Source organism: Hyperolius riggenbachi, chromosome 3 (genome assembly GCF_040937935.1).
Source record: "Hyperolius riggenbachi isolate aHypRig1 chromosome 3, aHypRig1.pri, whole genome shotgun sequence".
NCBI lineage: Eukaryota > Metazoa > Chordata > Amphibia > Anura > Hyperoliidae > Hyperolius > Hyperolius riggenbachi.
This window is the reverse complement of record NC_090648.1, coordinates 329,009,503-329,153,681: the sequence shown is the minus strand read 5'-3', so window position 1 is coordinate 329,153,681 and position 144,179 is coordinate 329,009,503. Positions and strand designations below refer to the sequence as shown.

Here is a 144,179-nt window from a genome sequence, read left to right as displayed (position 1 = left end):
CCTGTTTAAAAAAAACTGTCATGTCACTTATCAGTAGGCATGTACTCCATACGCAGTGAGTGCTGATAGGAGCTACACAAAAATAAGTAGCACAACAATAAAAAGTACATTAACTCTTCTTGAGACTGAACCAGAAAGCCCAGTTCTGCTGCCATAAGATAAGCTTTTGGTACTTTGCACTGTGTAAGTGTACCGTAATTCAGCATAATGCAATCCAGGCTAGACTTGGGCACACAATTTATTGAGAGGATATCTGGTACTTCAGAGAAAACTATGATAGTTCTATATTTCAGAACATAATCTCTCTTTTTAATTAAACCAAAGTTCTTTTTTTAAGACTTAAAGATGTGAATGTGGAATAGAACATCCTGCAGTATTTCACAATTTACCATGGTTGGTTTTGTAAATACATACTGTATATCCTATATAATAAAACCCCTGTGTCTCTGCATCCTGTCCTGTGTGTGTGTGTGTGTGTGTGTGTGTGTGTGTGTGTGTGTCCGTGCTTCCAGACCTGACAGTTTGCTGTCTGTGAACCTCATTGCATTGTGGGAAATAACAGCTTTCTCCAACTGCCAAGCAAGCCATGTCTCGCTGTGTGCATATACTTTCGACAGCGGTGGGGGATGGGCAAGTGGGACACGTCTGTGCGCGCATTGGGGGTGGTAGCGGCCATGGCCTAGCGCCGTTTTTTTAAAGGGCGCGGGCCTTTTTACTAATAAATATATATATATACAGTATATATATATATATATATATATATATATATATATATATATATATATATATATATATATATATATATATCATGAAATAAATACAAGCATGTTCCCTAGTCTTAACAGTTACAAGAGAAAGATGAGTACTAAAATGCTTGACATTCTTCTGCTAAAGTTCAAAGATATAAATTTACAAAAGATCCAAAAATCTTGTTTTCCATTTAAAGAATTCCTGTATAATTTCTTTAATACTCAGAAATAATTTATAATCATGCCTGTTTTCCGGTTATCTCATTCACGTTAAACATACACAAATGGGATACATTAATTATTTCATGGCTGGCACATACACGGTAAAGCCATTTTAATTCCAAAGTATGTTGATGCTTGCAATTTCTTTCTGAAATTTCAGACACAATTTTCATTAAATATCCATAAAATCACATGCATCTGTTTTTGCTGTCTGGGACTTTTGGATTTTAAAGAGTTTCTTTTTTTATAGCATACGGTTTGAAGTTCAAATGTTGTTCTGAAGTTTTATGCATTTGGGGAACAGGCTTTCTTTCAGAGTCTTCTGACATATGGTTTAAGCACTTTGAAACTTCATTTGAAATTAGCTTATCTTGGTTTTTAATAAAAATTACTTTCACATTTGTTAAAAAAAATGCAGAAGCAAAACCAGAGACCTCATCTATAAAGCGGATGGCTATTCATCTATCCATGAATTATTCCAGCAGAAAACAAGCAATTAATTCTATTTTATACGCACACCAGATGCTCTTAGATTCTAAAATATTGCCGTGTTTCGGACTAAAATTATGTTTGCGTAAAGCAGACCTATAGCTGTTCATGAGATGCTGTTAACTGTATCGGGCCATGGAGTAAGCAGTAAAGGAAATTGTCCTGGGATAAATATAAAGACCTCTATTGTTTTTCTCCTTTTGAAATACTAAAAGCCTACAAGCCATGATGAAATGCAGGCTGAAGGATTTCTGGGCAATATTTACTAAAACAGTAATCCTAGGTAATTTGTTGTGATGCCCCCCCCCCCCACCCCAAAAAAAAAAAAATCTGCTCATCACCTATTTGAAAAAAAATGAAATGCCATTGCAAGCATGTCCATGAATGATTGTGTAATTGCATATTGTGTATTTACTCATCATTTGCTAATCACAGATTTTGACTGATTTGACTAAGATGATGGTTGCAGTGCTTGTCAACAAATAGTAGGCTATACTACATGCCCCAGTGTGAGTTTTAAATTGAGTCTGCTTAAAGAGACTCCGTAACAAAAATTGCATCTTGTTTTTTATCATCCTACAAGTTCCAAAAGCTATTCTAATGTGTTCTGGCTAACTGCAGCACGTTCTACTATCACCGTCTCTGTAATAAATCAACTTATCTCTCTGTTGTCAGACTTGTCAGCCTGTGTCTGGAAGGCTGCCAAGTTCTTCAGTGTTGTGGTTCTGCTATGAACTCCCCCTTCCAGGCCCCTCTATGCACACTGCCTGTGTATTATTTAGATTAGAGCAGCTACTCTCTTCTCTCTTATCTTTTACAAGCTGGATAAATAGTCCTCTGAGCTGGCTGTGCTTTCACATACTGAAGAATTACAGACAAGGGCAAAGCTGTTTGCAGGAAGAAAAGAGCAGCCTGACACTTCAGTGCATGGGGGAAAGAAACACACAAATGATCTCTTGAGATTAAAAAGGAAGGCTGTATACAGCCTGCTTGTGTATGGATGTATTTTCTATGTGTGGACATACTGTACATCAACCTACTTCCTGTTTTGGTGGCCATTTTGTTTGTTTATAAACAAACTTTTAAAAACTGTTTTTAACCACTTTTAATGCAGCGGGGAGCGGCGAAATTGTGACAGAGGGTAATAGGAGATGTCCCCTAACGCACTGGTATGTTTACTTTTGTGCGATTTTAACAATACAGATTCTCTTTAAAGGGAACCCGACATGAGAGATATATAGGCTGACATATTTATCTCATTTTAAACAATGCACATTGCCTGGCTATCCTGCTGATCCGCTTCCTCTAATATTTGTAGCCATAGACCCTGAATAAGCATGCAGATCAAACCTGACAAGAATAGCGACACGCTTGTTTCTGGTGTGTGAATTAGAGACTTCTGACAAGAAAGATGAGCAGGATTGCCAGGCAACTGGAATTGTTTAAAAGGAAATAAATACAGCAGCCTCCATATGTCTCTCACCTCAAGTTCTTTTTAAGCACCCTATGCACCACAATAGTATGACCAAAACCTGCCAAGGGCAACCCCCTTATTAGAGTTGTATAACTAGGGTGAGAGGAACAGTTTGTTAATGATTACCACTATTCAAAGCACTTATAAAAGTGATCATTACCAGCATAATGCCAATGGAGAACTAATACAGTAATTGAAGGAAGGCTTCTGGTGAGGTGGAATATTTTACTGAAATTTGAATTTATCCACTACTGGAACTGAGAAAAGCACATTATCTGTCTCGCAGAAACAACATGGTACATTGTACTATATAATTCCGTTGTGTGCCATTTACATACCATTCAGAGTGACCGTACAGCTAACTCTATGTGTTCAGCTAAGAACTGGCTATGAATGTCCATTTATTTACTGCAATTTGGTGTTAATAAGGTTACAATCTGGAGACTGGAACACAACTATAGCAGTTCTCATTATTTCCAATGGGAATCCATGATTCAATGAATGTGAAATAAAGCCCCTATAACATAACCCTGGCATAAGCTGGCAACCCCTTGTACATCAAGATACTTAAAATAAGATATTCAATTAGGAGTGTTAGAGGAAAGTCAGAACACTTGAACTCTATAATTGATCCAGGTGAGTGGTTCAAAAAGCATTTCAGCATGAAAACAGCATTTCAGTGAGAAAACCACTATCATACAGACTAAGCCCCCATATTCTAAAAACACTTTTTCTTTGACGGTTCACAGGACAAAAGTCAGGAGAGCCAACCCTTCAAAGTATAATTAACATGTCATTAATTATTATAGCATCAAAGCCAATATATCATGATTTTAGAATCATGCAGGGCACTTTGGTTAAGGCATTTAGCCGCATCACAAATCCATGATACTTCAATAGATCCACATACAACAATGAAATCATGACAGAAGTGCTAATGCTAACCTTTCTCCATTCTCATTAAAAGTGCTAATCTTGGAACTACAGAGGGATTACATAGCAGATCCAAAGGTCTGAGAAATCCAGTAAATTAAGTAAATCTCAGCTACAGGTGGTTTTAGTCTTTTCCTGTTGCACATAATTTAATCCCAGTCCTTGGCCCATACGCAAATCACTTTTTCTCCTAGGTGATATTTGTCATAAGTGCCTTTTAAACCACCAGCAAGCAAGGAAATACTCAAAATAATTCACAGTAATTTTCCCCAAACTATTAGGTACTTTTTCAATTGTAAAATGCTTAAAAGTTATTTTAAAGAGAATATGAAAATTATCTCCTAAGAAATAACTGAGGAGAAAAAGGTTAATTGCATGTGCTCTTTTTTCTGAAAGAGACACAAAGTTTAGGACACTTTACCTGGGCCCTTATTCAATTGACTTTTTCTACTAAGTGTTCTCCTAGGAGATAATTTTTCTTTGTCTCTTTAAAATAACCATCAACCCTCTGGAATTGAAAAAGTACTGAAAAGCAATTGAAAAAATACTGCCAAAATAAATTGGAATATTTTCTTGCTTGCTAGTAGCATAAAAGGAATTTTATTGATAAGGTGTAAAATCACCTATGAAAAAATCTAGAGAAATATCCCTTTATGTATTTAGAGAGTTTAGTCTGTCTAATTCCCCCCTCATCTGTGACTTATCACTAGTGTAATTTTAGCTTGCAGCTGTGTCAACTGGCTGCCACGGCAGAGCAGCTAATTGGTTATTAAGGGATGTTAACCTTATGTTTAGGAACTCCGAACTTACTGTCTACAGTATACAGACACCGCTTTGTATTTGATCTGAGGAAGTGGACTGTGTTCCGTGAAATGCGTTATCATTGATGGTCCGATGAATAATAAACCTTTTCTTTGAAATTGGCTTTGCCCCTTTCTTTTGAGGTAAGCTTTTTTATTTTGTATATTTTTTGCTATTTTTAGTCACATAATATAGATATACCTATTTTTGGGGTGCCTTCTCCCTCCCAGTTGTTAACCCTATGGGCTTGATTCACAAAGCAGTGCTAACCCAGTCAGAGACTTTAGGTGTGATAACCATTGCACCACGCTCGTGAAAAGCCAGTTTAGGTGTGATAAGTTTAGGCATGATAAGTTTAGGCGTGATAAGTTTAGGCATGATAAGTTTAGATCGCGCACAAAGTCCCGTGCGCAAAGCAGCACCATTAAGCTCTATGCGAAGTGCACCAGGCTTTGCTAGTGCAAAACTTTTGATCAGCTGTGCACTGCGGGGCTAACCCAGTTGGTGCTTAAACTTATCACTCCTAAACTTACCGTATCATGCCTAAACTTATCATGCCTAAACTCAGGGTCGGACTGCGACACCAAGGGCCCACCAAGAAAATTTCAGCCTGGGGCCCACCCCCCTCTCCTCCTCCTCCCCCCTCTCCTCCTCCTCCCCCCCTCCCCCCATTTTGGGCTCACATACACATGTACTCTAGAAATTTTGCATGACTTTATGGTAGGGAATAGATTGTGAGCAATTCTGAGGACAGTCTCCAATAGGGATATGTGTAAATGCGGCGCGCGCAGCGTGTCGCAGCGAAACTAAATGGGCGTCACCACGCACTGGAACATCGGCGTGGTCATGATGAGTCATAGGCAGACTTAAAAAAAAAATACAAAAACACAAAATAAGTAGCGGCGTTATTCACAGAGATTAGGTCTGACCAGATACATTTTAGATAAAATATTCAAGTAGTTACATGCCTCATGATAATTCATCAAGTAGTCAAATGGCAGCAGATACCCCCACAAAATGCAATCAGGTTGACGGCAGATACCCCCACACAATGCAATCAGGTTGGTGGCAGATACCCCCACAAAATGCAATCAGGTTGACGGCAGATACTCCCACACAATGCAATCAGGTTCACGGCAGATACCCCCACAATATGCATTCAGGTTGACGGCAGATACCCCCACAAAATGCAATCAGGTTGACGGCAGATACCCCCACAAAATGCAATCAGTTTAGCTGCAGATACCCCCACACAATGCAATCAGGTTGGCTGCAGATACCCCCACACAATGCAATCAGGTTGGTGGCAGATACCACGACACAATGCAATCAGGTTGGCTGCAGATACCACCACAAAATGCAATCAGGTTGGCTGCAGATACCCCCACAAAATGCAATCAGGTTGGCTGCAGATACCCCCACAAAATGCAATCAGGTTGGCTGCAGATACACCCACAAAATGCAATCAGGTTGGCTGCAGATACCAGGGCTGTGGAGTCGGTACAAAAATCTTTCGACTCCAACTCCGACTCCTCAGTTTCTGAAACCACGACTCCAACTCCGACTCCGGGTACCCAAAATTGCTCAGACTCCGACTCCTTAGTCTGATACTTAACAGGGCTGTGGATTTTGTACAAAAATCATGCGACTCCGACTCCCGACTCCGACTCCTCAGTTTCTGAAACCACGACTCTGACTCCGACTCCGGGTGCCCAAAATTGCCCCGACTCCTCGACTCCGACTCCAACTCCACAGCCCTGGCAGATACCCCCACACAATGCAATCAGGTTGGCTGCAGATACCCCCACACAATGCAATCAGGTTGGCTGCAGATACCCCCACACAATGCAATCAGGTTGGCTGCAGATACCCCCACACAATGCAATCAGGTTGGCTGCAGATACCCCCACACAATGCAATCAGGTTGGTGGCAGAGATACCCTCACACAATGCAATCAGGTTGGCTGCAGATACCCCCACACAATGCAATCAGGTTGGTGGCAGAGATACCCCCACACAATGCAATCAGGTTGGCTGCAGATACCCCCACACAATGCAATCAGGTTGGTGGCAGAGATACCCCCACACAATGCAATCAGGTTGGTGGCAGAGATACCCCCACACAATGCAAGTCCCCCAGCTTGGAAGGGGGGGCAGAGGGCACAGATCAGCGGGGAAGCCTCCCCCCTCCCTCACCTAGGGCCCCCCCCCTTCCGCGCACCCCCCTCCTCCTGGGGGCCCCAGAGCTAAGAGGGAGGGGGGCACAGCTTGAAAGGGGGGGAATTGGGCACAGAGCGGCGGGGAGGGGGGGAAGCGTCCACCCCTCCCTCACCTAGCCCCCCCCCCCTTCCACGCACCCCCTCCTCGAGAAGTGCAGCCAGCAGTGAGCGGAGAATAGCTTACCAGCTTCAGATGATGCTATTTCTGCTCCGCTCCGCATGCCGCTGCTGCCCTGCTGGTCTCTGTCTCCTGTAGTGACGCTGTCCAATCACGCTCTCGCAGGAAGTACTGCGAGAGCGTGATTGGACAGCGTCACACACTACAGTCAGAGATCAGCAGGGCAGCGGCATGCGGACTCGGAGCGGAGTAGAGATAGCATCATCTCTGTAGCTATTCCCGCTCGCTGCTGGCTGCACTGCTGGAGGAGGGGGGTGCGCGGAAGGGGGGGGGCCTAGGTGAGGGGGGGGACGCTCCCCCCCCTCCCCGCTGCTCTGTGCCCAATTCCCCCCCTTCCAAGCTGTGCCTCCCTCCCTCTTAGCTCTGGGGCCCCCAGGAGGAGGGGCAGTCGGGGCCCCGGCGGCTCTGTCCGAGCCTGCCTAAACTTATCACGCCTAAACCAAGTTTAGGCGTGATAAGGGGCTTTTCACCAGGGTGCTAACTGTTAGCACCGCTTTGTGAATCAAGCCTTATGTCTGCTTCCACGAAGCAGGAAGTAGAGAGACAGCAGATTTATTGTAGGATTTGTATCGGTTGTAACAAAATGTTTTTCTTTAAAGGTTATTATGCTCTTGCTTATCTTTTAGAGCAGAGAGGAAGTTCTGAGTTCAGGTCTGCTTTAACTATAAAGGAAACAGTGATTTTCCTTAATGTTTTTAAATGAATTTCAGTTAATTATGAAGTCATAATCTGTGTGTTGTTACGTGAGTGTTGTGTGTGATGTGCAAAGTTACTGTCAAATAAATTGTCATGGTTTGACTCACATCAGCCACTGCTTTTTGGAATATAATTTTTAAGTTATTTTTTATGTAGGATTTGCATTTGGCTCTTGCTGGGAATACATTTGGACAGTTCTTATGAATCATACTTTGAGAAAGGAGGTCTACTGTAGATTATAAGAACACCTCTACAGGATGCACATTTCTGTATATCATCATCACAGAGGAAGTTGTCTATATGAAGCCAAAAAAGGAAAACCATACATACAACATATTGTGTTTATACAGACAGGTAGAAGAGATCATCTTGTTTGATTGTTCATGTACTCTTTATTTGTATGGGGTTCTTTCCTGATTTCCGTAGCCTGGCTTGGAAAAATCCCCCAGTGAGTCAAGTTCAGAGTATTGTGTATTTAAATAATACCATGAAATCTTCAAAGCATGCTTTCCACAGGAGAGATGGATGAATGCATTCCCCATGTGTGTCCCACCTGAGGACATCACCATATTAAAAGGCCAATGAGCTCTTTTCTTTTGACCTGGGGTTAAGGAATGATTATACAGCATCTTCTAGACCGCTGACTGATGAAAGGAAAGTATCACCTGAGGGGCTTTGCAGATGATTTGGAGGCCATACTATACATAATGTGACTTAATGAAAGGTATTTTGTTATATCACATCTACTGTCTATGTGCTGACTTTGCATTAACAGAAAATACATCTGAAAAGTAATCCTGGTATGTAGAGAAGGGGGAGGGATATTTTTAAATATTATCTTGTGTAATTTAAGGGAATTATGTTTTAAATGTATTTATGTTTTAGAAGCAATGTAATGTGAACCTGTGGCATAACTTGCAAAAGTTCCAGACTCCTTTAGATCCTTATGCAATTAACTTAGAAAACTCTAGAGTTTTCTCCCAGGAAATCTTTTCATCTTCTCTGCAAAGAAACTTTTCAACAGTTGTGTGGTTGAAAAAGTACCAAAACAATAAGTAAAAAAAAGAAATATGACTATTTTCTTGTTTGCTGGAGGTTTAAAATGCAATTCATTGATAAGGCCTAAAAATATCTTCTAGGAGAAAACACAGGAGAAAATTAGAGATGTTGCGAACCTAGAGATGTCACGAACCTCCGATTTTAGGCTCGCGAACCCTGTTCGCGAACCTCCGCGAAAGGTTCGGTTCACGAAAAAGTTCGCGAACCGCAATAGACTTCAATGGGGAGGCGAACTTTGAAAATTTTACAAAATTCTACTGGCTGGAAAAATGATAGAAAACATGTTTCAAGAGCTCTAATATCTGGAGGCACACCTGATTGAATGAAATACACATCACTGCTGGAGGACCCACCCTCCCTGCTCCAAGCAAGGTCCCTATACCATTTGACTCAGTTGTCTGCCTACACTAATTAGTTATGGGACAGCTGCTACACACTCTGCTAGGGAGATTTTAATTAGCCTCTTGTGGGTCTCCTCCCACCTCCCTTCTACCCTTCTAGCTATTCCCTCCTCCCTCCTACCGGAGGGAGGGAGGAGGGTCTCAGCTGCCAGGGAATTATCCTATTTCAAAAACCAGTATGCATCATACCATGGCTGGGAATCGAACCCAGATCTCTCTATTGAGCAAAACTTTGACCCTCCATATCACTGTCAGCAGACATATTATCGCCAAACACACTGGTCTCACTGCTGTAAGCCCGCCCACCCTCCCTCCTCCAAGCAAGATCCTTATACCATTTGACTCAGTTGTCTGCCTACACTAATTAGTTATGGGACAGCTGCTACAGAGATTTTAATTAGCCTCTTGTGGGTCACCTTCCTCCTCCCTCCTCCCACCTCCCTCCTACCCTTCTACCTATTCCCTCCTCCCTCCTACCAGAGGGAGGAGGGTCTCAGCTGCCAGGGAATTATCCTATTTCAAAAACCAGTATGCATCATACCATGGCTGGGAATCGAACCCAGATCTCACTGTGTGGTGGGTAAGCACACTAACCACGGTACCACTACAGTAGTAACTGAAGCTGGCCTAAAATTTACCATTTATGCTCAATGCAATAGAAACATTAGGTTGCTTAAAGGTAACCTTAACTGAGAGTGAGAGTGATATGAATGTTTCCTGTAAACAATACCAGTTGCCTGGCAGTCCAGCTGATCTTTGTGACTGCAATAGTGGCTGAATCACACCCTGAAACAAGCATGCAGCTAATCCAGTCTGACTTCAGCCAGAGCACCTGATCTGCATGCTTGTTCAGGAGCTGTGGCTAAAAGTATTAGAGACACAGGATCAGCAGGCGATTCAGGCAACTGGTATTATTTTAAAAGGAAAAATCCATATACTTCTCAGTTTAGGTTCCCTTTAAGGATTTGTAGCATAAAAGCCAACTCACATTGGCTGGGATTTGAACCCAGATCTCACTGTGTGGTAGGTAAGCACACTAACCACGGTACCACTACAATAGTAACTGAAGCTGGCCTAAAATTTACCATTTATGCTCAATGCAATAGAAACATTAGGTTGCTTAAAGGTAACCTTAACTGAGAGTGATATGAATGTTTCCTGTAAACAATACCAGTTGCCTGGCAGTCCAGCTGATCTTTGTGACTGCAATAGTGGCTGAATCACACCCTGAAACAAGCATGCAGCTAATCCAGTCTGACTTCAGTCAGAGCACCTGATCTGCATGCTTGTTCAGGGGCTGTGGCTTAAAGTATTAGAGACACAGGATCAGCAGGCAATTCAGGCAACTGGTATTATTTTAAAAGGAAAAATCCATATCCTTCTCCGTTTAGGTTCCCTTTAAGGATTTGTAGCATAAAAGCCAACTCACATTGGCTGGGATTTGAACCTGGGTCTCTCTGTGTGGTGGGCAAGCACACTAACCACTGTACCACAACAGTAGTAACTGAAGCTGGCCTAAAATTTACCATTTATGCTCAATACAAGAGAAAAAGTAGACAAGACAAATAACATTTATATCACACTTTTCTCCTGACGGACTCAAAGCACCAGAGCTGCAGCCACTAAGGCATGCTCAATAGGCAGTAGCAGTGTTAGGAAGACTTGCCTAAAGTCTCCTACTGAATAGGTGCTGGCTTACTGAACAGACAGAGCTGAGATTTGAAATTTTAGGCCAGCTTCAGTTACTACTGTAGTGGTACAGTGGTTAGTGTGCTTGCCCACCACACAGTGAGACCCAGGTTCAAATCCCAGCCAATGTGAGTTGGCTTTTATGCTACAAATCCTTAAAGGGAACCTAAACGGAGAAGTATATGGATTTTTCCTTTTAAAATAATACCAGTTGCCTGAATTGCCTGCTGATCCTGTGTCTCTAATATTTTTAGCCACAGCCCCTGAACAAGCATGCAGATCAGGTGCTCTGACTGAAGTCAGACTGGATTAGCTGCATGCTTGTTTCAGGGTGTGATTCCGCCACTATTGCAGTCACAAAGATCAGCTGGACTGCCAGGCAACTGGTATTGTTTACAGGAAACATCCATATCACTCTCAGTTAAGGTTCCCTTTAAGCAACCTAATGTTTCTATTGCATTGAGCATAAATGGTAAATTTTAGGCCAGCTTCAGTTACTACTGTAGTGGTACCGTGGTTAGTGTGCTTACCCACCACACAGTGAGATCTGGGTTCGATTCCCAGCCATGGTATGATGCATACTGGTTTTTGAAATAGGATAATTCCCTGGCAGATGAGACCCTCCTCCCTCTGGTAGGAGGGAGGAGGGAATAGGTAGAAGGGTAGGAGGGAGGTGGGAGGAGGAAGGTGACCCACAAGAGGCTAATTAAAATCTCTGTAGCAGCTGTCCCATAACTAATTAGTGTAGGCAGACAACTGAGTCAAATGGTATAAGGATCTTGCTTGGAGGAGGGAGGGTGGGCGGGCTTACAGCAGTGAGAACAGTGTGTTTGGCGGGTCAAAGTTTTGCTCAATAGAGCATTATGGGGCGAATCGAACTTCCGCAAAAGTTCGCCTGATGCAGGCGAACGCGAACCCCCAAAGTTCGCCGCGAACTGTTCGCGACATCTCTACCAGAGACACCCCCCCCCCCTTTCACCCTGTATACACAAGGCAAACATGCTTTAAACTTATGACTGTGTGCTCAGTACCAGCCATTCCCTTTGATGCACCAATCTACTTAGATTTAAGGTCATCTGAAGTGTGAGGGATAGGAAAAAACAGGAAATTTGGGCGCCTGGGGTAAATGGACAATTTTGTCTGCTGCCATTGGCAATACATTTAATTAGCGGCAACCAAACCGAAATTTGGGCACCCGTTAACATTTATTGTTAATGTGGTAAGGACAGTTAAGGTTAAGCATCAGGAAGGGGGTTTGCTCGGGGGGTGTTAATATTAGGTGGCAGAAGGGGACTTGTGCCGCGGGGACGGTTTAGGTTAGGCATCAGGAATAGTGGTTTAGGGTTAGGCATGGGGTGGTGGTTAGGATTATGCTTTGGAGAGAGAGGGTTCTGTATGAGAGTAGGGTTAGGTTTAGCTGAAGTAAAATATTGATAATATTTACCTATATTTTACTAATAAAAATTAACATTATAAAATAGTCAAATATCTGTACATATTACCAATATTCTACTATCGGCTATATCCTGGTGCCTAAATCTCCTGCCGCCTTTATATCACGTACACAGATTTGGATTTACACAGTTCAAATTGTCTGCCAGCTGATCCTCTGCCTCCAATACTTTATGCCATAGGCTCCGAACAAGCATGCAGATCAGCTGTTTGATTGAAGTTTAACTGAATTTGCTGTATGCTTGTTTCAGGTGAGTGATTCAGGCAATACTGATGCATGAAAGACCATTAGGACCGGCAGGAAACCAGTGTTGTTTAAAAGGAAATAAATATGGCAGCCTCCATATCTCTCTCACTTTAGGGGTCCTAACTTCACCATTATACAGTTCAATGTAAGAACCTCAGAGATCAGTAATGTGACCATTAAATAGGTGAGGCTGTGATGTATGTATGTATATATATATATATTATATATATATATATGTGTATGTATATATATATATATATATACATATATGTGTACACACACACATACCCACCTAAAGGATTATTAGGAACACCTGTTCAATTTCTCATTGATGCAATTTTCTAATCAACCAATCACATGGCAGTTGCTTCAATGCATTTAGGGGTGTGGTCCTGGTCAAGAAAATCTCCTGAACTCCAAAACCGGTCTGAGTATTTCCCAATCTGCTCAGTTACTGGGATTTTCACTCACAACCATTTCTAGGGTTTACAAAGAATGGTGTGAAAATGGAAAAACATTCAGTATGCGGCAGTCCTGTGGGCGAAAATGCTTTGTTGATGTTAGTGGTCAGAGGAGAATGGGACGGCTGATTCATGCTGATTCGAAGAGCAAAATTGACTGAAATAACCACTCGGTACAACCGAGGTAAGCATTTGTGAAGCCACAACATACACAACCTTGAGGTGGATGGGCTACAACCGCAGAATACCCCACCGGGTACCACTCATCTACACTACAAATAGGAAAAAGAGGCTAAAATTTCCACGAGCTCACCAAAATTGGACAGTTGAAGACTGGAAAAATGTTGCCTGGTCTGATGAGTCAGAATTTGGCATAAATAAAATTAGAAAATGGATCCATCCATCAGGTAAGATTGGATAAAAAAAATATTGGATCATTAGTGGCCACCACAGACTGGTCACTTTCCAAATATTACACCCTTAATTTAGGATGGATAATGGATTTAAAAAAACCCAGATGACTAAAGATTAGGCAGGAGGCTAAAGTTATTTAAATAAAAAACATTATTACTTTGATAGAAATAAAAATAGCTTGGGTACAAAATAAAAGAGACTAAGGCTCCCTGCCCAAAGACAAAGCAATTGTTAGCTGAACCCTCGTGTCCCAAATTTCTTTTAAAGTTATTTCTGTTATTCTATATAAAAGAGTTTGAATCTGGAATTATACCTCTGCAAATATGAATGTGTTCAACTTTTTTTTTCATTATTATTATCTCTACATGACGCATGTACGGAAATAGGATGTAAACACTTCCTCTTTAGAACACAACTCACAGCCTGCAGGATTGCTGGATGTGTCTGCTTCAGAGACTCAGCCTAATAGTTTTGAGCAGACAAAACAGGATTTGCCTGTACTTGAACTTTCTTCCATGCAAACTGCCGCAACTGATATTAGAGACTCTGTTAATTTGGAATCAGTGGAGGCAGGATCTGACTATGCATTGGATATATTGGGTGAATTGCTAATGTACCCTGATAAAATCAGCAAATATATGTCTGTTTTTTCTAAAGAAACAGGGTCATGCAATGTACATCCAGCTATGAATTTGCAATCTTCCTTTTCAGGTTTGGAGTGTCTTTTGGACAAAGAGGTCTGCCTCTGGTGGGACATAACATCTTTGAAACACCATATTGCTGTAAGCATGATACCTAGAGGGTTACGAATCATAAAAGTCCCCACGATCATCTATTCGGACCAATTCGTAAGTGAAGGGAACTAAACATTGACCGAATGTTCCATTCATCTTATGAAATTGATCATAACATATGAAGAAAGGAAACTAGCAGACATCAAGGTTCAAATTGCAGATACACGAAGAGAACTAAGTTTTTCTTCCTTTGAACACTTTGATAATCTCACTGCTAAAATGAAAGAAAATATCTCTAAGATTGAGAACCTTATTATGAATACTAAATGTGTTAAATTTCTCAGAGATTCAGGTAGCTTTTGCTTGCTACTTTGATGTTGGATTACAAATAAAGGTATTTTTGATTACATCCCACCATCTGGTGCAGCAGGATTTTTCTTGGACTTCTGAAGATTTAGCTTTAACTTCCCGGCTCCCATATGTGTTGATACGTGAGTGTAGCAGCCTTTCCACTAGTTTCTTTTCCTTCTAGCCTTGTTCTTGAGGACGAACTATAGCAGCGGTTGCCATTAGTTCACTCCTACCTGTTAGTCTTGTCTATCTCAGTGTGAATGTTGCCGTCGCTGAAACAGCAACAAGATTGGCTGAGCATTCCGTCTGTCTGTTGTCTGTCTTGTTAACTGTCATTACTTGTGCTTTAGCTAGTGAGTTATTTGAGATCTACATTTTATATATTGCGCATCAGCACGATATATATGTACTCTAGTCAGTCAGTATTGTATTATTGTATTGTGTAGCGACCTTTATCTGCTTCTCGACTACGAATCTGCCTAATCCTTCCAATACGACTGACAACTGAATTAACGTGTATGATCCAAGCCTGTTACCGACTACGTCTGTTGTGTATTGTATCACGTAGCATCTAGCCTGATAGGCAGCCCGAGCTGCAGTTGCTCTGGGCAATCTCGCTCCCTTGTTCATTACTCCTGTGTCCATCTGTGGAGCCTCTTCCATTATCCAGCTACTTAGCCTTGTTGCGCTGGGTGGTCAGAAAGTATGACCCCCCAGCATTACATTGTCAAAATGAACGCCATGCCCCGGCTATTATATTTGTTCCAGACTCTCCCAATTCAGATCCCTAACTCATTCCTCAAACGGTTCAGATGGTATTTAACAAATACATCTGGAAAGGCAAACCCCCTAGGATTCATAGACAGATTCTATACAGACCTAAACATGCAGGTGGTCTGGCCCTCCCTGACATGCAAAATTATTATAACACAGCTTTCCTAAGCAGATTGATTGATTGGCACAGACACGCTAATTCTAAACAATCGGTGAATCTCGAACAACATATGACCCATTACCCCCTGACTAATTTGCCCTGGTCGTCAGCTATACAGAAACCAGACTGGTCTACTCTTGACCTTGTTCAAAATACTCTGAGTGTTTTCAAAGGTAAGATCTCTATCCGACATTTCCCCTTGGCCTACACCTCTTACACCGGTTTGGGACAACCCGTGTTTTGATCATGGATGCAACCCGGGTTATCTAAGATTCTGGAAAACCGATGGTCCTTCAAAAATACGAGATCTGTTCTACTCGGACAGATGGGCTTCCCTAGAAGAGCTAAGATTAAAATATCACAACCCTAAACTAGACCGGTGGGGACACATGCAATTGAAACATATCTTAAGGGCCCTAGGGGCGACTCCAGGAGGCGTGCGCAGCCTCACAGAGTTTGAAAATGTATGTCAAGCCAAAGATCCTTTGAGGAAAACTTTATCTATGATTTACTCACTTTCTTCTTGCCAAGACGTTGACTCACTTCCTTTCTTCGGTGCTTAGGATAGAGATTTGGGAGTATTCTTGTCTACAGCACAAAAAAGATCTATGTGTATTTATGCTCACAAGACTTCTTCGGCCTCCCATTTTCAGGAAATTAACTACAAAATCCTAGCTCGCTGGTATTATACTCCCTCAAAACTAGCACAAATATTTCCTGAGAAAGATCCAAATTGCTGGAGATGTAAAACAACAGTAAGTTTGCTACTTCATGTTCTGTGGGATTGCACATGTATAGCCCCTTTCTGGGAAAAAATTGAGGCAATACTTAAGGAAATGTCGGGTAGAGATATTCCATTCTCTGCACAGTTCTACCTCCTTAACCTCAATAACTGGGGGATGAAATCCTTCAAAGGGTCTGTTGTAAGGCACATTCTAAATGCTGCTAAGGCTTTGATTCTAAGAGCCTGGGGAACCAATAGAGTTCCTACACTCTCTGAAATGGTTAAAGAGTTCGATCTAATATACGAACCAGAGAATACAGTCTACTTTCTTCAGAACTGATCTGAAAAATTTTCCAAGATTTGGAGGATCTGGGTCATCCATAGATACTCACCCGAATTCAGACATCTATTAGAAACAGAAGGATAGCTCAACTTCACCATCCCATTTTTGGCTAGCTTGCTGATCCTTGCCGCTGGTTGATACTTGTTTCAGCCCAAAGACAAAGCAATTGTTAGCTGAACCCTCGTGTCCCAAATTTCTTTTAAAGTTATTTCTGTTATTCTATATAAAAGAGTTTGAATCTGGAATTATACCTCTGCAAATATGAATGTGTTCAACTTTTTTTTTCATTATTATTATCTCTACATGACGCATGTACGGAAATAGGATGTAAAAAACGATTAACAATCGGAATCGGAAACTCATGCAGTGTGCAGGGAGCCTAAGAGTAGTAAATGTCTGTTTTACCAAAGAATAGCACTTTAAAAACAAGAAACAATGCAACGATGTGAAGGTTCATATCTCCTTTACACTCTATGGAAATGTAATAAATGCCGCCTTCTGCAGCTGGGCCAGAAGAGTGTCTGCATAAAGTAATCTGCAGAGTTACTCAAGAACAATAACTGTGACAATCAGACAATTCAAATAACATCATCTGACTTCAGCAAACGCTCTCAGCTATTATCAGTGTTAAAATTCAGAACTGCGATCAGCATTAATGAAAAAAAGCAGACAAGCTCCAGGTCATGCAGGTAATTCTTTTCTTTCTCACTAAAAAATATTTTAAAATGCTTTAGCGTTCCCGGTGGAAATGCTGAAATACAATACAGGATGTGAATTAGAACACATGTGAGATAATTGCAGAAATATTTTAAATATTGAAATAAGCCAGGAGTCATATTGAAGTATTAATGGAAAATAGCCAACAGGATATTCTGGGATTGCAAATTATGCATCATGTTTTATGTAAAACGCTGTCAGAAATCTTAGATTTACAGGTTAACAACAGATTGTACTTCGGTACATCATGTTCAGAGAGTAATCACTTTTCCTCTCTGCCTCCATGAGTGAGAAAGCTGAAAGAAAAGATTATGTGAAAAGTGCTTTGCATTATTACAGGAGGTAATTTCATATTAGTCACCTTCCTCCTAATTGTATTCTTCTGGGCTGCCCTGCTTTTTCTGCAGTTTAAAAGACACTGAGGGCTGTTTTACACCAAGACCACCTTAAAGGGTTTTTCTGATCACCAGCGCTTTCTGGTGTTTTTGGCCCATTCACAATGGTGCGATTAGCGGCTAGCTAGCGCTAGCACTTTTTAAAGGTCTTTTTAAACTTTATGATAGTGATTGCGGGCAATTTGCAATTTTTTTGCAATGTTAGAGTGATCACAATTACAATGTATTCAAAACACGAATCGCGATCGATCAAAACTTGTGAAAATGTACTTGTGAAAAAAGAGTTTTTTTGTGCTTTTTTCGCTAAAAATTGCCACAGTAAAACGCTATTGACAATCCCTAGCGTTTTGCATAGTCAGTGTGAATGGGGCTTAAAAGTGCAGCTCTCAGCTATACTAAGTATAGCAGAGCTCAACGCATCTTTGAATTTTTCTATTTTTTAAATCATTAAAATCATTTTTAAATCATTTTTTGTATGTTCAGAGTGTGGGAAATTAAAAAAAAAAGTATGTGGGGTCCCCCCTCCCAAGCCTCTTTAACCCCTTGTACCCCATACAGGCTGGAATAGCAAAAATGCGAAGCCCTGGCAGAGTGAGACTTCACACCCTGAGCTATATAAGCCCACATGGTCCATTATAGTGGGTGGCTTTAGGAGAGAGGAGCAGTCAAGCCTTCCCCCCCCCCCAGAGCCCTTGTACAGTCCATGGGCAAGATAATTAATAGACCAAGGGTGAGCCTTGGAGCCAAATTCAAAGATGCTTTGAGCTCTGCTATACTTAGTATAGCTGAGAGCTGCGTGGGGGAGAGGCTGTGTGTGGCGTCGGGTGTGCGGAGAATCAACTTAATGAAGATCGCAAGATTAGAGAATATTGAAGTGGGAACTTTTTTTTTTAAAGGTACAGGTAAATGTTTTTGGTTAATTAAGAATATGAAAGGACTTTTTTGGCTGTATGTTCTTATTTCATTTAACCCTTTGTGGAAATGGGTAAGGGGTACTTTGTACCCCTTTATTAATTTCTCCTGGGAGAGGGGCATGCCTTCTTAAAGGGGACTTCTAGATGCCACCATGAACCCCCCCCCCCCCCCCCAGAGCATCATCAGCTCCCACCTCCTCCTGGGGCACTGGAGGTGGGAAAGAGCCCCTTGTCCATGGAATGGACAAGGGCTCCGGGGAGGAGGGGGAGGCTTGGCCGCCCCTCTCCCCTGGAGCCCCCCATGTACCACGCGGGCTGGTATAGCTCAGGGTTCAAAGCCCCACTCGGCCGGGGCTTCGCATTCTGGCTATCCCAGGCTGCATGGGGACAAGGGGTTAAAGAGGCTCAGGAGAGGGGACGCCGCATCATTTTTTTTTAAATTTCCCATACTCTGAACATAAAAAAAAAGTTTTAAAAAAACAGGTCAAGTTGCCAGGGATCTTTATACCACCATATTGCGGCTGTATAGTGATCCCTGGCCAAAGCGTTGCCACTTCCATGGGGTTTCCAGGGGGTCTGTACACACTGCGTATGGACCCCCAGGAAACCCTGTCATGAAATTCATTGCTTCTTTTGATATTTGTAAATTTACACTACTGTTAAGTTGTTACATTATCTGTCATTTACTGCATTTAAATGTATTCTTTTTTCCTATTGTACTTTAAAATCCTCAGGCTGGCTTCAGGCTGATCGGTCCCTCACCGTCCTCCTCCACCACCTGGATCCTCCACTAGGTGGTCCGGTATGCTCGCTAGTCAGAGCACACTGCGCATGTGCATCCTGGCCTTGCGTGCGGGCCCCATCGTTCTCCTGTCGCCTTGAGAGTTGTGCACCTGTACAGTACTACTGCGCAGGCGCAGAATGCTCCTGGCTGTGGGAGTGCAAAGGGGGAGCACACAGGGCTGGACTGCGCCTGTGCCAACTAGCAAAGATACCGCGTCGCCTAGCAGAGGGTTCAGATGGCAGAGGAGGATGACTAGGGACCGATCAGCCTGAAGAGGGCTGGAGGAAGCCCCAGGTATGTATAACACTTTTTTTTATTCATCTCAGGTACTCTTTAAACCCAATAGAACTTCAGTTTTGATTTCAAGCTTCCAATCAGGATCTCAGAGAAATAGGATATTTGATTGCAGCACATGGCTCCATGTTATGGGCTCTTTCAGATGAACGGATAAGCGGTACATTAAGGCCTCGATTCATAAAAGTGCTGTCGGGAAGGTAACGTTGAGCGGGGAAACACCGCTGTCGGTATTTCCGCCTTCAGGGTGGTAATTCATAAAAATTTTGCTACTTGTGACAGGCGTGCGGAGATATTCCGCTGTAGGCAGGCGTTAGGCTGTCGGGAGACATGCGGAAACAGGAGAAGCAGGCGGAATCCCTCCGTGCGGTGTTCTCTCTGCAGCTGCTTGGGAGGTCTGTCCCATTCACTGCACTGTATTCCGCACGCTTCTCGCCACATCAGAGGTAGCGGTAATACCCGTCCGCATACCGCTACCTCTAATCTTTATGAATTGACATTTGTTACTTTTGCTATGATAATCACCGCGCAAGGCGGTGATTGATCACTCTGCTCGCGAATGTCGGCTTTTCATGCGGAAAAAGCCTTTATGAATACAGATTTTGCTGTGTGGTCGGTAAAGTGAGCAGTTTTCAGCATTTCCGAATGCGGGAATGCTTTATGAATCGAGGCCTAAATGTGCCATTTAGCCACTCATTTGCCAGGATTACACGCATTCTGGTTGCAAAATAATGCAACCAAGTGACAGTGACCACAAGTGTGTCAGAGGATGACATGCAATGCAGTTACTGCCTGGAAAAAAAAAAGAAAAGGTAAGTGTAAGGGAATAGGGTAGGGGAAAGTTAGTTAGTATTAGTTACTAGTGTTAGAAAGTTAGGTATCAGTAAGAGATTGAAGCCCCTTTTACACTTATATACTGTTTTTGCATTGCGTTACCCTTTCTGCATGCGAGCAGTCAACAGCAATGAAAGTGTATGGGGCCCTGCACACGAACCACGTCGCATTGCGCTAGAAGCTTTCAATTCTATGCTAATCCTTTGCAAAGTCAACAGCATATTACTGTGCGACTTCTGTGGCATCCCAGCGGCTTTGGAATTCATGGATGTCAAATGTCGTCACAAGAAATTTAAATTTGTTGGTGTCAACAGTGCGGCGCACATGTGCAGAACAATGCAAATATGGCAAATCCCAGTGATGCACTTCCTGTCTAGCAGGGAGTACATCACTGGGCGAGGAGCAGCAAAAGGCGCATGGGAGGCATGCGAGTGGCGCACTCTGCCGCCGGTCATATGAATTGCTTTTTGGGCATTACAACACAGTAACCAAACAGCTCATGGTGACCCAAAACCACAAGGAAAGTATAGAGGACCAAAAGAGACCAAAAAGCCTTCCTACTAAAAAACAATGCATAGGTTGGTTTGCCTTCTTAAAACAGAAGGAATTTACAATAATTTAGCTTTAAGTGAACATCTGTGGTTACCCACAATGCACCGAAACTAAATATGAAAATTATCTCTTTATGCCCCTGAAAGCCAGGCTAGTATCCAGAACTGCTGGCGTCTACCAAGCCTATAGCTTTTGATATAAGAAAACAAGGAAAACATGCACAGGATGGGCTGAAAAAAATCACTGCAGGAGTGCAAATTGCCAAAATACAGGTAGCAGATCCAGTAGGTAGAGAGAAAGGGGCTATGCACATCCCTTTTAAAACTTCACTTTTATTGTAGAAAGATAATAAAAACGGCATACATTACATCCAGTACAATGTTGAGAGAGGTACTAGGCTGGTGGGGAGGTCGACAGCTGTTTCGCGCCTCTATACACTGTGGCGCATCGCCTATAGCTTTTAATTTTACAGAACCACATCGACCTTACATGTAAATCTCTCCATAGGTGTTAAACCGGCCTAAATCTGTGAAGGAGGGAGTTACTGTAAGTATCAGGAAGAGGATTAAACACTTGGTGGGGGGGGGGGGTGTTAGGACCAGGAGGAGGATTTAGTGTTGGGAGCTTTGTTAAAGGACACCTGAACTGCGAGGGATATATGGAGGCTGTCCTACTTGTTTCCTTTTGAGCAATACTAGTTGCCTAGCAGTCCTGCTGATCTCTTTGACTGCAGAAGTATCTGAATCACACACCTGAAACAAGCATGCAGCTAAACTAGTCAGATTTCAGTCAGAAACATCTTATCCAAATGCTTGTTCAGGGCCTATTGAGCTAGAGTATTAGAAGCAGAGAATCAGCAGGAGGATCAACAGGATAGCTAGGCGATCTGCATTGTTTAAAAGGAAATAAATATGGCAGCCTACATATCCCTCTTCAAGTTCAAGTGTGGTTCAAGGTTAGGAGAACAGAGGACATTTACCAAAACTCTGTTGAAGAAACACCAATGTTGCAAACCCAAAATGACAGAGAATTGGCAATCGCATTACCAATGCTGTTACTTATCAGGTGTCAGTGCCCAAACTCACCATGCTAAATTCATACATAACTATGACGACAGCTGAATGACAGTTGGTGAATGGTGATATGATTTGTTTATTAAACTCTAAAAATCACTGTGCAAACATCAGTACATTGTAACAAACAAATGTGTTAAAAGAGCAGGTGTTTACCTTGCTCCTATGAACATATACTAGGAGAAACTGCTGCTTTCCTTGGAGAAAATGTTAATTGTTTGTTTCAGTCTGCTGTAATGATATGATCAATCCAAAAAAGCCATCTAGCTCCGGTAAATGTATTAGATCTGGAGGCTGATCTCAGGATTGTGCCAAGGAAGTTGTAAGAATGTACTTTTTGCTCTGTGCAGCAAATTATTCATCAGGAAGACAGGTATTTGCAGCAAAGTTTGTGATCTGTATTCCAGAAATATTTTTGCTGCTGTAGTTGCAAAAAAAAGTTTGAACTTCCAGAAACGTAACAAAAGTATCGCTGGCTGTAAACTGGAGTGCAAATACTTTTTTTGAAAAAATTAATTAAAAAACGCCTCATATTGAGCAGGAGAAACATCATATCACCTTTTTAAAGGACAACTGAGGTGACTTGTGACATGATGAGATAGACGTGTATGTACAGTGCCAAGCACACAAATAGCTAGGCTGTGTTCCTTTTTTATTTCTCTGCCTGAAAGAGTTAAACATCAGGTATGCAATTGACAGTTTCTGTCCGGGTCGGGACCGAGTCGGACTGTGTCAGACTATAGCATTACCCTTACTGATAAGTCATTACAGCTGTAAAACACTGTCCTGTCAGTAAATAGCTTCTGAGAGCAGGAAAGAGATAAAAAGAGTCAATCATTCATAGATTTGAGCTCTACCATACTTCAATGAAGGTGTCATTGAGCAGAGTCAATGAAACAGTAAAAACTTAAATACTAGATTTAAATATAAAATAAAACTGTGGGATATCTAACAAAAAGTCATTTTTGGGAGAAGGAGGATAGATACAATTGTTTTTCTCATCAGTTTATTGTCACCTCGGATGTCCTTTAGGGCTCTTTCCCACTAAGACGTTGCGATAGATGCGACGTTAAGGTCACATAACGTGCCCCTAACGCAACGCATGTGAGCTCTGAAGTTGGACGTTATATAGAGCCGCCTTATGCGTCTCTTGATGCGTCCGTGATGCATACTTTTTGCCGCATACTATCAGATGGAAACGGCGCATGCGGCAAATAAAATTAAAAAAAAAAAAACAGTACTGAGCATGTGCAAACATCCGAACGCAGCCAAATAGGAGTATACCGCACAGCACGCTGCACTTTCATTGAACATGCAGCGTTATACTCCAACGCAACGTGGGCACTTTAATCGCGCATGCGCAGTACTTTCACGCCGGCCGCCGTGATGGCGCGAGGCGGCCGGCGTGTGACGTCATCCGCGTCATACGCGGAAGGAGCAGCCCGACACTCGGGAGAGTGTCGCCCGGGCTGCGGCCTGTCAGCCATTCCGGATCGGGGTGTTGGAGAGGAGCCAGGACGCCGTCGTGGGACCTCCCGACCAGCACTGGGCTGGAGAAAGCCCCAGGTGAGTTCAACTTTCTTTTTTATTGTGAGCTCGGAGTCCCTTTAAAGAATTACTTTTAATATGAATGTGCCATTTCAGGACACAGACTGAAAAAACATTGCTGGAAAGAGTCAGTAGTGATGAGCAGGAATTCCATATAATCGTAATTTCGCATCATAATTTTCATTTACAATGCAAAATCGTAATGCAAAATTTCAGGGGAAAAAATTCAAGCAATTTACTTTGTAACCGTAACCAGGAACTGCAATTTTGCAGTTATGCATAATTTAATGTACTTTTCACATCATTTCATGCCGACTTTACTAGTTAATAGTAAAGCTCCCTTACATGCTATCGTCGCCAAAAATGCTATGTATGTTAAGGGAAATATTGGGAACAACTCAATTTTTTTTTAAAGAACTCTTGTTCTCGTTTTGAGAGAATTTATTTTAAAATTCAAAGGAAAAATGTTATTGTTTTTTTTAACTCAGTAAAATGACATTTTGTTGAGTTTAAAAATCATTTTTCCTTTAAATTTGTAAAATCCATTTTCTCAAAAACTATAAAGTCTTTTTCCAAACATGTTTTGACTTGTTTACACTATTATCCTTAACATACAATGTAATTTTGGTGACCATAGCATGTATGGGGCCTTTTCTATTATCTGCTAAAGTTGGCACACATTTATGCAAAATTATGGATAATAATGAATGGATTATGCAAAATCGAATTTCCACATAGTAATTACATATGGCTGTAATTGCTATATTATATGCAAAAGTGTGCGTAATAATAATTAGCAGTTTATAATCATTACTAAGAGTCAGTAGACAGAGGGGCTGCGTAGTAAAGAGAGGTAAAAATTAAACTGGAGCAAGCATGGAGCTGTTGCCTCAGGCAGTTTTAATCTGTAATAGGAAACAAGGTTGATGATTAACCGCTCTGGGTAGCCAACATTTTTTAACCAGTTTTCTTTACACATATCTTGATAAATCGGTCTCAGAAGGGTTGCTTTATTCAGGCAGGAATAGAAAGAATGCTAAGAGTAAGAGTAAATGTAGATCACTTGCCCACAGCAACCCATTAAAAATTCTTGTTTCATTTTTACACCGGAACCCTGAATTGTTGCCCTAGCTTTGGGCCGATGCTCTGTTTCTGCTGCAGTTTGCTTTACGTGAGTCTTGAAAATTCAGCCCAGGGACCAGCCAGCTGTCAAATGTGATACATGTATTACCACTGCTGCTTAATGTGGGTGGTGGGTGAGCTGTATTGCTGTATGTGTTCACCTATACTCTACAAGGAGCTTCATGTTCAGAGGCACCTGGTGCACCAGGCGGAACAGGCGGTCAACTGGAATGCTGTGCGGGGGGCAAGGGGCCAAACCACAGCCACCCACCCGCCAGATGATGTCCCCCCCAGGTGGTGAACTGGCTTGCGGCATCTAATAGACACCGTGCCAGTTCACCGGCCGCAATCCACAGCTCACCACTCCAGTCTGTGGGTTCTGGCAGGCAGACAAGGCTACAGGAAAATGGCATCCACACAGAGCCGGGACAGGGTCCTCCAGCACCCAAGGCTGAGACTCCAAAGTGCGCCCCTCCATCCCTCCCACCCCAGCCATCACACACTGATTGCTATTAGACTAAGAGGTGCCACAGGGCCCACAACCTCCCCAACACCTTAATATCTAGTTATCTGGCTTGCAGTCACTGCCATGTATCCTCTTTTCTTATTTCTTTCTGCTTCAAACACAATTAGGAATGACAGCTGAATGAATTCTGCGCCCCCTCCTACACTGCGCCCTGAGGCTGGAGCCTCTCCAGCCTATGCCTCGGCCCAGCCCTGCATCCACAGGTTTGCACCCCTGGAGTGAAAAATGGCTAGAGGGGCCCTTTTCATGTTGATCCTTTCTTCAAGTTTTGTGGTGCATCTATCCCTTGGATGGACTGTCACTAGAAGTTGCCCTTCTGCCTAATACTCACCCCTAATCTTTCTTCAAGGTAAACACCTTCTAAATGCCTAAACATAATTCTCCTTCCTCAAAGCAGCATTAAACCTTATACATGATGAAAAAAAAACCACCAGTTCTAAAAAAAAAAGTACCAGTTCTTCTGTCTAAAGCCATGGTGTACCAAATGCTTTTCTTTATATTTGTCCTGGGTGAGCATCCATCTTAAAGAGAAACTCCGACCAAGAATTGAACTTTATCCCAATCAGTAGCTGATACCCACTTTTACATGAAAAATATAATGATTTTCACAAACAGACCATCAGGGGGCGCTGTATGACTGATTTTGTGCTGAAACCCCTCCCACAAGAGGCTCTGGTACCGTACGGTACTCTGGGCAAACTGCCACAATGTAACAATGACACACACAGGAAATGGCTGTTTATAGCTGTCTGTTAAAGCCAGAACAGCTACATAATCTGCCCACAGTAACAATGTCACCATGTAATACATGTCAGAATGTGAATCTAGGAGAGGAAAGATTTTACAATGAGCAAACTCTGACTAAATCATGTATACATAATTATTGTAAAAATTAAGCAACTTTTTATATTAAATTATTTTCACTGGAGTTCCTCTTTAAGCTCACTTCTGCATGAAAAATGCAATTGCAAAATTAATATTGTGAGATGAAAAATTATAAATAAAGAATCTTTAAAGAAAAAGAAAAAAAAAAAAGAAAAATGCAATTGCTCCAAAATAGCTCTAAAATCACTCCAAAATCACAAAATGCCAGAAAAAAATTGCAATCGCTGAAACAACTACTTCCTCTTTCTCAGCTTTAGAAATAAGGGTCTGCAGGTTCAAACATATATAATTTCCTGACTGTAATAATTATTTATTGGGGAAGGGGGGGGGGGGGGTGAACAATGATTAGAGATGGCCCAAACGGTTCGCATTCGCACGGGAACGCACGTACATCGCTGGTTCTCGTTCGTGGTGAACCGCAAACTATATGCGAGTCGACCCGCCCCCTATACTTCATCATTAGGCTCAACTTTGGCCCTCTACAAGTCTACATCACATTCAGCAGACACATGGTAGCCAATCAGGCTACACTCAGTCCTGGAGCCCCCCCCCCCCCCCCCCTTATAAAAGAAGACAGGCAGCGTTGTCCATTTCCCTCACTCGTGTGGCTGCAGTAATTAGAGAAGGGAGAGGAACCTGCTGTAGACATAGGGAAAGCTTAGTTAGGCTCTTGTTAGCTTGCTCCTTGCTGATACTTATTGCTAAAAAGCACCCCTCAACAGCTCTTTTGAGAGCTTTATGTGTGTGTCCCACTGACACTTGCATATACAGCCCTGTCAGTCAGTCGCAGCTGGCCCTTGACCTCTTGCTAATTCCTACTGTGCCACTGCCAGGCCCAGCACATTCAGTGCCTACCTTTTCACTGCACGTGTGTGACAGGCAGCTGCACATTTGTAATACCAATCACTGCATACCTGTTCATGTTTACTGCACCTGCGTGACAGAAGCACACAGTGTTATATACCAGTCACTGCACCTGTTCACGGTACCTGTGTGTGTGACAGCTGCACATTTATAATACTAGTCACTGTATACCTGTTCAGGGTACCTGTGTGTGTGTGACAGCTGCACATTTGTAATATCAGTCACTGCATACCTGTTCACCGCACCTGTGTGACAGCTGCACATTGTATTGTAATACCAGTCATTGCATACCTTTCACTGCACCTGTGTGACTGCACATTGTATTAGTCAAGTCAGTGCATACCTTTCACTTCATCCCCCCCCCATATGGACAAAACAGGTAGAGGCAGATCCAGAGGCAGACCACCCAGCAGGTCTGTTCGAGGTCATGCTGATGTGATTTCGTGTGGCCCTGGACCAAAGTACAGTGCTCATTGCTCAGAAGAAGGCACATGCCATCAACTCCAAAGATTGTCAGGACGTGGTTGACTATTTAACACACAACACCTCATCTTCCGCAGCCACCAGCGCTACTCCAAGCACGTCATCTGCTACATTTGACACTTCACAGGAGTTATTTGGTGGGGAATTCACTGATTCACAGCCATTACTGTTACAACAAGATGAAGGCGCTAAGCAAGTTACACCACCTCATATGTCTGAGTTAGGCGACACTATGGACGTAAGGTGTGAGGAAGAGGATGATGAAGTACCTGCTGTTGGTGCAGTTTTGGAGGTGTCTGATACAAGCGAAGCTGGGGAAAATGATTATGATGATGATGATACTGCCATGGATGCCATGTGGGATCCTAATAGACAAGATGACCAAGGGGACAGTTCAGAGGGGGAGTCAGAGAGGAGTAGGAGGAGACGAGTTGCTGAAAGAAGCAGGGAGAGCTCGTCGTCAGAAACATCTGGTGGCAGTGCCTATGGCCGGCCAGCCAGCCAACATGCCCTTCAACGTCAGCTTCTGACACCACCATAGTGCCATCAGGGCTCAGCAGTGTGGACAGTTGTGTGTGTCTGCGTTAGATGAGAACAATGCCATCTGTTCTCTCTGCCATCAAAAATTGAGCCGTAAAAAGGCCAATACCTGCGTAGGGACAACTGCCTTACGAAGGCACATGGAGAAAAAGCACAAACTGCAATGGGAAGACCACCCGAGGAAAAGCAGCACACAAAAGCAAAGCCACCCTCCTTCTCCTCTTCCTCCTTCAGGTGCATCATCTTCAGTTGCTTCCCTCTTGCACCTTCACAGCCACCCTCCTCCACTCCGCCTCTCACCTTGAGCGGTTCCTGCTCCTCTGCCCACAGCAGCAGGAAGGTGTCCGTGAGGGAAATATTTGTGCAGAAGAAGCCAATGTCTGTCAGTCACCCCCTTGTCCGGCATCTGACAGCTGTCTTGGCGGAACTGTTAGCTCGCCAGCTGTTACCATACCAGCTGGTGGACTCTGAGGCCTTACGAAAATTTGTGGCCTTTGGGACACTGCAGTGGAAGATACCAGGCCGCAGTTATTTCTCCAAAAAGGCGATAACCAAACTGTACCATGAAGTTGAAAGGCAAGTGGTGTCAGCTCTGGAACACAGCGTTGGGTCAAGGGTCCATCTGACCATGGATGCCTGGTCTGCCAAGCACGGTCAGGGCAGGTACATTACTTACACAGCCCATTGGGTCAACCTGGTGACCGCTGGCAAGCAGGGAGTACGTGGCTGTGCAGCGGACCTAGTTGTGACACCTCCATGGCTTGCAGGCAGGCCTGCTGCCACCTCCTCTCCTTTTCCTCCTACTCTTCCTGCTACATCCTCTTTGCTGTCGTCCTCCTTGGCTGAGTGGCAGTGCTACTCTACTGGTGCTGCGATCTCCTCTCCAGCAACTCAGCCCCAGCTCCCCAGGGCCTATGCTGCATGCCAGGTACGATGGTGTCACGCCATCTTCGACATGTCTTGTCTCAAAGAGGAGAGTCACACTGGAGCAGCTCTCCTGGCTGCTCTTCACAAATAGGTGGATCAGTGGCTGACCCTGCACCAACTGGAGATCGGCAACGTGGTGTGTGGCAATCTCATTTCGGTTTTGAATTTGGGAAAGTTGACACATGTACCCTGCATGGCACATGTGCTGAATCTAATAATTCAGAGATTTGTGTGTAAGTACCCAGGCTTACAGGACGTCCTGAAGCAGTCCAGGAAGGGTGTGTGGGCATTTCAGGCGGTCTTACAAGGTCACCGCACGCTTGGCCGACATTCAGCGGAGAAACAACTTGCCGGTGAGGCGCTTGATTTGCCATAGCCCGACTCGCTGGAATTCAACGCTCCTGATGTTTAACCGCCTGCTACAACAGGAGAAAGCCGTCAACCAGTATCTCTACAACTACAGTAAAAGGACAAGCTCTGGGGAGATGGGGATGTTCTGGCTGAAGTACTGGACACTCATGCAAAATGCCTGCAGGCTCATGCGGCCATTTGAGGAGGTGACAAACATGGTGAGTTGCAGTGAAGGCGCCATCAGCGACTTCCTCCCGTATGCTTTCTTCCTGGAGCACGCCGTGGAGGAGCGTGAACAGGAACAGGAGGAAGAGTTGTGGGATCAATTCTCAGCAGAACCAGATGTTTCCTCAACACCTGCGGCAGCACAGAGAGGGGAGGAGGAGGAAGAGTCGTGTGGGGAAGAGGAGTCAGATGATGAGGAAAATGTTTCGTTTTTTTTGAGGAGGAGGCGGAAAAACAACCGCAGCAGGTGTTGCAGGGGGCTTGTGCTGCTCAACTTTCCCATGGTTTTCTTCGTGACTGGGGGGAGGAGGAGAACTTACCTGACATCACTGAGGAAGAGCAAGAGGAGATGGATAGTACGTCTGCATCCAAATTTGTGCAGATGGAGGCTTTCATGCTGTCCAACCTGTTGAGAGACCCCTGTATAAAAAAAACTCAAGGGGAATGACCTGTACTGGGTGGCAACGCTACTAGACCCTCAGTATAAGCACAAAGTGGCGGAGATGTTACCAACTCACCTGAAGGCAGAAAGAATGCAGCACTTGCAGAACAAGCTGGCAACTATGCTTTACAGTGCGTTTAAGGGTGATGTCACAGCACAACGGAATAAAGGTACTGCTGCTAGTAATCCTTCTACCATGTCCACGCAGGCAAGGACAGGACGCTTCATTGATCTCATGGTGATGTCGAACATGAGGACATTCTTTAGTCCAATGCCTCACCTTAGCCCTTCCGGATCCACCCTCCACCAACGCCTCAACCGGCAGGTAGCCGACTACCTGGCCTTAAGTGTGGATGTAGACACTATGAGCAGCGATGAATCCCTGAACTGCTGCGTGCGCAGGCTTGACCTGTGGCCAGAGCTGTCACAATTTGCCATCTACCTTCTGTCTTGCCCTGCCTCAAGCAAACCTGTCAGAAAAGACCTTCAGCACAGCTGGAGGCATTGTCACTGAGAAGAGAAGTCGCCTAGGTCAAATAAGCGTCAAGTACCTCACCTTTATCAAAATGAATAAGGCATGGATCCCGGAGGGCTACTGCCTGCCCGAAGACTAAGTCAGTCCCCGCACACAGCATCTCTGCCTGCACGCCGTGTGACTGCCTGCTCCAAGACTAAGTCGGGCCCCAGTCCCCACACAGCATCTCTGCCTGCAGGCCGCTTCACTGCCTTCTCCACCACCACCAACAGGGTCCAGGACTCCAGGCGGATTCCTGAATTTTTAAGGCCGCTGCTAGCAGCAGCCGCTAACAAAACCAATAACAATTTTTTCTGGTGTGTGTACATGCCTGCCTAATTTTTCTGGCTGCACTGCAGCTGCAACAACAAAACAAAAGGCATGTACATGTGTCAATTCCCCTTCGTGATCATTACCTTGCCACGGTGAAGGGGCTTGCATATCACAATGAAGCAATGACCGCCGGCTATATGAGTGTGTCAGGGGGGGGGGGGGGGCACACCCAAGATAATAAGGTCGTTTCTTCATTGTGGACAGACCAAATTCGATCAGTTGGACAGTCACTGTTGTTCTGTCATTGAGCTACCTCAACCCGGCGACCATATGGGCTTGAAAACCGATATCGCCTGCACTCTCGCCATGGTGCGCATCAGTCCAGCACGGCCGTCACTACACAAACAGCTGTTTGCGGTGCGTTACACAGTGAGTTTGGTCTGTCAGTGTGAAGCAGTACACTAATTACACTACCTAATTGATGTATACACATGCAAGATGTTTTAAAGTGATTTCTGCCCTTAAAACGCTGCTGTGCGTTAAATCCGGATTTTTTCCGGGACTTTTGGCGTATATCCCACTCCGCCGCCATGCACCCCTCCAGGTGTTAGACCCCTTGAAACATATTTTCCATCACTTTCGTTGCCAGCATAAATGTTTGTAATTTTCAAAGTTTGCCTCCCCAAAGTTCGTGCGAACCCCAACTTTTGCGGAAGTTCGCGTTCTAGGTTCGCGAACCTAAAATCGGAGGTTCGAGCCATCTCTAACAATGATTTATCTACATTTGGGGAAAAAATTCTGCTTTAATATAATATTCTTCCTAATGCAGTAAACCCCTCATTATCTGGCACCAATGGGGATTGGCTGTTGTCAGATAAGTGTATTTCCTGATTGCTTGAGAGTCAATTTTAAAGATAGACCTAGCTAAAACAGTACTATACCTGTATACTTACCATACATTTTGTATTACTGTTGAAATACAGTCATTAAACAAATTAAACCAAATTACAGCCTTAAATTAATGTAACAGAGGTTTATTACTGCAAGAAAAAAGTGTAATAGTAGCTTTATGCATCCTGCAAGGCCTGGATTGTGTTTCTTGTTGCTTAAGCATTTTGGTTAACTTTGCCCTGGATAACTGGGATTTTACTGTACCTAACTTGAAACTTCCCTTCTCTAAGCCTACAGTCCTTCTTGCTGTCTAACCCTCACCTCCTAGCCCTATTTGTTAAATGTATCCTCCCCATACCCTATTCCATAAAACTACGGTAATCCTAGCACTTTAACCTAGTGCCTAATCACTCCCTGAACTGGCATTCACATTCCATTCATATAATAACTGGACATCTGTGACAATTCTTGAGCTGTAGTGGATATCTTGTGCTTGGCTATAATAGCACATCTGAGGGCCATCACTTATATTAAACACTTTGCACAAGCTAGAGTGTTGTATCTACTAATTTCCACATTGTAGTCTATGGTGGTGCCTTGCCTGAATCAACAGCTGTCAGTTTCAGTACTTCCCGTAAATGAGTGTAGTCAGGGTAACTATGTCAAGTAGATGGTGCACCTGTGCTTGTGATCATTTAATGCTTGCAGTACGAAGCAGATACTATTACACACTGATTTTCTCTGAAAGTTATTTCCACCGCATCCAGAATCAGCACTATCAGTATGCAGCAGCTGGCTGTTGAAACCTGCCCAACCGTGCATATCACTGTCTAGTCTACAGCATCAAAGGTAATAGAAAAGTAATGAGCAGAATATCATTTGGATGGCCACATGAGACATGGGCTGCTCCGCAGGTTAGGTAGCGCTACCTTATGCTTCCATTTTACTCGAGAGTTGCTTAATTAATAACTTATACATTTTGGGAGCTTCATTATCCTTACAGTATTTGTAAAAGATATGAATGTTGCATGTATAATTTTCATGGTGCATTATGTCTAATAGAAGAATATGTGCATTGCACAGCGTTCAAGCACTATAACCTCACCAGATGGAGTGCTTGCAGAAGAACATGAATAGGATGCATTACACAGGAGCACCATCTAGTGGAATGTCTCTGCATTTAGCAAGTTGAAAAAGCTTTAGAAATAGCATAAATCTTACATTATATTCACTGTCCTACTTCTTTATTCTTACAAATGTTTATCTTTTGAAATGGTCTCATTATTAAACGTGGTCTCAACATAACAAAAACACAACACAGTGTAAGGTTTTGGCAGCCACCCCTAAAAAGTATTTTGCTACTTGTTATTGTAAATAAACAGATGCCTTTTTTTGTCAAGATATCTTGAAATAACTTTATTAAGAGCAGCAAGATTAATGAAGCCTTATGAAACTGAATAGAGACATGCAGAGCAGATGTTAGAGGAAAAGTACAATTTCCTTAAACATCGGGTATGACTTTTAAAACTACCACATTAGTGGTGAGGGGATTGGCTGCCTGAACCAGAACTCACAGCCAATACAGCTGATCAGCAGCGATAGTGTCCTGAAACACCTGATACATACTGTGAGGTATTCAAGAATTATTTTCATTCCCTTAAAGTGGACCTGAACTGACAGGACAGAAGGAGAGCATAGCAAAATGTGCCCTGTATATATTTAGAGAGTTTAGCCTGTTTAATTCCCCCTAATTTGGGGTCTTATCACAAGTTGTTATTTGATCTCCCCCCTGAATCACCTGACTGCCAAAGCAGATAAGGCAGATAAACTCATATGAAAGCACAAGATGTTAACTATATGTCTGCTTCCATGGAAGCAGGAAGTAGAAACACAGGTGATTTATTGCAGGATTTGTATACAGCTGTAACAATGTAATGTTTTTCTTTAAAGGTTATTATGCTTCTGTGTATCTTTTAGAGCATAGAGGAAGTTTTGAGTTCAGGTCCGCTTTAAAGGCAACCTTTGTTTTACTGGGTATATATGACCTGACGAAAAGGCGCAGCTCTCTAGCTACCTAATGCTTGGGGGAACATCTAGCTACTTTTTATTGTGGCTACTTCTGGCTACCTTATACTAAGGGGCAAGGGAAGAAAGGGAGAGTGTGGTTCGGCAGGTGTTTGAAGGTGCACAAAGGGCAAAGTCTAAAGTGCCAGGACATCTGTTACTTATAGGCTCCTGTGAGGTAAATCCAAGCCTGATCCAATCGTTTTCATCTAATCTTACCATTCCTATGTCATATAAGGCAACTGCCTAAATTATCCATTCAACATATCCACTCAGTTTACCCTTCTACTACATAGAATTGGTAAAATTGGATGACAAAGATTAGATCATTAGTGGCCACCTTAATGTAGAAGTTTGTGTACAACTCGCATACCTCCCAACTCTGAGTAAAGAAAGACACCTCTAGCCACACCCAGCCAAACCCCTGGTCACACATATCACAAAGAATTTATGAGCAACACAGTAGTGTAGTGATAAGAACTCTAGCCTTGCAGCACTGGGTTCCCGGTCAACAAATCCCAGCCAGGGCTCTATCTGCACAGAGTTTGTATGTTCTCCCCATGTCTGCGTGGGTTTCATCCAGGCACTCCAATTTCCTCCTACATCCCAAAAACATATACGGTATATAAGTTAATTGGCTTTCCCCTAAATTGGCCCTAGACTATGATACATGCACTACACAATACATACATAGACATATGACTATAGTAGGGATTAGATTGTAAGCTCCTCTGAGGGACAGTTAAGTGACAAGACAATATAGTCTGTACAGTGCTGCAGAAGATGTTGGTGCTCTATAAATACAAAAAACTAATAATAATATAAGCAGGACATGTAGTTTTTTTCATTCAGACCACACTGGTCCTACCCATCATCATTAGTTTTATTTCATAATAATATTTAAAAGTAAGAAATATAAGATGTTATTATAATAATGTTTAGAGTCAATTTAAAACATATTTTACATCAGTCATGAAAGAGGGACAAATTAGGTAAATAAGAGGGACAGCGGGATTTAATTCCCAAAGAGGGGCTGTCCCTCTGAAAAAAGGGACAGTTGTATTAGTACTGCAGGATCACATTTTTCCTTAAAGTGTACCAGAGACGCTACAAAATGAAAGTTTTATACATACCTGGGGCTTCCTCCAGCCCCATGTGCATGGATTGCTCCCACGCCGCCGTCCTTAGCGTTCTGTATCACCACTACCAGGTCCCGTAACTTCCGCCAGTCACGGCCAGTTTATGCAAGACAAGTTCGCTCTCTACGAATCTCTCTGGCAGCCGGTGGAAGTTATGGGACCCAGTAGCAGTGATACAGAAGGCTGAGGACAGCGGCGTGGGAGCGATCCGTGCACATGGGGCTGGAGGAAGCTCCAGGTACGTATAAAACTTTTATTTTGTTGCATTTCCTTTAAGTAGCTGTATTGTACTGTACAAGTCCAACAAAGTAGTTGTGTTATACTATGTCCACACATGCCTTACAAATTTGGTTGTTCTAACTAGAGATGGCTCGAACCTTCAAGGGTTCCAACACCTGAGTTTTTGCATGGCGGAGTGGGATACACGCCAAATGTCCCTGGGAAAAATCCGGATTTGATGCAGAGCAGGGTTTTAGGGCAGAAATCACATTGCATGCTAAATTGGAGGCCTAAAGTGCTTTAAAACATCTTGCATGTGTATACATCAATCATGTAGTGTAATTAGTGTACTGCTTCACACTGACAGACCAAACTCACTGTGTAACGCACCGCAAACAGCTGTTTGTGCAGTGACGGCCGTACTGGACTGGTGCGCACTATGGCCAGAGTGCAGGCGATAGCGGTTTTCCCATATGGTCGCCGGGCTGAGGTAGCTCAATGACAGAACAACAGTGACTGTCCAGTTGATCGAATTTGGTCTGTCCACAATGAAGCAATGACTTTGTTATCTTGGGTGTGTTCCCGTACCCCCCCCCCCCCCCCCAAGGACACTTATATAGCCGGCGGTCATTGCTTCATTGTGGTACGTTAGCCCCTTCACCGCGGCAAGGTAACGCTCACGAAGGGGAATTGACACATGTACATGCCTTTTGTTTTGTTGTTGCAGCAGCAGTGCAGCCAGAAAAATTAGGCAGGCATGTACACGCACCAGAAACATTATTATAGCGGCCGCTGCTAGCAGCTGCCTTAAGAATTCAGGAACTCCGCCTGGAGTCCTTAAAAATTCAGAAACTCCGCGCGGAGTCCTCGACCCTGTTGGTGGTGGCTGAGAAGGCAGTCAAGTGGCCTGCAGGCAGAAATGCTGTGTGGGGAGCGACTTAGTCTTGGGGCAGGCGGTCACACAGCGTGCAGGCGGAGATGCTGTGTGTGAGGACTGACTTAGTCTTTTGGGCAGGCCTGACCGTGCTTTACAGACCACGTGGTCAGATGGACCCTTGACCAACGCTATGTGCAAGAGATGACACCACTTGCCTTTCAACATCACGGTACAGTTTGGGTATCACCTTTTTTGAGAAATAATTGCGGCCTGGTATCTTCCACTGCAGTGTGTGGCTTTGCTTTTGTGTGCTGCTTTTCCTCTGGTGGTCATCTCATTGCAGTTTGTGCTTTGTCATCATGTGCCTTCATAAGGAAGTTGTCCCTATGCGGGTCTTGGTCTTCCCACGGCTCAATTTTTGGTGGCAGAGAGTACAGATGGCATTGATGTCATCTGAGGCAGACACACACAAAAATTTCCACACCGCTGAGCCCTGGGGGTGATGGCACTTTGGTGGTGGCGGCCGACTGAGTGTTAAGTGGGGTGCCAGAATTGGAGCAGGAGGAGGAAGATAAGTCACGCTTCCGTGTGGAAGCTGAGAAAGATGAGGTATTCTGTGTTAAATAGTCAACTATGTCCTGACAATCTTGGGGGTTGATGGCACGCGCCTTCTGAACACTGTACTTTGGTCCAGGGCCGCACAAAATCATTACAACACGATCTCGAACCTGCCTCTGCCTGTTTTGCCCATATTGGGGGGGGATGAAGTGAAAGGTATGCACTGACTTGACTAATACAATGTGCAGTCACACAGGTGCAGTGAACAGGTATGCAGTGACTGGTATCAATACAATGTGCAGCTGTCACACACACACAGGTACCGTGAACAGGTGCAGTGACTGGTGGTATATAACACTGTGTGCGCTCACGTAGGTAGGCGCACTGAACAGGTGGGTATGCAGTGATTGGTATTACAAATGTGCAGCTGTCACACACACAGGTAGTCACTGAATGTGCTGGGCCTGGCAGTAGCACAGTAGGAATTACCAAGGGGCCAAGGTCCAGCAGCTGCGACTGACTGACAGGGCTGTATATGCAACACAAGTGTCTGTGGGACACACACACAAAAAAAATAGATCACGAGAATAACATTAGCTCTCAAAAGAGCTGTTGAGGATGAGGAGTGATTTTTAGCAATAAGTATCAGCAAGGAGCAAGCTAACAAGCCTAACACAAGAGCCTAACTAAGCTTTCCCTATGTCTATACAGCAAGTTCTCTCCCTTCTCTAATTACTGCAGCCACACGAGTGAATGAAAAGGATGATGCTGCCTGCCTTTTATAAGGGGGGGGGGCTCCAGGAGGAAGTGTAGCCTGATTGGTTACCCTGTGTCTGCTGACTGTGATGTAGAGGGGCAAAGTTGACCATAATGATGTAGTGTAGAAGGCAGGTCGAACTCGCATATAGTTTGCGGTTCACCGCGAACGCGAACACCCAAAGTTTGTGCGAATAAGTTTGCGGTCAAACCGTTCAGGCCATCTCTAGTTCTAGCGTGTATAGGGGCTTTGCTATTAACATTTCAAGTTGGCCCATTAACTTTAATAGAATTCATGAATCAGCTTTGATGAAAATTCAAGGAAACTACCAAATTTTGAGGAAATATTTGCGAGACTGCCAGAAGCGTTCTCGCTCATCCCTGATAGTCATTTGAACTCCTGTGTATAACCTTGAACTGTCAGACTACCCGTTCTGTCCATATCCTGCCTAGTGTAATGTTCCTTCACACCTTCAAGTCTCATAACTTGCACACTTATGGCCTGGGTATAACCATGTGCTGAGACAACACATAGTCTTCTGAGGCTGAGCGGTTATGCAACTTGTTGGAAGGGCTCCTATCTATTATTATTTATTGTATTTATAAAGCGCCAACATATTACGCATTATCTATCTATCTATCTATCTATCTATCTATCTATCTATCTATCTATCTATCTATACACCCGATTTGCAGCCAGCACAGCCTGATATTGAAACTAAAGAATTATATGCCTGTTATGGATTATCTCCCTGTTTTTGTTATTATCAGAATGTCATAAACAGTGACACTGTGGCAAGCTGTGACGCTTTCACAGAGCCCAATAATATATTAACCCATTCCTGGTGAAAATGACCTTCCTAATAGCTAGCCATAACTTCCCTTTTAATGTTAATCCAAAGATATTCTCCAACTCTAATCCTAAAAACCCTAATGAATATTAACCTTTTCCTACCTTCTGACTTAATCCTAGCAATTACAATCAATGGCCAAGCCTAAATAATAACTCTCATCGATTCTAGCCTTTCATTGTGTTCCTTTTGGTTACATTGTCACTCTACTCATCTTTAATGTTGTAGATTTTCTGCTACATGCTCGGTCCTCCTCTTCACTAATCTTCTACTTTGGTTGCCCAATCCAACATGTAATTTATTGGTGCCTGCATGACACTGCCTTTGATAAACTTGCTAAGTACTGGCATCTATATGAAAGGTACCAAAACTAACTATTCTGGTTCAAAATACCCCCTTTTTTCCTAAGTTACTAAGTCTTCTTGCTTAAATTGTTACAATTGTTTTTGTATGGTTAAAGAAAGTGTGTCAACTGGTACCTTCCGCACATAACCAAGGTTCATGAACAATTATAATTTTTCCATTTTATTCCCTGCTACTTTAAAGAGAAACCATGACCAAGAATTGAACTTCATCCCAGTCAGTAGGTGATACCCCCTTTTACATGAGAAATCTATTATTTTTCACAAATGGATCATCAGGAGGCTCTATATGGCTGATATTGTGGTAAAAACCCTCCCACAGGAAACTGTGAGGATCATGGTCCTGGCAGTTCCCTGTCTGTGAACCTCATTGCATTGTGGGAAAAGGCTGTTTACGGCTGTTTACAACTGCCAAAAAAGCAAGCAGCAGCTACTTCCACTGACATCACCTGCCAGCAGTAAAAATGTCACCATGTGATAAATGTCAGAATGTAAATCAGGGAGAGGAAACATTTGACAATGGAAAAACACTGACTAAATAATTTATACATAATTATTGTAAAAATGAAGCACTTTTTTATTACATTATTTTCACTGGAGTTCCTCTTTAACTGCTTTGATGTTTCCCTAGTGACTGCTGCAGCTCTTCCTGTACTACATTGCTATTGCTGCTTTGTATCACTCTCAACTGCTGATGAGATGGGAGTGATTGCTCCACTACAGAAATAAGAAATCTGCACCACATTCTAGTTAATATTTTAATAACTCATACATTATAGTACAAATCAGGAAATGCTGAAACACAACAGGAACAAGAGGGACATGCTTTTTCATGAGCATGATTGTATGTATGGCTGTGAATGATGAATACCAGAGTCATGTATTTATTCTTAGTTCAGAAGGAACACCATAGAAAAAATACATTTTTTAATACATGTGTTACACAATACAGTATATGCTTGCACAAGAAATCAAAAATATGCTCTCTTTGGATAAAAGAGAAAATTTGCTACTACAGCTAGCTCAAACATGCCAGTTCATCTTCGGACAGTGTATAATATACATATTTACAGTACAAGTGGATTGTATAAATATACTACATCTTGTACATAATGTAAGCATAATAAATATCAATTGATTTTGTTACAACATGGGAAAATAACTGCACAATGCATTATTTCCTATCATCTCCGCCCTAACACACCATAACCTGATTGTAGAAAACATAATTCTGTAGTTAACATCAATTTTGTTACTCAAAATATACAGCTTTGTCATACATCCACAGCAAATAAGGGACACCAATGGCATCCCACAGGCATTAAGTGCTATACTTTTTTTTATTACCGGTAATTATTTATACAGCTAAAACATAAGAAAATAAAAGCACGCCAAGTTATTTTCAGCTAAATGCCCAGTGACTATCAGGGCTTAAAAAGAAATGTGCCCTATTGGCTTTATATATAATACAGTACAATCTAGTGCAGGTACACTATACACACAATCAAAATGATCAAGTTTTTGGAGATTCGTATAATTTTGGGGCAGCTTTGCAAAAGCGAAGAAGAGTGGGAATTGCAGGCAGATAAAATATAAGTATAGCATATGTAACTTAACTTTTTCAGTTACCAAAATATATACTTTTTTCTGTTTAACCTTCTTGTGTCTTCCACACCCCTGCTACACTACACCGCCATGCAACTAACACCATATCCAATTTCACTAAAGAACTTCCTTTACTTTCTGCTTATTGGATAGTGAATTAACATTGTATTAATAGTGATTCACTGACCACCAAAAGGAAGACGATGATGCTAGAACATAGATGGATTAAGATGTAATGGGGCTCTAGGCAAGGTACTATATTTGAGGCCCCCTTGTGATCCTTTTGGTAAGCCAAAGTAGAGAGAGGTCAGAGAAGGTGGCAACTGGGCCCCTTGACACCCACTAGCCCCCAAGCACCTGCCTAGGTTGCCTGGTGGATAATCCTGCTCTGTACTGGAATCTCTACAGCAATAATGGGTGGGTAATAGTGGTGTCAGTTTTCTGGCTATGCAGTGTGCCAGAGGTATGTGAATTACAAGACTGGCTGAACAGAAGGATGGATTATTTGGCAAATGAAGTAGTTCACAAATCTGTATTTCAGTTAGGAACTCCATGTTATGCCTAGAGGGCTGAAGTAATACAGCTTACTAATGGTGGATATTGATAATAATAATGAGGTTCTATTTACTCCCACAATGCCATCCCATAGATTTGAATTCATTCCTACAGTACACAAAAGTGCTATTCTTTCAGCATGGTTTGCTGCATGTATGGTTTTACAGGGCATAAACCTGAATGGGGTTACGTCAAAGTTAACATACTTGACATGTGATTAGGTTCATATGCACCAAAAGAGGAAATACGTCCTGCATTGCTCTACTAAAAGCCCGTACCTACCGCATGATTTTTCCGGCGACGTTTTGCGACAAATGACTGTTTTCCGTGGTATCATCCAACATCTTGTAACATCAACAAGTAAATGTATTTATATACACACTCCAAAGGGTCAAAGCAACGCATTTCGCATATGTGGTCCCGCTTCATCAGGCAGAGGCTCTAGGCTGAGTCATAGACACATGTTGCTGTATGTTCCATCCTCTATTGCCTGATGAAGCGGGGCCACACCTGCGAAATGCATTGCTTGGACCCCTTAGAGTGTATATATAAATACATTTGCTTGTTGATATAATGTCGACCTGTTTTTGTGTCTGCTTGGAGGAGGTAAATCCACTACTGCCTCCCCATTTTTTTTTAAAGTTTTAGCTACTTTTATTCTTTTGGCGCCTCTGTTCATTTCCACATTCTTCGAGTCCACCTATGGTGGAAGGGTGCTAACCCCTTGTTTCCAGATCTACAGAGAGCGCCTTCTTAATCCTGAGTGGGGACAGGTCTAATCTCCCCACCTGCATCTACAATGGTTGCCTTAGTTATAACCCATGTTTGTGAGTATAACTTTACATACTTGCCTCTCATTACCCACATCAATCCAGTACATACTGCACTATATTGGGCTCTCTGTGTTCGCTCTCGTTTTCTCATCTTGCAACATCGTTCAGCTTGAATTAAATGATGTTTAGCAATGTGCAGCAATCTGGACTATCATGACGGTCGTGGTCAATTGTTCCAATCCTGGTGACTCCTGGGCAAAGTACTGAGATTGTATTGTGCCCGTTGCGTGCCATCGTGCATACCCATGGCAGCAGATGGATAGGGGGACAGTCGTTTGTTGAATCGCGGGTTGCCGGTTCCTCCTAGATCCATCTTCTGACTTCTTTTTGTAGATACACAGCTTTACTCTTGTCATACAAGTCAGTGGTGGTCATTATGGAGCCATACTTGCTCTTAGAAAAACAAAAGCGGAATGATTTACGGGCAAGTGGGTAAGATTCTGCTTCCGTCACCCTCTGATTGTATTAGAGCTGGAAAGGAGCTGTACATTTACCTTTTTCAATGTTAATAAATGTTACAACCTTGGTCCGACTTTTTAACTTTTTTACATACTGGAAAAAAGTTCCTCCACAGTGTTTCTCCCGTTATTACTTTGAAAGCCTTTTGGCTTTCTTGTGACAAACTAGACATTACATACAATGAGCTGATACATGAAAGGTGAAGTGTGGTGAGAGTGAAACATTCTCCCAGCATCTCTGCTAACTTAGGTAGAAGACGTCATGCTCGCAAATTAGATTCACTAACCATCTCCCAATCAGTAAGCAGCTGTGCTAATTATTAACAATATGAAAAAAACAACCAAACTTGAAAATGTATAGTAATGATAAAACATAAACCATGTGATGTAATAGAACAAGGGACGCACATATTATGATATGATTTAAAGGGAACCCGTCATGAAGAATAGGGTGGCTGCCATATGTATTTCCTTTAACACAATACCAGTTGCCTGGCAGTCTTGCTCATCTTCTGGCTGCAGTGTCTGAATCGAACACCCGAAACAAGCATGGGGCTAATCCATTCAGACTTCAGCCTCACAAACATCTGATCTGCATGCTTGTTAAAGGTTTAGGGCTAAAAGTATTAGAGGCAGAGGGTCAAAAGGACAGCCAGGCAATCTGCATTGTTTAAAAGGAAATAAATATGGCAGTCTCCTTAGCCCTCTAATTTTAGATTCCCTTTAAACCAAGCAAAATGGTTGTTGAGTGACAAAATGACAGAAGGAATATATTAACATACAATGAATGCAAAGTTTACTATTCAGCACATTTTAAAAATATGTAGGTGAAGGACAGCAAAACTGTGCAAAGTTAAACTCTTATCATTTATGCCGCTAGACATTGACTACCCATCATTAGTATAGAAGTCCTAAAAATGAATATATCACTCACATATAGGGGTGCAAGTAAAATGTTGGTAACTTCAAGTAGATAAGAACAATGCAGAGACCTTAGCTCTGCTCGCCCTACCCTTGCGTATTGTGTGGTTAAAGCCCCACCTTATCAGAGGTGGAGAAACAAGGCCAGCCAGGTAACAAGCCTTTAGGTAACAAGGGCATCTGGATTATCAGGTAATTCATTTATAAAATAATCAACATGGTGCACAGAGCCAGGTCACTAGGGTAGAGAACCTGCCATGCAGAAACACATGCTAATTAATCTATTGCCAGCTAACGAATAAGCAACCAGTGATTATCTTTTGCTAGGATAACTTGTATGCCCTAGATCAGTGGAGACTTGCATGCTAGCAGAACTTGCTGTTCCTCTCCTTATTTTATTTATCCAATCAAGTACAGACCTTTCCCCTTTATTAAATCACCATCAATGCATTTGCTGTGACAATATGAAATCCTAGGCAGTGATTACAGATCCATACACAGCCCTTTCTAAGAGATGCATAGCTTTGAAACTAACAAGACTAAAAGTCACAACAATTACATATAGCCTTAAAGGGACTCCGAGCTCTGAAAAAAAAGGAAAGTTGTACTCACCAGGGGCTTTTTCCAGCCCAGTGCTGGTCGGGAGGTCCCATGCCGGCGTCCGGGCTCCTCTCCTTCTCCCCGCTCCGGAATGGCTGGCAGGCCGCAGCCCGGGCGACACTCTCCCGAGTGTCGGGCTGCTTCTTCCGCATATGACGCGGATTACGTCACACGCCGGCCGCCTCGCGTCATCACGGCGGCCGACGTGAAAGTACTGCGCATGCGCGCTTTGTTCGCGCATGCGCAGTACTTTCACGCCGGCCGCCGTGATGACGCGAGGCGGCCGGCGTGTGACGTAATCCGCGTCATATGCGGAAGAAGCAGCCCGACACTCGGGAGAGTGTCGCCCGGGCTGCGGCCTGCCAGCCATTCCGAAGCGGGGAGAAGGAGAGGAGCCAGGACGCCGGCGTGGGACCTCCCGACCAGCACTGGGCTGGAAAAAGCCCCTGGTGAGTACAACTTTCCTTTTTTTTCAGAGCTCGGAGTCCCTTTAATATGATGACTTTAATGAGAATTTTTGTTCTGGATGAAGTTCACATCCTTTAAATTGTATGCAGCTTTGCTATCTCCCATACTAGACTTAGAATTAATATGTAATTATGTATCACATATTAATGTATCACATATCAAGTTTGTATATCTACTTATGTTGCCTCTTTGTTAAGTAAGTGCTGTGTAAGTATTTATAATGTACATGTTTACTGTGCAACATAGATGGATTTTGATTAGCAAAAGAATATAGCTGCAGTGAATTTCAGTAAATGAAATATTTCGCAGTAGAAAAGTTAAGAACCTAACAATTTACATTCTTTTATTGCATGATATTGTTATCTGACAATTTTGAATTTTGCATAAAAGTATCAAATTACTTCCACTATGCATCAAAAATGCCCTTTTTTGAAGTGGATATGCATGAGAGTGTTAGTGAAATCGAATTTGTGAAATTGATTTATGGTATATTATATTAGAAATAAATTGTTACTTTATGCAAAAAGAAATGCTGATAACAGTCACAGACATCTACATACAGACCAATGATGGAACAGGAAATGACATGTATGTCATTTACATAAGTTTGCTGTACAACATGGTTGTTCTATGTTACCTGACATTTTAGGTAAGAGAGGCTTAAAAGCTACAATCTACAATAATACTTTCAATGGCATAGGACGCCAGATACATGTTTTAATATAACACCCCAATAGACTGCAGTAATTTCAATTATATTTAGTTCTGAGGCAATTCTTACATGTTTTTGGAGTGCTATTTACCTCCTAGTTGTCATTTAATGTACAATGGCATAGCAAATACTGAATTTGAGATAAGTGCTTATGTTCGGTTTTAAGAAAGTAAGTTATTTTGGCACAAGTAGCATAGTCCTGCAATTATCTTTCTTTTTCATCTATACAGATTACATTCATTGTAGACCCCACATGGTCACCATCATTAGCTGCATTCATTTTTGGCAATGTAGTGCCACCAGATTTTCTGAAGCAAAAACCTATTCTGCTCATATGAACACATTCAAAACTAATAAATAGCAAAACATTCTATTGTTTTTTGACCCTGGCATGAAAATGAGAATAACACTGAAGAATAGGCCAGACAATGAACTAAAATAGAATCACATAAAATGGACTTTTCATGTTTGAAGACATCAAAATAGGTCAGTTGTTCGATAGACCTGAGTATCAACTGACTAGAAAAGTAATAAAAAAAAAATCAATAAGAAACTGAAAACTTCCATAATACATGATAATACTGTAGCTCAAATACAAACCATTTATATGGCTTAAAAGGAACATAGGGGTCAGCAACGTATTTCTTTACGCAAACATTTTATGTCATTACTCCACCCAGCTTTCAATTGCCCTTACTGGCTGATTGTATTGATAGTGTTAAGAAATATCCCATGTGTGTACAGACAAATGTCACTTGATCTCAGGACAAAATTAGGCACAGAGAGGTAAGACACATAAAGTAGTTAAGGTCCTAGAAAGTGCTAAGGGCTAAAGCCAGATCCAGACAACCAAAGTCTTATGCCTTCTGGTAACAACCCAAAATGTCCCACTCCCTCTCATACCATGTGTTCTCAGTCCTGAGAACGTTATATAACTGTCAATGCTTTGCAAGCTTTAAAGCCATCCTCTTCACTGGAGAAGAGTTAGTGTGCAGTGCCAAGGAGAAAGAGGTGCAGTGTCATCATCCCGCTTATAAGTCTGATTCAGGCATGTCTGGCATGTCTGCCATCAAATACCCAATTCCATAACGCCCATTGGGAGCAGTGTCCACTTTCAAATTTGGTGATCCACTTTGCTTCCTGTAGATGCTATTTCCAATGTTAGGAGATGGCATCTCACTTTGTATCTTCTCATGGATTAGACTTGCATCATCTTCTTCTGGATTGGACAGTTCCTTGATAATGCGTCCTCTTTTGTATGAGACTGAAGCCAAACTTCCAGCACTGTCATCGATGAGGTTGAAGAAGCGGACAATAAAGACCAATGGCACTGGCAGCAAAGCAGCTACTATGAGTGATACACACAAAGCAAGTCCCCAGGTGGGATAGCTCAGACGTTCTTCTGCAGCCTTAAATAATAAAAAGATGAAAGAACAGGAAGATAAAAATAAATGAGCTTTAAAAAATAGCTTGAACATACACATAAAAATAAAGAGCATCTAGGCTACATTATCAGCCTACAACAGTCTAGCTCTGAGGAGGCTTATTGCCTCATCTGCTGGCCCCTTTGTCTCTTCACACAGTGTTTCCACCCCTTTTCCCTTCACTGCCTTCCTGTTCCCCTCAGAATTAAATTTAAACTGCTGTGACTGGCATAAAAATCCACCCACTATACCTTCCCTTTGTACATTTTAGATCTCATCCAGAGATACTCTCCAACCTGACCTCTGTACTGCGCCAATACTCTATGGATGCCCCCCCCTCCCCCTTGCATCACTTGCTGACTCGTGAGGTTCCAGGACTAATCCAGAGCTTTTCCTACCCCCTCCCCGCGTCAGGTACCCACACCTTCAACTCGAGATAAATAAATTATAATAATTATAATAAAATAATTATCTGTCAGCCCTTTCTCATAACGGGCTGGAACCCAAACATTGCTTTCAGACTGCACTGAAAAAAAAAACAAAATCAGCAGGGAACCAAAAAAAATGTATTGAACAAATCTAACGTTATAACAGATAAGTTGTGGTAAAAAATCTGAGTGGTTGTTCACAGTTAATAGTAGATTTCAGGGCCGGGCCGAGGCATACGCTGGAGAGGCTCCAGCCTCAGGGCGCAGTGTAGGAGGGGGCGCACAATTCATTCAGCTGTCATTCCTAATTGTGTTTGAAGCAGAAAGAAATAAGAAAAGGGGATACATAGCAGTGACTGCAAGCCAGATAACTAGATATTAATGTGTTGGGGAGGTTGTGGGCCCTGTGGCCCTCTTAGTCTAGTAGCAATCAGTGTGTGACAGCTGGGGTGGGAGGGATGGAGGGGCGCACTTTGGTGTTTCAGCCTTGGGTGCTGAAGGACCTTGTCCCAGCTCTGGTAGATTTCCCCCTGGTTTGCTTGTCCTGTGGTAGTGCAGATGTATCCTTTTTGCCTAAACACCAACATACAGTATATTTGTTTGTTTGTTTTCTTTGTAAAGCATCCTGTATAGAGTGTGTAGAGGAGTGCTCCTTCCCCACCCTCACCCATCTTTTAGCCACTGGTGCCCTTCAATGAAAAAGTGTGTGTGTGTGTGTGTGTGTGTGTGTGCGCGTGCGTGCGTGCGTGTGTGTGTGTTTTTAAAGGACAACCGAGGCGAAGTGACATTATGAGATAGACATGTGTATGTACAGTGCCAGGCACAAAAATAACTATGCTGTGTTCCTTTTTTTTCTTTCTCTGCCTGAAAAAGTTAAACATCATATATGCAAGTGACAGTTTCTGTCCGGGTCACATTATAGAATAACTCTCAATGATAAGTAATTACAGCCATAAAACCCTTTCCTGTCCGTAAATGCCTCATGAGAGAAGGGAAGAGATAAAGAACGGTCAATAAATCATAGATTTGAGCTATGACATACGTCAGTGAAGGTGTCATTGGGCAGAGACAATGAAGCCGTGAAAACGTAAAAACTTGATATAAATATAAAATAAAAATGTGGGATATATAAAAAAAGTCATTTTTAGGAGAAGGAGAATAGATACAATTGTTTTTCTCATCAGTTTATTTTCACCTCGGATGTCCTTTAGCGGCTCATATACATTTTCGAACTTAAAAAAAAAAATGTTTTTGCTAAAACCGTTACCTTTTCAGCAATCCATGCATAATAACCTGGTGGGGTGAAACCCATTTGAACAACACTCGCTATTACTAAAATAGTCAGCAAGAGAGGAGAGACATATTTCCACATATAGTAATAGTACTTGTAGGGTGTGAATCCAAGCATATCTCTGAGATCATCCATGAACCTGAAAGACAAAAAATGTCAGTTTAGTCAAACAAAATAAAAAATAATAAATAGTTTGAACATATATATATATATATATATTTTTTTTTTAAAGTGATCCTCCGGACTAAAAATCTACTCAGCAGAACTGAAAAGGCTTGGTGTTGCTTTAACAGTTTCACAGCATCAGAAGTTTGTTTTTCTTACCAAAGCATCATTTTTAGCTGCATTTTTAGCTAAGCTCCACCCATCCCTAATGCTGTGCAGAGCATGATGGGATTTCCTATGTTGTTGTTCACATTGCCTAGCAACTGGGAGGGGTGATCAGCACACAGGACAGTTGGAACTGTGTCTCATGCTCCCTGTCACCTCCTTTCAACCAAAAAAGATGGCTGCCATCATGAAATCAAACATTTGCCTGTTCTTTTAAAACAGGGTGGGTAAGAAATTATATTACCTATCTATTTTAATTAACATAACCAATGTAACTTAATGACAGTATGTTTGTTTAGGCTGGAGTTCCTCTTTAAATATCAAAGGCCAAAGTAAAGTACAATTTATTTTGCCCAGCAGGTATTGAAGCTCGGACCCTAGGGCTACAGATCATCACAAATGCATTGCTAGCCTACAAACTAGTGAGGCACAGGGCTGGATTTGTACTCTTTACCACCCTAGGCTACTGTCACCAGCTGCCCCGCTATAGTATAGGTAGTGAGATGACCCCTCCCCCCTCCCTCTATTATAGGTAGCCGGATGACCCCCCCCCCAGTATAGGTAGCCAGGTGACTCCACCCCCTTTTTCCTCCAGTATAGGTAGCCAGATGACCCCTCCCCCTTCCCTCTAGTATATGTAGCCAGATGACTGTCTTAAATCCTCTTTTTCCCACCTTTCAGTATAGGTAGCCAGATCACCTTCAAACCACAGCAGCCATCAGTGCCACTCATTTCTCTGCTTGTCTCCAGTGCAGAAGCTTTCTCTTCCTTTCTGTCTCCAATGCTGCCCAAGTCCATAGCCGCCGGCCACAATATAATTGAGTACAGAGAGCAAGGTGGCTGCTGCACAGGCAGCTAGTAGCAGAGTACTACAGTCAGGCACTCGCCTGATCTCCCTGCATTGCAGCATTTACAAGCTTGCAAATGCTGCACCAGTTTAGCCTGCTGCTTTGGTGCCCTTCTTCCTGTGGTGCCCTAGGCCAGGGGTCCCCAACCTTTTCCGGCCCGGGGACCACTTTCTGACCAAATTTCTCTCCGGGGCCTGCCAGGGGGGGGGGGGCCTGGGGGGAGACAGTGTCGTGCGCATCGGGTTACCGGGGGGGGGGCATAGCTAGCATAGTTGCCCCAGTATAGGGAGTTTAGTTGCCCCAGTATGGCTAGTACAGTTACCCCAGTATACCTAGTATAGTGCCCAGTAAAGCTAATATAGTGCCCAGTATAGGTGGGTAGTGCCCTAGTATAGCTAGTATAGTGCCCCAGTATAGCTGATATAGTGCCCCAGTATAGCTAGTGTGCCCCAGTATAGCTAGTATAGTGCCCCAGTATAGCTAGTATAGTGCCCCAATATAGCTAGTATAGTGTCCAGTATAGCTAGTATAGTGCCCAGTATGGCTAGTATAGTGCCCCAGTATAGCTAGTATGCCCCAGTATAGCTAGTATGCCCCAGTATAGCTAGTATAGTGCCCCAATATAGCTAGTATAGTGCCCCAGTATAGCTAGTATGCCCCAGTATAGCTAGTATGCCCCAGTATAGCTAGTATAGTGCCCCAATGTAGCTAGTATAGTGCCCCAGTACAGCCAGTATAGTGCCCAGTATGGCTAGTATAGTGCCCCAGTATAGCTAGTATTGTGCCCCAGTATAGCTAGTATAGTGCCCCAGTATAGCTAGTATAGTGCCCCAGTATAGCTAGTATAGTGCCCCAGTATAGCTAGTATAGTGCCCCAATATAGCTAGTATAGTGCCCCAGTATAGCTAGTATAGTGCCCCAATATAGATAGTATAGTGCCCCAGTACACCCAGTATAGTGCCCCAGTACAGCCAGTATAGTGCCCAAATATAGCTAGCATCGTGCCCAAATATAGCTAGCATTGTGCCCCAGTATAGCTAGCATTGTGCCCCAGTATAGTAGCCCCCGCCCACACCCCTCCTCCCACGGCCGCCGCTGCAGTTACCTTTGCCGGCGGTCTCTTTACATTCCCCTCTCTCTCTCTCGCCGGAGTGTGAGTCACAGCAGCACGCTCTGCGACTGCTGTGATGGAGAGGGAAGAAGCAGGAAAGAGAGAGTAACGGCGCGCCGCTACAGGAAGCCGCTCTGTCTCTCCTGCTTCCTTCCTCTCTATCACAGCAGCCGCAGGGCGCGCTGCTGTGACTCACACGCTGGCAAGAGAGAGAGAAGGGGAATATAAGAGACCAAGCAGCTGCCAAAGGTGACAGCAGCGGCGGCCGCGGAGGGGGACGGGCGGAGGGGGCAGGCAAGAGGACAGTCCCGCGGCCCAACTGAAAACATCCTGCGGACCACCAGTGGGCCGCGGACCACAGGTTAGGGATCCCTGCCCTAGGCCATGGCCTAGGTCACCTTAGCCTAAATCCGGCCCTAGTGAGGCATCTGCTGCTATGGAGAGGGAAGGAAGGACAAGCACATAAGACAGAGCAGCTTTCCATGGGCATAGGGAATGGTGAGCTCTTCATGGGACTCTGGGCGCCTGCTGTACACACGCAGCATGAACAATTCTTGTCTGAGGTGGATTTTATCGGTCACCTCGGTCGAATTTAATTATGTTTTTAAAGATAAAGGCCTCAATTCACTAAGCTTATCTCCTGTCTTTAATAACATTTCTAGAGTGATCACCATGGTGATGAGGCATGTCGTATTCAGGAAACATTTTACCTCAGGCAAACCTAAAGTTAACTCTTCTGTCTTTAAGTTTACTCTTCAATCCTTAAAATAACTCCAGAATTCTAAAGTTAAAGACAGGCTGTTAATTAACTGCATGTGAATATAACTACAGAGGAGGTAACAACTACAGAGGAGGTAACTTAAGGAATGAAGAGATAATATAACTCTCTCACTGTGTGGAGGTAAGTTTTCTCTTACCTTATTATCTCCAGCATGATCTTAGTGAATTGAGGCCTGTGTGTGTACATAGCTTCAGGTGCCAAGTTTCATCAAAATTACAATGCAAATTGAATTCTTACATACACACACACAGCACTTACTTGTCAATCCCATATATCCAGGAAATAGTGACATTCTCCAAAATTACCACAACAAGAAGGGGCAATGTAGCAGAATAATCATCAAACATGGTTACAAAGTAATTTCCAGATCGTTGTACAAAAAGCAATCCTATGCAGAATGCGAGCAGACAGCATCCAACTTGAACAAAATAAAAACACGTAACAGTAAGTATAGTTAAATTGTGGCAGCAATATTAAACAAAAAGTTTGGTACTGTGCTATACTGAATTTATAAATTAACAATATAAGATGCTTACAGTTTATTAACTATAACTATGCAACACACAAGGGAATTAATGGGTATGGCACAACGTTAATCATTCAAATATACATTTATAAATATGAAACAGTGAAATCATAATTCATTCTTAAATTTGTGCTTAAAGGACCACTATCACGAAAAAAGTAGGGAGTCCATCTCCTCAAAGGGGATTCTCAGGGTTTTCTTTGTTTCCAACAGCATTCAACAGCATTTCCTGAACAGCAGTTCACCTAATAGTAAGATACCAACCAGCCTCCCTAATTTTATGCAACTGGTATTGCATAAAAGGAAATAAATATGACAGCCTCCACATCCCTCTTACTTCAGTTACTCTTTAACCAGTCCACTATCCAGGCCACAGGAGTCTGCAACAGACCCAGCAGGGAAAAGGGCCAAGGATTGTCTGGCTATATAACAAGCTTGGATAAAGGGGCCACATATCTACTTTAAGAAAATCCATATGATGGCAGTTAGCAGTACTACATTATGATGGCATTTAGCACTACTCTATTAAAACAGTATAGGTACCACTACAGGTACTACATTATTGATGGGAGTTAGGGAGTAATGTAGCCTTGCAATGATTTTGTAATGGCCCTCTGCCTTTGCCAATTGCTTGTGTGCATAAAGCCAATTGATTCAATAAACTATTTGTTTCTGACTGTCCAAGAGTACACAAGAATTTAAGAAATAAGCCAAGGACTCTATTGTGATTGTATATGGGTCCTAACTCAAATTATATAAAGCATGCCAATAAAATATTGACTTTTTCATTTTTGAACGCTTAGCATTCATTAAGTTTAGGAATATACAGTATTAAAGTGAGACTCCACTTTCACTGACAATTGCTTCACACATCAGTTCACTTTTATTATAACTCATCCTTCCATTACAATTTGCAGCTAGTTATAATTTGGCACACTTCTGAGGCTTAAATTACAATTATTTGCCAGCCTGTAATGTGCACTCTTTGTGCGGAGTACAAACTGCCCAGAGAACTACCATCTTGTTGCATAAAGTAGATGCTCGTTTACTCATTTTCCACACCTAGAATATTAAAGGGGACCATGGTCTTTCCCAGTGGCGTACCTAGGGCATTTGGCACCCGGTGCTGGGTATTAAAAGACACCACCCCCCTAAAAAAATGGGCGTGGTCATGACCAGATGAGGGCTGAGCTAACTGTAATTTAAAGTATTAGCTAGTATAGTTGCCCCAGTATGATAGTTTAGTTGCCCCCAGTATAGCTAGTACAGTCGCCCCCAGTATACCTAGTACAGTTGCCCCCAGTGAAACTAATTGCCCCCAATGAAGTTAGTATAGTTGCCCCCAGTATAGTTGCCCCCAGTATAGCTAGTATAGTTGCCCCCAGTATAGCTAGCTAGTTTGGTTGCCCCCAGTATAGCTAGTATAGATAGTTGCCCCCAGTATAGCTAGTACAGTTGCCCCCAGTATAGTTGCCCCCAGTATAGCTAGTATAGTTGCCCCCAGTATAGCTAGTTTAGTTTCCCTCAGTATAGCTAGTATAGTTTCCCCCAGTATAGCTAGTATAGTTGCCCCAGTATAGCTGGTATAGTTGCCCCAGTAAAGCTAGTATATAGTTGCCCCCAGTATAGCTAGTATAGTTGCCCCCAGAATAGCTAGTATAGTTGCCCCCACTCCCCAGTATAGTTGCCCCAGTAGTATAGTTGCCCCCGGTATGGGGGAAGCTTAGAAGGAGGGGTGGCGGGGAGGGGGCCAGACCCCCCACCTCCCTCACCTGGGTCCCCTCCTTCTTGCGCTTCCCCCCTCCTAATTAGCAGCAGCTTTAGATAAGCGGGCAGGAGCGGACGGAGAGGACTTACCTGCTTCCCGGAGATGGCGCACACATTGTCCTCACGTGATGCTGGTCTCCGACTTCTCTGTCGCTCACTGCGCTTCCGCTAATCAGGAAGCACAGTGGACGGTGGAGAAGGCGGAGAGCAGCGTCACGTGATGATGACGCTGTGCGCCATCGCCTGGAACGCAGAAAGCAGGTGAGTAAGTCCTCCCCGCGTGCCCCTGCCCGCATATCTAAAGCTGCTGCTGATTAGGAGGGGGGAAGCGCCAGAAGGAGGGGACCCAGGTGAGGGAGGTGGGGGGTCCGGCCCCCCTCCCTGCCGCTTTCCCCACCACCCCTCCATTCTGTGTTGCTTCCCCCTCCTGCACAGGCCTCTGTGGGAGGCCTTGATGACACCCCCTGGGGCACCCGACACCCGGAGCGGGGCACCCCTTGCCGCCCCATGGTAGGAACGCCACTGGTCTTTCCTAATTCCTCCCTCCCTGCAGAGTTACGAGTGGTGCTTAATTACAGGGTTAATTCACTCAATTGTTGTTCCCAGCACTGATCTCGGTGGTAACAGCAGCATCATGTGACACGCTGTCAGTATGTGCCAGCATGTCATATGACACCGCTGTGGCCATGGAGATCAGCACTGGAAGTGGCAATTAGGTAAGTAAACCGTGTAATTACCACACTGCTTACAAATCTGCAGTGAGGAAGGGAGGAATGTGGCTTGCGGCCTGTGGCCCAAGGCGCTTAAAGCGAATGTGAAGCAAAAAAAACCCTTATGCTATAATGAATAGTATGTGTAGTACAGATAATTAATAGAACATTAGTAGCAAAGAAAAGTCTTGTGTTTTTATTTTCAGTTCTATAGCATTTTTTTTAATAACATTATATCATTCTGTCATATTTGCAGTTTAGAAACCACACTCTGGGGGACATTTATCAAGAGTGTCAGACAAAATATTAGTAGGTTTTTAGAAATCCATGCAGAACTTAGAAATCATTAGATTCCATGCAGATTCCTTCTAAAACTGTTGTACAATAGGAGGAGCTAGGAAGGTCTCTCAGACAGTGCAGCGTGTGAGGGGAATTGTTGTTGCTGAGGTAACCAACACACCTGCTGTATTGATAGCAGCAGGCTCTGAGGAGGAATTCAGCAGAGGGGAAGAGCACCACACAAGTCATGTCTAGCCTGTACTCTGCAATCATGTCTAGCCTGCAGTTCCACATCTGTAGAACTGCTATGGAGCACTTCTTAATCTGCACCAGTTTAGGGATGGATTTACACTTTTCTTAACTGTAGTGCAGCTCTAGAAATCCACACTAAATTGCCACTATTATCTAGGATTTAAGAAGGTTTTTATTATCATGCATAACTGTTCTCCCAGCTGGTTAGAACAGATTAAGAAGAACAAACTGTCGGTAATGCGTTGATAAATATCCCCCCCCCCCCCCCCCTGTATTTTAAGATATAAAGCAAAGCAGAAATAATGACCCGTTTAACTTTCCTGCAGTAAAACCTTATCTAAGCATTCTCTCACTGTTTCTTAGCTGTTTAAGTGCTTCAGAAGACAGGACTGTGTTTGACCCAGTGGGTCAAATAGCTCAGAGAAGCCCTTTTGCACAGATAACTAAAGTTTTCTAACTCTTCCTGTACTGGAAAACAATATGAGACTATTTTTCTTTGTTACGTATGTTCTATTTCTTAGCTATACTACACAAACAATTCATTATCTCTTAAGTTTATTTTCCCTTCAGGTTTGCTTTAAAGTTTGCCCATGCGGATATGGGCATCTGTATGTTATTTTTTTCAACATATTGCCCCTTTAATTGACAGTAAATTTGAATATTCTTATATCACATTGTTTGGATAGTTTTGCCTTACAAGCACACATTTTACATGTTTACATCAGACTTACCAGTGAGAGGTTCCTTCCGTATTTTAAATGTATCCACAATAGGAGTTGTAATTCCTTCAATAGTTCCAAACATGCTACCGAGACCCAGATTTACCAACATGAGGAAAAACATCACTGACCAAAATGGTGAGGCTGGAAAATGTGTCATAGCTTCGGTGAATGCAATGAAAGCTAAACCGGTTCCTTGGACAGACTGTAGAGAAAAATAAAGTTTTACAGTGGAATGCAATGTTAACAGCAGTCTTATAAGTATAGGGTTATTTATATATGTATAGCAAATGTCAGCAACGTGCCCATTTTAAGCATAATTAGTGATGGTCATGTCTTGGAGAACTCATGGAGAAGCATGTGATCAGTTTGGTCAGGTGATAGATATGCAAGTCTCTGATTTGCTGGTTATGATCATGTACTAAAGCAGGATGTGATCACAGCAAATCAGAGCTTTGCAAATCTGTCAGCTGACCAAACAAATCACATGCTTCTCCATGACATTTAGAAATGCACTGTGATTTCTGCCCTTTAGAGATTAAAACACAACTCTGCGTCAACTATGTCGTTTTTGGTGGGACTTTTGCCATGGACCCCCCCCCCAGCATGCTACAGTCCAGGTGTTAGACCCCTTGAAACAACTTCTCCATCACTTTTGTGGCCAGAAACAGGCCCTACATGTTTTAAAATTTGCCTGCCCATTGAAGTCTATGGTAGTTTGTGCAGTTCGCAAATGTTTGCGGTGAGTTCGCATTCATGAACCAAAAATGTCATGCTCGTGACATCACTAGCAACAAATAGGTTTATACAGATATTCTTTTTGCATTCATTTTTGCCAAAGTATTGTAAAATTTGACTTTCGAGTGAAAATGCCTTTGAAAATAATTTTGTAATATATTTGTGATTTTTCCAGTTTTTTTGAATGATTTTTGTGGTAAAAGGTGACATTTTTCATGTTTCTTTCGGGGTTTTTTTTTGCCTTAAAAGCAGTAATTGTCTGCTTTTTTTGTATCTGCAAAAAATGTGTTTCTTTTGACCATAATGCATAAATACAATGTATTTTCACAAATATATTCTTGAAATCAAACATGGCATTTTCGGTGGCGAAAATTTGCAAGCAACATTGGATTTATGCATAAATTTTTAGTGCATGTTTTCAGACAGCGGTCACCCAAGTGACAGCATACAGCCGGCCAATTCCCTAAGAAGTGTTTCCTGGAGCAGCATGGCTGTAGCTATTCTCCTCCTGCCTGTTCTGCACCCCTGGCACTCAGGGTCCTCATGTGTTCCCCTCCAGTGTACGCACTCACCTATTCCCTCCTCTCTGTGTCCTTCATGTTCACTTGTCCCCCTCCATTCTGTGTCCTCATATATTCCCCAAGTGCCTGCGCTCACCTGTCCCTTCAGCTCCATGCTCTTTGTGATCACCCTCCACTCCATGTACTCCTGTGTTCCCCTCCAGTGTCCATATTCACTCCATGTTCTTTTCAATAACTTATCATAGTTACATAGTTACATAGTTATTTTGGTTGAAAAAAGACAAACGTCCATCGAGTTCAACCAGTACAAAGTACAACTCCAGCCCGTCCCCCACATACCCCTGTTGATCCAGAGGAAGGCGAAAAACCCCCCACAAGGCATGGTCCAATTAGCCCCAAAAGGGAAAAATTCCTTCCTGACTCCAGATGGCAATCAGATAAAATCCCTGGATCAACATCATTAGGCATAACCTAGTAATTGTAGCCATGGATGTCTTTCAACGCAAGGAAAGCATCTAAGCCCCCCTTAAATGCAGGTATAGAGTTTGTTTTAAACGACTTCCTGTGGCAATGCATTCCACATCTTAATCACTCTTACTGTAAAGAACCCTTTCCTAAATAAATGGCTAAAACGTTTTTCCTCCATGCGCAGCTCATGTCCTCCAGTCCTTTGAGAAGGCCTAGGGACAAAAAGCTCATCCGCCAAGCTATTATATTGCCCTCTGATGTATTTATACATGTTAATTAGATCTCCTCTAAGGCGTCTTTTCTCTAGACTAAATAAACCCAGTTTATCTAACCTTTCTTGGTAAGCGAGACCTTCCATCCCACGTATCAATTTTGTAGCTCGTCTCTGCACCTGCTCTAAAACTGCAATATCTTTTTTGTAATGTGGTGCCCAGAACTGAATTCCATATTCCAGATGTGGCCTTACTAGAGAGTTAAACAGGGGCAATATTATGCTAGCATCTCAAGTTTTTATTTCCCTTTTAATGCATCCCAAAATTTTGTTCGCTTTAGCTGCAGCGGCTTGGCATTGAGTATGATTATTTAACTTGTTGTCGATGAGTACTCCTAAGTCCTTCTCCAAGTTTGATGTTCCCAACTGTATCCCATTTATTTTGTATGGTGCTAGACCAAAATGTACAACCAAAATGCATGACTTTACATTTGTCAACATTGAATTTCATCTGCCATGTATGTGCCCATATAGCCATCCTATCCAGATCCTGTTGCAATATGACACTATCTTCCTGAGAGTTGATGATTCTGCACAATTTTGTATCATCTGCAAAAATAGCAACATTGCTCACTACTGCATCTACTAGGTCATTAATAAATAAATTGAAGAGCACTGGACCCAGTACAGACCCCTGTGGGACCCCACTGCTAACAGTCTCCCATTTTGAGTACGATCCATTGACCACAACTATTTCTTTTCTGTCCATTAGCCAGTTCCCTATCCATGCACACAAACTCTTCCCCAGTCCTTGCATCCTCAACTTTTGCACCAGACTTCTGTGGGGAACAGTGTAGAAGGCCTTTGCAAAGTCCAAGTATATCACATCTACAGCATTCCCAATATCCATATTAGCATTCACTACCTCATAAAAGCTGAGCATGTTAGTCAAACAGGACCTGTCTTTAGTAAACCCATGTTGCTGCTGAGAAATAAGATTATTTTCTACTATGAAGTCATGTATAGTATCTCTTAGTAACCCCTCAAATCGTTTGCATACAACTGATGTTAAGCTTACAGGTCTATAATTTCCTGGATCAGATTTTTTGCCCTTCTTAAATAATGGGAAAACGTGGGCTGTACGCCAATCCACTGGGACTCTGCTAGTTGCAAGAGAGTCACAAAAGATAAGATAAAGGGGCTTAGCTATAACTGAACTTAATTCTCTTAGGACCCGAGGATGCATGCCATCCGGGCCAGGTGCCTTGTCTATTTTTAATTTATTTAGTCTTGCCTTTACTTCTTCCTGCATTAAGTATTTAATATTACAGTTAGAAGATTGAGACTCTTCTGTCTCTGCAATTTGCAACAGTGCTGTTTTCTTTGCTGAAGTCCAAAAAAAGAGCCCACCAATTCTAATTCTTCATGTATTTGCTGCATACGCTGGCCAGATCCCGACTTGGCCAGATTTTAATTTCTGGCCATTACACACACCCACCCCTCATTTACATCAATTTTATAGAAAGTGGTTAATATTAGCAGACGATAAAGCTGCATATTATGCAACCTTTCCAACACCTTAACACCTTAACACTGGTTTCTGCTACTAATTGGCCTCTGCCTCTGATAATAGATGGTAAGAAGAAACTTGTCTTTTTCATTGGTCCATCATTTTTTTCTATTGATTCAGCTAGTATTTTAGGTGTGGGAAGCAATGTTTAGCAAAAATAAGGGAAAATGAAGGAAAATATTTTAACCTGCTATGTCTAGGTGAAAAGGTAATTCTCTCATCTAAGGAAGGTGATCTTTGTCATTTAAGTTAGCTCAGGCTTTATTTTTAATTGCTTTAGAATAACAACAATATGATCTCTTTGTCCCCATGCAGGCTAGTGGTGTTCTGGAAGACTGAGGCCAGGAGCATAGGGCTCTGAGTGCACAGTGCAAGCCCACAGAGTATTTTATGGTAAACAAGACACAATCTTTGAATCAAATTATTAACCCATTCAGGTTCCGTCGTTTTCACGTGAGAAATGTTCACCTCCCATTCATTAGCCTATAACTTTATCACTACTTATCACAATGCACTGATCTATATCTTGTTTTTTCCACCACCAATTAGACTTTCTTTGGGGGGTACATTTTGCTAAGAGCCACTTTACTGTAAATGCATTTAAACAGGAAGAATAAGAAAAAAATGGAAAAATTCATTATTTCTCAGTTTTCAGCCATTACAGTTTTAAAATAATACATGCCTCCATAATTAAAACTCACGTATTGTATTTGCCCATATGTCCCGGTTATTACACCATTAAAATTATGTCCCTATCACAATGTATGGCAACAATATTTTATTTGGAAATAAAGGTGCATTTTTCCCATTTTGAATCTATCACTATTTATAAGTTTAAAATAAAAAAAATATAGAAATATTTCATCTTTACATTGATATTTAAAAAGTTTAGACCCTTAGGTAAATATTTACATGTTTTTTTTTTATTGTAATGGTTTTTTTTTATAGTAAACATTTTATTTGGGTAGTTTTGGGAGGGTGGGAGGTAAACAATAGATTTATAATGTAAATGTGTGTTAATTCTTTTTTTTTTTTTTTTCAGGTGTAGTATTACTTTTTGGCCACAAGATGGCGGCCATGAGTTTGTTTACATGACGTCACTCTAAGCGTAGCACGCGCTTAGAGTGACACATCGGGAAGGGAACGGCCAGAAAAGGAGCAGCTTCCGAGAGAAGCTGTCGCTTTTTCAGCGGGGGAGAGGAATCAGTGATCGGGCTCCATAGCCCGATACATTGATTCCTTGGCTACCAAATCCGCGGCCGGGAGTGCGCGTGCACGCGCACGATCGGCCGCGGGAGCGCGCGGTAGCGCGCATGGTTCCTGGACGTAGAAACTACGTCCAGGAACCAAAATAGGTTAATGTCCCTACTCTAATCCAACTCAGTCCAAATGTCGCATGACTGTAGACTCTGATGTCTCTTCTGCACTGACACATTCCTTCTGCTATATGAAAACTTTTTTTGCATCTTGTTCACAAGATTCGGTTTAATAAACCCTGAAAATTTGGTGTTTCTAGGACTTACGGGGGCTTTGCTATTAACCGCTAAAGTCGGCGGATTTTTACTGTAATTTAAAATGCAGAAAATAGGCAGATGCAGAATTTCTGCATTTTACATTGCAGTAAAAATCCGCCGACTTTAGTGGTTAATAGCAAAGCCCCCTTAAGTCCTAGAAACACCAAATTTTCAGGGTTTATTAAACCACATCTTGTGAACAAGATGCAAAAAAAAGTTTTCAAAAATACCTTATAGTTTTTGAGAAAATCGATGTTAAAGTCGGTGGAATTTCCGCGATTTCCGGCGGAAATTTCTGCGATTTCCGGCCCAAATCCGCCTACAGCACTTGCATTACCGATTTCCGCATACCGATGCAGAAATGTAATTTCCGATCGGAATTTCGGAAATTGCATTTCCGGGGAATCCGAATGAGCATCCCTAACCTACACCCTGCTCCAAACAGCACCTTGTTGCAATCTGCCACATCCTGCACCCTGCTGCAATCTTCCCCAATCAGCACCCCACTGCAATATACCCCAACCAGCAATCTGCAGCCTGCCCTAACCTTCACCTACCCTCTGTTGCAGCCTGCCCTTACTTGTACCTTGCTTCACCCTGCTGCAATCTGCATCAACCTGCACCCTGCCCCAGCAAGCACCCTGGCCTGCACCCAGGAAGCAATTGCGGGACCGCTATGACTACCAAATATCTAGGGGCACATTTTGCTACCTAATACTGATATCTGTGGGCACATAGCTACCTAATTCTTTTATTTGGTGAACATGGCTGTTTAATTTATGTATCCAGGATGAACTTGGCTACTAATTGTTGGCTATTAATCGTGAGGCATCTGTCTGTTTTAATCTGTTTATTGTGAGGCACCTGGCTACTTATTTTATCTGGTTGACTGTTACAACTTTATTTTTATTGGGCAGCATAGACTACTTGATGAATTATCTGATGGCATGTGACGTGTGTGTGTGTGTGTGTTGGGGGGGCACAATTTCAGTGTGTGTGTGTGTGTTGGGGGGGGGGGGGCGCAATTTCAGTGTTTGCCATAGGCGCCATGTTACCCAGATACGCCTCTGCCTCCAACTATGGACTCGCTTATCTAGCCCATACCCCCAACACATAGTTCTTTTGAATGGTCATTGTATAGGTGTAGAGACCACTACATGGCTCAGCCAGGGACTCTGTAGAGGTCATAGTCAGTATTGCAAAGGTGTGCCCCAATTCCATAAATTCAGAGAGCCACTAAGGCTCAGATAGGGGTGCATTCTTTATAACAGTCTGTGTTGCTGAAGAAATATCACATACCCTTACCACCAGTTATTGTGGAGCAATCCACTGTAAACAACTTTAATGCTCCTACCACACTTCAAAAATGCACATAATGTTATGCATGATGATGATTTGTAGAAGACAGACCTTGTTTAGTTCATCTTCAATCTGACAAGGAGCCATACCAAGAGCATCAAAGTCTTCCTCTTTAACCTTTTTAATTATATCATAAATTAGCTGGTAATCCTCTACTGTGACCCTTGAGAAATTGATGTGATGGGGTATAATATCATGGGTAAGATTTCCAGCTTCCAAAAGTCTGACAACTTTCCCAGCATTTCTAAAGAAAGAGTGCAAGAATAAATAATTATGAAATATACTTTATATAATAATAATAATAATAATAATAATAACAGTAAAAAAATAGTTAGTCTTACTCTGTAACACAGCTCTCATTCATAATGTTTGCTTTAAATCCTAATACTGCAAATACGACCAGTGTAGCCAAAACAGAAGTGAAAAAGTTGATGAATGACACCAGCACAGCATCAAAATGACAGTTATTGTCTCGTTTGTTGTAGCTGGAGAAGGCAATGACTCCTCCAAATCCCAGTCCCAGGGCAAAGAACACTTGTGTTGCAGCTTCTCTCCAAACCTTTGGCTCCAGCATTATTTCAATCTGAAATCAGACAGAATTTATTAACAGAGAACTAGAAACATCAAATATCTTGTTTACCTTACACATGAATGACACAACAATGTGTGTTCACAGTGAAGTTGATAGTGCTAGTGGTTTCATCAATACAAGTGATTCAAAAATAATGGAAAATGTTCTTTAGAGGACAAGTGTACTTTTAAGCACAGTTTTTATATCATATTTATATTCACCTGGGAACCTTCATAGAACATATCTGATAGTACCTGGGACTTTCATCTATTCAGGGCCTGCACCTACCAACAGATTTAATGACAAAAATTGCTTCTGAACATCTGGCTGGCTACCAAAGAGAGCTCTTAAGTTGATGGATGGACTACTACCTCTTATTCAGAACTGTAGAAAACCAGTAGCTCAGTCAACACATGATCTACCTATGGTGGCTTGTAGACCAGAACCTGATTTTAAGAAAGATCCTTAGGCCTCTTTTCCACAGGAAGCTGAACTGTGCTCTTGTCAAGCAGTTCAGGTTCTCAGCTGCCACCTACTATCACCTTTCTGCTGTAAATACATGCAACCAAATGGCAGCATTTGATAACACCACGTGTGTCGCATTTGACATGTTGGAGGCATTACCCAGTGGAAAAGAAAGTCTCATGTTGTGTCTGAGGAAGGCAACCACTATGCTCAGATGCAACTGTCATTCACCCATGCCAAGTACTAGCAAGCGCCCGGCCGGTGGGTGGAAACAACTGACAGGTGTTAAATTCTTCGCCTTTAGCTGCCCATAGGAAAGAGACCTCAATATGCACTAGATCCTAGCTTCTCAATATGTGGTACATCTACCTCAGAGGGTACTAATGCTGAGCTTGTGGGGTACTTGAACCTGTCAGATTAGAACAACTATAGCAAGTTTTGATGTTCAAAAATGATAAATCTATATATATATAAGAAAAATGTATTTTAAGGTAAAGAATAGCATAGACTATTGTTTCAAAAGCATTTATACACAAATATAAATATTTCTAACAAATATATACTGTATGTGTCAATAGGAAGTTGAGGTGATCTCAACAACTACATAGGGATTACTTTGAAAATACCATCTTTTATAAATACTGTAATAATGTTGAGAAACACTGCACTAGATAGAAAATCTAGAAATCATCAGGACTGAAGAGGTGTTTTGTTTTTTCCTTTTTGTTCTCAACCTTTCCTTACTTTACCCTATGCTATCATTTGTCAGTCATGGCTCTCATTTAACCCGCAGCACAAATCTTCCGTTTATTGCCTTTTAATTATTTTTTATTTATTTTTTAATAACCATTATTACAATGTACCAGGTTTAATATGTTCCGTCAGCAAATCTCAGGAGAATATCTAACATTAGTTTATCTTTCTCTTTTTATTTATTTATTTATTTATTTATACATTTGTAAGTCAGTGTAGGCATACAGGTCCTGCTTGTTGCTTGTAATTTAAACAATATTTAGCTTGATTTTATTTTTTTTTGTATTTTTTTTTTTTTCATTTTAACCCAGTGCTACCAAAAGTAAAATTGGATGCATTCACGTTGCTGAATAAGTCCTGCAATCTGACCATTCAGTTTCAAATGTGGAAACTAAAACCACAAATTAAACTTAATTTAAAAAATGCAAGGAATTCAATAATTAATTAAATTTTGCTATATTTAAAACTTAAATGAATCAAATTCTGTATTACTTGGATACATGTACACAAAAAAAATACACTTTAGTTTAAAGTCACAAGGTGGCACTGTATGCATCTACAGGCCTTTTCCAGTGCGTTTTCCTTACTAATAGCAGAGACCATGTAAAGAATTCCCTTGTCACCTGTTGATTTCCATTAGCTGATGGGCATACAAGCAAACTGCTTGATCTTTTCTTACTTTATTTCAACCAGATATCAAGAGCGGAGAATAGGCCTGCTTGAGTTACACACTCCTCTTGTGTTGAGGGCTAGCAATAGCCTAACACATGCAAATGTATTTTTGCATAGCTGTAAAGCAGTAACACACAAAAGCAATCTTGTCTGGCGAAGTTAAAACAAAACCCCTGGTAAGAAGAAACTTGTCTTTTTCATTGGTCCATCATTTTTTTCTATTGATTCAGCTAGTATTTTAGGTGTGGGAAGCAAAGTTTAGCAAAAATAAGGGAAAATGAAGGAAAATATTTTAACCTGCTATGTCTAAGTGAAAAGGTAATTCTCTCATCTAAGGAAGGTGATCTTTGTCATTTAAGTTAGCTCAGGCTTTATTTTGAATTGCTTTAGAATAACAACAATATGATCTCTTTGTCCCCATGCAGGCTAGTGGTGTTCTGGAAGACTGAGGCCAGGTGCATAGGGCTCTGAGTGCACAGTGCAAGCCCACAGAGTATTTTATGGTAAAAAAGACACAATCTTCGAATCAAATTATTAATGTCCCTACTCTAATCAAACTCAGTCCAAATGTCACATGACTGTAGACTCTGATGTCTCTTCTGCACTGACACATTCCTTCTGCAATATGATCAGAAATGAGTCATTTTTGGGGGGCCAAATAAGTTTACACTTACAAGGAATTGGACTTGGCAGTTGCGTAGACCGACGCAGACAAAACAATACAGGGACACACAGTGTAGATATTACAAGTCAAGGACAGTAAGTGAGCCTCAGCACAAGCATCTTTGAACTTTCTCAGCAAGGAGGCATTCAAAGTATTCTTTAGTGTTTTAGTTAAAGTGGTCCTTTACCTTAACTTTGAACAAGGTTGCTTTGTGAAAAGGGCTTTGTGTATTTCCATATACCCCTTTTGCAGGATGTCTATCTTAAATCTTAATCTTCAATGCCATGTGGATTAATATTGCTCATCCACATCTGTGCAATACCAAGCGGCATGGAGGACAAGGGGTTTAAAAGGCTTATGGGCCACAAGGGCACTATCTGCATAAAGTTTGCATCTTCTCCCTTTATTTGAGTGAGTTTTCTCCTTCTCTCGTGTTCTCTTCTTTCAAAGCATTAAAGACGATATAAACGATATAGGAGTTTGTAGTAAAAAATAATATAAGGAATAAAATTGCTTATTATTTAACAACATAAATTTTTAAATGTTTTATTTCGAGTTTCCTCATTGTAAAATCTTTCCTCACCCTGATTCACATTCTGAAATTTATCACAAGTGGCGACATCTTAAGTGGTGAAAGGTAATGTCTGTGCAAAGAACTCTCAGTAAACTAACAGTCCACAAAAACAGAAGAAACAGTCATTATTTTCCACAATGCAGTGAGGTTCACAGACAGAACTGGCAGGACCTAGGTGCTGACATCACACTGTGGGAGAGGTTTCACCACAATATCAGCCATACAGAGCTCTCTGATGATCCATTTGAGAAAGGGCTGGTTCAGACGGACGTTTGCAGAGTGTTTACAGCCAGCGTTCGGGGCTTGGTGTTAAACGCTCCCATTCAAGTGAATGGGAGCGTTTGTACCAAGCTTTCAAGCGCGTTTACACGAACTCGGCGTTCGGGTCCCGATTTTTCCCTGGCGTTCAAGGAGCCCCTGGAAGCTACATGTGTATGCCGAGCGAGCATCCTGTCTCCCATCAGGTCCATCTCTACCCGGGGCGGGTCCTGATGTTATGTCATCACGGGAGGCTCTTCCTATAGGTCGGCAGTGACGTCTGGTGCGTCCTTCCGCCCTGCCGTCTGGCGAGCTCTTCAGTTTGTGCGCACACCTTGTACGCATAGGATAGTTCCCCATCAGGTCCGCGTGAGCGAGATGAGAGGGGATTGGTCGCCATAGGCGACACTAAGGATGTGATTGGTTAATTTTTCATGGTGTTAGATATATAAAGAAGATATGATATGATGTATTTTAGACACTGACAGGAACTTGAGGAAGGAGGTCCATCCTCCGAAACGTCGTTTCTACATGTCATGATGTCTTTTTACAATTAAATACTGAGCTTAACTACTGGATGGTGCCGGCCTTCATCTTTCTTTTTGTAGCTTCCAGGGGCGGTTAACCGCGACGGCTAATGTCCCCCTAGGGGAAGAAAAAACGTGACCGCATCCAAACGCAACACGAACGCTGCTGAAAGCCCACGAACGCGACGCCAACGAACGCGACGCCTCCAAACGTCCATCTGAACCAGCCCAAAAGGTACACATTTCTCATGGGAATAGGGGTATCGGTTACTGACTGGGATAAAGTTCAATCGAAATTAAAGATCTTTTTTACAGGAAGGAAGGTATGGAAGGAATATGTAGTGGCACCAGACTATGTGACTAGTGTGCTGTATATTAGGGTGTCATGTTGCTGTGACCATGTTCCAAACTCTGCTGCGGTGGATTCCAAGATAACAATAGAAAAGAAAAAAAACATGACAGCCTGTTGAAATGCAAGAAGGAGAAAGGCAGAGGGACAGAGACTTCCATGCTTTTGTAACCATGAATTATGACAGAATTATGACAGCTAGAGGCTGGGCATAAGTCAGAAGTAATGGCAAAGAAGGGGCAGCACGGTGGCGTAGTGGATAGCGCTCTCGCCTTGCAGCCCCAGTTCGAATCCCAGCCAGGTCAACATCTGCAAGGAGTTTGTATGTTCTCCTCATGTCTGTGTGGGTTTCCTCCAGGCACTCTGGTTTCCTCCCACATCCCAAAAACATACAGATAAGTTAATTGGTTTCCCCCTAAATTAGCCCTAGAATACAATAGATACACTACACGATACACACATAGACATACGACTATGGTAGGGGTTAGATTGTGAGCCCTTATGAGGGACAATGACAAGACTGTATTCTCTGTACAGCGCTGTGTAAGATGTCAGCACTATATAAATACTAAATAATAATAATAAAAGAAGAAATGACACCTTTCATTAACTCGATACTAGTTACTATTAAAGTGGTCACACACGATACAATAAAATGATCTGATTTTACAGCAATTCGATAAAATAAGTGTTTGTTTGTTTTTAAATTCAAGCAATAAAATGATCTGATTTTACAGCAATTCGATAAAATAAGTGTTTGTTTTTAAATTCAAGCAAGAAATCCAATCGGATTTCCCTTTTTTTTTCACTAGAAGTCAGTTGGGAGTGGTGGATTTTTTTTAATCAATTTAGGAAAATGGAATGTTTTTAGGAAAATTGACCCAAACAATTTTTTCAGAGTTTTCAATCTTTTTTTTTTTTATATATATAATTAGGTAATAATTGAACACGTGTGGTACATTGGTCAGATTTTGCAATCAATCATACAAAAAATCATTCAAATTTTTGAATTGAAAATAAATGTAAAAAAAATGTATGGTGTGTTGCCACCTTTAGGCAGCCAAAGGGTTTCATTCTGTGCATCTAGAGTCTCCCTGCAGGCTTTACAGTTATTTCTTTCCCAAAGACTATCTTCTCATTACTGATGTATGGAAGGAGGCTATAAGCATTACAGCTATAACCAGTACAGGAAAGATGTTACAACTCAGTATCGACCATGTCAGGGAATCCGAGGAGCATCATATTTGGAATTTCCAAAATTCAGTCCAAGAGTATAAACCATAAACACCCTTTCAGGTGAGGTGTATATATAAGGCCCTAGGCTTGCAAATTCTATATAGACTTAACTAATTGAACTAAACAAATTAAACTAATGGAACTAAACAAATAATAAAATCCCCACATTGTTTCATGCAATGTGTTTTCAGTATGATCAGTATGTATTAGTGGTTCATTCAGTTTTTTTGTTGTTTATCACAAGCTCAAAATAAAGGTGCCTACAGACGCACATTTATTGTCACACACAGGGACCGGTACTCTCAAACCCTTGGGTGACAGTTTTGGGCCCGCTGCCGTACAGTGCCGGCTCCAACTTTTTGGGGGGGAGGGGAAGGGGGGTGGGCACAATGGCTGGCTGGTGGAGCCCATTTGGGTGATCAAAATCAGTGTTTTTATGGCAAGCTTTAGGTATTTTTTGCCTATTGCAGGTGATAAAATTAAGGATAACTAGTTCAGTGATGATAGAAACCTAATGTATTGTAAACATGACAGAACTCAGAGGCTTTTGAGCAGAGTAGCTTGTTCAAATGATAGTGATATTATTGAAGTAAAGTTACCTACAGATGTACTTGGCTAGTTTGCTGGCATGCTTTAATCCTTATTTGCTAGCAAGCTGCTCCTGTGTGGACAGATCACAAACAAATCATTCCAACCCCCAGACTGTATCTCATGACTCTACAAGCAAGGAGAGGGGGAAGAGGCAGGAGGTAGAGAAACATTGTGTGTGTAATTCCTTATCTTCATAGCTAAGCATTGCTGGAGACTAGAGTTTGTATTTTACAGACAGGAAGTTTTGAATCAGGATTATTATCTTCTTGTATAAAACTTCCTGTCTGTAAATACAAGGGATCTTGAAAGGATCATGAGATATTTAAGGCAAATAGGTAAGACCCTTGGTTTACTTAACATCTACATAGACTCAGGCTGACATGGAGAGCTTTTTACTAGCCCTATCCTGTGCATTGTATGCTGTTGTATCCTGGAAAATGTTAACTGTGTGTTACTGAGAACGGGGGCACTCGGGAGGGGGGGGGGAGGGGGCAAAGTGATACTTGGGGGGGGGGGGGGCAAGTGACCCAGTATGTCCAGTGCAGCACCACCCATGTTGCTGTACAGATACATTACTAGCCTGGAAGCTAATAACGTGTTCTGTGGCTATGGAGGAGCAAAGGGACAACAGCACGGCACATGATGGAGTGAAAGGGGTAAGGGGAAGAACAATTCCCTCAGCCTGTGCCCAGACAAGATGGTCCAGCATTTCAGATCTCTCAGCAACACATTCAGGAGGTGCCATCATACACTTTCTAGATTCTCGGAAGAGGTGGCCCTGGTAGATTCACCTGGTAGATTGGTAGATTCAAGTCTAACAAATGTACAACATCTGTGTCTACAGAGGTGCCTGGCTCTTCTACTGACCACATATGCTATTGCTCTGTTGTTATTGACTGATAAGGCGGAATCGGACCTTTGAAACGCGTTGCATATTTGGAGTACATAAATCAAATATATTGACTGTCTTTACTACAGTCGTTGTGTGTCTACTTGGAGGAGGTAAGTCCACCGCTACCTCCTCTATTTACCAATAATTTGTTTTTTTAAGCTCATTTAGCTTCCTTTTATCCTTTTGGTGCCTCTGTTCTCCTGCATAACATGACAACACAATGCTTTCACTCTTTAGACCAGGCCTCTCCATTGTCCTGATAGGCTTAGTGCTACAGCAGTGTTACAATAAGATCTGGGATATATCTGTTTGTGTGCGCACATGCATGAGGGCGAGTGGGATGCAGTCAACAGCTGCATTGCTTGACACTGAAGCCCAGTGCTAGCAGCAGCAGCATTTCAGTCAGCACTCAGACTTCTGATGAAAGTAAATCAATGATGGGTGCTGCAAACTGCACAGCACTAATCCAGTAAAAATAGTAAATTAAACCATTAACTTAGTATTGCGCCAAGCTAATCTCTTACCTTTGGGGTGAACATGTGGCGGATACCATCAACTGAACCATTTAAAAGTAAAGCCCGTATGAGGAAACATGTGAGGACCAAATATGGGAAAAGAGAGCTGAAGTACATGACCTTGGAAAAAAAAAACCAGTACAAATATAAATGTCAAACTTTTTACGATAGTACAGTGATTATGGATTCATATGTAATTATATGCAAACTTTTTTTTTTACTAAGATACCAGTAACGTAAATTGAAATTCCCCTCTCACTAACAATTCACTATAAACATATATTACTACTACACAAATGATTTTTTTCAATTTAATGTTATTAAAATGTACCTTTACAATTCAGTTTACAGTTATGAACTGCTAAAACTGACTGTAAGTCCAAGTTGCATTACCTTTACAATACTTTTATAATACAGAATGTAAACACAGTCCAGGTGCATAACTGTTCTATTAGAAGTAATTAGCTTCACGGTACAGCAACAACTGTTGCTTATTTTCCCCACCTGCACAAACTGAATGAGTAATGAGAATGAGGAATTTCAAGGCTTGACAGTGATTGTACAAGCAGTTAGGAGTAGGTGAGTAGCAGGTGACCATTTGAATTAAAATATACAAGACATAATATTTAAAATACATGCCATTAATCTTAAAGGACCACTACAGTGAAAAAAAGTAAGCAGTTAAAATCTAACCGAACTGACAGGTTTTGGACTAGTTCATCTCCTCATAAGAGATTCTCAAGGTTTTCTTTGTTTTCAAAAACATTTCCTAAATGGCAGTTTCTAATGCTGAAATAGTGTGCGAGTGAGTAGGGAGGCTGGCTGGTATATTCTATTTTGGCAGTTAGACTTAGCAACTGCAATTCAGGAAATTATTTTTAAAACATTGGCAATTTGCTAGGTAATTCTCAATCAGGGCTATAGAACGTAATTCTCCAAACCATAATCTTTCTGTCAATATTTTTTTTTAATCAAACAGTTAATAAACCATAACAATGCACAATTTAATACTGCTTCTGCCAAAGGTTAAACATTTGAAATGTATATGTAATTATGAAGTACACAATTTTAAAATAACAACATGATTTCTTTAATTGTACTAGCCTACTAGTTAAGCTCAGAGCCAGTGCTGGTAAGTTTTATTATTATTAACTAACATACCCTATTTAGCTTATGCATCAAGGAAACAAGTGTAAATCATTTTATTGACATGGCAATGTTACATAAAAGAGGTTTGACCCGGCCCATCATTGGGATCAGCTGGGAAAGTTTTGTAGAGGGATTTTTACATCACTGTTGAATTGGCTCAGTACCACATTCTACAATGATCAACTTAAATGGAGCAGGTCGTGCTGAGCAAGCAGACGAAAGTGTGAGGTTTTTACAATATATCTACCAAAGGCTAAGTCTTGCAATGGATTATAATAAAGAAGGGACAATCCTTCACCTAACTGTGTGGGGCTAGGTTAATATTCAGATTGCAAAAGGGCCTAGCATCTGCATTTTTTGTGGGTTTTTTTTCTGCGATTTTGCTGGTGATTGCATTCTGCAATTCTTGTTTGGGGGAATGAGAATCTCATTACAATTACTCCTGATATGTTGCAGTCTGCAATTTACACATTTGTTGCTGGCAGAATGGTGCTATAGAAATGTGGGTAACTAGGTAACTGGCTTACAAATGTTTGAGAAAAAGGGAAAGGGGGAGGGCTCTAAAAAGATAAAGTATTGATAAACTGTTAATTATTCATAACGAATCCCCAACATCCCTACTAATCAGAAAACCTAGACAATTGTAAAACTTTTATAGAGATCCACAGATGTATTGTAAAAATTACTTTTTATGAATCCAAACTTGTAAAGTAAGACGACAGTGGGCCTTATTAAATTCACTTTTTCTCCTAAGTTTTCTCCTAGGAGATCATTTTTCATCTTCTGTTTGAAAATAAATTTTTAGTAGGTGAAAACGTAGTGTCACTGTCACTGTGGTGGCTTGAAAAACAAAAGTTTGCTTTCCTAAAACAGAAAGAATTTGCGATAATTCAGGTTGGAGTGAGCTCGAGATGTCTCCCAGGCACCACTGCTGAATATATGCAAATTAACCATTGTACCATTGTAGTCCCTTACACACCCCAATGAGTTCTGGGTCACCATGAGCTTGCTGGTTAGACTGTGGTGGCTTAAAAGACATTTTATTGATAAGGTGTGACAAGATCACCTAGGAGAAAACTTAGCATAAAAAGTGAATTGCATATGGCCCAAAATGTCTTGGCTCTTAAAACGAATGTGAAGTGAAAATAAAATGATGAAATAAACAATGAAATCTATAGTCACATTCGGAAATAGGACTCTCCTGGAATCCCATAATCTTATTTTTGCACTTAACCACTTATGCCGTTCATGGCAGTATATCTATGCCCTGCAGGACCTTAATTCCCACACAGGGGTGTAGATTTATGGTTTCCGCCTCAATTGCCAGCTGTGCATGCCTGTGCACACTTCCAAGCACCTTCTCATCGCTGTCCATTGGTACACAGATCAGTAAATGGGTACATAGTTCATTCATTAATCTAAGTGCCTTTGATCAATGATCACCAGCATCAATGACATGCCATAGTCATTGACAAACTGAAAGTAAAAACATACGCACATTACTTCCTGTTAGCGCAGTGTTCCCAACCCTGTCTTCAAGGCCCACCAACACTGCATGGTTTGTATAAATCCACAGAGGTAGTTGATAAGCACTGCTGCAACACTAATTACTCCACTTGTGATTGAGTGTGGTTTCCTGCAAAACATGTACTGTTGGTGGGCCTTGAGGACAGGATTGGGGGGACATCTAGTGGCCAAATAGTAAAAAAAAACCTACATGCATTACATTTAATAAAAGTACATAAAATACCCCATAAATTAACCCCTTACCTGCCTCCCATAGTTACCAAAATAGAACACATGTATAAAAAATTAAAAAAGTGACATTTAAAAAAATACATGAAAGTTACCTTAGATACTCAACTCTTTTAATATGTGTGTCAAGAGGGTATATTACTGTGATTTTTTTATATTGTGGGCTTGTAAATAGTGATGGACGCAAAACTGAAAAAATGCCCCTTTATTTCCAATTAAAATATTGGCGCCATATATTGTGATAGGGACATAATTTAAATGGTGTAATAACCGGGACAAATGGGCAAATAAAATACGTAGGTTTTAATTGTGGTAGCCTGTATTATTATAAAACTATAATGGCTGAAAACTGAGAAATAATTATTTTTCTTTTTCTTAATATTCCCATTAAAATGCATTTAGAAAATAATAATTCTTAGCAAAATGTACCTCCCAAAGAAAGCCTAATTGGTAGCAGAAAAAAACAAGATATAGATCAGTTTGTGATAAGCAGTGATAAACTTATTGGTGAATGAATGGGAGGAGTGCTGAAATGTGAAAATTACTCGGATGCATACAGTGAAAATACATTGAACGCTAAATTGGTTAAAAATTATTTTTATGATATGTCTGTAAATCTATATTCCCATTATTACCCTTATTCCAGACTTTTTCTTCTCTGTTATATAAATGCCTTACTATATATCAATGAGTGTCTGATAATAAATATGCATGTATACTAACCTTGCCAGATGATTGAATGCCTTTAATCATGGCAAGACACACTAGTATCCAAGCAGCAAGTAAGCATAGAGTCATCCTCCAGTTCAGTCCTCCACCTTCCGTAATTGAGTTGGAGATATTTAAAGCTTCTCTGTACCAATAATAGGTAGTTGCAGAACTTTTCTCACACTCCGGCTCCACATCTGAAACACAATTAAATATTAATAAACTTACTTAATAACTTGTAACTTGGGATACTTGAATAACAGAGTAAAGCCTAATGAGATTCTACTGTAATATATCCACTTAATAGAATGTTACTTACTATTGCAAACATTTTTTACAATTTAACATATATACATATTGTCGGATTATAGCATAACCTTTTCTGATTCCAGCCATACAACTTTTACCTTGCAGAGAACAGCTTCTGAGTGCAGGTGATAGTGATATATTTTAGCTCTGGGGCGCTTAATAGACTCCCATTGAGCAAAAAAAATAAAATATTAAATCTGCGTGGTAAATATTTAAACCTAAAATAAAACCATGGGATAGCTAAAAAAGATATTTTTTAGGAGTAGGAAGATAGATACAATTGTTTATCTCATCAATTGATTTTCATTGTGGGTTCACTTTAAAGTCACCTTTGGAGAGCCATAGTTGGCTGCAAATGAAAATGGAAAATATTTTAAGAAAATACATTACAAAAAAGACTTGAGTAGCACAACTGATGACAATTTTAGAATGAAATGGAATTTCTCTTTAAATATACAAACTAATTGCATAATTGATCACAAGCTACTTTAAAGAGAATAAATCTTGCTTCAGAGCTCATAGTTAGCAGGGGCATGTGTGTCCCTGCTAAAACGCAGCTATTGCGCGGCTAAATGGGGGTCCCTTACCCCCCGAAATCCCCTCCGTGCAGCCAGGGATCACTTCCTGATTGAGGCAGGGCTAACCGCCGCAGTCCTGCCCCACGCGCGTCTGTCAGCGCGTATCTCCGCCTCTCCCCCGCCCCTCTCAGTCTTCCTTCACTGAGAGGGGCGGGGGAGAGGCGGCGATGCGCCGCTGATAGACGCGACTAGAGGCAGGGCTGCAGCCGTTATCCCTGCCTCTAGGAGCAGCAAAATCTACGACCAATTTGGTCGTTGATTGTGGTTGATTGGTCGTTGATTGTGTGGGGGGGGGTTGGGGGTGAAGGGACCCCCGTTTAGCCGCGGGATAGTGGCGTTTTGCTAACTATGAGCTCTGAAGCGAGAATTATTCTCGCTTCAGTGTCTCTTTAAGAGCTTTTAACTGAAGAATACATTAAATGTACACATTTTAAGCATAGACCTCAACTTGAACTTCATGCTACTAATATTAACTTTTTTTAAGATGGGTTATTTTAAGTTGTAAAAATAGCTCACATGTATTGGAGCCGTTTTTCACCAAAGGGCACTGATCCCAAGGGAGTGGGTGTTGGAAGGACTGTGAGAAGTAGAACAAACTCCATCCAATTATAACATTGTAGTAAAGAGCCACAAACAAACAAACCTGAAAAAGAAAATAAGCATGTCAGTGTTTGTATAATAACCAAGTAACACATTGTCAGTCTTCATGATCGTCATGATCTGAAAAAATATGACAGTAATATACTTAAGTGTGACAATATGTTGTCATTTTTTATAGCATGCAGTTTCTGTACAACAGAAGCAGAAACAAAAAAGAAACATTGAGTGAGGTTACACTAGTATTCTGAGGCTGAGCTGAGGAGGAAAACAGGAGAACCTAACCACTTCAGGATCATAGTTTTACACCCCCCTAGTGACCAGGCTATTTTTTACAATTTAGGGCTCTGCAACTTTATGAGCTTGCTGCTGAGCCATACAACCGTGCACACATATGACCCCCCCCCCTTTTCTATTCACCAACAGAGCATTCTGTTGGTGGGCTCTGATCGCTGCTGGGTTGTTTTTTTATTTTTTTTTATTTGTTTTCTTTTAAATAAAATTATCTATTTTTTAAGGATTTTTTTCCCGCCTTCCCTCCCTCCACTGGCCAATCACAGCGGTCGGCTGTCTTAGGAATAAGCCTATGAGAGCCGATCGCTCTTGTGCCACCCCAGGGGACAGCCGAGTGACACAGCTGTCCCCAGTACAGCGCTGCTGTAGATCGCAGCTCTGTACAAAGTAAATAGATCTAACAGTCTCCTGGATCGCTGCTGGCAGACAGATGATGGAGTGGAGCTCCATCATTCAAGCGGTGGATGTGCGCGATCCCCCTGCAATCTCCACCCCAGGACTTAACACATTACGTGGTCCTGGGGGATCCGCTGAGTTCATGTCTTTAGGCGTGACGAAGTGAGAAGTTAAAGTAGGTACAAAATCAGATATTTACCTTGAGAGGGAAGCCTCAGGATCCTATTGAGGCTTCCCTTGCTATTCCACTGTCCTCATCAGTAAGTGCACCCCCCCCCCCCCTCTATCCCTGAAAGATGAGCAACAAGGCATTGTAACTAATCACTTTGGGGCCACGCAGCTCCTCTTCCTGTATCATGGCGGCGCAATAGCCGACTGAGCCCACCTGTGCATGCGCAGTAAGCCGGAGCCATGAATTAGAAAGGGGAGCTGCACAGCCCGATGTGGAGGGGGGCTGCGCTCTGCACCAGGGGGCTTCAGGTGAGTGAGGGAAGCCTTAATATAATACTATCCAATTTTGAGTGACTGCACAGTATTTAGGGAAAATTGTCTACTAGAAGGCAGAAAGAGTTTTCCCTCACTTTGTTTTATATTTAACCATAGTGGTGATTCTAAAAGTTATTCTATTGTTGTAAGAATAGTTTTGGCAGGACTCCAGGTTGTCCTGTTTTTTTTTAATTTATTTATATTTTTGGTAGCACTGTCATTCACATAATAAGTCCCTGGAATGAAGACACCTTTGCAGATGCTTAACTCTAATATCCCCCTTAACATTAACCCATTCTAGACAGAACCCTTTATCTGATGCCTAATCATAACTTCTCCCTTCACATTTATTTCTTCCTTCTGCCTGATGCTTTTTTAAACATTTATTTTAATTCATTTTGGAAGATTTTAAAATAAAGCAAAAAACAAAAACAACAAAAAACACAGTAAGCACAGTCCATATCAGCTTGTGGTATGTTAAAACCATATAATATTATTGCATTACGTAAGAAGTACAGTATGTCTCCGGGTATGTGCAATGTTCGATTTGGAAATGGACACAGCACCCAGTGGAAATAGGCCTAACTGAAGCTGTCCTTCCCCTACCTTATACTAAAAGTAACTTTCCCAAGTTATGCCTTACCCTACTGATAACACAAACCTATTTTCATCTTTTACTGTATTTACCCCGGAACTGAATCCAAGCACCATCATTCAAACTTTTCACACCAAGTACTTTGGCTTTGTAATAGGTGAATGCCTTCTAACATAAATTGATTAAACTATGTTCTTTCATACTATACTATGACATTGATTCTCCCAATTGACATTTTACCCTAAGGGCCGGTTTCCACTACTAAATGATGTGAATGCGGCTACCTAGCCGCATCGCATCACTTCCGCCGCCGGCTGCATCACTTCTTCATCTCCCAATGCGGAAGTCAATAGTGGAGATGGGACACGGCTGTGGGCGAATGCGGCCGTGCGAGAATCTGCAGCATGCTGCAGATTCACGGATCGCTCCGCACAACATACACGCAGTGGAAACTCTTCCATTGCTGTGCATGTGTTTCAGGACACCTGCGGTGCGATGCGCCTATGTAGCCGCATCGCACCGCTCCTAGTGGAAACGGGCCCTTACTGATTACCAAAGTTCACCTTTTGTTGTATTTACCCTAGATCTTAACCCAAGCAACAGTACCTGCATGAGTAGCCAAACACCAACAGCCATCTTAACTGCTGTCTACCAAAAAATACTGCGCACTTAGAACCTGTACTCGTCCGTTTTTCTGCATGAGTTGTCTGACAGTTTTGCATTGCTGTCAATTGTTTTTCTGCATATGAAAAACGCATTCAAGTGTGAGCTAGCCCATTAACATTGGTTGAAGTTTTTCCTGTGCAGAAAATGCACAGAAAAACTGACAAGTGGAGACAGGCCCTAGCACTTCTGCAATGTGTAGCCAAACAAGTGTTGCCATCTATTATTGTCATCACCGAATTTTAAAATTGGGTGGAGTTGTTCAGTAAAATATCGGTAAAGTGCTATTATCAATATACTATAGTCAAGTTGTGATAACCTCTCCCTTGAATAACAAACATCAAAGCTGCTCCATACCAAATGTCTGTTATGTATGACAGACAAACCAAAGGCTTAAAGTGAACCTTTGGACTAAAAATCTACTCAGCAGAACTGAAAAGGCTTGGTGTTTCTTTAACAGTTTCACAGCATCAGAACTTTGTTTTTCTTACCAAAGCATCATTTTTAGCTGCATTTTTAGCTAAGCTCCACCCATCAAAGAAAAAAAGCCCGGGCTTTTTCCCCCTGATGCTGTGCAGAGCATGATGGGATTTCCTATGTTGTTATTCACATTGTCTAGCAACTGGGAGGGGTGATCAGGACACAGGACAGTTGGAACTGTGTCTCATGCTCCCTGTCACCTCCTTTCAACCAAAAAGATGGCTGCCATCATGAAATCAAACATTTACCTGTTCTTTTAAAACAGGGTGGGTAAGAGATTATATTACCTATCTATTTTAATTAACATAACTAATGTAACTTAATGACAGCATGTTTGTTTAGGCTGGAGTTCCTCTTTAACTGACAGTTCTCTCGAGTTCAATAGCTATATTAATTCATGCCATGCATTGATGAAGATCAACCAGTCGGAAACATTAGTATTAGTATAACTCTGTACAATTAACACATCATTGCATTCCAGCGGTGCTGAAAGTGTGTTTAGCTTTTAGAGACAACTAAAGGATGATTTGCATATTCAGCAGTGATGCATTGTGGGAGACCTCACATGCGCACTCCAACCTGAATAATTATAAATACTTTTTATTTTAAGAAGGCAAATTTCTGTTTTTCAATGAGTTCAAGCAGTAAATAGACATCTAAGTATTTCTTGTGTCTGCAACTCAAGGCATACTCACTAGACAAGGAAGCCTGCAATGCAACCGATAATGAGCCAACACACAGCAGATCTACAAAAAAATCCAGACGGACTCCTGGGGCAGCAATCATCCCAACTCTGGACAATTTATTATTTATTTATTGTATTTATAAAGCACCAACATATTACACAGCGCTGGCAAGCACATTGACAAATTTAGTCACAGAATCTATGGTAGGGTCCTGAGTAAAAGAAAAATGCTGGCTCAGAACACAACATCACAAGAGCGACAGGCCATAAAATAGACATCCTCATTGAGGTCATTAAAAAATAACAGGAGAGGAAGATTGGAAAAACAGGATAAAAGCAGTTCCAGACTAGCAAATTGTTCATGTAAGATGAATTGAACAGTGGAGATTCATCCTGTTACAAATACACTTTTTGTGACCAGTTCCCTTTTCTTTAAAAATAACATCTTTATTGAGTTTTAGAAGTACATAAACAACCAATGCATTGCAACAATACATATGAATTCCATGGGTGTACATGTTGTGACATACATATATATATATATATATATATATATATATATCCATGACTCGTAGGGATAAAAGAAGATAGATCATGCGCTAACAAGTGTTATCGAATGAAAGGCACTTGCGTGTATGTAGGAGGATACTGGGTTCATATCCTTTCTATTAGCAAGGCCACTCACAGCTGGGTGGGAGAACATCAGGGACCTCCAATGAAAGTTCCATGAGGGTTAGTCCCCAAGTCAGTTATCTTGGGGAGTTCACCTAGGAAACCAATTGTTCTGGCATTAGTAGATCTTTATGGTCAAGTCTTTCAGCTGCCCTTACCTATGTTGTGACAGTGGAAAAAATATCCAACTTGAATATGTTGGCCCGACATATAAAGCCAACATCTGGGGCCAGCATGTGCAAAATGTCAGTCAAGGACTTGTTCTCATAACAACATAATTCCAGCTTCTGGTCTAAAAAGCTCTGCACCGCCAGACTTTGATCCCTGTGGAAAGTATTATGCAACCATCTGCTGCGAGAACATGTACAATGGCAAGCATTAATAATCATGCATGCATAATTGCCACTATATTAGTATCTTGTCTGGCTTTGGAGATTAAAGCAGAACTCCAAGAAGAAATATTATGATAGGCAATTGTGGATGTCATTTGTGCTGTAAAGCCCTTACAGTAGTGTTGTGACTTTGTAAAGTCATGTGCAGGAAGTAGTCCTGCAATTGGTAGTCAGCAGTGCTTCTATCGATCTAGAGACTGTTACGTTTGCCAGAGTTGTTTTGTGCCTGAAGTGAAGCCTCAGTCTGCCCCTTGTGTGCAAGTGGAGCCGAACAGTAATGATGTCAGCATGGTGACGTAGTGGCTAGCGCTCTCGCCTTGCATTGCTGGGTCCCCGATTCGAATCTTAGCCAGGTCAACATCTGTAAGCAGTTTGTATGTTCTCCCCGTGTCTGCGTGGGTTTCATCCGGGCACTCTGGTTTCCTCCCACATCCCAAAAACATACAGATAAGTTAATTGGCTTCCCCCTGAAATTGGCCCTAGACTACAATACATACACTACACAAAATATACATATGACCAGTAGTGCTCAAATACCCCTTTTTAAAATTCGAGTTTGGTCGAATTCGAATAGTAAATTATTCGAGGTCAGTCGAATATTCAAGTCGAATAATTTTTACTATTCGATTCGACCTCGGACTTCGAGCTCACTATTCGAGTCGGTATTCGAGCTCATTATTCGAGCTGACTATTCGAATTGGCCTTAAATAGCTTCCAACACTTGTTTTGAGGGTGAATGATGCAAGAAACATCTTTTTTTCCAAGTAACAACAGCAAGTGATTATGTGGGGATGTTCCTTTAAAAAAAAAAGGTGAAAAGAGAAGTTGTGTCCAGAATTTTGTTCAGTACTGTATATACTTCTTCTTCTTCTTCTTCTTCTTTATCTTCTATCTTCTTCTTCTTCTATATCTTCTTCTTCTATATCTTCTTCTTCTATATCTTCTTCTATATATTCTTCTTCTTCTATATTGTCTTCTTCTTCTTCTTCTTCTTCTTCATCTTCTTCATCATCATCTTCTTCATCATCATCTTCTTCTTCTTCTTCTTCATCTTCTTCTTCTTCATCTTCTTCATCTTCTTCTTCTTCATCTTCTTCTTCATCTTCTTCTGCATCTTCTTCATCTTCTTCTTCTTCATCTTCTTCATCTTCTTCTTCATCTTCTTCATCTTCTTCATCGTCTTCTTCTTCATCTTCTTCTTCTTCTCCTTCTTCTTCATCTTCTTCTTCTTCATCTTCTTCATCTTCATCTTCTTCATCTTCTTCTTCATTTTCTTCTTCTTCATCTTCTTCTCCTTCTTCTTCTTCTTCTTCTTCTTCATCTTCTTCTTCTTCATCTTCTTCTTCTTCATCTTCTTCATCTTCTTCTATATCGTCTTCTTCTTCACTTATTTCTCTTTTCAATTTTTTTTTTACAGAAATTCAGCTATTTTTGAGCGTAACAAATAGCTGGTGGCGCACGCATGTTGGAAGCGCCATTGTATGTGCTCCCTGGCAGTGGAAACACACAGACAGCAGGAGGTAAATTCAGCAGCAGGAGGAGGAGGATGAGTGTGTGGCAGCAGGCAGTCAATGAGGCAGGCAGTGTGACATAATAGCCCTGGTACCTAGCGGTGATACCAGGGCTGTAAATAAACACAACAGGAGGTCCCAGACAGCGGTCGTGCAGCCCACATCGTGTCCAATACACAACTGGGACAACACAGTTTTCAACCCGGGCACCTCAGAAAAATTAAACCTTTTTTTTTTTTTTAATGGTTTTTTGGTTTTGTTTGTACAACCAATTACACAGATATATAGCTATTGTTTGACGTAATAGCTGGTGGCAGAGTGGCAGCAGAATGTAATTCTGTGTACCCTGGCAGTGGGAAACACAGACCGACAGCAGCAGCAGCAGGAGGAATGGAGGAGTAGTGTGAGTGTGGCAGCAGGCAGGCAGCGTGACATAATAGCCCTGGTACCTAGCGGTGATACCAGGGCTGTAAATAAACACAACAGGAGGTCCCAGACAGCGGTCGTGCAGCCCACATCGTGTCCAATACACAACTGGGACAACACAGTTTTCAACCCGGGCACCTCAGAAAAATTAAACCTTTTTTTTTTTTTTAATGGTTTTTTGGTTTTGTTTGTACAACCAATTACACAGATATATAGCTATTGTTTGACGTAATAGCTGGTGGCAGAGTGGCAGCAGAATGTAATTCTGTGTACCCTGGCAGTGGGAAACACAGACCGACAGCAGCAGCAGCAGGAGGAATGGAGGAGTAATGTGAGCAGCTATTGTTTGACGTAATAGCTGGTGGCAGTGTGGCAGCAGAAGGTAATTCTGTGTACCCTGGCAGTGGGAAACACAGACAGACAGCAGCAGCAGGAGGAATGGAGGAGTAGTGTGAGTGTGGCAGCAGGCAGGCAGCGTGACATAATAGCCCTGGTACCTAGCGGTGATACCAGGGCTGTAAATAAACACAACAGGAGGTCCCAGACAGCGGTCGTGCAGCCCACATCGTGTCCAATACACAACTGGGACAACACAGTTTTCAACCCGGGCACCTCAGAAAAATTAAACCTTTTTTTTTTTTTAATGGTTTTTTGGTTTTGTTTGTACAACCAATTACACAGATATATAGCTATTGTTTGACGTAATAGCTGGTGGCAGAGTGGCAGCAGAATGTAATTCTGTGTACCCTGGCAGTGGGAAACACAGACAGACAGCAGAAGGGCAGTACACAGCAGCCCACTGTAGGTGTAAAATGTGTGGCTGCAGGCGACGTAATAGTCAAACTGAACCAGGCTGGCTTAGTGAGCAGGAGCCAGGAGGTGGTAAAGGGTGGTAAGGCACATTAACGATGGTTCTTAGCCAGTTCATGTCCCCCTCTCGCCGACAACAGGGGCCAGGAACTCGCCTTCCACCCACGCCTGGTTCATCTTGAGAAACGTCAGTCTGTCCACAGACTTGTGAGACAGACGTGAGCGTTTCTCGGTGACCACGCCACCAGCTGCACTGAAGCAGCGCTCGGACAGCACGCTGGAAGGGGGGCAGGACAGCACTTCCAGGGCGTACTGCGCCAGCTCGCTCCAGATCTCCAGGCGCTTGACCCAATACTCCATGGGATCAACAGGGGCATCGCTGTCAAGCCCGCTGTAGGACCCCATGTAGTCAGCCACCATGCGGGTCAGGCGCTGGCTGTGACCGGAGGAGGATGCTGCTGCATCATGCACCTCCTCTCTAGTCACTGCTGCCGGAGCCTCTACAGTCCTGTAGAGCTCGTGGCTGAGAGACAGCAGGTCTGTGGGGCGCTTGCTGCTGGATGCAGGCACCTGCTGCTGCCTCTGTGCTGGCTGCCGGACAGTGGGGGTGGAAGGCTGGGGGAAGGCTTCCTCCAAGCGCTCAACAAGGGCCTGCTGCAAGCTCCTTATTTGTTGCGCTGGGTCTCCTCCTGCAGGCGGCAGGAACTGGCTCAACTTCCCCTTGAGGCGTGGGTCCAACATCATGCTGATCCAGATGTCCTGCCTCTGCTTCATCTGGATCACCCTGGGGTCCTTGCGCAGGCACGCCAGCATGTGCGCTGCCATTGGGAAGAGGCGGGCCACGTGTGCTGGCACATCGACGGCAGTGCTGTCCTCCTCATCCTCCTCCTCTGCCGCCTCATCCTCTCTCCACCCCCGCACCAACTCAGCTGCGCTGTGCTGATCCCCCTCATCAGCAGCAAGGTCAGGGACCTCCACCAAGTCCTCCTCCTCCTCCCCCTCAGAGGTGGACTGTGCAGCTGCTTGCCGCTCCTGCTGGTCCAAGGCTGCCGCTCCCTGTTCCAGCAAAGCATCGAGGGCCCTGTTCAGCAGACAAACCAGGGGCACCCACTCGCAGACCATAGCATGGTCCCTGCTCACCATGTTAGTGGCCTGCAGAAAGGGAGCCAGCACTAAGCACACCTGCTGCATGTGCCTCCAGTCATCATCGGGGACGATGGACGGGATGTTGCTGGTCTTGTCCCTTCTCCGAGCGGCGGAAACAGTGGCCAGGGCAAGGTACTGGTTGACAGCGTGCTTCTGTTCAACCAGACGCTCCAACATCGCCAGGGTGGAGTTCCAGCGAGTCGGAACGTCAAGGATCAGCCGATGGCGTGGCAGCTCCAGCTCCTTTTGCACGTCATCCAGGCTCGCACAGGCTGCAGCCGAGCGCCGGAAGTGACGCACAACGTTCCTTGCCGTTTCCAGCAGTTCGCCCATCCCCTGGTAGGTGCGCAAGAACTTTTGCACCACCAGGTTCAGCACGTGGGCAAGACAGGGGATGTGGGTCAGGTTTCCCCTGTCTATTGCGGCAACCAGATTGGCCCCATTGTCGGCCACCACCTCTCCGACTCTGAGGCCTCTGGGGGTCAGCCAAATCCTCTCCTGCTCCTGGAGTTTGGCCAACACATGGGTTGCCGTCAGCTTGGTCTTCCCAAGGCTGACCAAGTGCAGCAGCGCTTGGCAGTGGCGGGCCTTCACGCTGCTGCTGAGGCGGGGGGTTTGACCAGGTGTGCCGGAGGATGGCAGAGGATCGGAGGAACCTGCTGCAGTTCCCCTGACCCTGCGGGGGGGCACCACCCACTGTGTTGCTGCTGCTGTGCCCGCTGCTGCTCTCCCATCCTCACCCCCTTCCACCAAGCTGACCCAGTGGACAGTGAAAGACAGGTAGCGGCCTGTCCCGAAGCGGCTGCTCCAGGAGTCCATGGTGACGTGGACCCTTTCACCAACCGCGTGCTCCAGCCCTCGCTCCACATTGGCCATCACAAAGCGGTGCAGTGCAGGAATGGCCTTGCGGGCGAAGAAGTGTCTGCTGGGGAGCTGCCAGTCTGGGGCTGCACAAGCAAGCAGCGCACGCATGTCGCTCCCCTCCTGCACAAGCGTGTACGGCAGGAGTTGGGAGCACATGGCCCGTGCCAGCAAGCCGTTCAGCTGCCGCACGCGACGGCTGCTGGGAGGCAGAGCCCTAACCACCCCCTGGAAGGACTCACTCAAAAGGCTCTGGCGTGGCCTTTTGCTGGCACGGGAATCAGCAGACACAGCAGAGGAGGCCACTGAGGACTGGCTGCCAGAACAGGCCTCAGTGTCGGCGGCAGGAGTTGCAGAGGGGGGAGGAGCAGTGCGTTTCCGCACTCCTGCTGGTGCTGCTGGAGGAGCAGGAGGGCGGGTGGCTGCTGTTGCTGCTGCTGCTGCTGCTGCTGAAGGCTGTGCAGTGATGGGTGTGGTGCCACTGCCAGCACCAGATGCCTTCAGCCTCTGGAACTCCTCATGCTGGTGGAAATGTTTCGCAGCAAGGTGGTTGATGAGCGAGCTGGTGCTTAACTTTAAGGGGTCTGCACCTCTGCTCAACTTCCGCTGACAGTGGTTGCAAGTGGCGTACTTGCTGTACACTGTGGGCATGGTGAAAAAACGCCAGATTGGTGACAAAAACGACCCCCTACGGCATGGAACCGCTGCTGCCTGTCTCCCTGTGGTGGTTGGGGGGGGGGCTTGGGTGCGGCTGGTGGTGGTACTGGCAGATGCTGCTGCTGCTGAGCCTGAGACACCAGCAGGCTGTGGGACCTGCCTACTGCTGCCAATGCTTGCAATGATGCGCCTCCTTGCAAGGCCCACAAGCGCATCCTCCTCCTCCTCCTCAGAGCTGCTGAGGACGACATCCCCTGGAGGTGGTGGCACCCAGTCTCTGTCTGTCACCGTGTCATCATCATCCTCCCCCTCCTGAAACATGTCCTGCTGGGATGATGACCCCCCAAACTCCTCTCCTGATGCATGGATGGGCTGCTTGACTGTCGCCACAGTCTTGCTGTCCAATCCCTCATCCCCCAAAGTGCCCATCAGCATCTCCTTCTCCAAATCACCAACAACAGCAGACAATTGACGCATCATGCCTGGGCTCAAAAGAGTGCTGAGTGACAGGTCGGCGACTGACGGTGAACTGGCCTACTCCCCAGGCCCTGCTGGGCGGCTGCTGCGAACAGGGGTGGTGGTGGTGGTGGTGAGGGTGGAGGCCTCGGATGCAGAGCTGATGGCGGGCTGCTCATCCTCCGTCATCAGTTGCACCACAGTGTCTGCATCCTTTTCCTCAATGGGACGTTTCCGACCCGGCTGGAGGAAAATCGGAGCAGGTGCTACACGCTGCTGCTGCTGCTGTGTCTCTGCAGCGTGAGTTGCAGATGCTCCTGCTGGGCGGCGCCCAAGGCGTCCACGGCCAGTGGCTATGGGAGGAATGTTAGCCACTGACGCTGCTGCTGCGGAACTGTGCATGGTGGCGCGGCCGCGCCCGCGGCTTGCCACAATGCTGCTCCCTCTCCTCCTGATTCCCTTGCTGCCCTTCCCCTTGCCCAAACCGCGCTGGCTGCCACTTCCAGACATCTTCGATGTTTTGGGCGTAAACACAAAAGTTTTTGAAAAGGGCGGGTGAAAAGTGGGGTACTTTAACACTAGATTTACCATTTCTGCGCAGATTTGCGTAAATCCCCTCAAGCTCACACCTAGTAGCACCCCTGCTGAGTTTTTTAACATGCCATCAGCTCCATTGTTCTCTTTCTTTTGTTCTGAAACCACAACCATTACCTGTGAGGCCTGAGCATTTGTTTACTCTACCTCCCATCCCCCACAACCAGAGAGTTCTGTTCTTTGTGTGCCAGACTGATACTGTAATCAAGGGGCTTTTATTGGTGTTTCAATGTGCACTGTGTGGGTAGAGGTCATTGGGGTGCCCAGTGCAGTAGCAAGTCCCTCGTGCTTCACTGCGCAAGCTGGACCCACAAAGTCTGCTAAGGTTTGTCATTGCCATAATACATATGATATTTATATAAACCCACGACGGACAATTTTTTTACTTCACTGTCACTGTCGCACAGACTGCTGCAGTGCAAAACAATGCTATTGGGCACGGTGAATAAAGTCCGGTGTGAACTTCCTCAGCTTGCAAAAGACACTGCACAGCGAGAGGTATTATTATTATTTATTGTATTTATAAAGCGCCAACATATTACGCAGCACTGAATATTAATTTAGGTTACAGACAATATTTAGGGGTGACATACAGCAATATGACAATACAGGAATACAAGAAAACCAGATCACACACCATAGTATGAGTACAAGGTAATGCTTAGTCAGTCACTGGAGGGGAGCATGGAGATTAGGCAAGTTAGGTTCACTCAAATGCATAGCATGGGTTCACAGTAATGGAGGTGCATGATCAGGTAGGACACAAAAGGAGGAGGACCCTGCCCAAAGGCTTACAATCTAGAGGGAGAGGTAGGGACACGAGAGGTAGGGGACCAGAGTTCAGCTGTGGGTTTAGAGCAATTGTGAGGGGTGGTAGGCCAGAGTGAAAAGGTGAGTTTTGAGGGCCTTCTTGAAGGTGTTGAAGGAGGGGGCTGCCCTAATGGGTGGAGGTAGGGAGTTCCATAGTGTTGGAGCGGCTCTTGAGAAGTCCTGGAGGCGTGCATGGGACTGGGTGATGCGGGGGACGGTCAGGCGAAGTTCATTGGAGGAGCGGAGTGAGCGGCTTGGTGTGTATCGATAACGTTTATAGATATTGGTTTCACGCAAAAAATCTCGTTTGCGCGCGAAAACGTTATCGTTTCACGTGAAAATTCACAATCGCGCAAAACCAAAAATTCTGTTTTCTTTTTCAGTGTTTCAAACTTTACAGAGTTTACAGCGTTTGCAGACCCAGTGTCCATCGTCCCTGCATTTGGCACAGGTGAATTTTTGACATGTTGCACAGGTAAACCTGCTGCGATTCCTGCTGCAGCTCTCTTGCACCTGGCACTGTGTTGTCTGTACAGTCCCTGGCACAGCAGCTGCAACAGCTTCAGCAGCCCGCCTTTGTGCCAATATTTCCTTGTGCTGCATGAATCGGCAACGGAGTTCCTTAGCTAGAAGACTCAGAAACAATCTTCTTTTGCCTGTCCACCCTGTACATGCCTTGTACAAAATGTAGGCATTCACCGCCGCCAGGTCCAGCATATTGTAAAAAACTGCTACTGGCCACCTGCGTGTTGCTGCTCTTACGGAATACATCCGTGCGTTCCTTGGGTCCTTGGAGATCAGTTAGAGTGGGCGCTGGGCGCAAATATGCAGAAGTGATGTCACTTCCGCATATTGGCGGTGTCCGCTAGGTGCTAGCGCCCACTCTAACTGGTCAGGGCACCCCTGGAAATAGATTGGGGCACCCCAGAAAATTTTCGGGGCATGGGCCCCCCAAAATAGCGCTAGCGACGCCACTGAGCACTGGTGTAAAATTCAGTGCAGTTTCTAGGCTAAAATGCACCCAGGGCGAGGGTGTAAAAATTGCGCCCCCCTGAAAGCAAGGTATGGGTGCCCGCAGTATAGGTTAGCCAGGTCTAGTTGCACTCAGTATAGATTCCCCCAGTATAGGTAGCCCAGAATAGGTACCCCAGTATAGGTAGCCAGCTATAAGTCCCCCCAGTATAGGTAGCCAGGCATAGGTGAGCCAGTATAGTTGCTTCCAGTATAGGTTAGCCAGGTAGGTGCCTCCAGTATAGGTAGCCAGTATAGTTGCCCCCAGTATAGGTTAGATAGGCAGGCGCCCCCGGTATAAGTTAGATAGGTAGGTGCCCCCAGTACAGGTTAGTACAGGTTAGCTAGGTGGTTGCCTCAAATATAGGTAGCCAGAATAGTTGCCCCCAGCATAGGTTAGATAGGTAGATGCCCCCAGTATAGGTTAGTTAGGTAGGTGCCTCCAATATAGGTAGCCAGTATAGTTGTCACCTGTATAGGCTAGCTAGGTAGGTAGGTAGGTGCCCCCAATACAGGTTAGATACGTTAATGTTCCCACTATAGGTTAGATAGGTAGCTTCCTCCCAGTATAGGTTAGATAGGTAGGTGCCCCCCAGTATAGGTTAGATTAGGTAGCTGCTCCCCAGGTTAGATAGGTAGGTGCCCCCAGGATAGGTTAGATAGGTAGCTGCCCCAGTATAGGTTAGGTAGGTGCCCCCCATGATGGAGGGGGGAGCCTCAGCCGCGGAGAGGGCAGCCCAACCTCACCCTCCCTTCCTCTCCCCAGCCGCCCTCCGTGCTCCCCCCTCAGACTGCAAAGCAATGGGCAGGGAAGCGCTATACAAAACTACTCACCTCCCTGGTTCCAATCGCTACTCACTCGCCGCCAGTCTCCTCTCTGCATAGACGCTGATACACACGCTGCTTCCTGTGTGTGTATCAGCGTCTACTCTGTGCAGAGAGGAGACTGGCGGCGAGAGAGCAGCGATTGGAACTAGGGAGGTGAGTCGTTTTGTATAGCGCTTCCCTGTCCATTGCTTTGCAGACTGAGTGGGAAGCACGGAGGGCGGCCTGGGAGAGGAAGGGAGGGAGAGGTCGGGCTGCCCTCCCCGCGGCTGCGGCTCCCCCCTCCATCACAGCGCCCCCCCCTCCCAACAGCGCTTAGGGCGCCCGCACGGCCCTAGAAACGGCCATGGTAAAATTATACACACATTCACATACCTTCATGTTGTTATAGTCTGTTATCGTGTTGGGTTTCCTGTTTCTGCCATCACCGATCGTCACGTCTTGGTGCATGGAACTTAGAACACACACAGTCTTGTTTTTTTTAGGTGCATAAATTGTCAAGGATACACTGCCACTTCTAAGCACTGAAGTGGAGAATACCTCTCGCTGTGCAGTGTCGTTTGCAAGCTGAGGAAGTTCACGCCGGACTTTATTCACCGTGCCCAATAGCGTTGTTTTGCGCCGCAGCAGTCTGTGCGACAGTGACAGTGAAGTAAAGAAATTGTCCGTCGTGACATTTCTCCCATCATCCAAAAATGGCTCCATCAGATTCATGACCACGTTCTCTGCCAGCCTCTCTCCCTCCGACAGGACAGCATCACACCTTTTGGCCACCTCTACAGCATTCATATGTTGTGAAAAGCCAGCCTAATTACATTACAGTATCTGCCATACTGCCATCAATGCCATGGCAATGGAATGCCTCAGTCTGTCATCATTTGTCATGTCAATGGAACACTGCCAAAAGTGCCAATTGCCCTCTGATTGCATTTTGCTGCATGAATCGGCAACAGAGTTCTGTGTCTGCGTGGGTTTCCTCCGGGCACTCCGGTTTCCTCCCACATCCCAAAAACTTACAGATAAGTTAATTGGCTTCCCCATAAAATTGGCCCTAGATGACGATACATACACTACATGATACATACATAGACATACTGTATGATTATGACAGGGACTAGATTTTGAGCCACTCTGAGGGACAGTTAGTGACGAGACAATATACTCTGTACAGTGCTGCGTAATATGATACGGCAGGCATGTCGGAAGGTTTCCATCCAAGTCTCACACAGCTACTTTGTGTAAACAAATGTGCAAGGCCTTAGGTAATGGGTGGTTTGCACAACAATAGATTGAAGATAATCAACCCTGAAGACCTGTGAACATCTCAGCAGGAGTGAATAACACCTCTAGCCTTGCAACAGAAAATAGAAAACTCGGTAATTCTAGTGTTAATGGAGTGGGTTGGTGGGTGAGGTGACTGAGTGAGTGTCCCGACTCCCTAGTACAGTAAGTAAGTAGTAACAGTCAGGAAGTACAACTAGCAGTTACAATAATCAGTAGTAATCACAAGGAAATAGAGTGTGTGTACACTACAGACAGTGAGTGCACGCACGCGCAAACACGCGCAGGAGCTGGCCTATGAACAGAGAATGAGTGAGTGTCCCTAGTACAGTAAGTAAGTAGTAACAGTCAGGAAGTACAACTAGAAGTTACAATAATCAGTAGTAATCACAAGGAAATAGAGTGTGTGTACACTACAGACAGTGAGTGCACGCACGCGCACACACGTGTAGGAGCTAGCCTATGAACAGTGACTGAGTGAGTGTCCCTACTACAGTAAGTAAGTAGTAACTGTCAGGAAGTAGAATTTACAATAATCAATCAGTAATCAGAAGGAAATAGAGTATGTGTGCAGTACACAGACAGTGAGTACACACACACACGCAGGAGCTAGTAGCCTATGAACAGTGAGAGTGTGTGTCCTAGTACAGTTACGGTATATAACTATTCAGAAGGAAATAGAGTGTGTGTACAGTACACAGACAGTGAGTGCACGCACACGCAGGAGCTAGCCTATGAACAGTGACAGTCAGTGAGTGTCCTAGTACAGTTACAGTATATAACTATTCAGAAGGAAATAGAGTGTGTGTACAGTACACAGACAGTGAGTGAGTGCACGCACACGCAGGAGCTAGTAGCCTATGAACAGTGACAGTGAGTGTCCTAGTACAGTTACAGTATATAACTATTCAGAAGGAAATAGAGTGTGTGTACACAGACAGTGAGTGCAAGCACACGCAGGAGCTAGCCTATGAACAGTGACAGTCAGTGAGTGTCCTAGTACAGTTACAGTATATAACTATTCAGAAGGAAATAGAGTGTGTGTACAGTACACAGACAGTGAGTGCACACACACACGCAGGAGCTAGTAGCCTATGAACAGTGACAGTGAGTGTCCTAGTACAGTTACAGTATATAACTATTCAGAAGGAAATAGAGTGTGTGTACACAGACAGTGAGTGCAAGCACACGCAGGAGCTAGCCTATGAACAGTGACAGTCAGTGAGTGTCCTAGTACAGTTACAGTATATAACTATTCAGAAGGAAATAGAGTGTGTGTACAGTACACAGACAGTGAGTGCACACACACACGCAAGAGCTAGTAGCCTATGAACAGTGACAGTGAGTGTCCTAGTACAGTTACAGTATATAACTATTCAGAAGGAAATAGAGTGTGTGTACACAAACAGTGAGTGCAAGCACACGCAGGAGCTAGCCTATGAACAGTGACAGTCAGTGAGTGTCCTAGTACAGTTACAGTATATAACTATTCAGAAGGAAATAGAGTGTGTGTACAGTACACAGACAGTGAGTGCACATACACACGCAGGAGCTAGTAGCCTATGAACAGTGACAGTGAGTGTCCTAGTACAGTTACAGTATATAACTATTCAGAAGGAAATAGAGTGTGTGTACACAGACAGTGAGTGCAAGCACACGCAGGAGCTAGCCTATGAACAGTGACAGTCAGTGAGTGTCCTAGTACAGTTACAGTATATAACTATTCAGAAGGAAATAGAGTGTGTGTACAGTACACAGACAGTGAGTGCACACACACACGCAGGAGCTAGTAGCCTATGAACAGTGACAGTGAGTGTCCTAGTACAGTTACAGTATATAACTATTCAGAAGGAAATAGAGTGTGTGTACACAGACAGTGAGTGCAAGCACACGTAGGAGCTAGCCTATGAACAGTGACAGTCAGTGAATGTCCTAGTACAGTTACAGTATATAACTATTCAGAAGGAAATAGAGTGTGTGTACAGTACACAGACAGTGAGTGCACACACACACACACGCAGGAGCTAGTAGCCTATGAACAGTGACAGTGAGTGTCCTAGTACAGTTACAGTATATAACTATTCAGAAGGAAATAGAGTGTGTGTACACATAGAGTATGTGTACAGTACACACACACGCAGGAGCTAGTAGCCTATGAACAGTGACAATGAGTGTCCTAGTACAGTTACAGTATATAACTATTCAGAAGGAAATAGAGTGTGTGTACACAGACAGTGAGTGCAAGCACACGCAGGAGCTAGCCTATGAACAGTGACAGTCAGTGAGTGTCCTAGTACAGTTACAGTATATAACTATTCAGAAGGAAATAGAGTGTGTGTACACAGACAGTGAGTGCAAGCACACGCAGGAGCTAGCCTATGAACAGTGACAGTCAGTGAGTGTCCTAGTACAGTTACAGTATATAACTACAATACAAAATACAATCACTAAGTAGTAAAGGACAGCAGAAATACTGTCTAATACTATCTAATACTGTCTAATACTGTCTAAATACTAATGAGAAATAAACTAACAGAGGACAGGAGGACAGCTGCCCACACAGGCAAGGCCCTGAGGCCTAAAGCTGTAAGCCTGCAGCAGCTGTCTGAGTCTCTCTCTATGTAACACAAAAGCTACTAACTAAAATACAATGTCTATCTAACTAACAACAATATAGGTGTGTATAGGAGGTGTATGTGAGCAAAAACGCTAGGTAAATGACCACAATAGAGCTCTTGCTAAGCCAAAGCACAAAGGAGCAACTCTCTCTCTATGCAAGTCTCAGGCAAGGACGGAGAAACGGAACATGGCGGCCGCTATTTATAGGGTAGGGGCTGGCCAGGGTCCCCCTCTGTGATTGGCTGCCGTCAGAGGGCCTGGGAGCCCTCTGATTGGCTCTAAGGACATCAATCTGGGCTATGACGCTATTCAAGCTCGGTATTCGAGCTCGAATAGCGCCGTTTGCTCGAATAGCTCGAATAGTGAATGGGCTATTCGCGTTTACTCGAATAGCCCATTCGAATAGCTGCAGCTATTCTGAGCTCGAATACCGAGCTCGAATAGCTGGAAAAGAGCTCGAATATTCGAGCTACTCGAATATTCGAGCTCTGCTGAGCACCACTGCATATGACTATGGTAGGGATTAGATTGTGAGCTCCTTCGAGGGACAGTTAGTGACAATACTATATATACTCTGTACAGCACTGCAGAAGATGTCGGCGCTATATAAATACTAAATAATAATAATAATAATGCCATCACCTCATTCCTCCCACCAATTCAGTGGGAAGCCAATTAACTTAGTCATATGTAAAAAGTTTAGGAACCCCTCTTAAAAAGATAGCCCACTGAAGTCAGTTTGCTACACACATATTCTAGGATTGCTCCGAGTGGCAAGTTCTTTGGAACCAAATTAAACATACTTATATATAAAAATAAAAAAAAGAGGAACATAAAGTGAGATGAATATGAAAGCTGCCATGTTCATTCTTTAATAAATAATGCGAGTTGATTGAGTTGAAGTAACTGGCCCAGAATAAGCATGTAAATCAGATGCTCTGCTCTGACTCTGGTCTGACTCCATTGGCAGCTTGAATGTTCCAGGTATGTGACTCAAAAACAACTAAAGTCAAAAGCTCAGCTTTAGAGCCAGGCAACTAGCATTGTTTTTTGCAGAATCAAGATGTATTCCTCTCACTTCAGGTTCCCTTAAAATCAAACAATGAAGTTAGAAATAACAGCAATCCAGGCTTTAATTTTTTTGCTACACAAAAATATTTGAAAATATTTTTTCAGATTATATTATTAGCTACTTCAATGGATAATACTCTACTACTGGAAAAACATGCTTTAAGTCTTTTATTGAGTTCTTATCAGAGTGGGTGCTATACTGTTAATGAGCAGGATATTACACAAAATTTATGATACAGAAAACATTATAGTTCTGCTTTAACTTTATGGACCATACTGAGGGCTTATGGTTCCTTATCAAACCTATTACTACTGATTGCTTATAGTTGACTGACTACAACAAATCAATAAGCTATGTAACGCTATCTCCTGTACTCTGTGGAAATATACACAGTATACCTGGCTACATAGGGGAGACTCAGGAGGCTTATGCTGCATACACACTTGAGATAAAAGTCTCTGGAAAAGGCAAGATCACAGACCAATTTTACCCCATTCCATGTAGTATGAGAGCCATACTCTACACAGTCTATTCTATGGAGCTGCACTCCCCATCAGATAAAATCTTTGCAAGATGCTGCACACCAAGATGCCCTTACACATTCAAAAGATTATTATCTGCAAAAGATCTCTTCTTGCAATAGATCCATTCCTGCAAAATGCATTCATAGTCTATGAGATCTGCAGATCCTCATACACACCTTGTTTAACAGACTTCATCTGCATATCTGGCAATCATCTGCAGATCTGAAAATCCATCCTGGTGGATCTGATCTGCAGATGATCTGCAGATGATTGCCTGCTAAACAAGGTGTGTATGATGATCTGCAGATCTCATAGACTATGAATGCATTTTGAAGGAATGGATCTATTGCAGGAAGAGATCTTTTGCAGATACTGATCTGTTGCATGTGTACAGCATCTTTGTGTGCAGCATCTTGCAAATATTTTATCTGATGGGGAGTGCAGCTCCATAGAATAGACTGTGAAGGTATGGCTCTCATACTACATGGAATGGGGTATAATTGGTCTGTGATCTTGCCTTTTCCAGAGACTTTTATCTCAAGAGTGTATGCAGCATTAGTTACCGGAGTCTTTGCAAAACCATTGACCATGTGTGATGATTGAGTAAAACTCCAAGCATGGTTTGTTCATTGGGGGCTTCACTGGAGATTATATTTTCTAAAGGGGTAAAATGTGGCTGAAATGCCAGACCAAGACTGTAATAGGTACTGCTGCCACAGCATGTCCTTCGACAAGCTTGTAAACATCATCCTAGATACTTAACCACTTGAGGACCACAGGCTTACACCCCCCCCCCCCCCCCCCAGGATATTTTTTACAATTCAGCACACTACAGCTTTAACAGTCCGCTGCACAGCCATACAATCTAGCACACAAATGAATCTTGCCTCCTTTTCTTGCCAACAAGAGAGCTTTCTGTTGGTGGCATCTGATTGCTGCTGCAGTTTTTATTTTTTTAATTAATTTTATTGATTTTTTTTTAATAAAAATGCTTTTTTAATTATCTCCATATGCATCAGCCTATGAGAGGAATTGTGTTGTGAGCCACTCCAGGGGACAGCCAAGTGCAATATAGCGCAGCGCTGTACAAAAGTAAATAGACTTTCTTTTCATTCCCTACAGCCTGCCAGCTCCGATCGTGGCTGGCAGGCTGTTTATGGAGCAAAGCTCCATAACTCGGCAGGAATGCGTGCACGATCCCTGCTATCTCTGCCTACAGGACCTGACACCAATCGGCATTAGGCATTAGGCAGTCCTGTAGCTGCCACTCTCCCACCGCCAATGAGCATTAGGCAGTCAAGAGGGGGTTGAGTGACTGCATAAGGGGATACTGCATCATACAGTGCATTATAATAGATTGTTGTTGTTTATTAAGTATTTAAGCTGTCATGTGTGTCATGAAGTTTAGTGAAGATCGCTACACAAGTATGCCTTCATTACAAACCAATTGGCAAAAATATAGGTACTTACAATACAACTTGCAAATCCAATTCCACCCATTTTAGGGCTAATGTAATTCCAAACACCAATACTTCCTCTTCGTATCCTCTGTCCTACTGAAAGTTCCAGGAAGAACAGTGGAATTCCAATAAGAAGGAGGAGGATTAAATATGGCACCAGGTATGCACCTAGAACAAGGTCAATAAGTTAAACTTAACTTCATAACTTTATATGCCATTAGTAATGTTACAAGAGAAAGAATGTTAAATGATCAACAAATTGTGTATAGAATGGAGCTATTGCCACTGAGTAGAATACATTATTGATATGCATATGAGCAGCACGGTGGCATAGTGGTTAGCGCTCTTGCCTTGCCTAGCTGGGTCCCCGGTTCAAATCCCAGCCAGGTCAACATCTGCAAGGAGTTTATATGTTCTCCCCGTGTATGCGTGGGTTTCCTACAGGTACTCCGGTTTCCTCCCACATCCCAAAAACATACAGATACGTTAATTGGCTTCCCCCTAAATTGGCCCTAGACTTCAATACATGCACTACACAATACATACATAGACATAGGACTATGGTAGCGATTAGATTGTGAGCCCCTCAGAGGGACAGTTACGTGACAAGACAATATACTCTGCAAAGCGCTATGGAAGATGTCGGTGCTATATAAATACTAAATAATAATAATAATATGCATGTAGTATGTTTTCTTTAACTCAACATACAGAAAAAAAATCAGACTTAACCACTTGAGGACCACAGTGGGAAACCCCCCTAAAGACCAGGCAAATTTTTGTGAAAATGGCCACTGCAGCTTTAAGGCCAAGCTGCAGGGCCATACAGCACAGCACACAAGCGAGCTCTCTGTTGGTGGGGTCAGATCGACCCCCGGATGTTTGTTTGTTTATTTTTAAATAAATGTTTGTTTTTTTTAATACATTTTGCTACTTTTATTTTTATATATTACCCCCTCCCTCCCCCCGCCAGCCAATCCATGTGATCAGCTGTCATAGGCTTTAGCCTGGACACAGGAGGGGACAGCCGTGTCACACGGCTGTCATAAGTACAGAGCTGCTGCTGATTGCAGTGCTGTACTATGTAATTAGACAGCGGTTTCGCCGTCTAACAGTCTCCCGAGCGGCAGTTGCCGCTCGGAGACTGAAGGCAGGGTGGAGCTCCCCCCCCCCCCCCCCCCGGGCAGGAGATGCGTGCGCAGCCTGCGCGCGATCTCCTGCAGTAGCCGGCCCCAGGACCTGATGCCAATAGGCGGTCCTGGGGCTGCCGACACAGTCACGCCCATTGGCGTGAGGCGGTCCTAGAGAAGTTAAAGGTCTAGTTTATAAGGATAAATGAGAAGCAGTGTGCTTGGCTAGACTCCCCTTCAACAATGTTTGTACTCTTGACAGACAAGTAAGGCAACTCTTCTGTGGCAGTTTAGTCAGAGAATTGCCTGTCACATGCTGCATGCAGCATTTGGAACCTGCCATCAACTGCCATGGTTGATGAATGCCCTACAACTATCAATAAAAACTTTTCATTTCATTAGCCTAATTGTAAAGAGAAAGGTTTGGTGGTAGGTCATCTGCTGTTAGTCTCTAAACTGCTTAGCAACTGAAAAGCTTAAAACTCAGCACACTGTCCCCTTTAAGATAAAATGGCAGTCCCCAATCAGTATGCTTGTTTATTACACAGTTTTAGTGTTAGGAATACAAACTCACCTGGTTCCTTGTGGGTGGACGCTCATCCTGTGCATACTTGTTATGCTCTTTGTCACCTTGATAGACAGAGAGTAAGCAGGAGTGCTGCTGCCACACAGTGACAACTCTAGTAGGTAATGCAGCAAATTTATCCCGGTCCTTACTTGGCTAATTATTCCCCAAGGTGAGCCTGTTTTGCATGTGGCTGCAGTCGGCGTGCAGCCAATTCTTTCTGGGCCAATTATTGCTCTGGTTATCCTGATTTGCATGTATTGTCAGATTGGTTGCTGCACACATAAATATCCACTCTTGATAGCGCACCACAGTGATGATAGAGGTTAGTCTTTAGTATTAACCACTTGATGACCACAGTGGTAAACCCCCCTAAAGACCAGGCTAGTTATTGCTAAAATGGCCACTGCAGCTTTAAGGCCAAGCTGCAGGGCCGCACAACTCAGCACACGAGTGATTTCCCCCACCCCCTTTTCCCCCCACCAACAGAGCTCTCTGTTGGTGGGGTCTGATCGCTCCACAGTTGTTTATTTTTTTTTTATAAATATTTATTTATTTTTTTAATAAATTTAGCTTTTTTTAAATTTGTTTTCCCCTGCTCCCTCCCTCCCTCCTCCCACCAGCCAATCAGGGTGATCAGCTGTCATAGGCTTCAGCCTATGACAGCCGATTATTGCCCAGCCTATGGAGGGGACAGCCGTGCCACACGGCTGTCCCCAGTACAGCGCTGCTGCCGATCCATTCTTTAGATCTGATGTTTTTGTAGCTACACTTTTTATGAGTGTGAAGATTATGATGTCAACACTTGTTTTATAACCCTTGGAATATGGACCACCTAAGGCTGTTAGGGTCACCAGAGTTAAGCAAGGCAACAAGTATGAACATTGGGAGGCCGCATCTGAATTTTGCTGGCGGTCCCCTTGATTTATGGTTACGCCCCTGGTGGTAGGAATTTGGGTATAGGATCTGAAAGGAAACCGGTGACTGCCTGGGAACCTGACATTCACATCTATTAACAACAAAGTTGTAAGTCCCCTTACTAAAATGCTATGGCAAAAGTTTGCTTCTTTTGCAACAATTAAAGAATCACTATCGTGAAAAATTGTAACATTTAAAATACCGGTACATGTGCAATGCACGTACGTTTGTCCCCAAGTAAAATGCACTATAAATTACTTTTTTCCTGTGTAGCTATCACTTACAGAAAGTAAAAACATTATGACAGGTTTTTAACAAGTCCATCTCCCCATGGGGCATTCTTGGGAATTCCTTTATTTTTACAAGCACTTCCTGGATGGCAGAGGCATAGTCTATCTACTAGTATAGTGTTCAAACCAGTAGAGAGGCTGGGACTCTGGGAGTTATTCTGTTGACAATCAACATTGTGAATCTCCCTCCCCCCCCCCCCCCAGATTTTTACTACCTAGTGACAGGAACATAGGAAAAAGGTAATCTATAGTGCAATTCTTCTGAGACAAATGTACATTTATATTCTATTTTTTATTTTATTTATGTATTAGTTCTTTAACCCTTTCAGGACCAGCACCCTCTGCCCCCTTAAGGACCAGAGGGTGCTGGTCCAGCAAACCGCCGCTTCCCGACGAATCGCCGCTTCCTGACGAATCGCCGCAAGTTACCGTCGCTCCCGCCAGACACGCCGCTCTGTCCCCGCCGCAGGCTGCTCTCTCTGCCGTCGCTATGATGGCAGAGCGCTGTGCGCCGGTCAGGAGCCGCTTTTATTGGCTCCTGACCCTGTCATTCCATGTAAGCCAATGGGAACGGCTTACATGAATGACAGGGCCAGGAGCCAATGAAAATGGGCGACGGGGACGGGCGGGGGCGCGCGGTCAATGGGACGTAGAGCTTACGTCCGGTCAGAACCGCAGCGCCCCCTGCCCAACGTAGATTCGTACTCGCTCGGTCTGCAGGTAGTTAAGCAACATAACCAAGCTTTGTATTCACTAATTGTACCTTTGTACTAGTCTCCTACACTAAAGTCACTCTACAAACACTGACTTCCTATATGTGGGAGCTCCTCTTGTTTATTCATTCATCATTTTACACAGTTGTGTAGAATAAATAAATAAGTGGAGCACATTGAAAACGTACATACATAATAAGTACAAAACATGACACAGGAAGAAAAAAGGACTGTTCCCAGGCAAGCTTATATTCTGAGAACATAGGTTACAACAGACAGAAAAACTGGGACTGTAGTTTCTCAATTATAAAAGGTTAAAATAGAACAAAAGCTTTGGTGGACTGCCTGAAAGTAGGGGCAATTCTAATAGGATGGGGGAAGGATGATACAGAGAGTGAGATAAGCTCTTAAGAAGTTTTGGAGCCACATACAGAAAGGGGTCAAAAAAAGGATGTCTTTGGGAGGTCAGTTGAGAAGCAGAAATAACATGCTAGATTTTGCCATAAGGTTAGAAATATAGACAGGAGTCAGAAGCAGTCGTCTGCTATAGCGGCTACACATTGAAAATGCAGAGATTAAGGGTTAGGCTGCAGAAATTAAGTGTTAGGCACCAACAGGGGTGGGGTTAAGGGTTAGGCACCACCAGGGGTGGCGTTAAGGGTTAGGCACCAACAAGGGAGGTTAAGGGTTAGGCACCACCAGGGGAGGGTTCTGTGTGAGAGTAGAGAGAGGTTAGGTCATAGTAAAATATCTGTAAATATTACCAACATTTTACTATATCAATGTAGTAGAATATCGGTAACACTACTCTATTACTGCTATCCTGCTCCCTTTTTGAACTTGTGTTTTTTTCAAATGTATTTCCAAAACGTGCTCAAAATATATTATAAAAACTATTTTGAAAGCCTTCTAGTCTTCTATCGGAGCAGAAGACTAAGGCCACATACAGACATCAGACCATAGTCTTTGGAAAATGAAAGATCACAGACCAATCTTACCACCCTTCCTGTAGTATAAGAGCCATACTCTACACAGTCTTTTCTATGGAGCTGAACTCCACATCAGGAAAAAATCTTTGCAAGATGCTGCACACACAGATTCTGTACAGACACAAAAGACCAGTATCTGCAAAAGATCTGTCCCTGCCAAAAATCCATTCCTGCAAATTGCAATGATAGTCTATGAGATCTGCAGATCATCATACACACATGATTTAACTGACATTCATCTGCAGATCTGCAGATCTGAAAATCCATCCTGGTGGATCTGATCTGCAGATGAATGTCAGTTAAATCATGTGTGTATGATGATCTGCAGATCTCATAGACTATCATTGCAATTTGCAGGAATGGATTTTTGGCAGGAACAGATCTTTTGCAGATACTGATCTTTTGTGTCTGTACAGAATCTGTGTGTGCAGCATCTTGCAAAGATTTTTTCCTGATGTGGAGTTCAGCTCCATAGAAAAGACTGTGTAGAGTATGGCTCTTATACTACAGGAAGGGTGGTAAGATTGGTCTGTGATCTTTCATTTTCCAAAGACTATGGTCTGATGTCTGTATGTGGCCTAAGTCACAAAAAGTGTGGACTTTTTTACTTTCATTAGAATTAGCCAAAACTTGATAAAGCTAACAGTTGCCTGCCTCAACAGAAAATTAAAGACTTTAATCAAACTACTGTTAAAGAACAAATAGTATGATTTATACAACTTTTCTCACGAGTCATCTCTTTTTCCTTATTTTTATAAACCTATAAGGGCTCTTATGCAATTTTCATTTCTACTGGGTTTTTTTTTCTCAGAAGACATTTTAATACCGTATTAGTATGATACTTTTAAGACCTCAAAATTAATTTTCTTTTTGCCTACTTTTTCAGTGTTTTTTTCTGTTGTTAAGGCCTGAAAAGCTAATTTATAGAAAAAATGGAAATGTATATTTTGGGAAAAAACTCAGGAGAAAAAATCAACTGAATAAGGACCCAGGAGAGATAACTCATGAGACAAAGAGGGAAGTTCATGATATCAGATAGATAAGAGGGACTATGCACAAAGGTTTGGTAAAGTTGCCAAGCACTCCAGTTACTTACGCTGACATTGCATTGGTTTCACAATTAGCATCCTGCATTACCTAGGTAATGTGAGCATTATCAGTATAATGTGTGCTACACAAATAGCTTAATGCATGTTACCCTACCAATGTTTGCATTACCAAGTTAACAGTGGTTATGCTAATTGAGCAATGTGCACTACCTTGTCAGCATAAGCAATGGTTAAATTGTCATGCGTTCTCTCTTAGCATGGCAACTTCACAGAACTTTTGTACATATGCCCCAAAGGAAGATAAGTTATGACAGAACACTGATAAGGAGAGATAGTTCATGAAATAAAACCAATGAGGGGGAGATAATTCATGAGATTAGAAAGAAAAGGGGAGATGGTTAAAGGGATACTGTAGGGGGGTCGGGGGAAAATGAGCTGAACTTACCTGGGCCTTCTAATGGTCCTCCGCAGACATCCTGTGTTGGCGCAGCCACTCCCCAATGCTCCGGCCCCGCCTCCGGTTCACTTCTGGAGTTTCTGACTTTAAAGTCAGAAAACACCTGCGCCTGCGTTGCCGTGTCCTCGCTCCCGCTGATGTCACCAGGAGTGTACTGCGCAGACACAGACCATATTGGGCCTGCGCTGTGCGCTCTTGATGACATCAGCGGGATCGAGGACACGGCAACGCAGGCGCAGTGGTTTTCTGACTTTAAAGTCAGAAATTCCAGAAGTTAACCAGAGGCGGGGCCGGAGCATCGGTGAGCGGCTGTGCGGGCACAGGATGTCTGCGGGGGACCGTTAGAAGCCCCAGGTAAGTTCAGCTCATTTTCCCCTGACCCCCCTACAGTATCCCTTTAATGACAAGACAAATGGAGGAAATAATTTATGAGATATGTTTTGTGAATTTAGGATTTTAAATTACAGATTGTAACGGTTGGGTGAAGCAACTCAGATGTCTGATTTTATGGTGATCTGCAGAATAACCAATAATACAGACGCTATACCTGATTATGTGGTGATCTGCAGAATCACCAATAATTCTAGTATAGCTAAAGTGTGCTAAGAGTGTAGTGCATGGTGCAACCGTAACTTTATTAGTTTTGCAAGACCTTACCAGAGGTAAGGTACTATAATACACAGACTGTAACCTAGTAGTTTGGTGAGACCTCACCAGAGGGGCTGGTGAGGTACTATCAGTACACAGACAGTGAAACAGAGAACAAGCCCCAGCAACTGGTGATGCTGAGGGAATCTCCCGAGGAGCGTGTGATTCAGACTATACTGCAACCTAGTGATCACCTGAGGAGCAGGTGATCAAGACTATACTGCAGTCTAGTGGACACCTGAGGAGCAGGTGTTACAAACAATACTGCAACTACTGATCACCCGAGGAGCAGGTGATTAAGACTATACTGCAGTCTAGTAAACACCTGAGGAGCAGGTGTTACAAACAATACTGCAACTACTGATCACCTGAGGAGCAGGTGATTCGCTACTAAGAATCCCTCACCAGAGGCTAACCCACTGGTGGGGACAGAGTGGTCAGACAGGCAAGGTTCGGCAACAGGGAGGTAAGTAACAGTACAGAATCGTGAGGCAAAGGGATAATGGGTAACAGGCAGAGGTTCAGCAACTGATCAGATAGGCAGAAGTACAGAAACGTTAGACAGGAAGCAAGGTCAGAGTTATAGCCAGAATCATACACAGGTAATCAATAACAATATAACAATTCCTAGTCTAGGTGTGAAGTCCTTGGTTTCAACACCTGGGATTTAGTCTAAGGTCTGAGCGCTAACACGTAAGTATTCACGACAGCAGACGAGGGCCGAATGACAAGTGAAGGCTTATGAGGAAGAGAGAGACTCTCAGCCACTCCCACCTCGGATTTCCGCCAATCCGATCGGCGAGAGTCATCCCTGACGTCAGCCGACCGGCAGGTCAGCTGACGCGCCTTCTGCAAGCATAAAGGTCCTGTCTCCGCGCGCGCCCACGCGAGACAGACCTCCTGTGAGTCAGAGAACTGACCATTCCCGGCGTGCCAGACGCCGAGGGAACGGAGAATGCTTGTGAGCCAGGGAAGGAAGCGGCTGCAGACATCCCCTGCGTTACGGCAGCCGCTGAGCTACTAGTTGTTACACACATATACTATTATCAATTAAGCTAGCATAGCTGCATCTGTACAAAATAGAAGTTTAATTTCAATATGCTTTTCGAAAGCAGGGATACTTAGTTATGTTTACTGCAATAATGATCCTTTATATGGTCGGGCCTACTTTATCCTTCCCAAAGCCCTTTTCTGCTTCCAGTTGACTAAAATCTTAAACACACTTGTACTAGACTCTAGGCTACTGACATGTTCTGTTTCTTTTTGGGGTGGACAACGACTGACGGAGTGGTGCAGGAGGTGTATCACAGACTGGGCAGGTTTAGTGGGGAAAAAAAAAAGAGTTCCCCACAGTCTACATATACATAGACTATAGTCTATAAATAATTCAACCACTTGGCCTTTATCATATGAATAATATTATATCAATTATTTGTCCTCAATAAAGAGAATATTATTCATATGATAGACAAGTGGTTGAATTATTTATAGACTACAGTCAATTTATATGTATCCTGTGGGGAACTCTTTTTTTACTTTTGGTTGTGTAATACTTTAATGCTGGATACACACGGTGCGTTCGCGCACTCGATTCCCCGCTCGATTCCCGGCCGCTCGATTATTTCCGACATGTCCGTTTCCAGTTTCGATGGATCGTTAGGTTGATTTGGCATACTTTGCATGAGAATCGACCTAACAATCAACGAAATGCGCTCGGAAATGCTCGGAAATAATCTAGCGGCTGGGAATCGAGCAGGGCATCGAGTGTGGGAACGCACCGTGTGTACCCAGCATTAGACCCTTTCCCACTGGGGTGTCCTAGACATTGAATAGTGGACCTCCCTTATTTTGCTCATCTTTGTTTGTGTTTTAATAGGTTTAGCGGGGAGAACAATGCTCTTGGACAGCTTTCAGCAAAGTAGATTTTGCCAGGTGGATAACTTGCCAGTGTGTTGAGTTAAATCGGGGGCCACTGTTCACATGCCAAATGTTTTGGCAGAGTCAGTCGTTATCACCCTCCTTGGCTGAGTTGAATCTAGCATATGTAGGCTTCCGTGGTAGATTGCCAACTCTTATCTCTATGGCCACAATCACTAGTGTATCTAGAGATTCCTAATGTTGAAACCAAATAGAGTGCCATGGATATGCTGGCCACCCTGTAACACAAGAGAGTCCCCCGTCCCCGGCACTGCTCAGGTACATTTATTAAAAAAAAGTGGGACATGACAATATTATACTGCGGGATAATGCACTTGTTTTACATTATGGCAGTGGGAAATTCAAGTATACCTTTAGCTTTACTCTGCTCATATAAATTTTACTGGGATTTACGCAAACTATGTAGGCTATTTGCATAATGTGACATTTGCACTGTGAATAAAACAAATGTTATGTAAACTACGTAACATGGCTTAAGTAATTTGCAGAACACCTGGTGGCATTTTAGGGGAACTGCCTGCTCACATAAAATGTACTAAAAATGTTCACATTAAACTCTTTTTATCACTTTTATTTACCAGTTATTAAAAAATAAAATACATGCAGAGAGCTTTTTCTCAGCGATATGTCAGAACTATTTCTGTAATGGTGTGTCACATTGTCCCTTTCACAATATCCCAGTTTTGCGTAGGAGGTAAGGTGGTTCTTGCATGGCGGTGTCTAGCTTTTGTAAACAGTTAAGTCTAATTCATAATTCAGCCAGCATTCACCTGATAATTACATAAAATGAAGTAGAACTTTTTAATATTACATAAATAAAAACTGAGCAATAGTAAGACCTAAATAGCTGTATGTAGCATAATTGAATTCTTCCTTTCTGCAAGTCTGGCTACTTTGGAACATAAGCAGAAATAAATACATAGCATATTGCCATTCCCAGAACGTACAGGAAAAGGAAAGGGCATATGGGTATCTACTACTTATGAAAAAGGTGTACATTGACCTGTGTTGTACTGATGACATATACTTGTTTTGTTCAGTAGTCACATATGCAGAATAACTGAAACTAGGTTTATATAGTGGATTTATCAGCTCTCTACATAAGCAGTGTCTTCACTCCATGTTTCTAGCTATGGCACAACAGGAACCAATGGTCCACAACAGTCTAGATAATCTTAGCTGGCAATATAAGTAGAACAGTGCCCTCTACAGGCTAGATGTAAGGACACCACACTACTATTTCTCCCAAAAGCTCTATACATTTTGAAGGAAAAAAAGAAATATAAAATACACGATTTCTTAGTTTTCACCCATTAAAGCTCCAAAATTAAATATGGTGCCACATGTTGTGTATATGTTTTGTATTGTATGCTACAGTATTGTATTGTGAGTTTTTAGTTCATAAAAATGTCACAAATATGTCATGTTATAAATGTTATGTCATTACATTTATTAACTTCGTTAATGATTTTGCCCCCTTTAAAAATCTCTGTAAACTAAAATACTGCTTTTAAAAAGACAATCGTGGGATGAGGGCAAATCATGTATGAGTACTTCTTACTGGATTGTATTAAATACTAAATGATACTGTTCAGTGCCATAGACATCTACTAAACAAATGCGGTATATGAGGATTTTTTTTTATTATTATTTTTTTTTACTTTTAAACCTGGAATTCAATGGCAGCAAATTCACTGCTGTCGTTCATAAGTAGTGAAAGAGTAATTGTCATCTCTTTTATTCTTCTCCCCCTTATTGAGTGTTCATTTATTTTGATTGGTTAAAAATGGTTTTGCAGTACAATGTGATTACTATTTAAAGGCAATTTACATTAATTTATTTATTTTGATGCATTTATTTATTAGGTTGAGTATGCAAAATAGTTTAAAGGGACTCCGAGCAGTGCAGTAACTATGGAAAGATGCATACCATTTTAAAGCTCTCTTTCTCCTCTTTCCAATTATATATAAACCGCCACCCTACGCCTTTTTCACGATCGAAATCGTGGCCGACATCTTGGATTCCTTATTCAGCATTGTATTACACAGGACGACACTTTCCCCTGTGTCGGCAGCTCCATTCAACACAATGCAATGAAATACAAGGAACCCAGGGGGATATAATTACAAACATCATGCTGGTAGGTGTGAGGATATAATTAATTAGTTGTGGGTATGCTTAAAGGCATACCCACAGGCACTGCTCGGAGTCCCTTTAAGTATTTCTCCGCCTAAATCATATTAAATATCAAAACTTAAAAATGTGATAGGTTTGACTCTGGGCCAGGACACCATCTACATGGAGTTTGCATGTTCTCCTCACATACAAATGGGTTTGACACACTCTCCTGCATCAAATATATTAGCAAGTGGTGCATGTGGAGCTTTAATAACAATATGATGCCACACAATATATGCCACACAAATATATGCCACACAAATATGCTAATATACTGTGCATTATCTTTACCAGTTCCTACCATGCAGTAATAAAAATCTACCACAGCTCTTACCTCCTCCATTTTTCTGGCATAGGTATGGGAATCTCCACACATTTCCTAAGCCAACCGAAAAGCCCACTTGTGCAAGAATATACTGGAGTTTGCTGTTCCATGCTGGTCGTTCGTCTTCTGTGTCAGAGCCCTCCTCGAGATCTCTGTCTTTATCTAGCTCATCTTGGACCATTAACTCACTCTTCTTGAAACTTTCATCACATGAATCCTCATTGGACAGCAAATCTTTAACTGATTCCACAACATCATCGTCCAGCTCTCTCTTAGCTATTTTACTGTTCTTAGGCATCTGAAGTAATGATAACGTTTTCTATGCTTGTTCAATATATTTAGATGTGCAGTCCTCAAGGATCACTTTCTATCACCAAAGTCAATTATGGTAAAGAAGTCTAGTGAAAATGTTCATAACTACTTTCAGCTCTGAAGTGTTGCTCACAATAATACTCAAAGTTCCATAGTGACTAGAAACCTAAAAGGTAAAAAAGTAAAACATATATTATTAGTCTGCAGCAAGTATAAACTTTTAAAATGTTGAAGAGGTTATTATTGATACAAATAAATACATGCATCTCAGCTCCAACATTATATCATGTTTGAAGTAGTTACTTAATTGGACCAGTTCACCACTAGGAGGTTTTTCCCTTTACAGACCAGAGCATTTTTCTCTTTTCAGCATTCCTTACATGTATTCATTACTTTATCACTACTTATCACAACAAAGTCTACATCTTGTTTTTTTGCCACTAATTAGGCTTTTTATGGGTGCTACATTTTGCTAAGAATTATTTTATTCTAGATGCATTTTAACAGGAATAATGAGAAACAAAAATTAAAAAAATCATTATTTCTCTGTTTTTCCCGGTTATTATAACGTTTAAAGTATGCCCCTAATACAATGTATGGGGACAATATTTTATTTGGAAATAAAGGTGTATTTTTTCAGTTTTGCACCTGTCACTAATTACAAGCCCTTATTTGCAAAAATAACAGTAATATACACATCATGGCATTCATATTAAGAAAGTTGAGTCCCCGAGGCTTTTAAAATGCAATTTTTTTTATTATTTTTTTTTTTGGGGGGGGGGGGTAGCTATGGGAGAGTGGATGAATTAAGGGGTTCATTTTAATGGGGAATTCATGTATTTTCTTTATTATAATGTATGTAGGGTGTAATTTTACAATTTGGCCACTAGATGCCCCCCACCCCAGTTTATTTCTGTGTAGTGCAAACAGTACACAGGAAATAATGTGTGTATACTTTCACTTTTGCTTTATCAATGACCATGGCATCTCATTGATGCCGATGGTCACTTATCACAGCTACTTTAAACGGTGACTGGGAGCTGTGTTCCCATTCACTAATCAGTGGTCTAATACTCTGCCATGGAGTAAAGTCCCAGGCACACAAAACTATGTATGCCACACATTAGAATGCAAAGATGCATATCTATGCCCCTGTGTGGGAACAGCCACAAAAAGTCCAACGGGTTGTAGATATAGGTGGCATAAGTGGTTAAAGCTAGCATTTTTCAACTTAAACCAATACATGGTATAACCTTAACAAACCATACCATACCAAAAAATGTTAACATTTGAAATACATGTAAACACATACTCATTAGATGTACTTTTCTCCCAGAGTGAAATGCACTATAAATGACTTTTCCCTTTGTCACTGTCACTTACAGTAAGCATTCCTTGGAAAGGATCTACACAAAGATGCTGGGCAGAATCCATACTTATTTGAACACTATTTTGTCGCTTGGACTGAGCAGCAGTTGTTCAGTAAATGCTTTTGAAAAAGCTGAGAATCCCCATGAGGAAATGGATTAGTCCAGATTTTTACAACCCAATATATGTAACAGCGACATAGGAAAAAAGAGTAATTATTAGTGCATTTTGCTCTGGGACAAATGTATATCTTATATGTATTTTCATTTTTCGCAATGGTGGCCCTTTAACTTCATGCTTTACTAAATGGCAGCTTTGGTATAGTTCAACAATAGGAAACAAATATGCTGTCAGTCCTAGAGGACAACTGAACTGAAGAGGGATATGGAGGCTGCCATATTTATTTCCTTTTAAACAATGCCCATTGCCTGGCTGTCCTGTTAATCCTCTGCCTCTTATACTTTTAGCCATAGACTCAGAACAAGCATGCAGATCAAAAGTTTGATGTAAGTTTGACTGTTTTTTTCTCTTATTTGTTATAGGTGTGTGATACAGATACTACTGAAAGATCATCAGGATGTCAGGCAACTGGTATTGTTTAAAATAAAAATATAGCAACCTCCATATCCCTCACAGGTCAGTAGTCCTTTAAAATAAATCTGTAGTGGTTTTTTTCAATCAGCTACTTACCTATGCAGAGTGAAGGCGCTGGGTCCTATAGAGCTTCCGGCACAGGAGGCTTCAGAAGCTCTTGTGTCTCTGAGTGCTCCTGAAGATGAGTGGCTCTGTACTGCGCAGGGGCGAGTGTGTGCGATAGCTCGCTCACGCATGTGCAGTAAGGAGCGGACCGTCTTCGGAAACACTCTAAGACACAAGTGCTTCCATGGGCTCCCGGAGGCTGACGAAGCTGTGCTTGACCAGTTGGTTGAAGAAAGCTAACTGGGGTGACAGCGCTGGAACACGGGGGGCTGTGAGAGGAAAGGAAAAGCTTTTAAGGACCCAAAGCCTTCCCTCTCCATAGGTAAGTATCTGATTTAAGAAAACAAAACACTACATATTTACTTTAAAGCCCAAGTTCAGGCACAGTTTTTACCTGTAGTAAATATGAGGGGATTCCATTAGTAGCACATTTGAACCAAGGGATTGCATCGGGGTGAAGTAAAGTAAAACCAGTAGAGATGACAAGTTCATTCTTTAAAAAATATTTTCATAGAAAATGTATGGAAAGGGTTGATAGAATCACGTGACTGATTAGTAAGTCTGTAATTGTCATCATCTCAGTTTTGCTTTCTGTTTAGCGCTCTAAAGAAAACAGATGAGAGGCATGACCACGTGATTGTGACCAGTCATTCAGAGACTTACAAATCGGTCAGCTGATCAAATTACATGTTTTTCTATGAGTTCTCCTCATTAAGTAGTTATGTAAAATAAGGGAATCATCTCTACCAATGCATATAATTTCCATTCATTCTAGGGGTTTTCTGTAAACCCCTGATATATTCAGGCATACTTATCTGTGATACACATCCTGCTATTAAGGATGCTAGTGGTAGGACCATGATACTTGTCCGTGATGCACATCCTGCTATTAAAGATGCTAGTGGTAGGAGCATGGTTTATAAGTGCCGCATGGTTAAAATGTGACCAATGCATGTGCTTTTTATGATGATTGGAGATAAGGGTCCCTATGCAATTAACTTTTCTTCTGAGTTTTTTCCTAGGAGACATATTTTAAAAATACATTTTCAGCACCTAACAATTTAAAAATAACTAAAATCCGGTAGAAAAATAATATCAAACTACAAGTATTTTATTGATAAAGGGCCTGATCCATTTTTTCTCCTAAGTTTTCTCCCACTTGATATTTTTACATCTCATAAATAAAATGTTGTTTAAGACACACCCACCAGCAAGCAATAAAATACTCCGAATAATATTGACAGTACTTTTTCACTTTTTGATACTTTTTCAATTGCAGAGTGCCAAACATATGAACATTAAAAATCATCTCCTAGGAGAAAACGTTGTAGAAAAAGTGAATTGGATTGGGCCAAAAGTGTGAAAACATCTCCTGTGAGTATACTTAGAAGAAAAGTTAATTACCTAGTGCCTTAGGCTTGTTAAAGCCATCGGGGGGCCTCCTGGAATGTCTGTGTTTGGTTGGTTGAGTCTGGTGCCTAATTGGGGTGAGGACCTCAGTCGGTTTTATAAGCATGTCCAGAAATTAACAATGTTTGTATAAATTACATACAAGCATTAAGGTACTTATTATATTCTTTCTATTACACAGTATTTAGTGTTGGTGTGTGATTTTGGCATATCAAATTTAGAACACCCAAATACTCCTGACTGCTACTGTTCAGCACCGAACAAGTGGTCTGAGTCAGAAGGCGTTTACTGCCTTGCGTGTCACGTTGCGTTTATCTGGACTCTGATGCTGCCTCCTTCCAAGAAGTATCAGAGTCACGTGAAATGCAATGTTAAAATGCAAGGCAGTGAACTCCTCCTGACACTGCCCGCTTGTTTGGTGCTTGCAGCAATCACAAGTATTTGGGTGTTCTGTATTCGCTATGCCAAATTCGAACACCAACACTAATTATATCTATAGGTAAAAAAATGTTGTTCTTCGTGTGAAGGTAACTCCATTACAAAATTTATCGTGTATAGAGGAAGGAGCCATCTATCTTATCATAAACAAGGGCCACCTTGGTAATGGTATTGCATCCAATAAGATGGTATAATTCCACAAGAAAAGTGTGAACATTGTGACAAAAGTTTCATTGTTCATTTGTTTGAAGGAAAGTCAAAGGACGCAGTGGTCTGAAGCAGGGGGTATGCTTCTAAATTAAAAGTGAGAGTTTAGCTTCAGCATTTTTTTTCATTAATTACTCAAACATAATGTAGAGAATACTTATTAACTATTTGGTGCATTCCAAGTTTGGGATTAAAACAAGTGCGATATTAGTTTGGAAGGATTAATTTACTGTAACCCTTCCTTACAAACTGTATAATGCCTTCATTCATTGTACACCTCTCTTACTCTAGAACATCTAAAGCAGCAGAATATGTTGAATTCTTACTCAGCATGAAGAAAGCAGCATAATATTACACTAAGTTAGAATCACAGTTTTAGCTCAGTTTTGCTTATAAGGGGTATTCAAGCCTCCCAGATATTCTAAAGATACTTTTATTGACGCTACATACATTGTCAAACCACTGTGAAATGACGTAGTGAGAATGGAAACCATCTGATTCATGCAAATTATCTGCATGTATTATGCGCTGAAACGCAGGCAGCATGCAATACTATGTGCTGCAGTGAGTTTTTTTTTTATTCCCAACATTTTGAAATGTACTGCTCAGCAACTCACTGCTGAAGGGCAGGTTTCCATTACAAAGTGATGCAAATGCGGTTATGTAGCCGCATCGCATCACTTCCGCCGCCAGCCGCATCACTTTTGCATCTCCCGATGCGGAAGTGAATTGAGGAGATGGGATGCGGCTGCGGCTCCGCTCCGCACCGCACCGCGCAACATGCACGCAGTGGAAACTCTTCCACTGGTGTGCATGTGTTTCAGCACAACCGTGGTGTGATATGGCTCCTAGTGGAAACGGGCCCGAACTGTAAATGTTAAAATGAAAGTCTATGGACTTTCATGTTACCATGTTTATCGCACACTATGTGCAGTGCGTCAGAACTCACTGCAACGCACATCATGTGAATGAGCCTATAGGCATGTATTGCTGTTAATGTCCTCACTGAAAAGATTCCCCTCACTGAAAAGATTCCCCTAAACAGGATCATCTAGATAAGAAGTTGGAGGGGGAAGCAGACAATTTGGGCAGATATGGGCACTGGACAATCTGGACACCACTATTGACTAGAGTTGGACTGAACAGTTCGCCAGCAGACAGTTCCTGGCGAACTTGGGCTGTCGGCTGTTTGCATTTAACGCGATTTTTTTTTTGTAAAAAATTGGCGTTCACATGTTTTACATTAAAGTCACTGGCCGTTGACTTTAGCGGTTAATAGCAAAGCCCCCACACGTGCTAGAAACATCAAATTTGGAAGATATGTTAAGGAGAACAGTGGGGTTCATGGTAGCATTTGGCAATCCCCTTTAAAAAGGAGACCCCCAGATGCCCATCCCTTTCCCAGGAGAAATGAGTATAGGGGTACAAAGTACCCCTTACCCATTTCCACAAATGGTTAAATGAAATAAAAACATGATGACGAGAAAAGCATTTTATTATTCTTAATTAACCAGAAATACTTACCTGTACCTTTAAAAAAAAAGGTTCACACGCCAATATCCTCTGATTAAGTTGGCTGAAGATCTCTGCTAGCTGCCATCACACACGACACTTCCCGCCGCAGCTCTCAGCTATACTTAGTATAGCTGAAAGCCCTGTCCTGTGCGGAAGCACCACCACGGGCTCTTGCTGTCCTCCTGGCCCCCCACACCTATCACCCCCACCCATGCTGGCACCATGGTGTTTCTAGCATGTACTGGGGCTTTACTAATAACCGTTACAGTCGGTGGCCATTCGCCTGCCATTTAAATCTATGGAGCCCTCCACAAACAGCCAGTTTGCAACTTTGCAAACATTAGTGGTATATTCGCATTTGCAAATGGAAAACTTGATGTTGGCTACATCACATCACTGCTATTGACTATAAGGTTAATTTGCTGCAGCCAGGTGCCAATGCAAAAATGTGGGCACACTGAAAAATTAAACCGCTACAGCATACCAGTTGTAGTGGCTACAACAATAATTAGTAGGTACAGCACACTAGGGCCTCCATTCATAAAGCATTACCGCATGCGTTATCGCCCCTAGCGGTAAATTACCGCATGGTATGTTTTTGTTAGTGTATTCATAAAATTTAACGCATGTTTACCGGTAATAGTGCGGTATTAGTGCGGTAATGGTGCGGTAATGTAAATATTGTTTGTGTCAGTAAAGTGAATAAAGTGTATCCATGGAAAAAAAAAGGGGGAGTAAGGAAACGATAAATAACAGCTTGTTATCGCCAGCAAAGACCTGGCGAGTTTGCTCTACACAGTAGCATTTTAGATGACAAATGGAGCCCTTTCAGCTTAATGTTATGGAATTTTTAAGGATACAGAGGAGGAAGGGTTAGAAATCGTACAGAATTATATAATTTATAACAATAATTATATATATATATATATATATATATAACATTTATATAAAATATAATAATTTATAAAAAATATAATTTATAAAAAATAAGTCACATGTCTAAAACTGCCCACTTCTACCCAGCATGCACCTTGTCATTAGGAAGTCAGCGGCAAACTACCGCACTCAGCAAATTTTACCAACAGCTTTTCGCACCACACCGCACACTTACCGACTGCTATCGCACTCGGAATTTTTTTAATGAATTCACTGCAAAAACCCTCATTTACCGCTAGCGGTAATTTCCCGCCCGTCTCTGAACTACCGCACTCATTTTTATGAATTGAGGCCTTGATATTGGAAAACAATAAATAGTAGCTACACCACACTTAGGAAAGTGGCTGTAGCATAAAGTTTAAGTGGAAAAATGAGTGGCTGTAGCAAAGTGATTAGAGTGTCTACCGCAATAATTAGAGGCTGCCGCTTATTTAATATTGGTAGAGCAAAGCAGCTGTACCAGAAAGTGTAATTTAGGGAAATTAGCAGCTACAACAAATTCTGTAGAGGAACCTGTGCACTATGAGAATGGTGTCTACAGTACATGTGTTATCTGGGGAGGGGTGGTTGGTGTTAGGCATAGGAAGGGGTAGATTAGTGTTAGGAGTAAGTAGTGGAGATGTAAGTGTGAGAGGAAGGTTAGGTAAAGTGATATTGTTAAAATTACTGGTGTTTTACTATTGGTATTATCCAGCGCCCAGTAGTAGAGCAACGGTAATATTGCTGACATTCTACTAGTGGCTTCACCTGGTGCCCAAATTTTTCAAACACCCTTTTTTGCTGTACGCGTTGGAGGGACCCAACACAAAGCAGGAGTTTTTTTCTGCTTATTTTCCACTTCTGCCCTAACTGGGTGACTTGATAAAGGTTCACCAAGGCTGAAACGTTGCACCTTTGTAATTGTGATGCTACAATAAATTAGCAATTTGTCTTAAAGAGGAACTCCAGTGAAAATAATGTAATGAAAAAATGGCAACATTTTTACTGCTAGCAGATGTCAGTGGAAGTAGCTGCTGCTTGCTTTTTTAGCAGTTGGAGACAGCTGTTATTTCCCACAGTGACATCACACTGTGGGAGGGGTTTCACCACAATATCCGCTATACAGAGCCCCCTGATGATCCATTTGAGAAAAGGTATAGCTTTCTCATGGGAAAGGGGGTATCAGCTACTGATTGGGATAAAGTTCATTTTTTGGTTATGGTTTCTCTTTAAATCCAGGTAGAGACGCAGTCATTCTTTTTGTTTGCAGCCGCATGTACACTTCCAACCTGACAGACTGTATTAGTAGTATGGCAGAGGGACTAGGGGATTTTGTGCTCAGAAACAAGGTAAGCAGTTAAAAATAGTTTTTGGCATACATCCTAGCAATGTGTAGAGGTGAACAGAAAGGGATGTATTTTCCAGCAAAAGTGAGTTTTCACTTTTTCATATTTTTCTAATACTAAACATTTTCCATGCTGAACAGGAATAGACACCTAAAAGAGCACATTACACCATTATCTGCACTCATAACTGTTGTGCAGCTTTTTAACCCAATCAAAAGTTTAACTTCTATTAAAGCTTCCCGAGGAGAGAGAGAGCACAGACTGCTTCTAGAAGGGAGCCTATGACTCTTTGTCAGTGTTTCATCAATACTTATCTGCTTAACAGTCTGTGTAAGAATTATAGCAGAGAAGTCCAGATGGAGAGCGGGGTATAAATGGCCTCTGTGAGCTGAAATAATGAATTATGGGACAGCTCAGTCAGAAGAGTGAAAAAAATCCTGAAAGTCAGATAATATAGATGCACTGAAAGACGTACCGGGGGTTCCAGGACCACACAAGTCTATTAGTCTGAGCAGGGTATTGGAAACCCAAACCAGAAAATGTGCGCTCTCTGCTATGATCTATTAAAGCTGTATAGCAATATAAAATGTAATTTTTATTTATTTTATGTAATTTATTTTATTTTCTATTTAAAACCATGGGGAAAGGCCCACTGGTTCACATCACATAAAACATACCGTAAGTCCATATGCAATTAACTTTTTCTCCTGTGTTTTCTCCTAGGTGATATTTTCAAACTTGTCAATTTAATGCTTTTTAAATCACCAGCAAGCAAGACAGCACTTACAATAGTTCTGATAGCACTTTTCAACTACTTTTTGGTACTTTTGCAGTTGCAGATTGCTGAAGAAGTTATTCTAAAGATGAAAAATTATCTCCTAGGAGAAAACTTAGGAAAAAAAGTGAATCGCATATAATATCTGTGCCTGCTTATACAAGTTTAAAAGCCATTTTTTCTTTGAATTTTTTAAAATTGATTTTCTCAAAAACTACAAGTCCAATTTGGAAAAAAAATTTTCAGGCTTGTTCCCATGGAAACACTGAATCCATGCCGTTCGTATTGGCGGGTCGTTCGTAAGTCGGTTGTACGTAAGTCGGGGACTACCTGTAACTGGGTTTAAGGGGAGCTTTGAAGGATATCCATGGCTACAATTACTAGGTAATTACCAATGGTGTTGATCCAGGGATTTTATATGATTGCCATCTGGAGTCAGGAAGGAATTTTTTCCCCTTTTAGGGCTTCTTAGTCCAAACCTTGTAAGTTTTTTTTTTTTTTGCCTTTCTCTGGATCAACTGAGATGTGTAAGGGTTCAAGCTGGTGTTGTACCCTAATTTCTGGCTCAACTTGATGAACTTATTAACCCAAATAACTATGTAGCTTTGTAACTACAGTTAACCCTTTTGACTGGTAAGACTTTATTAGCACCAACAAGCACAGGCGTTGTCATGGGTGCGGATCACTCCTGTTCTGTTACAAGAAATCAGGGTCAGCCGGTGCTTGCCTCTTCTGAGTCGCCCTCCTGGATGCAATAGTGCACACTCAAACAAAACAAACAAGACTGCACACTGAAGGCTTTTTGCAAAGATACTTGTATTGACAGAATGCTACAGAACACTACATTATGGTCTTAATCAACCTTCATCAGATGAACCTGAGTAAGATCATAACATGTAGTGTTTTGTAGCACTCAGTCAATACAATTATGTTTGCAGAAAGCCTTCAGTGTGTAATATTGGTTTCATTTAAGAGTTAGCACTGTATGGGGCTGATTCACTGAAGTTCATAATAGTTGCTTTGAGAAGGCAGCACATGGCAATTTTACTAATAATTACACCAGGTATGTAACATTGTTGTTCAAATAGCGTGGCTAATGGCTAGCATACTGCTTGCTACACTTCTGGTGCAAGTGGCATAATGCATGTCATGCAATAAGCTTAACGAGGGGTATGCTGGAAGCATGTGCTTTACCTTGTGAGTTGTGCTATTTGCACCTGCTGTGCATTATACCCTCAAAGATCTTTACCAAAAACTGTAAAGTAATATGTGCAAATCCATGTGTTACAGCTTTATGAACCAGCCCCAATATTCCTTACACTAGTTTTGATAAAACTGCCCCAAAGTTCTATGACCTCTATACAAACTGCCCTCTGTCCTCTATTTCTTCTTCAGCTGTAAAGTAAGAACTGGGCAAAGGTGAGGAAGAGAAAAATCCTTCACGTGCACAAACTGTAGAGGATTAGGAACTGGCTATGCAAATTTATCAAGTTTTCTGCATTCAAAGTTTTTTCATCCAACAGATTAGTGAAACCCTTTTTAACCCATTTACCAAAACGTTTCCCTTGACATGAGTGCAAATCTCATATCTTCTGCTTCAGAAATGATTTAAAAGAAAAAGTAATTTGAGAAGACAAAGTATTCTGAATAATCAGAAATCTCTTATTCACATGACAGGCGCAAAAGGAACTTCAAAGCTATTGATACAGTTGTCTGAAAAGCTTGCCAAAAGCCTGAGCAGCGCGGGTGTTCCCATCATGTGACAGCAATCTTTGCAGGATTAGACTGAAAGAGTTTTAATTGTTTTATATTGCTTGTACAGTAGCCTTGGCAATACACTGTTCAATTGCATCATTTTTGTGAAGCGTTTAAAACTAGCATGACGGTTTGTTCTCAGAAATAAATATTAGCTCTGACCCTTGTATTCATGTGGCCTCCCTTTACCTCTTTACTCTCGTTTTGCAGGTTACTCTTGTGATGCCTCTTAAAGAAAACCTCAATCGACAAATAAGAAAGAGGCGGGTGAGTCTGACTGCTTGCACCATAAAGTGCTTAACGTTACTGTCATTTTCTAAGGACAATTTCTTCTGCTTCTTCTTCTTCTTCTTGGTTACACACTTTAGATCCTGCACCTCCTGAGAGACACCATTAGGTGCAAATGTTATAGCATGGGAAACGTAAACATATGCTAATTTTGTAAAACCTTTCTGTAGCTAATTTGCATATGGGAGTATGGTGGTGATCACGAAAGGAAATGTTTATTGGTAAGTTATAGCCGTGGCAGCTCACAGTGCCAGTGGCCTTATCAATTGTAGGAAGGTTGGCAATTACAAATATAGTAACACATTCTTGTTAAAAAAGAAAGAATCACTGTTAACAGTCAAGCAAGTCACTTTTTTTTAAAATGGAACACTAGTGACATATAGTGGAATGTAGTCAGTTATTCAAGACACCCACTTTTACATAGGCAGTGGCTGGATAGTGTACTGGTTAAGGGCACCGCCTTTGACATCGGAAACCCGGGTTCAAATCTTGGCTAGGGTCAGTACCTATTCAGAAGGGAGTTTAAGGCAAGACTCCCTAACACTGCAGGGTGGCCTCTTGAGCGCGTCCCAGTGGCTGCAGCTCTTAAGCGCTTTGAGTCCGACAGGAGAAAAGCGCTATACAAATGTTCAGATTATTATTATTATTATATTACATTAATTATCCTGTTTTTTGCATCAGAAAAATCCCTATAGCTATATATTGCTATAAATTTGTATGTAGCCTCACCTTCCCAAAAATGGTTAGGCTTGAAAATTTGCCAGTACAGTGGACACAACTAAGCATTTAGGAAAGTGTTTAGTGTAACAGCCTAAATCAAATGATAAAACAGAGAATTTAATTATACTGCTTATAGTATTGCGCCCGGAGTAGAGATATAAAAATCAGCAGCTACCCTAATTTGGTGATCCCTCACACCGCAAATCAATTTGTAACAAATTTTAACACTAGGGTGCACTTAATGGAACAATATGACCATATAATATGAGTATAAAAAGTTGTATTTAATAATGAGCAGTATGAAAATCACGACAATTAAAAAACAGCACGTATGGCAGGATCCTGCTTCACACACAACACTCCACACATTCAACTGTGCTACAGCACTTTGGGGGTCTAGATACAGACTTAGGAATATGCAAAAGTCCCCTTGTTAATGCCAAGGTTGAAATAGAGCATAAATGTCTTTGCCCAAAAGAACACCAGCTCCTTGTGTGGTTTGCATGTTTAGACCAGGCATGGGCAAACTTGTCCCTCCAGCTGTTAAGGAACTACAAATCCCACAATGCATTTGCCTTTATGAGTCATGACTGTGGCTGTCAGACTCCTGCAATGCATTGTGGGACTTGTAGTTCCTCAACAGCTGGAGGGCCAAGTTTGCCCATGCTTTAGGTTTAGACAGAGGATTCCTATGAGTCCCGTTTAGCAAATTAATTTCAGTTGCACAGTATTGCTGATGAAATGATTATATATGTGGCTTGTACAGCTTACCACCTCCACCGCTTAACGTCTCAGTAATTCATTTGTTCCGTGGATTCCTCCAAAAATCCAGGACCGCTCAATCCCGGCAGCCCCAGCCGGCGCCTGTACAGGAGAGTCTTAGCGCTGCTGGTAGATGGAAAGTGCACTGGGTCAGCTGACCTGGTCCTGGAATGTGAGTTTCCGTGTTCCACATCAGAAACAGGAAGTCTGGCAGAGCCACATACGCTATAGTCCTTTAATCAGCAATACTGTGCAACTGAAATTAAGTTGATAAACTGGACTCATAGGGATCCTATGTCTAAACATTCAAACCACACAAGGAGCTGGTGTTCTTTTGGGCAAAGACATTTATGCTTTATTTCAACCTCAGCATTAACAAGGGGACTTTGTGCATATGGCTAAGTCTGTATCTAGACCCCCAAAGTGCTGCAGCACAGTTGAATGTGTGGAGTGTTGTTTGTGAAGCAGGTTCCTGCCATACGTGCTGTTTTTTAATTGTCATGATTTTTATACTGCTCATTATTAAATACAACTTTTTATACTCATATTATATGGTCATATTGTTCCATTAAGCGCACCCTAGTGTTAAAATTTGTTAAAAACAGATAATTTGTTAGTATTTCTACATCTTTATGAAACTCTTGAAATTAGCTTAAAAGGGATCCAGTATGTAAGATCCAACCCTCAGCATGGTTGCATGGAGATGCAGTGAACATCTCTTCCTCTTCTCCCACAACACTGTGACATCACTCCCTGCCCAGCTTCACCTCACCAGCCTGTTTGTTCATGGTGGCAAAGGGAAAGTAGGCATTAAGTGGTGTCATCTTTGTGTTCAGATCCATCTCTGGGTGATGGTTGGCCATGCACAGAACATGACATTAAGGAATTCCACTGTACTAATGTAGATCAGGAATAGGAATGGTCGGAAATGCCAATTTCTGCTTTTGCGGAAAATCCGATTTCCGCCATTGCCTATTACCGCTACCAATTTCCGCATTCTGATGCAGATCTTCGCAGAAATTTCCAGCGACTTTAACATTGATTTTCTCAAAAACTATAAGGTCTTTTTGAATTTTTCTTTCTTTTGTTCCTACTTTTCTGCTTAACATACCCTGAAAATTTGGTGTTTCTAGCACCTATGGGGGCTTTGCTATTAACCTCTAAAGTCGGCATACCGCATATCGGTTATGCGGATTTTCCACATTTTACATTGCATCAATGTCTGCCGACTTTAGCAGTCAATAGCAAAGCACCCATAGGCTAAAACCACCTAATTTTCAGGGTATGTTAAGCAGAAGAGTGGGAACAAGAGGAAAAAAATCTTTCAAAAAGACTTAGTAGTTTTTGAGTAAATCAATGTTAAAGTCGGCAAAAATTTCCACGATTTCCACAAAAATCCAACTACCACACTTGCATTACCGATTTCTGAACTGGAAATGTTGCATTTCCACTGAATCTGAACGAGCATCCCTAATCAGGAAGCTGGCGGTACTTACTATAAGTGCATGTGGTTAGCACCATTAATTTCAGCCGCTTATAGATCCCTTTAAGCAGAGCTATGATGGCTCCCAGTATTGAAGTCTTCTAAGCTCTAACTCAGGGGTGTCACTGTAAGCATACTGACACTTATTTTGGCTGTACTTATTCCAACCCAAAAATGTAAATAATGTTTGACGTTCTTATAGCACTGTACATAAATTATGCATGAATGTATTTGCTTCTGACACAGGAGACCAGGGTTCAAATCTTGGCTCTTCCTGTTCAGTAAGCCAGGACCAAGTGAGGAGACCTTGGGCAAGACTATCTAAACACTACCTATAGAGCATGCCCTAGTGGTTACAGCTCTGGCGCTTTGAGTCCGCCAGGAGAAAAGCTCTATATAAATGTTCTCCTGTCTTGTTGTAGTCTAAATTAGATATTTGTTACAACATATATTAGAATAAGCACAAGGGAGGTTGCTGTGGTATAATGTATAAAAATACATTAATTATACGTATATGCTTGTACTGACTATCTTAATAGATACAAACTAAGTATATATAACATGCATAGCTAAATGTATAGCATCTGCATGTTCTTAATCTACTGGACCATGATGAGGACAAGAAAAGAAAAGATAACATTAAACAGTTGAAACAGGATGAAATATAATCTAATGTGCTCCCGAACTACATTTGAAATGAAGCCCCAAAGGGCATATGTGTACATAAAACTTACAGTGCGTGGAGTGATCAATTCTAATTATATGCATGTGTGGTATGAGTTGCATCATCCTTAACTTATGCAGTGCTGGCTGTTAAAAATGAATAACTGTTTTACTATTTACTTACAAGTATAAAATTTGATCACGTTTGCGTACATTGTCTATAAATTAGCTAGTTTTCATTCATCAACTATTAATACTCACTTAAAAAACTCAGTCAAATACAAGATGACAAAATATCCCCAAAAGGGTGCCTAACTCAAAAATAGTCAATAATGATTCATCAAACATGATTTCCCACATTTCAATTATGCGTAATTGTAAAATAGATGGACTAAATTAGGGGATTTGAAGGGAAATAAGTGCCACATTCTTAACATCAGTGTTAGTCCACATAGTACCTCTATATGTATAAAGCGTAAAGTTTATTTACATAATTACATAGTTAATTGGGTTGAAAAAAGACATATGTCCATCGGGTTAAGGCAGAACATAAAGTACCAGCCTGCACCCTCGCATATCCCTGTTGATCCAGAGGAAGGTGAAAACCCTTACAAGGCATGGTCCAATTAGCCTCAGAAGGGAAAAAAATCTTTCCTGACTCCAGTATAAAGGATGGACCCCAGGTCCAAACAATCATAAAAGCATTAAAAAACAGTGTCCAACAATATATATTCAATAATCCATCTAGTAAGCACAAATTTACTAATCAGTACTACAATAGGGTGATAATAAAACCTCAGAGTATTGCAATGGCTGACTAAGCAACCATTGCACCACTTAATCCTTGTACATAAACTCTATTTGGCCGTGGTCAACAATAACAATCGCCTCTGCTGAGGCCGTAGGGTGAGTAGTGGCCCTCAACCCTCTTTGGCAGCTCAGCCAGCGATCAGCCTGGCTGATGGATTCGGCAAAGCGCTGGCTAAGGGAATTGCTTTCCCCTCTCACCCCTCCCCACTGTCTGATGCGCCTCGTGTGTTGGTCCATCAGCCCTCCTCCCCCCTCCTGCATAGTAACAGAATGCATTGCTAGCCCTAGAGTCTAGCAAAGCATCTGTACAGCATCAGCCCTTCAATGTTAAGAGATCAGGTACCAATCTCTGCCATGAAACATGCCTTGTATGTCTGTCCAAGGCTTTAGATGATAACAAAGTCAATCATTCCACATTTGCAGGTGTGAGATTAGTAATACACCTTGCTAAAAAATTCCTGCTACCAAACATAGCCAGAAAGAGACTACGGTACCCTTACACAAAGGAAAAAAAGACACACAAATGCCAAAGTGCCATATAAAATCCAGTCCACTCATTGGATGAAGTCTTCCTATTATAATAGGTAGTAGGAACTTGTTGACAATACATTTTAGTGATCTCCAACTTCCAATCTGATTCCAAGTCGTGGAGAAGTGGGCATTGATTTACAAAATGCATAGAGTTTATTTGGAAATGTGGAGTGACTTAGTTTATAATCAAAATGTGTGCTCCTCTAGGCAGTGCAATGGTTATTAGTCAACCCTTGCTCTAATCTGAAGGAGCTGTTTCACCTTATTGTAGTAGTGCTTTTTAGATGTGTGATTACTTGATGTATGATTAAATATGTATTGTTGGAGACTGTTTTTTTATGATTTTAGGATGACTTGATCTGGGGTCCATCCTTTATCATTTATAAATAAATGTTCAGTTTTATACATAAAATAGGTCCAGGACTGACTGCAGCCTTCTGTGGTTCTCCATGAGGACTGCAACTAAAAATACATCACCCCCTCCCTCCATACTCCCCTAATTAACAGCAATGAACAGAGTATGGTGTAGCTGTTGACTCAATGGTTCAGACAGTGCATTCCTTATTTCTCCTGTCCAGTTAGCTTGCCCTGCTTCAATGCCTCCCCACAGTCTCATCACTTCTATGACCCGCATATGACCTCAGTTTGGCCATGCTGCTGATTGTGACATGGCACTGGCTTGTCTCAGCTGAGGCTTCTCTTCCTTGGGTGCAAGATAATCTGGCTAGAAGGAAACCAATAAGGATGTACTATAAATGAATTATCCCACTGTTGGTAACTTTCAAAGCTTTTAAATTGTTTATGGAGACCCCTTAATGCTGCATTTTTGGAACCTTTTTTTGTGGACTGCTGCAATTAGAAAAATTGCATATTTTCACTGCCCTCCAGACATCGGCATTTGCACTGATTGGCACCTTTATATAAAGAAAAAACTTCTCAGCTGTGATTAATTTCTCATTGGACAACCAAATGATGAAAAGTAAAGAATGACACAGAGAGCCCGATACAGTAAAGCATGTACTGGTAAGGATGAATTGATGATAGAGTATCTTTATACTCACAAGACAAGGCTACCACTCAGGCAACCACTGTAGATGCAGGTGGAGAGATTAACCCTGTCCCCACTCAGGGTTAAGAAGTCGCTCTCTGTACATCAGAAGAAAGGGGTAACACCCCTCCACCAGGGGTGGACTCATATAGTACAAGGTGAACAGAGGTGCCAAAAAGAATAGAAATAGCTAAAACTTTTAAAACATGGAGAGGCAGTGGTGGACTTACCTCCTCCAAGAAAACACAAAAATATGTTAACGTTTAAAACATAGAAAATTTTATGATACACTCTAAGGTTCTTTGCAATGCGTTTTGCAGGTATAACCCTGCTTCATCAGGCAATAGGGTAGAAGTATATGGCAGAGGGCGCTTGGCCCAGACTGAGACCTGAATTTGCCATATGCACCTACCCCATTGCCTGATGAAGCAGGGTCATACCTGCGAAACATGTTGCAAAGAGCCTTGGAGTATATCAATAATTGTTCTATGTTTTAAATGTTAATACATTTTTGTGTCTACTTGGAGGAGGCAAGTCCACCACTGCCTTCCATGTTTTAAAAGTTGTATCTATTTTTATTCTTTTGGTGCCTCTGTTTTATTCTTTTGGTGTTATATTGACACATTAAAAGGTTTCTAGACCATTATAGTGATATATGTATATTTGAATTTAAATGTATGTCATTATCATGTTTATCCGTCGTTGTCGACGGTGACCAAGAACACCATACAAAGGCGGTTGCCTGGGTACGGATTCATCTGGCTGTGGCTTTTCAGTGCGATGCAGGCTCGAAAAGCTCTGCCGCATGTAGGGCACAAGTGGTTTACTGGAATGATCGGCATAGCATTGCCTCTGAATTTGCACAGTTCACGCTTCCTCTGGGCCTTTGCAATCCTGCTCTGCTCATAAGAAGTAGCACCTTTCTTGATACAGCTTCACCAGCTGGGACGATCTTGTGCTAAGCTCTCCCAGGAACTCGGTTCAATGCCAAGGCTTTTCATAGAGACTTTGAGCATGTCCTTAAAGCTCTTTTTCTGCCCACCTCATGTGCATTTTCCTACAGCAAGTTCACCATAGAATAGTCTCTTGGGGAGACGTGTCTGGCATACGAACAAGGTAGCCTGCTCACCTGATTTGGGCTCTCCTCAGGACTGGAGGGTATAGATACTTGGCAGACCAGCTTGAGTGAGGACATCTACAGTGGGTTGCAAAAGTATTCAGCCCCTTGAAGTTTACCACATTTTGTCCCATTACTGCCACAAACATGCATCAATTTTATTGGAATTCCACGTGAAAGACCAATACAAAGTGGTGTACATGGGAGAAGTGGATCAAAAATCATACATCATTCCAAACATTTTTTACAAATCAATAAGTGTAAAGTGGGGTGTGCATAATTATTCGTCCCCTGAGTCAATACTTTGTAGAACCACCTTTTGCTGCAATTACAGCTGCCAGGCTTTTAGGGTATGTCTCTACCAGCTTTGCACATCTAGAGACTGAAATCCTTGCCCATTCTTCTTTGCAAAACAGCTCCAGCTCAGTCAGATTAGATGGACAGCGTTTGTGAACAGCAGTTTTCAGGTCTTGCCACAGATTCTCGATTGGATTTAGATCTGGACTTTGACTGGGCCATTCTATCACATAGATATGTTTTGTTTTAAACCATTCCATTGTTGCCCTGGCTTTATGTTTAGGGTCATTGTCCTGCTGGAAGGTGAATCTCCGCCCCAGTCTCAAGTCTTTTGCAGTCTCCAAGAGGTTTTCTTCCAAGTTTGCCCTGTATTTGGCTCCATCCATCTTCCCATCAACTCTGACCAGCTTCCCTGTCCCTGCTGAAGAGATGCACCCCCCGAGCATGATGCTGCCACCACCATATTTGACAGTGGGGATGGTGTGTTCAGAGTGATGTGCAGTGTTAGTTTTCCGCCACACATAGAGTTTTGCATTTTGGCCAAAAAGTTCCATTTTGGTCTCATCTGACCAGAGCACCTTCTTCTACATGGTTGCTGTGTCCCCCACATGGCTTGTGGCAAACTGCAAACGGGACTTCTTATGCTTTCTGTTAACAATGCCTTTCTTCTTGCCACTCTACCATAAAGGACAACTTTGTACAGTGCATGACTAATAGTTGTCCTATGGACAGAGTCTCCCACCTGAGCTGTAGATCTCTGCAGCTCGTCCAGAGTCACTATGGGCCTCTTGACTGCATTTCTGATCAGTGCTCTCCTTGTTCGGCCTGTGAGTTTAGGTGGATGGCCTTGTCTTGGTAGGTTTACAGTTGTGCCATACTCCTTCCATTTCTGAATGATCGCTTGAACAATGCTCCCTGGGATGTTCAAGGCTTTGGAAATATTTTTGTAGCCTAAGCCTGCTTTAAATTTCTCAATAACTTGATGCTTGACCTGTCTTGTGTGTTCTTTGGACTTCACCGTGTTGTTGCTCTCAATATTCTCTTAGACAACCTCTGAGGCCCTAACAGAGCAGCTGTATTTATACTGACATTAGATTACACACAGGTGCACTCTATTTATTCATTAGCACTCATCAGGCAATGTCTATAGGCAACTGGCTGCACTCAGATCAAAGCGGGCCGAATAATTATGCACACACCACTTTGCAGTTATTTATTTGTAAAAAATGTTTGGAATCATGTATGATTTTCATTCCACTTTTCACGTGTACACCACTTTGTGTTGGTCTTTCATGTGGAATTCCAATAAAATTGATTCATGTTTGTGGCAGTAATATGACAAAATGTTGAAAACTTCTAGGGGGCCGAATACTTTTGCAACCCACTGTATGTCTGCAGCCTTGTCCTGCCAGGTAATTTTCAGCTGCCTTTTCAGGCAGCACATGTGGAAGTGATTCTGTTTTTTGCATGGCACTTGTACACAGTCCATGTCTCACAGTAATACAGAAGCATGGGCACAGAAGCTCTGAACAGAAGCATGGGCTTCAGATGGGACAACTACCTTGTATACTTTCAGCTTTGTGGACATTTTAATACCTCTCTTCTCCCACACTGACTTCCACAGGTGACTGATAGCAAAGCTTGCTTTGACAATGTAGGTGTCCATCTAAATGTCAATATATAAAAATTTAAATGTATGTAGTGAGTGGGACCTCTTCCCTCCTTTTTATTATAGCATACAAATACATTCCTGAGGAGTCTCCGGAAACCTCCAGCAGTGTGTATTAGAACTAGAATTTGTACTTGATTAAATATTATCATTTAGGCCTTTTTCAAAGTGGGACATTAAAGTCGTACGTTATAAAAAATTATAACGCAGACTAATGCACAGCAATACAAAGTCTGTGTGACATTCACAGTGCACACATTGCGTTGTGTGTAACGTGTAGCAATATTTAAAAAGTGCTGCATGCTGTGCGCTTAGCAATACATTTGCTGCGTTGTGTGTTGCACATACTCAGTAATGTTTTTTTTTAAATGTAACGCATACGCCGTTTTTGTTCCATCAGCAAGCGACGAAAACGGCACACCAAGAGACAAATAATGCAGTGCAAAATAACGTCCAATGTCATAACCTAGATGCGCTGTGTTAGAGGCACGTTATGCGACATTTTACGTCGCATCAAACGCAACTTCCCACTGTGAAAGAGGCCTTAAAGGGTGAGGAAAAACAGAAATCCTGCCCGCTCATCACTTTCTGGGGCAAAAACTATTAACCTTTTAATAAATATTAATTACAGCTTTAGTGTACATCATTATATTGCGACAGCAACCCCTTTGTGTTTATTTCTTCTGATGCAATCATTGCTAGTGCCTATGTCAGCATCAGCCAACCCAGTAAATGGGAAGGGTTTGCTTTCTGGTGAGTTGTAAAGATACTAATGGGCTTTGATGGGGCTGTCCATAGGACAGCAATAAAAAAGGGGTATTGCACATGCTGTAACATGCAGTATCCTCCACTACCACATGCTGCAACATGCAATATCCTCCACTTAAAGAGGAATCTCACGGACTATAAATTCTATATGGTAAAAATGGCAGTTACTTGACCGCAGTTTCCTCACGAATCAAAATTGCCAATTTTCACAGGAAATAGGTTTTGCAAAATTGAAATGTTCATAAATATTTAAAACTAACATGCTAGTCTTTACAAAGCCAGGTCGATGAAAATATCGATAACAATTGCAGACACTGAACAGTTCTTTAGAAAGGGAAATTATTGAGCCAATAATATCAACGCTTTATAAATAAGGTGAATATTTCAACAATGAATGCTTGTCTCATACATCCAATTTTCTGGGGAAATGTATCAAAAAAGAAAAATGACTTCTAGTTAATTAATCCTTCAAGAATCTGTCTCTTATAACAGAAATTGCATAAAAAAAAGTGCAGAAAGATGGATGGGAAATATGAATAAAGAGAGAGACAGTAAGAAGAAGGAGAGGGAGAGGGGGAGGGAGAAAATGAAAAAGATAGAGTAGGAAAGAGAAAGGAGTAAGGAGAGAGTCCAACAGAGAGAGAGAGAAAGAGATAGATCAACAGAAAAAGAGGGAATACCGTATACAGTCAGAGAAACAGGAGGGAAACAGATGGGACAGAGAGCGAGGGGAACAGAAAAAAGGGGCAGATGGACTGAAAAAGAGTTTTTTAAAAAGGTGAGAGAAAAAGATGGTGAGAGAGAGAGAGATGGTGTGCAACAACGACAGATACAGTGAAAAAGGAAGGAAAGAAGAGGGAAAGGCAGGAGAGTACAACTTACATGCTGCATCTTGAAATTTAAAATAGAAATAGCTAACCCATGCTTGTAATAAAAAACCTGTATTAACGATGATTCATACCAGCTTGCTCATATCCACTAATTATAAAACATGCAGTTTATTTTCTGCTAAACATCGTCTATATTTAAGTAAGTGAAACAAGGCAACTTTTCCATCACTTTTAGATGGTGTATATCTTTTTTTTTTGTATTCAAAAATTCACCTGCTGGAGTTTCAGGGGAAAGTTCATGTTTTAAAGATGACACGGAAACAATGATGTGGGGCGTTCCACTCCAGATGAAAGGAGCCTACCCTTGTCATTGAGAACACAGACAGACACACAGGAGTGGGAGGAGGGGCGGGCGCTGTGAGTAATACAAAGCACACCAGCAGCAGCCAGGCTGGGTTTACTCTACCGTAGTTTACATGGAGGAAGGGGGGTACCAACTGCTCTTGAACGGCAAGGGACTACCTATAAAAGCATGGCTTCCATACATGCCTATTACAGGATTTCCCAGCATTCCCAAACAGCTCATAAATTAAAATCTAGAAACACGGCTTTACATCAGTGACTGAGATGTAAAAGATGGATGTTGCGCCAGCAGCACTACCATCATCCCTTCATCCACCCTGTCGGCTTATAAGATTAGGACCTTCATCGTCCTAATGAGATTTAAGGCCATCTAAAGGGGTAATGACATCAAGATTTAACCACATTTCTGCATTCTGACCTTCACACGCTCCTTTGGTGACTGTGAGGGGAAAAAAGCAGTGTCTGCTCATGTGCAGTGAAACAGCTCGCCCATCTAATAAGTGTGTATGCCAGAATAAACATAATGGTGTTACAGGGGACCCAGTTCAGGCAATGAGAATAAGAACCGAATAGGATTTTTATGAAAGATCAGAAGAACCAACTACACCACCTCTTCCCATCATACTAAAGAATCTATGTCAAGTACATTTATTATTATTATTGTTTTATAAAGCACCAACATATTCTGTGGTACAATGTTGCTGTCCTAAAACAGAAGGTATTTGCAAGTGTCCAGCACAAATACCTTGCATTTTAGGAAGACAAATGAGTACCAGTACGTGAACCAGACATAACTAATAGAAATGATCTGAAAAAAAAACAAAACTATACAATGAATTGAACTGTAAACTTCCATTTCTATGGGTATATAAAATGCTTATTCCTTTTAGTGCCTTTGTGGAGTCATCATGCTTGTATGGACGTGTCATGATACAGTATTCAGTCATACATTTAAGCAGGTGTTTGGTTGCATCACATGATGTAATAGAGAGACAGTCCCTTATCAGATGAAATCTGTAAACTGTACCAGTAAAGGAAGCATGCTGCTATGTAATTCCCCCCGATGCTAAGCTGATTGTGCACACTGCAGCTTGCAAGCCGACATTCAGCGTAACATGAGAGCAGAACACACATGCTTTGGGCAACACACGATCCTCCATCCTCTGCTATAATTTATTACCAGCAAGGAAAGCAATACAGTCACATCAGCATCAGGCAGGCCTGCAGTGCTGTGCTTCAAGCACCGAGCATCCAGCCTCATTCTTTCAGACAAAATGCCTTTTTTTTGCAGCTCTCCTTTGTCATTAGCTAAGCATCCATAAAAGTCACAAGACACAATTAATGCTTCTCTTACCTGTGAAGAAATGAGGAGATGAGGATGGTCGGTGATGTGATGAGAGAGCACGCCTGCTGTGTGTACACTGTGTAATGATGACGGACCTGCACATGTTCTGCTAGAGCTGGGTTAAGAGGAGGAATAGGAGGGAGGGGACTATGGTCTGACTGTCTCTGTACAAGCTGGAGCAAGCTGCATGCATCATCCTGGTCCAGGGAGTGGTCCATACACACCACATGAAGGCACTTCTTGCCATTATCTCTTTAAAACATGTCTTTTCCAGTAATAAACTTAGAGATTTTTTATGATGCCGTGGGATGATTTCTATGTAATACTGTTATTATTTGGACGCAGTTGTCATGACAGTAAAGCACATTTACAGGTTTTTTTTGGTTTGTTTTTAGAAATTTAGATACATAAATTGATCATCCAAAACATTAAAACCACCTATGTAAAGTTGTGTAGGTACGCCTTATGCTATGGTATTAGCTCTGACCCTTTGAAGCATGGACCTCTGGAGGTGTGCTGTGGGATCTGGTATTAGCAACAGACCCTTTCAAGCTTGTAGGTTGTGAGGTGGCGGCCACCGTGGGTCAGACTTCTCTTTATAACGCATCACAAAGATGGTTAATCATATGTGTACTTTTGTTTTTGGCCGCCCGGTCTCTTTGGCGCAGGGAGAGCCGAATGGCGATAATTATTATTCCCCCTCCGAGTCGTAGCAACTCAGAGGGAGAAATAATTTGTGGTCCCTGAATTACCCATCAGCGGGCGGTGGACTCAGGTGCTATGTGGCACCTAGAATCAGACTGAAGTCTGAGAGTTTAGAGACCCCCCAAATTTTTTTTAAATACGGTTTATAAAACCACTGCACTTAATTACATTGTTCCAGATCCGACACCTACATACCCATTATATATACTTTCAGTAATAGTCTGGGCTTAGCAAGGGCATTCGAACTAGTCTGAAGTTGTGCAGCTCCATATGCAGCAAGCTGCAATGCCCTCTGTGTTCTAACACTTTTCTCTCAAGTTCAGCATTACGTTTTCCAGCAGTTTGTACTACAGTAGGCTTTATATGCTGTTCTGCCAGAGCAGCTAGCTTTCACTCCAGAGAAGCATCAATGAGCAATGAGCATGAATGATGCTGTCATCCATTCACCAGTTATCCTTCTATAATCCACTTCTGGTAGTTACTAGCCAGTGCATAGCAGGAACCACAAGATCAGCCAGTTTGGAGATACTCTGAACCAATTGTGTAGCCATCACAATGTGTCCCTTGTCAGTCACTCAGATGCTTGTGCTTGCCCATGTTTCATTCTTTCAGAACCATCTTCTAAAACTGAATGTTCCCTTGTTGATTAATATATCCCAGCCCTTGAAAGGTGTTAATGTTGTAGCTGATTAGTTTACGTGGAAGAAATTAGAAACCTGTAACTAATCCTTTCAAGATTCACTAACTGCCAGTAAAATTTAACAGATAGAGCACTTACACCTTACTGGTATTTATGTATGTATGTAATGGGCATTGAGAAAATAGCATAAGGGCCCTTTTACACTTAATGCGTTGGTATGCGTTAGTGGGCATTAGTATGCGTTAGTACGCGCTGGTACACGTTTTTCCCATAGCAGTGCATTGTGAAAAAGATTTCTGTTAAAACGCATATAGTTGGAACTGCATCATAGGAAAACATGGGCATTACTTTGAAAATCAGTTTTCTTTCAGTTATAACCGAGAGCAACTGATTAAGTGTAAAAAGGCCCTTACTCACATTATCCTACTACAAGTGCCCCTGCGTCCCATGTCCTTGTGTCAGTGCTTTTGCGCTACTGCGCATATCCTGACACAGCTGTTGGGATAGGACGCAGGGGCCAGGAGGTGGTCCGGCCGGGGGCGCACGTGCGAGCGGCGGTTGGGTGCGCACGCATGGAGACAGACCTAGACCCCATTTTTAAAAGGGCTTAGGTCACTAGTGTACAATAATGCACATGTTGCTTGTACAACACATTACTCACATTCTAAAACACGTTATTTGAGCAATGCCCATTATGTAAATTGTGTAAACGCTGGTAAAAGATATTATTCTGACAATTAATGAACTACCTCAATATTCATAAATGATTTTAAAAATACGTGTCTATGTAAAATGTCTAATTCATTGAAAAAAAACATTTGGGGCTAGAATGGCACCAGGAAAATCTGGGCACCGCCTTAGCCGCTGATGTTAAATTAAAGGAACACTATGGATTTACATATTTTTTTCAATTGAAATAGGGATTGTTTGGGAAGTGCTGCTAAGTACTGGTGTATACATTTCACTGGAAACCTCTTTGTTTACTGTTATCAAACTACTTTCAAACTTTAGAACAAACAGTAGTAGCATAGGGAGCCTCTGTTAATAATGAAAAAAACACTTTTATTAAATACAAGCAAACCCAGGATCCCTCCCCTTTAAAATCCCCTAAAAAGGCTGTAACATTGAGGTCTAGGGCCTAACTAAAGGAGTGCACTCCTAATGTCAGTTATATATTGGATATTTTCTTCAGGGCCCCCTTTAAGTAAGTAGCAATGTCTGGGCTGCCGCCATGCGACTACGCTAACCTCACAGCTACCTCACAGCCTCCGCTCACTCCCAGACTAAGAAGACTGCTAACCGCACAGGGGACTTGTTCAAAACAAGGTAACAGAGGCGCCCCAAGAATAAAATCACTAGATTTAAAATAACATGGGGGGGGGGTGCTGGATGATACACCTTCCCCAAGAAGACAAATCGCACTGATTCACATAAATGAACAGTTTAATTTTCACTCCTCAAAAGTGAAAATTAAGGAGTGAAAATTAAACTGTTCATTTATGTGAATCAGTGCGATTTGTCTTCTTGGGGAAGGTGTATCATCCAGCACCCCCCCCCCCCCATGTTATTTTAAATCTAGTGATTTTATTCTTGGGGCGCCTCTGTTACCTTGTTTTGAACACGATTGAGTCCACCAGTTGGATGGGTGTGAACACCTTCTATCTACAGAGAGCGACCTTTTAACCTGAGCGGGGACAGGTTTAAACTCCCCGTCTGCGCTGATAGTGGTTGCCTGGACTGGCAACCCACACTTGTGAGTATTATTTCTTCTAGATAAACTCCATAATCTGTAACAATAATACACTATTGGGGCTCTCGTTTCAATTTGTCTTTGCACAGGGGACTGGAGACGCTTCACAAGAGGGCGCGCAGGGAACCCGGCTAACAAACTGATCAGTGCCGGCAGTACCCGCCCCAAAACGGAATGCGAAACAAACCCCCCTACGGGCACGTGAGTCTGGATGTATGTTAAACCAGAGACTGGTGCAAACGAGTACGCATTCAGCATAAGCGGCTATACATGCAATGAGGGGCGCACTAGAGGCTTAGTCGACATACGACAATACTACCAGCTATGGGAAACAGAGCTACTGCTACTATCATAACTGCTTGCTTATACTGTGCATACTAACTGGCTGCTTGGAGGATGAGCTATTGTCGCCTGACACTAACATTTTGAGGCAAAACGCACAGACATTGCTACTTACTTAAAGGGGGCCCTGAAGAAAATATCCAATATATAACTGACATTAGGAGTGCACTCCTTTAGTTAGGCCCTAGACCTCAATGTTACAGCCTTTTTAGGGGATTTTAAAGGGGAGGGATCCTGGGTTTGCTTGTATTTAATAAAAGTGCTTTTTTCATTATTAACAGAGGCTCCCTATGCTACTACTGTTTGTTCTATAATATAATATAGGTGAGACTCAGCATAAATTTAGGTTGATATCCCGCTTATTGTATATGGTTTTACTTTCAAACTTTACTGACTCTAAAACTGACAGAATGAGCCATGAGGAGAGGGGAAATTCCCCTCACACTTGATCAGTTAACCCTGTGTGTGCTCTTTTAATTCTTATTTTAATTCTTATTTTTACAAGTGTCTCTGTGAGGATGCATTTAAAGTGGTGCATGATATTTTAGCCACCGGATGAAGATAATTATAATATAAGTGATGTTTGGTTATCAATATTATACTAGTTTTTTTGCAATGGTAGTTTTATCTGTGGTTTTGATGCTGTTTCCTGTTGATCTGCTATCCCTAAAAAAACCCAAGGGGGGCGGGGGTTTACAAACTATGGTAATTTCTTGGCAAATGGGTGATTTGTATTCCTGTTCATTCACCGAACCTACAGTACATTACAGAATTATAAGGGAAATATTAATTGTATTTATTTGTAAGTCAGTACACTGGAGGTACTTTTTTATAATTATTATTTGAGACATGATTCCCCAGGTCTCATAGCAAATTGGTTTGTGATAACATGCAACTAACTTCAACCTGGGTGAGGACATTAGGGCATGCTGACACATTATGTTCTCTGTGGTTATCTCCTCCTCAATAACGATCAGGTTCCTGAAGCTTAATCTGGACAAGACTGAGCTGATATTCCCGGCTTGCACAGCTGCAACACCCCCCCCAGATATGTATATCACGATCGACAATAATACCATCCACCCTACCCCTCAAGCCTGCTGTCTAGGTGCCACCCTTGAAAAAGTATTACCTGATCCTGCAACTTCCATCTCCGCAACATCTCCAGGATTCGCTCTTACCTGTCCCTGGACACCACTAACCTTCTCATCTATGCCCTTGTCATCTCCCACATTGACTATTACAATTTCCTTTCATCAAGCCTCCTTCTAAGCTGCATCACCCCCCTTCAATCGGTAATAAATTCAGCAGCCTTACTGATCCACTCCTCTCATTGCAGCACCTCCCCAACTCCCCTCTGTAAAGCCCTCTACTGGCCACTCATCCGCTTCAAGATCAACTTCAAAATTCAGTGTCTGGCCTACAAATCGATGCACATGACCTGACCGACCTACATCTGTGATCTTGCAAACAAACACATACCAGCCCGCTCCCTCCGATCCTCCGACCTGCGCCTGTTCGCACTGTGCACTTCTCACTGCCATACACAATTGCAGGACTTCACTAGGGTTGCCCCCACTCTCTGGAATTTGCTCCCACCAGCCATCAGACTTGCCCCCATTCCTTAAAATTAGCCCTCAAGACTCATCTTTTCATGCTTGCCCTCTCCCCCTCCCCCTTGCATCAGTACCATGATACATTCTGCTAGACACCCTGTCAACAGACACACCTATTGTGTCTCTACCCCCACCCTTTAGATCCTAAGCCTCTGGCAGGGCCCTCCTCCCTAGTGTTTCCATCTTGATTATGCAATCTCACTGTCTGACACCCCTCTTGTGGACTAGAACTGACTCTAATCTATTTTTACAAAAGACATGGTACTACTGTTATCAAAGTCATTTGCATGATCTTGTTCTTTGTTGTGAGCTCCTTGTGTCCTACCTTGTTAATCCCATTTATCTATTGTGCAGTACTGAATAATATGTTGGAGCTTTATATGTACAATAAATCATAATAATAATGTTCCGAGTGTGTGGTTGTTTTAGGTAAATCTTGGGTCAATGAGTTACCCGTCCAGGGTTTGATATGTTCTTTGAGAATATGTGGTGCACTGAAATGATGATTTGCCTCTAAAGAAGCAGCCTGTGAGCTGGGAAACATATTTTGGGCTTAAAAAAATGATCATGCAGCTTGGAGCATAAAAATCGTTACTGACTTAAAGGATCACAGAAAACACATTTTGGACTGTATACTATTTTTTGGGAAATGAAAGGTTTTTTTTTTCCAGATGTGTAATTATTGTTATATGATTGATTTTTCTTACATTTATTGTAAACCTATGTTGAGTTTTTGCAAATTGCATGCATTGTGTTTGGAGGGAGGATAGTGCTACAACAAAAATGTGTGCTCTTCTGTTATTTTGTCTTGAACTTTTAGCTAAATATAGAAAATGTCCTCATCCCTGCAAATTCTATTGAGCATTAGTGGTAGATATGACGCAATTGACATAGGAAAATTAGTTTGAGTGTAAAGCTAGTGTTATGGTTAGGTGGTAGTAAAAAAAGAAAAAAGGCTAGACTCAGGAATAACACCAAGGAAAGTTTAATGCGAAGCTTATCTAATTAGTTGAAACCTAGGTTTTATGTTAGGACTTTTTCATGCAAGAGACTGAACTACACGCTTATTGGGAAGTTCAGCCTCCCAGCTGCCAGTCACATGTGCCTTTTGGATGTACTTTCATACAGCAGAACAGCAGCACTTGTAACCCTACATGTGTCATCCTTAGACACACACAGATGCAACCATAGGAGGGCTGCCTTTCCATCATCCATGCCGAGCACTAGCAAGCACCTGTGTAGTGCATGGAAGCAGCCAAGTGGTGAATTAAGCACCTTTAGCCTTTCATGTTAAAGAGACCTTACCGTAATGGGCAACCTTCATAAAGATTAAGCCTGCTTTCCCACCAGGACGTTGCGTTTTAGGGGACGTTATAGGTCGCATAACGTGCCCCTAACGCAACGCCAGGTGGTTTGGTGGAGGACGCTACCAAGAGCCGCATTATGCAGCTCTTGGTGCGCCTTTTCTGTGCTATGGATGCAGAGACCACGTGATCCGCATCACGTGGTCCCGCCAGCCAATCGTCGCACAGAGCGGCGCTCCAGGAAGTTAACACTGCATGTCACACCGTGCAGTGAATATTAATTAGCCATGTGGCTGTCCGAGGATGAGGAGGAGGGGAGACCTCCTCCTCCAACATTACTGAGCATGTGCAAACAGTCTAACGCAGCTTAGCCGCGTATAACGTACTCCATGCAGCACTTTAAACTGTGCAATTCCACGGTAGCAGTGCCAGGTATTTTGTATCCTGGAGTTTGCCGGTGCCGAGCCTCGACCGGATTGCTCACACGGTCTCCTAATAACGTTCAAAATAAATCATGAGGCGGCACACCACTGGCTGCAAATATGCTTGTATTGAGAAACAGAAGCACTACATGTTACGGAAAATCCTTCATCAGGTGCATAACAATGTCTCACACCACCAAAAAACAGATAAAGACTGGGATAAGTGTGCCACACCCGAGTCCATATCTGGCTCCACCCATATCATTAACCCACAGTGATTACCTTATAAATACAATATACAAAAACGTACAAAAATGTGCAAAAATGTGCAACTTATTTAAATAGTCCAATGCTCCATTCAAGGGCACTCCTTTGGGCTACCCATGATATAATAGTCACTGACCGAGATTCTGGGCACTCCCATTACAGTCTACCCTCTCATAAGAACAACCTGTAAACATAAAAAATAGGTAATAATGCAAATGCACATTAAAATCATGTTCCACACTATTACACTAAACAATCAGGATTAACACATTCCACGTTGTTGCACCAAAGCTGGTAATCCCTATTGTTGTATATTGCATGGGGGCTGAATGCTTAAAGTTGTCATGTTTCACACTACTGCACTACTGCATTTAAACTAACGTTCATAAAAAGCATTTCAATGGCAGCCTCTCATTCATGCCTCTTGGATGAACAACGTCTAGGTCATGGATCCATTTGGATTCTTACTTTTTAATCTTTTCTCCAAATCGCCTCCATCCTCTGACATTTGCATAGCCTCCAACACACACCATTTTAATTGCGCTGCATTGTGGCCCTTTTCTTTGAAATGTCTTGACACTGATGTTTCATAGTCACTTTCCCCTTTGGAGAACCTAGTTATGTCCCTTTTGTGTTCTTGTATGCGCTTTTTTACCATTCTAGTCGTTTCTCCTACGTACATAAGGCCGCACGGACATTTGAGGCCGTATATCACCCACGGGGTTGTACAGTAATATCTGCCCTTGATTTTGACCTTCTGGCCAGTGTGCGGATGACAAATAGCATCTCCTTTGATAATAGCGTTGCACACATTGCAATTTAAGCACGGATGAGTACCCATTTTGCCAGTAATCACTTGTTTCCTATCGGGTGCTGTGTCTACCTTTCTCACATAATCTTGAATAGTTTTCCCCCGTCTTAAGGAAAACACAGGCTCATTCTGAAACAAAGTTCCAATCTCCTTATCCGTGCTCAACACGGGCCAGAATTTGCGCACAGCCTCATGATTTATTTTGAATGCAGCACTTTAACCCTCCTGAGGGTCTATTAAAAACCACCAGGGGGCAGCACAGCAGTTTTTTTTTAAATTTAAATCATGTAGCGAGCCTAGGGCATCCCCCCACCCGCTCCGATCGTCTGCGGTGATCTGCAATCAGTAAATCCCGTTCAAAGAACAGGTTTTCCTGGAGGGCTTTTCCCGTCGCCATGGCGACAGTCGTGATGATGCCATCGACGTCGTCAGGAGTCCCAATCCACCACTCAGCGCTGCCTGGTGCTGATAGGCCAGGCTGCGCAAGGGGTCTGGGGGGGGTAGCGGCGAATCAGCGCGAAGCGGCGGCGATCGGTGAGCACACACAGGTAGCAAAGTGCTAGCTGCGTGTAGCAAAAAAAAATTATGCAAATCTTTACCGCCAGGAAGGTTAACTTGACGTGCTGCGTTACAATGTAACGCAACGTGGGCACTGTGAACAGCCCATTGATTTTTCATTACTGTGCGGTGGGCTGCGTTACGGCTGCTCTAACGTGCACCTGTAACGTCCCACTGTTAAATCAGCCTAAAGGGAACCCAAAGTGAGAGGGATATGGGGGCTGCCATATTTATTTCCTTGTAAACAATGCCAATTGCCTGTAATCCCTGTTGATCTTCTGGGATAAATTGCAGGACAGACAGGCAACTGGCATTTTTTAAAGGAAATAAATATGGCAGCTTTCATATCCCTCTCATCTCAGGTCCCCTTTAGGCCCCGACGATTTCGGCAAAACGCTCAAACGCTAGCGCTTTTGAAAGCGCTAGTGTAATAAAACCCTATGGGCCTGTTCTTACTTGGGCAATTTGCGCTAATCGCCGAATATCGCCCAAAAATGCGAAATGCAAATGCGTAGCCTGCACCATTTTCAGGTGATTCCCTGGCTGTCGCGTTTCAGTCCTATAGAAGCGCTAAACGCGAAATCACTGCACTGTCCAGTGATTTTTCCGCGTGAAATCGCAAAAAAATCACTCCCACAAAACGCCGGTAAAAATCGCTGGCGTTTTGCACTTCTAAGTGTGAATGGGGCCTTAAAGATGGCCATACACCTTACATTTTTTCTTTTGATCTTTTAAATTCAATACATTTTCTTGATTGATTGTGTTGTTGGAAAAATCAAACCAATCCACCACACACTATTATTTTTGTCTAATAATACAGTATAATAATACAGCATATCATAATTTTCCATCATGGCTATATACCAAATTATTTAAAAAAATAACATTTGTCAAAAATTAGAAAACCAAACATTTTGGTTGATTCTTACATGGCCACCTTATACAACTGTCCCAATCCTACAACTCCCAAATGCACTATACTCTGCCTACATTGCTGACATTTTGCACCACTCTGCTTATAGTGTCTAAGATGTAAAACATTACAAACATTTTCTGCGTCCTGTGACAACTTTTTCTGTTATGTCCATGAAGAAAGTCAAACGCAGTTAGCAAGAAATATGCTGTTATATTCAATAATAAGTATAACTTACAGGCAGATAAAATATTTCACAACAGACAGTAACCCCAGGTGAGAGAGGATGCAGGAGCAATGCCTTGTGGCTGAAGACTACATTTAGTGCAAGTTTGTAATTATACTAAAAGAAGAAACATAGTACTGTAATGTTTTTCACAACCACAGTTTATCTACAGTATTAAACAAAATATCACGTGTGGATGCATCCAAGCAATAAAACAAAATAAAGTTCATGACAGTGGACTTTCTGTGTTTTTTTTTAATGGACAACTGTAATGAGAGCTATATGGAGGCTGCCATATTTATTTCCCATTAAACAATACTAGTTGCCTGGCAGACATGTGATCTCTTTGGCCCAGAAACAAGCATGCTAAAAGGCTAAATGTATTAGAGGCAGAGGATCAGCAGGACAGCCATGCAACTAGTATTGCTTAAAGCCTCCATATCCCTCTCACAACAGTTGTCCTTTTAAAGAGACAACTGAAGAAGAATTTCATAAAAAAGGGATACAATCCTCTAATGGCTGAGACCCAAATCAGGAAAGCTAACAACATCCCTAGGACTCAGCTCCTGGAGTACAAGCAGAGCCAGGAAGAGAGCCGTGTCCCACTGGTAGTAACCTACAACCCACGCTTGGAAATCTTAAGAAAGATTGCAAAAGAACTTCATCCTGTTCTACACAAGGATCAGAGACTGAAAAAGATATTCCCTGAACCTCCCCTCCTTGCGTTCCGACAGCCACCCAATCTTAAGCAGATGATAGTGAGGAGTGCCTTAAATAGGCAAGAACAGAATGGAACATTCCCCTGCCGAGGGAAAACATGTGGGACCTGTGAATACATCCATTCCACTGACAGGATACTAATACCGGGTACACAACAGGAATACAAAGTACAAGGCACCTTTTCCTGCGACTCATCTAATGTGGTATACCTGATCATGTGTGCAAAATGCCCCAAAGGAATTTATGTGGGAGAAACAAGTCAACCACTGCGGGATCGCATGACACACCACAGATCCACTATTAACAGCAGGAAAAAGGATATTACAAATTATACTGATCTCCCAATACCAACACACTTTTGTTTACCTGGACACAGTTTAAGCGATTTTCGCGTCACTGTATTAATGGGTGGCTTCAAATCGGGAAACATGAGACTAACACAAGAAACTAAGTTTATACATTGGTTCAAAACTGTACAAGATGGTTTAAACAAGGACTCCAACTTCTTGTGCTGGTACGATGGGTTTTAAATGCCACAGTTCTTTTAAATTAATTTTTCTATCTTTTCATTCATTTTTGTGCCATATGCTGTGTAAGATGGAATTCACTGTCACTATTCATTTTATTTGCTTTCAGGTGCTGGCTTTAAATGCCACAATTCTCTTAAGCTTAGAATTAATGGTGCATGTAACCAGGCCAGTTACCATTTGAATTCGGAATTTACGATGTCTCTTCATCACCAGAGTCTGCTTTATGTCATGTTGAGGATTCTATTGATCTTATCAATTTAGATAGGATGCCTGGGAAAGCCTCCTCAGTAACAGTTAAGGCATCTAATTACATTTATGTTTGCTAAAGAATGTTTCTCCTCTGTATGTCAGTGTATATAAGCTGTGTTTTTCAGTTCTGGTCAGGAACCAGTCCGACGAAGGCTTTTTATAAGTCGAAAGCTCACTGTTTATCCATCTCTAAGTTAGCCAATAAATGGTATCATCCTGATTCAAAACTTCTTGCTTTTACTCATGGCTAACACGGTACAACACTTTACTGCTTCTACTATGCTGAAAGATACCGCAATGTACCGCACATTCCTGGAACTGAAAAAAGACCTAAAGAAACTTGCACAGCTGGACAGCGACATCTTTTTCTTGACTACATGCAAAAAGGAGAACCTTATACCACAAGGACTGAGGATACAGAATCCCACCCTGCATACATACAATAGCAGGTTTGCAGAACAAATCTGCAGGAGGAGCTCGGAGAGAGTACGAAACAACCTAATAAAAATCTGCTATAACCTGAAGAGGATTGTGAAGGACCATATACAAAGTCTGAAATCATCTTTAACTGATGACCCCACAGGAGCATGGGAACAGCTACAGACCTTTTATAGGAAATTGCAGAGGATCTTAATTAAAAACAAGAAGAAAAAACTTCAGAGACTCAAAATAAAGAGTGGACACTTGGATTCCGCAGCAGCAGAGAAAGAGCAACCCACAGGTGTCATTAACCTTTCCTCTTATCAGGCCACTGAAGCTGAAATGGCAGTACTGTCCAAAGGCCTGTCATTTTGCCCTGCAAAGCCCATAGACAAGATTGCACTCTGTGGTGATATGGAACAATTCTTCAGGAAGCTACATCTCAAGGAACACTACTATGACAAGGAATCTTGCAACACTACTGATAATGAGCCAACACACACCAGATCCACAAAAAAACGCGGATGGACCCCTGCAGCTGGAAAAAATCCTACCCTGGACAAATACATCAACAAATTTAGATGCCAAATCTCTGACAGGGTTCTGAATAAAAGAAAAACACTGGCTCATAACATAACATTGCAAGAGCAACAAGCTATCACATCCCTTAAGGAGAATAAGGACATTATTATTAAGCCAGTGGATAAAGGGGGTGCCATAGTCATCATGAACACCGGTGACTATATCCATGAGGCACAAAGACAGTTGTCTAACACCATGCACTATGCCAAATTACAGGAGGACCCAACAAAAAGGTACAGGATGGCACTCAATAGGATGGTAAAGAAATTGCCCGTAAACACCAGGCTTCATGTACAGACTCTTATCCCGGAAAAGCCGAGAACCGCCTGCTTTTACATGCTTCCCAAAGTCCACAAAGAGGGGAACCCAGGCAGGCCCATAATCTCAGGGAATGGAACTCTCACAGAGAATATCTCAGGGTGGTTGGAAAACATTTTGAAGCCTCTAGTCTGTAAAAGACCCAGCTACATACAGGATACTACACACCTCCTGAACCAACTGGCAGCCATTGGCCCAGTGCCTGAAGGCACCATTCTTGCCACTATGGATGTAGAGTCTCTGTACACCAACATTCCCCACAATGATGGAATTGCGGCCTGTCGCAAATATCTTCAAGGTTTGGGCACACCTATAAACTCAATTGCTGGACTAATGAGATTCGTTCTCGCACACAATTATTTCACTTTTGGGGAGGACCTCTATTTGCAGCAAATGGGAGTGGCAATGGGCTCACGGTTTGCACCGCAGTACGCAAATCTCTTCATGGCAAAGATTGAAGAAGAATACCTGAATACTTGTCATATAAAACCCATGGCCTACTTCCGTTTTATCGACGACATCTTGATCATCTGGTCTGCAAGTGAGGAGGATCTTGTCCAATTTCACAGGAACTTCAATGCTTTCCATCCCACAATCAAACTGAAATTGAGCTACTCTCACAAGGAGATTAACTTTCTTGACACCACCATATACATCAGAGAGAACAGCTTACAAACGTCCATGTACCGCAAACCGACGGATCGTCCCACATACCTCAGGTATGACAGTTTCCACCCCAAACATATAAAGAATTCCATAATTTACAGCCAGGCAATAAGATGCAATCGGATCTGTTCTGACAAGGATGACAAAGACAAACACCTGGGTTACCTGAAGAAGAATTTCATAAAACAGGGATACAATCCTCTAATGGCTGAGACCCAAATCAGGAAAGCTAACAACATCCCTAGGACTCAGCTCCTGGAGTACAAGCAGAGCCAGGAAGAGAGCCGTGTCCCACTGGTAGTAACCTACAACCCACGCTTGGAAATCTTAAGAAAGATTGCAAAAGAACTTCATCCTGTTCTACACAAGCATCAGAGACTGAAAAAGATATTCCCTGAACCTCCCCTCCTTGCGTTCCGACAGCCACCCAATCTTGAGCAGATGATAGTGAGGAGTGCCTTAAATAGGCAAGAACAGAATGGAACATTCCCCTGCCGAGGGAAAACATGTGGGACCTGTGAATACATCCATTCCACTGACAGGATACTAATACCGGGTACACAACAGGAATACAAAGTACAAGGCACCTTTTCCTGCGACTCATCTAATGTGGTATACCTGATCATGTGTGCAAAATGCCCCAAAGGAATTTATGTGGGAGAAACAAGTCAACCACTGCGGGATCGCATGACACACCACAGATCCACTATTAACAGCAGGAAAAAGGATATTACAAATTATACTGATCTCCCAATACCAACACACTTTTGTTTACCTGGATACAGTTTAAGCGATTTTCGCGTCACTGTATTAATGGGTGGCTTCAAATCGGGAAACATGAGACTAACACAAGAAACTAAGTTTATACATTGGTTCAAAACTGTACAAGATGGTTTAAACAAGGACTCCAACTTCTTGTGCTGGTACGATGGGTTTTAAATGCCAAAGTTCTTTTAATTTTAATTTTTCTATCTTTTCATTCATTTTTGTGCCATATGCTGTGTAAGATGGAATTCACTGTCACTATTCATTTTATTTGCTTTCAGGTGCTGGCTTTAAATGCCACAA

The 144,179-nt window shown here is 42.4% G+C and overlaps 1 protein-coding gene across 2 annotated transcripts; it reads right to left on the bottom strand.

Moving 5' to 3' along the window:
* Nucleotides 1-43,999: 43,999 nt before the first annotated feature.
* Nucleotides 44,000-130,186, bottom strand: SLC6A15 (solute carrier family 6 member 15). 2 transcript variants are annotated; one of them, XM_068276849.1, is made up of 12 exons: nt 130,082-130,186; nt 106,648-107,116; nt 95,449-95,606; nt 74,632-74,758; nt 73,244-73,425; nt 69,626-69,736; nt 61,891-62,132; nt 61,601-61,793; nt 55,181-55,373; nt 51,174-51,333; nt 47,822-47,984; nt 44,000-46,111 (listed from the first exon to the last, which is right to left on the bottom strand). In XM_068276849.1, the coding sequence occupies exons 2-12, from the start codon at nt 106,934-106,936 to the stop codon at nt 45,734-45,736; spliced, it is 2,196 nt and encodes a 731-aa protein (XP_068132950.1). In that variant the 5' UTR covers nt 106,937-107,116; nt 130,082-130,186; the 3' UTR covers nt 44,000-45,733. The 2 variants fall into 2 exon arrangements, with proteins under 2 accessions (XP_068132950.1, XP_068132951.1); XM_068276850.1 differs by lacking the exon at nt 130,082-130,186 and adding an exon at nt 109,009-109,066.
* Between the last annotated feature and the right edge of the window lie 13,993 nt (nt 130,187-144,179).

What these genes read in the sequence shown, in the direction of transcription:
- SLC6A15 (XM_068276849.1), bottom strand. Translation starts at nt 106,936, where the DNA reads ATGCCTAAGAACAGTAAAATAGCTAAGAGAGAGCTGGACGATGATGTT. An exon ending in TGGATATATGGGATTGACAA is followed by an intron (nt 47,985 to 51,173) that starts GTAAGTGCTGTG and finishes TTTGTCTTTCAG; the next exon opens with GTTCATGGATGATCTCAGAG. An exon ending in ATGCATGGATTGCTGAAAAG is followed by an intron (nt 46,112 to 47,821) that starts GTAACGGTTTTA and finishes TTATTATTTAAG; the next exon opens with GCTGCAGAAGAACGTCTGAG.